This window comes from Arachis hypogaea, chromosome 1 (genome assembly GCF_003086295.3).
Source record: "Arachis hypogaea cultivar Tifrunner chromosome 1, arahy.Tifrunner.gnm2.J5K5, whole genome shotgun sequence".
Classification (NCBI taxonomy): Eukaryota; Viridiplantae; Streptophyta; class Magnoliopsida; order Fabales; family Fabaceae; genus Arachis; species Arachis hypogaea.
In genome coordinates this window covers 14,703,724-14,847,902 of record NC_092036.1, presented here as the reverse complement: position 1 = coordinate 14,847,902, position 144,179 = coordinate 14,703,724, and the positions used below count along the sequence as shown (strand labels likewise).

The 144,179-nt window shown below is 33.2% G+C and overlaps 6 protein-coding genes and 1 non-coding gene across 42 annotated transcripts; 4 read left to right on the top strand and 3 right to left on the bottom strand.

Moving 5' to 3' along the window:
• Nucleotides 1-21,239: 21,239 nt before the first annotated feature.
• On the bottom strand, nucleotides 21,240-28,346 carry LOC112798732 (UDP-D-xylose:L-fucose alpha-1,3-D-xylosyltransferase MGP4). Of its 36 annotated transcripts, none has more exons than XM_025841642.3 (10): nucleotides 27,990-28,277; nucleotides 26,640-26,696; nucleotides 26,191-26,227; nucleotides 26,032-26,084; nucleotides 25,615-25,926; nucleotides 24,588-24,707; nucleotides 23,676-24,337; nucleotides 22,649-22,810; nucleotides 22,328-22,543; nucleotides 21,240-22,033 (listed from the first exon to the last, which is right to left on the bottom strand). In XM_025841642.3, the coding sequence occupies exons 7-10, from the start codon at nucleotides 24,153-24,155 to the stop codon at nucleotides 21,824-21,826; spliced, it is 1,068 nt and encodes a 355-aa protein (XP_025697427.1). In that variant the 5' UTR covers nucleotides 24,156-24,337; nucleotides 24,588-24,707; nucleotides 25,615-25,926; nucleotides 26,032-26,084; nucleotides 26,191-26,227; nucleotides 26,640-26,696; nucleotides 27,990-28,277; the 3' UTR covers nucleotides 21,240-21,823. The 36 variants fall into 36 exon arrangements, with proteins under 36 accessions (XP_025697427.1, XP_025697429.1, XP_025697424.1 ...); XM_025841644.3 differs by having other exon boundaries at nucleotides 25,615-25,922; XM_025841639.3 differs by having other exon boundaries at nucleotides 26,032-26,227.
• An 8,070-nt stretch (nucleotides 28,347-36,416) lies between these two features.
• On the bottom strand, nucleotides 36,417-37,043 carry LOC112697013 (uncharacterized). The gene has a single exon (XM_025750024.1). It carries the CDS (start codon nucleotides 37,041-37,043, stop codon nucleotides 36,417-36,419), a length of 627 nt encoding a protein of 208 aa, XP_025605809.1.
• Nucleotides 37,044-54,385: 17,342 nt separating this feature from the next.
• Nucleotides 54,386-55,054, bottom strand: LOC112696930 (uncharacterized). Its single transcript, XM_025749922.1, has one exon. The coding sequence runs from the start codon at nucleotides 55,052-55,054 to the stop codon at nucleotides 54,386-54,388; it is 669 nt and encodes a 222-aa protein (XP_025605707.1).
• Nucleotides 55,055-71,588: 16,534 nt separating this feature from the next.
• Nucleotides 71,589-71,696, top strand: LOC112712253 (small nucleolar RNA R71). The gene has a single exon (XR_003157734.1). It is a non-coding gene; the product is annotated as a small nucleolar RNA R71 (small nucleolar RNA).
• Nucleotides 71,697-86,017: 14,321 nt separating this feature from the next.
• On the top strand, nucleotides 86,018-87,180 carry LOC112696867 (uncharacterized). Its single transcript, XM_025749815.1, has 2 exons — nucleotides 86,018-87,131; nucleotides 87,173-87,180. The coding sequence occupies exons 1-2, from the start codon at nucleotides 86,018-86,020 to the stop codon at nucleotides 87,178-87,180; spliced, it is 1,122 nt and encodes a 373-aa protein (XP_025605600.1).
• Nucleotides 87,181-87,202: 22 nt separating this feature from the next.
• LOC114927537 (uncharacterized) lies at nucleotides 87,203-87,901 on the top strand. Its single transcript, XM_029297545.1, has one exon. It carries the CDS (start codon nucleotides 87,203-87,205, stop codon nucleotides 87,899-87,901), a length of 699 nt encoding a protein of 232 aa, XP_029153378.1.
• A 54,055-nt stretch (nucleotides 87,902-141,956) lies between these two features.
• LOC112798716 (mitogen-activated protein kinase kinase kinase 20) lies at nucleotides 141,957-143,732 on the top strand. Its single transcript, XM_025841637.3, has one exon. It carries the CDS (start codon nucleotides 142,437-142,439, stop codon nucleotides 143,490-143,492), a length of 1,056 nt encoding a protein of 351 aa, XP_025697422.1. The 5' UTR covers nucleotides 141,957-142,436; the 3' UTR covers nucleotides 143,493-143,732.
• Nucleotides 143,733-144,179: the final 447 nt, after the last annotated feature.

Genomic DNA, 144,179 nt, shown 5'->3' with positions numbered 1-144,179 from the left:
AAATTATTTTAAAAAAATATAAATGGTTAAAATTAATAACATAAATTTAAAATGATAAAACTCAACTTTCTTACAAGTATTTTTTATAATATTTTTATTCTTTTAATTTTTAATTTATTAATATTTTATTATTTAGGTATTGATTAAATAAATTATTTTTATGAGAAATTATTTTTTGTATAATCTTAAAGAAGAGACCAATATAACAGTTTAAAAATTAATGTAAAAATGATATTTTAAATAAAAATAGTTAATATTAAAATTTTTTAATATAAAAGTAAATTGTATAGATATTCAGGATATAAATATGAAATACATGTTTAAAATAAATAAAGAAGACAAAAATAATTATTTATTTCTCGTGAGTACTCTTATTTTATCTGTTTTATTTATTTTATACATATATTTTATATTTATCTTTTAAATATTTATACAAATTATTTTTGTATTTAAAAATTTTAATATTAAATATTTTTTATTTAAAATTTTATTTTTATGTTATTTTTTAAACTATTATATCAATCTCTTCTCTAAGATAATACACAAAATAATTTTTTATAAAAATAATTTTTTAATCATTAATTAAATAATAAAGTATTAATAAATTATAAATTAAAAGAATAAAAATATTATAAAAAATACAGTAGAAAAGTTGGATTTTATTATTTTAAATTTATATTATTAATTTTAATAATATATTTATTTTTTAAATAATTTATGTATGATAAAAAATATATTTACTTGTTTAGAGTACAAATTTTATTATTATATTTATATGTTCATGATTTTAATTATACTTTTAAGTATTTTAAATAGATTTATTTTATTATATTATATTTTACATATGAATATATATTCCATCATGTAATTAAATAAAGATATATTTTTTTAATTAAAAAAATTTAATAACTGAACTAACCATTAATGATGTGATATTGGTAAGGAGTGATTCATGGCAAAAAAAAAAGATTGAGTGAGAGGACAAGAGATAGCAAAGATTGCGTGAGAACGTGTTTTAATTAATGGAGTAGAATTTTAATATTTTAAGAAATTATACAATTACCCATTTCAAATAATAAATTACAAAATAACCCAACTATAGTTAAGATAATAACCAATTAAAGCATGACACATCATGAAGGGTAACTTACATATTATTTTAGAGGGGGTTGGGTAGAATTCACCTATTTTTGGTATTAGTAATAAAAAATACTATTTTATTTTTTTAATTATTTAATTATATTACAAATTAAAATTTGATGTTTATTTTAAAATATTAAAATTTTAGAAAGAGTTTATTTAAAAAAAAAAATTGTAATTGTTTAATATAGTTTGACAAATATTTGTGGACAAATTTTTGTCAATATAAAAAAATTTTAATAAATTAATTAAAGTAATTATTTGTTTAGATATTTTTTGAAATATTTACATTTTTTCTTTTATTAATACACATCTTTTTAAAATTTAAAATATTTTAAGAATTATATATCAATAATTTATTTATTTATTTATTTATTTATTACAATAATTTGAATTGGAATGGATGGAAAAATAGATTTAAATTGATGTAATATAAATTTTATTATTTTAAATAAAATTAATTGGTCTAATAGAAAAGAAAGAAAAGACATAAAAAAATAAAAATACTTAATTGAATTTGGTTATAAAAATAATTTGATCATATAATATTTTTTATTTTTTTACTATTTATTTCATTAGAAATGATAATTATATCAATAAATAAATTATTTATTTAAAAAAGTCTAAAATAAAAAAAAAGCTTAGATCCAGTAAAAATAGAAAATGAAAAGAACATGTGACAAATTTATAAATATTCTATGTAAAAAAATTATATTAATATATTTATAATTTCATCTTAAATTTATTTTAAATTTTTCAAAGCATCCTAATCCTTTAAAGATCATTAAATATTTTTACCATACTAGACTCTTCCACTTAAACTGATAAATGGACAGTAAAAGTAGTAATGTTAGAGGAATCATTGTTGCATAGCATATAAATTATTTGAATAATATTCCATTCCATAAAAATAAAACACTGTCTATAGTGGGAAAAGTTAGAGTTGGAGCTTAAATTAAAGGACCATGTTTGGAGATACCAAAATAGTGAAAGAGAATGCATCCTTTTTCTAATTCAAAATATTCCCCAACTAATATGAAGAATCGCAAGTGGCCCGTGATTACCATCATTTTCTTCTCCTTCTATCTCCATAATCTTATTTCCTTATTTCATTGATATACTCAGCTGCCCTCCACTCCCACCGTATCATCTCTTCCTTGGCAACTGTCTTTCATGTTCCAACATCACTCCCTCCTTCCATTCATCCATTACTTTTTCGACCAATCTCAAAACTTTGTCCTTTTCAACTTATATCACCACGTCCACTACTTCATCACCTCACATCAAATTCTAAAGAACACAGTTCTAGGGTGATCTGTTTCATGAAGGTCAGCTTTTAAAACCACACAAGAAATACTTCCAAACAAAATAGCAACACATTAAGACAAGGCTCGAATGTAAGTATTATACCCACAATTTATTAGTTTTAAAATCATTCATTTACATAAATAATATTATTATATTTTTTATCTCTCAAATTCACTAACATTCATATGAAATAATAGAATGAAAAACACTTGTCATAATCATGCTCATGTTTATTTCATGAAACACACACAATGTTAACATATTACATGGTCTTTTATAGACAATCTATCACAATAAAATATTTAGTGTGGCGGTACAATGAGAAAAGAATCAAAACAGCTTGCACTAAAGCTTATAGACACCAATTTTCAATTTGACTTTTTAAACTTGAATTGGTATTTGACTTTTTAAACTTTTCAACTTGTCATATGATGTTTTCATGATCCTTCCTCCCACTTGTAAACTTGCATAACTCTTCTAGTACAATGGTGATGTGTTAGAAATTGATTTAATTATTGACATTGCCTCTTTTAAATTAAGTTTGTAGAATTAATTATTTTAAGTATTTTCTTTAACTTTTAAAATAATTCAATCTTTATCGGTTTTGTAAAAATATTTATAACTTGTTCTTCAGTTGGATAATACTCGATTATAATTTCTTTCTCATTCACTAACTTTCTGATTTTATGAAATCAAAAATCAATATGCTTTGATCTTCCATGAAATATTGGATTTTTGCAAAGTGCAATAGCTAATTTGTTATCACAAAATATCATTGTTAGAGTACTTTGTTTCTCGTTCAATTCCTCAAAAATTCTTTTTAGACAAACTGCTTACGTTACACAACTTGCTGTTGTTATATATTTCGCTTCTGCTGTAAAACGTGTTATTACTGGTTATTTTTTTGAAGACCATGAAATTACGTCAGAACCAAGATGAAATGTAAATTTTGAAGTATTTTTTCTTGTTTCAATATCTCCAGCCCAATCACTATCAGTGTAACCAACAAGATTTACCTCATTAGTATTTTCATAAAAAATACTGTTGAGTTAAGAAATTAACTAGATTAATTAATGATGACAAACATTAATTTATTGGGCAAATTAAATAATTAGTTTTAATTATTTTGGTTGAAGTGATGCAGGCCACAAATCAATTCAGCAGCCCAATTGGAGGAAATTAGAACAAGGCTGGTAGGCTGATAACAAAAGCAGAAGCCCAAAAGAAAACAAAGAAAGGAACCAACGGGCCAAGCAAATCAAATCCGATCCAAGCCTGTATCCATCAACCCAAGTTGATCCCACCAAGCTTCTCATACAAGATTGAAGTCTTCACTCTCTCTTATTGCTTCGGTCAGCAACAAAACACAAGAAAGAGAGCTTCATCCTTCCTACTCATTTCATCAAAGAAGAAAGAAAGAGAAAGCCTAATCTCAAAGGCCTCAAATTTGATGAAGTGAGCCCATATTCATAAGCAAGCCCATTAGGTGATCCAAGTCCATTCCTTATCTAACTTAGTCGCAAACCAAGTAACCAAAGCTCATTTGCATCTGAACTAATCCCTTCTCCACGTAACCAACTCTCTGTTCTCGTTCTTCTCTTCTCTCACCCACACATGACAAGATGGCTATGCTAGGGTTCACATCCTAGAAGGTCGCAAGCCTGGTCTTTCAGACAATACACAAAGAGAAAAAGAGAGAGAAAGCTTCCTTTGCTGCTCATTTTATCAGAGAAGAAAGAAAGAGAAAGCTTAATCATAAAGCAAAGATCTAATCACCCACATCAATCCATATTAAACTGAGTCAGAAATTAAAAGGTGATTTATTTCCATTTGCATGCAACTTACTTTTTTCACTTCATCTCAAATCTTCTGCTTTACCATTTTTGGATAAATAGAAAAAGTGTTTTCTGTTCTACACTGCTATGCATCTACGGTTACAAGTGTATCTTGGGGACCAAGTTGGTTTTCAATAGCTGAGATAGGGTTTTACCATTGGAAACATCTGTTTATGATGTCATGAGGCTTTCGGTCAAGAAAGAAGGTCAGACTCAAACTTCCAATTTGGGGATCAACTAGGAAAAAGGTGATGTGGTGTGTTGGTGAAGCTCAAGGCTCAAGGAGTGACCTAGGAAGAAGAACCCAACAACATGCAAGGAGATAAAAGAGGTTTGCTGTTCATTCAAAAGACAAGGAGAGAAAACCAGAGTTTGGTGAGTTGTGTTCTGTAAAGAAGTTCCTCTACTTGGATAATGCTTTCTTTCAGGCCAATACTGAAGAAATGAATCCGAGGTTTGCAAATCTGGTTTATCACTTAGCAAAGAGGCTGTTGATGAAGTCAATCTCCTTCATGTTTTACAAATTGTGATGTACTTTTCTATGTTTATCTTTCTGTAATTTCTTGTGAGAAAAGGCATAGTGAGAAAGCTTAAGTAAAAGCCATGAGTTGAAAAAAGCTGAGTGATACACTTGAGAGAAAAGCCTAGAGTTATTTTCTGATTTCTTTAGGTATGTCTATATCTTGTATCTTGTACTTGTGAGGTATCCCTTTCTTAGTTGCGTTAGCACTAAGAGTGAATAGTTAGGTATTAGCATAGCCAATGTCAAGTTAGGTTAGAACTTGAGTGTGAAATAATTGGGTCAATCCTGTAAAATTGGTGTATGTAATACTTTTAACTATAGTAAAAAGTCCTCCATTGTTGTGGAGGAGACTAGAGTAGGTTGCATAGCACAAGGCAACCGAACTAGGATACATGCTGGTGTTAGCTTTTCTCTTCTCTGCTCTGTTCTGTTTTCTGATATTCATGAGATAAAAATAAATTGTCTCATAAATTTCCGCTACTGAGTACAAACAGAATCAGAATTAAAAGTTTGTTTAAAAGGGTCATAACAGCAACTGAAAAGGAAGGCATAGATTCAACCCCCCTTCTCTAAGCCTACCACAATCTTCAAATACCATAATTTAAAGTACGTTGGATATTTCGAAGCATCATTTTTGTCACTTGCAAATGGTTGGTACAAGGATCTTCCATAAATCTGGTAAGCAATCTAACTCCAAACACAATATCTGGTCTAGTCGTAATCAAGTACCTCAGACTTCCAATCAAACTTTTGTAATAAATAAGATTTACTGCTCTTTCTTTATGTTTTTCTCAACAACTTGAATTTCACTTCTACGGGAGTAAGAACTGGTTTTGAATGCTCCATCTAAAATTTCTTCGTAATATCATTTGCATATATTTTTTTTTTGAGAAATGAAAACTTCATCATCTTTTTGGAATTACTTCAATGCCAAAAAAATAAGACATTAAGTCCATGTCTATCACTTCAAAGGGTTTTATCATAGCCTTCCATAATTCTGCAATTATCTTTAAATTGATGCCAGCAAAGATTAAATCGTCAGCATAAAAATACATGATCAAGATATCTTCAGATTCAATAAACTTGATGTAAAGAGTATGCTCAAACGGACATCTTCTGAAACCATTCTTAGTGAAATAAGAATCAATCTTGTTGTACTATGTTCTTGGTGCTTGTTTCAACCCGTACAAGACTTTTTCAACATGTACACTTTATTTTCTTCACCAAAAAAGTGGGTGAAAAGTGGTATGCAATTTTGTAGCCCGTGGATACTGAATATGTCCCAGATGCTTCGCTAGCCCAAGTTAGTCTATCCTCCCCTTCTTCGATTTCTGTCTGTAATATTCTAGTTGCGATATATGGATCAAAGTTTGCTGTTATTGTGTGTTCATCCCATTGTTTGTTATTGTTAATGAGTTGATTGACCCGTTCTAGTTGAGTATTAGGGATCTGATTTTGCATTGTAGCAATAGGTAATTAGTTTTTTATCCAAAGGTCTTCAAGAATTCGCACTGAGTTCTCCCGACCAATTTTCCATAGCAGACCTTTCTCCAAAACCTTCCTCCCTTCAAATAGGCTCCTCCATGCCCAAGATGGATTGTGACCTGTCTCAGCTTTCAAGAAAGTAGAATACTTGAAATATCTTCCTTTGTAAAGCTTACTAACTAGTCAATTGAATTTAGTGGCTATTCTCCATCCTTGTTTGGCTTGCATGGCCAAATTAAATACTTTTAGATCCTTGATTTCCAGGCTTCCTTGGTTCTTCTCTCTACTAATAACATCCCATTTAATCCACCATTGTTTCCTTTCCGAATCCTTTTGCCCCCACCAAAAGTTCATTACCTTTGAACTTCCTCTATTAAAGAATCATGTAATCTGAAACAAATCAGAGTATAAAGTGAAACAGCTATTGCTACTGCCTTGACAAGCACTTCTCTTCTGCATACCGAGAGCAATGATCTTTTCAAGTTTTGCAATCTTTTTTCTACTTTATCTTTGATATAGTTGAAGGTACTCTTCTTATACCGCTGTATAACCGCAGGCAATCCCAAATATTTGTCTTGAGCACCAACATGAGGAATATCCATTCTCTGCGCTAGATCGTCTCTGACGTGCGGGGGGTATTTTTGCTGAAAAAACAAGATGATTTATTAAGATTTATCTGCTGTCTACTTAGCTCATTATAACTTTGTAGCACTTGAATCAAATTTTGGCATGCATTCTCGTTTGCTTTACAAAACAGAATCGAGTCGTCCATGAATAACAGGTGGCTGATTGCCGGGCATCTATTGTTAATCCTCAATCCTAAGATTTCTAGTCTCTTTTCTCCTCTATGGAGTAGATAGGAGAGCTCTTTCTGTACAAATAAGAAAAAGGTAGGGAGAAAGAGGGTCGTCTTGTCGCAACCCCCTGCATTGTTTGAAAAAACCATGAGGTTGACCATCCACAATAACAGAGTAGGATACAGTAGTTACACGCTCCTTCATCCACCTAATCTACTGATTGCATAAACACAACTTCTTCATTACTTTCCAAACAAAGCACCACTCTACCCTATCGTACGCTTTGATCATGCCAATCTTCAAAGCTACATCATAATCACCGCCTCTCTTATTTTTTAAAAAATGCATCAGCTCATGAGCAATTAGAGTATTATCACTAATTAGTCGACCTTTAACAAATGCGCTTTGATTTTCACTAATCACCTTATTTAAAACACCCTGCAGACGGTGAACCAGTACTTTCAAAATAATTTTATAAAAAACAATGCTCAAACTGATTAGCCTAATCTGTGACATAGTGTCAGCATGTGGAACCTTAGAAATTAAACAGATATGGGTATGATTGAAACTCCTTAATATTTTACCACCAGAAAAGAAGCTTTAAACTGCATCTACCACATCTTTTTTATGACATTCTAAAAGAATTGGAAGAATTTACTTGTGAAACTATCATCACCCAGGGTTGAAAAAGGGTTGATGGAGAAGGTAGCTTTCTTGATTTCCTCTTCTATGACCCTCTTTGTAAGCCTCCTATTAGTCTCCTCATTCACTCTCCTTCCCATCTCCTCCAATTCCTCCGTAGCTCTTCTTGGATTAGAAGTGGAGAAAAGCTCACTAAAGTATACTTGAGCATTGCGTGTGATGCCTTCCGGATCAGCTTTGTAGGAACCTGAGTTGTCTCAGAGTCTATGTTTCTTATTCTTTCGGTTTCTGTTATGAAATTTTGCATGACAAAATTTTGTATTCTGGTCCCCCCATTGTAGCCATTGCACCCTAGATTTCTCCTTTCAGTATCTCTCCTTTAGTTCGTAAGCATCTGTTAATTCAGCCTCTAAAATTTGAATTCTTCTCTTCTCTGCCAACTCCCCTTTAGCCTTCTCCACTTCAATCTTTTCTCTTATCTCAGTAATTCTTTTTTGCGAATTGTGATTATTACTCTGCTGCCATTCAACAAGCAAATGTATGCATTTTTTTAATTTGCATCATAACTTATACATTTGCGAGCCATCCGTTTGCAGCTGCCATGCTTCCTTTACTATCCTTATAACCTCTTCATGCTCGGACCACCTTTCTTGAAAACGAAATCATCTTTTAGTTCTTCTCTCTTCACTGTCTGACTAAAGCAAAAGAGGGCGGTGGTCTGATCCTGTATCTTCTAGATGGATGATTTGTGCATTTGGGTATTCTAGTCTGAGCTGAGTTGAAGTTAAGCATCTATCTAATTTTTCTTGAATAAGTTCTCCATTATATTGCTTATTGCTCCAAGTAAATTTGCTCCCCACGTACCCAAAATTCACCAAATTTCCAACACTAATAAAATTGTTAAACGCCTCAATAGAAGATGCTGACTTCATTCTCCCACCCTCTTTTTCATGATGAGCTGTTATTGCATTAAAGTCACCTATGACCATGAAATAAGGGCTTCCTCTCGTGACCATCTCCATAATTATTTCATAATGAGTAGTCCTACGGTTATCATCACTGTGAAGGTGAACTGCAGCCACTTCCCATTGTTTTTGAAGTGACCGGTCGGTCCATAGAAAATGAATTAGGAATTCTTCACTGTGCTGAACCATGATATCTAGTTCATCTTTCCAAGCAATGTTAATCCCCCTGCCGTGCCTCTGGAATTCACACAAAATAACTTCTGAAAGCCCACCATCTTACACTTCTCTGCCACCGTCGAGGCAATATTTTTGTCTCACATAAGAACATTACCTCGAGGGAATGGGATTTGCAAATCCCTTGCATGATGTGAACTGTCAGGTGATTTCCTATACCCCGACAGTTCCACATCATCATCTTCATGGGTCCTCTGGCACCTTTTGCTGGGTGGCACCCTCTCCATTGGTAGCAGCTTTTGATTCCTCCTAGCACACTTTCTTCTTACTTTCACTCCCCTTATTCTCCTGATTTCTTCGCTTCTTGCCTTTGATATTTATCATCTGCTTTCTTGCTAATTGTTTCAGCTTAGTTCTTCTCCTGCTTGGCTGTTTTCTTTGATTGCTACCTTCACAAAATTCCTAGTTTTCCATCCCTTCCAAGCCTTCGACTGCTCCTCTGTCAATTATTTTTTTGGCAGTGATTCCATGCACTACTATTTTCATCCGAGATTTCTAGGACGGTTCCATTCTGGGTTTCTATTTTCTTTTTTTGGTTTGAACCATCTTTGATGTCATCCTCAGCCTTTTTACCTCTGATCTCATCCATTGATAATTCTGCCATCTCCTTAAGTAGACTCACTGGGGTGGGTAGTTTCTCCCTTCTTTGACTCCTTTCATCAGCTGAGAAGGTATTAGAATTAGCATTTTCCTTTGAACCTTGCTCTCTCTTACCAACTGTTCTAATTTTAGCCACTCCCCCAACCTTCTTCTCCCACGTCTTCCCATAAGGAATCGTCCAATTTTTTGATGCAGTTCCTTGTTTCATGTCCCAAGTATCCGCAATAATTGCAAAAAGTCCCAATACATTCGTATTTGAGTGCTACTTCAATGAGTTTTTTATTGGAGCCTACTATTTGTGTGAGACGCCGCAGTAGTTTTGTTATATCAAGATTGAATAAAAAGTACTGGATGTAGACCTTCCTTGCTTTAACAATTATGTTTTCTTTGCCTCTAACTTGAAAAAGGTCTACATCCAGTACTTTTTTCATTGCACTCCCAGTTTTTCTATCCAATTCTTTTGTTTTGTAGTATGCCGGCAACCCCCAAAATTGTATCCATATTGGCACATAAGTGAAATCAGCATCTATTATTAGATCGTTCACCTTCCACCTTTTAATATTTAGAATGAAGTTTTTGAATAACCATGGAGTCCCTCTCTCTATCCATGTTACATCCATCTCTTCATCAAAGTAAAATTAAAAGAGATTACCTCCATGATCCATCACTCTAAATTCTTTAGGATGCCTCCAGATTTCTTGTAGTGCCACCTCCATTGTGCTTCATAAAAACAGCCGGTTTGCAAGTAATCTCCCCATCAAACTCTTCTCGCACCTACTTATCCCATCTTGGATGTCTTCTCCTCCTACTGTAATGATGATCTTTTCTTACTCCAGGAACTTCCGTTGTCGTTCTTCACTTGTGGCAGCATTGGCTGCCCATGCTGCGTTAACCTTTTCTGTCACAAAGTTGTCGTGGACACGTTGACTTTGTAAAATAAGGATTGCTAGTGATAAACCCTAGCAGAGAAAATCCTGAGGCACACGAGAAAATCCTGAGGCACAGATAGAATAAAATATGATTTTCGATTTATTTGACTATATCATTAATTCAATATTAGTAGTGAAAAGAAGGGAGAAAAAATAAAGAGCAAGAGACAAAAGCTCTCCAATTTCACAGTTCTCACTACACCACTCATTTATGTTTCTTCTTTTTCATACGATTTAGTATAAAATTGTGCTCTATATTAACACTACTAATCACTCACCAGTTACTCTCTCTATCTATATAAATATACGTATTTTATTTGTAGTATAAATTACACTATAAATAAGATATGTATTTTTTTAAAATTTTCTATATTTTGTTTACAAACGAGATAGAATCAAATAAAATTGTATCTTCTTTTCGATGTAAATAAAATATTTGTATAATTATTTTGATTACATCGTAAATAAAATAAGTCAAGCAGTGCAAATTAATAAATAGATTATAAATTATCTATATCTATAAATAAAATATTTAATTTATTTATTTAAAAAAATCCAAATAAAAAAGAGTGACGAACCTGAAAAAATATGATATTGAAAACAATATATATATATATATGAATTAAGTACTATTTTAATTTTTAAAATTAAAATCGCTTTTAGTATTTTTTTTTTAAAAAAATTGTCTCCAATTTTATAATAAATTTTAAAATGGTTTTTTTGGTTAAGAAATTTTATATTTTGGACAAATTTATTCCCTTTCCACTTCTGTTTTCCTCCCCCAACTCTCATGACCAATACGTTTCATTCCTGATCCTACCACTACTATCACCTATTTTTGGTTGATCTTTGTTTCTCTTTGCCTCTTGATGATCTATATAAGAATGTGATGTGACAGTGCAAATTGAGAGAGTGAGTGGTGCGGATTTTCTAACAATAACTTACTGACAAGTACATTAGATCATACTAAATAATAAATTCAGGTGAATGAGTGTCAATTTCACGAGAATTAATGAACCAAATAAATAATAGTTAATTAATTATTCTAATCAGACAATTAAACTTCAGAATTTCAATAGTAAATAACATAAAAATAAAAAAATAAATAAAAACAAAGTAAAATTGGATAAAAAATAATATGATAAAGATAATTAAGGTGTGAGAGATATTTAAATTTCTGGATTAACAATTATTGCTATCTACTTTAATCATGCAAAGTTTGAGTTTATGATAAATCCTAGGTGATTGAATTCATATTCTTAAGCAATTCAATCACCTCTAACCCAACCAATCGTCAATTTCTTGATCAATCAATTGTATTAGAGGGTTAAGTTCAAATTCTGATTTATAAGCCACACAAACCCCAAGAACCCAAAGATGATGCAATTATATGTCATGTATCACACTAAATCCAAACAATTAAGGAGTTGTGAGAAAGGATTTTAAACTTTAATTCTAATTATGTAACTTTTTCAAGATTCAAAAGAATTCAATTTAGATTAAAGTTATTTTTCAATACATACTAATTCATAGGATGAAAAATGAAACCAATTCTTAAACATAAATTAATGCATTAATCAAGAGTAGATGAACAAATAATTATTAGTCCATCAAAGTAAATAGAGATTTAGTTGCCCATAGTGCAGAAAATTAAAATCATAATCTAATATATAAAACCTAAAACTAATGAATTAAAGACGAAAGAGGGAGAGTGTCTCACGAGAGAGAGCCCTTTTTTATTTTATATCAGTGTGATTTTTCAGCTTTAGGCCTTACTGACATTAACACCACTTTGGCACAATTCTAACGCTCCTTTCTGCAGGTGTGGCGCTTTAGCGCCAAGTCTCCCGAGAAGAATTGATGATGGAGGCAGTTTGGCGCTAAACGCCAATGTCGCGGCGTTTAGGCCCATGATGGCAGAGAGCATTGATGAGTTCATATTTGATGATATATTTTGACTTGATTTGAATGGATTTCATCATATAAACTCACACTTAATCACCAAAATAGCATATTTTTGTGTTTTCTCCCTAGATTAGACTTAAATGTAAAAACATGTGTTTTGTGCTTAAATTAGTGATTTTAATTCCACTTTTATATCATTCGATGCCATGACATGTTTGTTGAGTGATTTCAAGTCATAAAGGCAAGAATGGATATCCAAAAGTGGAAGGAAACATGTAGAAAGGGAGAACACATGAAGAAAACAAAAGAGAAGCACACTGCCATGTGTGCGTACGCACAACCCTCTGTGCATACGCACAAGAAGGAAATCAGCATGCATGCATGCACACAACACTCTGTGCGTACGCACAGATCCCTGCACGTGAATTCATTAATGAAACACGTGATCCGCGATTTTGGGGGGCCTTTGGCTCAGCTTTGAAAGGCTTGATGCTGAATGGGAAGTGCTATATCAAGGGGAATTGAAGGCATATGAAGGCATTAGATTAGGAGGCCTCATTTTTACATTTTTAGGATAATTAATTAGGAGTAGGAGTAGTGTAGAGAATTCTCTCCTAGTGTTTCATTTCCATCTCCATTGTAGCATTTTATAGCGAGCTTTGATTTTGGATTTTGCTCATCTTTTGTAAGTACTCTTAATCTTCTCTTTAATTACATGACTTTTGCTTTTATTTTTCTTGTGGTTCAAGTTACTTTGTTCATATATGTAATTTTGGTATCTTGAAGTTTTGATTGATGAATTTAGTGTTTTATACTTTCTTTATGTTTGATTGAATGTCTATTGTTGATATTGTGAATAGTTTGGTTATAGTTTTTATTTTCCTTTGCAATTTCCTATGTTTTGCTTTTGTACCCACAAGGTGTTTATGAAAATACCAATTATGAGTTTTGAGTAGATTTTCACACTTTGGCTTGGGATTTAATTTGAGTTTTTAGGATACTACAGTCATAATGTCCAACATTTAGTGGTAATTCTTGGGTAGTTAGTTGACTCTTGTTTCTATTGACGGTAGCTTTTCACCAATTAATTTGGTAAGTTAGCTAGGACTTATGGATTAAGGTCAATTATGCTTGCTAAACTTACTCCTCGATGGTAGGGGTTGATTAGGTGAGATTGACTCATCATGATTATCATAGTTGTGGTTATGACGATGATAGGATTCCTTGGATCCTCATTCCCAAGTCAAGGTTCTTTATGCATTCCTAGTATTTTCGCTAAGTTTTGACCCTATTTCCCTTTTACATGCATTACTTTCAATTTTGATCATTTCTTAGTTCTTTTATTTCTTAGTTATGTTAATCTTTCATTTTTTAATTTCAAAACCCCTTTGCCCTCACAACCAAAAGTGTAACATTTTACATCCAGAGGGAGAACGACCCGAGGTTTCATTACTCTCGGTTACTTGTTTTGATTGGAAAATATCAAACTTTGATTGATGGTCGATTGTCGGGTTGGGACTATACTTGCAACGTCAATCTTATTTTGAGATAAAATTCCTAACCCGCTTTAGGCCATTCATCAAGCATGCATGGATTATTATATATCGTAGGAAAGCTCTATAAACTAGCTTTCTAATGCCGCTAAAACTGTATTATTTGGATCTCTATATCTCAAGTTATGATTGTTAGAGTGTGAGGAGGACAGGATTGACAGCATCCACGAATTCTCTTTACAATTGTCTTCAATTTTTTGTTTCTCATTGTTCTTTTGCTTCTCTTTTTCTAATATTTTTCTACAAGAATTATTAAACTAAAAAAATCAAAGTATTAATAGAATAATCTTAAAAATTATATAATTACCAAACAAAAGTCATAACTTTTCTATAAAAAATGTCAATAAAAAGTACTTAAGATGCTCATGCATCGGTGAGTAACAGATAAAGGTTTATTTCACAAGAATATTTTAGTCCCAATGATATTTTAAAATTATTTTTAACGATATGGACAATTTAAAAAAAACATTTAAGACAATTTTTATTTTTACCAACAATCTTCAGGATCAAAATAGTATTCAACCATGTATATAACATGTTTGACCCACTCAAGAATCACACTCTAATTAGGATCAAAATCACCCATGTCTTGCTCATTGTGGGTTCTAGGGTTTTAGATCGTTTTGTAGCTTAAAATTGGAGAGGTAAAGTTGAAGCTTTTATATTTGTTGTGATCAATGTATTCTAATTGTTTGTGTATATGCTTCTGAGAAGAAAAATCCGGGGTGTCAAGTTTATGGACAAACAATGACCAGTGATTGTCACAACGACTTGATTCGAATGGCTATTAACCCCTCCCTGAATGCTGGTAATGTTAGGTGAGAAATCTAAGAGTTGATTCCATCATTTTGTTTTTGGTAATTAAAGGTCAAAGGGGTATAGCACTCGGCTATGATCAACATGAATGTTATTGGTAACTTTGTGAAAAGTGAAATTTTGGCAATAGAAAATTTTGCCCATGTAGTAGTTGTATTCTTATGCGCTCATGTAAATGATAATGAATCATGTAATGAGGTGGGTTGCAAATGCGATCTGTCATTTTTATTTTTTATCCACTTACTTATTTTAAGATACTGGTTTCTTGATCTAAGTTACTGTGAAGTAATCTTGCAAATTGTTTGAATTGCTTCATTTGTTCAATTACATTACATATATTTTTATGTTCAAATCAATTACTTTATATGGTCAGGTTTATGTGGAGCTTCAAGATTTATTGATTTATGCTAATGAGATATACTTCTTTCCTTAGACTTCTCCATTTGTGCCAATTGGGAGGGTTGATATCCTTCTAAGAGTTGAAAACATGGTACTAGAATCTACAGAGCTTTATATATCCTTTATGGGATACAAATTATCCGAATTAAAGATTTTTCTTTTAAATTTATCTAATCATTGATGACATGCTCTTATCTCAATGCAACATTGACCAATTTACACAAAGCAGATAGAGGTGCACACAACTATTATGCATTATGAGATCAGAATGCCATTATATTTTTATCCTTTTTTGTATTCGGTTTTCTAACATTTTTAGTGATTTTTTATTTTTCTATATTTTGTTGAGAGCATTCTCTCACACTGATTATACATTTGTATGCAAGAAATAATGTTGAAACTCAATTAACCCAGAATCTATGATCATTACTTTGTTGTTAGTTGAGAGTATATGCTATTAAAAGCATTAATAATACATGTTTATGTATGTGTTTGTAGGCTAGGTAAAATATTAAACAATACAAGTACTCTGCTTTGCTCATTTTCTAAAACTATCGCAAAAGTAAATTCAAATATATATAAACAATGTTTATTATTGTCTAAAGCAACAGAAAAAATTTATGAATATGTCTAGGTAATTTCTGCACTTTTGATGATATGCATAGCGTATAGGATGTTGAACAATTGTTGAATTATCTTAAGAGTTAGTTGTTTTGCCATTTTCGCATTGCAACAAGCTTGTGCTCATTTATGTCAAAGGAAAAAAAAGTTGTACTCATTTTTGGAACTATTATCTAAATAAAATTATTTGTTCTTTTTTATCAATGCAATATAGAGTAAATTAAACAGAAGGTAATTTAATAGCTAGAAGAAAAGCTGAAAAGGTATGTAGAGAATATAGACACTTGTGAAGTTACATAAGGCATGCTATCACTATAAACATAGAACCTTTAGTGTAAACAAAGGATTACTCTGCAACAATTTTAGATAAATATTACTCATCTCAGAAATTAATCTCTGCTCTCTCTTTCTTTCAATTGCTTTCAACTCTTTTACTTTTTCATAATTTTCACATGGTATCCAAAGCATTAGTTTGATCCATGCCTTTACCTGTGAATTCAGCAAATCAAAAAAATTTTCTTGCTCCTATCTTGGATAAGCTTGAAGAAACAAATTTTGTTACATGGCAGCAACAAGCACTCTTCACAATCAAAGGACAGAATCTGAAAGATCACATAATTGAAGGGAAGGTGCCTGCTAAATTTGAATATGAAGAAACAAAAACTGTTGGCAAGATTTCTTCAATATATTCAGAATAGATGCAACAAGACTATAATATGTGTTCTTGGTTCTTAGCATCTGTCGATTCTTTCTTCAAGAATCGAATTGTTTATTGTAAATCAGCATTGGAGATTTGGCAGAAACTTCAAGACTATTTTGCAAAATCAACTAAAACAAAGATCAAGCAATTAAAGAATCAATTGAAGATCACCATATCTGAGTATTTGTTAAAAATCAAGAAAATTACAAACTCGTTAATAGCAATTAGTTTTCAGCTTAGCCATGAAGATTACATTGAGACTATTTGTGAAGGCTTGCCAGAAGAGTTTTCTAGCTGCATCAGCCTCATCCAAACTAAACCTGAATTGTTTAGCTTGGGAGAGGTTGCAAATCTCCTTGTATCTCATGAAGACACCATTGAAAAATTCAAACAGAATTCTTTAACAATGGTTCAAGCAAATCTTGCTCAAACAAATTTTTCAAATCCAAGAAACTCTAATCGTCCCTATGGAGGTAGAAGGGGTGCTAGAGGTGGCAGATTCTCTCGTGGAGGCAGAAGCTCTTGGCAACTCAATAATAGGCAGATTTGTCAGGTTTGTAGTAGAATTGGACACACCGCTCTTCAATGCTTCTTTCGATTTGATCATAATTACCAGGGAGTTTCTACTACAAATTCGTCAAACTCCTCCCCATCAATCAATCAACCACCTCATCCACCAGCTTCTTTTCATCAACCACAATAATTTCTTACATCTTCTTCTCAAAATTTAGATATGTCCTGATATCCTGATTCTTGTGCCTCTCACCACCTCACTAATGACGCATCCAGTTTGATTTCACCCTCAGCTTACCCAGGACCCGATCAATTATACATAGCCAATGGTTCAGGTTTGCCTATCTCTAAATCTAGTTATTCATATATTCAGAATTCATCCAACAATCATGTTTTCATTTTAAAGAATCTTTTGCATATTCCTCAAATAGCTAAAAACTTAATTAGTGTTTCAAGATTCTGTCTGGACAATAATGTCTTCTTTGAATTTCATCCATTTCATTGTGTGGTCAAATCACAGGATACCAAGCAGGTGCTCTTTCAGGGACAACTTAAACATGGGCTATATGTGTTTGATCAATTTTGTATTCCAAAACCATGTTATGATAATTCAAACTTTCATGCCTTTTTAGCCACTTGTAGGACAAATTTGGAGTTGTGGCATAAACGCCTAAGCCATCCATCTCCAATTATTGTTGAATCTGTTCTTAAAAAGTGTAATCTTCCATTTTCTAATACAGTTGATTCAGCATCTTTTGTTTGTGAAGCATGTTGTAAAGGAAAAATGCATTCTTTACCTTTTTCCTATTCTAAAACCACTTATACTATACCATTACAATTGGTTTTCTTAGATGTTTGGGCCCTGCTCCTTCTATATTTCGTTCTGATTTTCGTTATTACTTGAGTATTGTAGATGCCTTCACTAGATATACATGTATTTACTTATTAACTACCAAGTCTCAATTGCTTATCATCTTACAATAATACAAATCTATGATGGAAATTCAGACAGGTCAAATTCTTAAATCTATTCAAACGGATAATGCTAAAGAATTCTTATCAAATGAATTCAAAACCTTTCTCAATATTAATGGCATCATTCATAGATTGTCATGCCCTCATACTCACCAGCAACAAGGTGTTGTAGAAAGAAAGCATAGACATATTTGTGAAATAGGACTTATCTTACTTGCTGCTGTACATTTGTCAATGAAATATTGGGAGGATGCCTTCTTGAATGGTACTTTTCTTATCAATCGATTGCCCACCAGGATACTTAATATGAAATCACCCTTTGAGGTGCTTCATTTCAAACCCCCTGATTATTCTATTTTGAAGGTTTTTGGGTGTGCTTGTTATCCAAACTTAAGACCCTTTAATAAACATAAATTAGACTATAGGTCTGAACAATGCATTTTTCTTGGTTATGCTCCTTTCTCAAAAGGGTTTAAATGTTTAAAACAAGATGGTACAGTTGTTATTGCACGTAATGTTATTTTTTATGAGAATATTTTTCCTTTTCCCTCATTTTTTCATAAGAATGTTGTCTCTAATTCATCACTAACCTCTTTTTATGAGCATGAGATGTTACCTCAGATTCCTGTTTCAAATTCTCCTACACCGCAGTTACCTTGTACCCAAAGTTCAACTCCACCTACCTCAACTATACTTCCTACCTCTAATACAAATTCCCCTCCTTTAACTAAAAATGCTTCATCAACTATTAATCAATCACCTTCTGAGACGATTACTACAGATTTTGCACCAGTATCAATTTCTGGTTCTGAAATTGAGCCTCCAAGGTTACCTATCATAGAATCTTCATCTTCTCACAATACTCATGCTATGGTAACTCGTTCCAAATCTGGTATCTCTAAGCCTAAAACTCTTATTGCACATTCTAATCATCTTGACTTAGTTAATAATGTTCCCAAGACAGCTTCTCAAGCTATGCACTCTTCTCATTGGCTTCAAGCCATGAAGGAGAAATATACTTCTCTCATGAAAAATAAAACTTGGCATTTAGTCCATCCACCACCCAATTCCACCATTATTGGGTCTAAATGGGTGTTTGCCATTAAGCGTGGACCTGATAACTCTATTAAAAAATATAAGGCTCGCCTTGTGGCCAAAGGATGCCATCAAATTGAGGGCATAGATTATTCTCAAATCTTTAGCCCGGTCATTAGGCCAACAACGATTAGAGTCATTTTATCTTTGGCTTTATCTAAAGGTTGGTCTCTTAGGCAATTTGATTTCAATAATGCATTTCTCAATGGAGATCTAACTGAGAATGTGTACATGGCACCACTTCTTGGCCTCTTCAATTCTAATTCTGACTTAGTATGTAAACTTGATAAGGCCATTTATGGTCTCAAGCAGGCTTCCAGGGCCTGGTTTTCTAAACTGTGCAATACTCTATCCATGTTTGGTTTTCGAAATACTTCATCTGATCCTTCCTTATTTGTTCATTTTACAACTTCTTCTACTCTTTTTCTTCTTGCTTATGTTGATGACATAGTCATCACAGGTAATGATAAATCTGAAATAAAGTCTATTATCTCTCAATTGAATCAAATATTCTCTTTAAAAGACTTAGGGACACTGCATTATTTTTTAGACATGCAATTTAATTTTTTTCCTTCAGGAGACTTACATATCTCACAAACTACCTATATTTGTGATCTTCTTAAAAAGGCATCCATGGATAAGTCACATTCAATGCCCACACCTATGCTTTCTTCTGAAAAACTAACACTGCAGTGTTCAAATTCCTTTGATAATCCTAGTCTCTATCGATCAATAGTAGGAGATCTTCAATATGCAACTCTCACTCATCCTGAAATTGCATATTCAGTCAACAAAGTTAGCCAATTCATGCATTCACCCATGATTCATCATTGGAAGACAGTCAAACACATTTTGCGTTATCTCTCAGGTAAGATTAATTATGATATTCAATTTTCTAAATCCTCTGATCTTCGTCTTCTTGCCTTTTCAGATGCCAATTGGGCCACGGACCTTGATGATCGACGTTCAACAAGTGGCTACTGTATTTATCTTGGGTGCAATCCAATCTTTTGGAGCAGCCGAAAGCAAAAAGCTGTAAGTCGTTCATCTACTGAGACAGAGTACTGTTGCCTGACAGATACAGCAGCTGAGTTAGTTTGGGTTCAAAAGCTTCTACGAGAAATTCGTGTTACTTATCCAGTTGCTCCTACTTTGTTTTGTGACAATTTAGGTGTTGTTCTTCTTGTTGCAAACCCAGTTATGCATAGCAAAAGCAAGCACTTCGAGGTTGATCTCCATTTCATTCATGATCATGTTCAAAGAGAATTGCTAAACATTGTTCACATACCTTCTCATGCTCAAGTCGCTAATATTTTGACAAAACTATTTCTAGCTCCCTCATTTACTGTGTTCATGGACAAACTAAGGATGCAACCAAATCCTACCCTTAGTTTGAGGGGGGTGTAGAGAATATAGACACTAGTGAAGTTATATGGAGCATGTTATCACTATAAATATAGAACTTTTAGTGTAAATAAAGGATCATTCTGCAACAATTTTAGATCAATATTACTCATCTCAGAAATTAATCTCTGCTCTCTCTTTCTTTCAATTGCTTTCGACTCTTTTACTTTTTCATAATTTTCACAAGGTACACCAAAAGAAAAATAGATCTGAAAATTATATTGGATTTAGCAACTGAACTCTACACTTGAGTTACAATGGCTTTATAGATTTATGATATCATTTTTATACATGTAATTAAATTTAGTAGCGAATAGGAAAACAAAATATCAATTGTCTAATAAGATGGGATTCTTAAATTTTAAGTTGTCTATTTGAGTATTTCTTACTTGAAAACTATTTTTCTTTTTCAACTAATATTTAGCCAGTGTTATTTATTTTTATGGGCTTTAAAACTAATGTTTTCATTTTTATCGACTAAAAATTTAGTTTTGTATCTTTGGAAGATGAAAATTATTGGAATAATACTGGAAAGTTTTTTTTAGTTAATATTAACCAATTTTTTTAAATTATTTTATTTATCTTAATTTTTGACTATAAATCATAAATCTTAAAACCTTAATTTTAGACTATATGGTTCTTTTTTCCACGAGTAAAATTTGAACCGGATGTAGTTGTTTGAAAAGCATATAATATGCCACTTAAACCAAACTTCCAACCAAATTCTAAATTATAAATCTTAAAACAAAATTGACTAATATTGAATAAATAAATAAAAATACACACAAAAGACTTTAAAGTAGACAAAAATACACACCAAAATTTATAAATATCAAAATACATTAAAAAGATTATTTTTAATGGACAAAAATATAAAAATATACCATAAGCCTCACAAATCTGCTGACGTCATAGACATTTTTGCCGATAAAAAAAAAACCATTTCAAGTGTAACTTGATATATATGAATCTTGTGTACTTTTTTCTATCCTAAACTCTTTCATATATACTTGTCCATTTACTTGCTAATATTGGTTAATTAAAAATTCATTTCCTATAATTTCTCTTATAAATATTATTTTAAGTAGCATTTGTAGTCCAACTACAAGAACCAAATAAATTCTATCCTTCTCTTCTATGGACTTGTAATACAATCCAGCATCTTTGAAGCACCTTTTTCCGCACAAAAATGAAACACAAACTATCTGCCAAGGAATCGTTTGGCGGCTGGTATGGGTGCAGCACATGTTGATAGCAAGAGTTCGGATGTCTTCATCAAGCCTCTACCAGATGGGCGGATGAATGAATTGGCAGAAACCATGTTCTAATTTCCGAAAATAAATGCTCTAACAAAATCCGACGATAAACTCGAGACATCCAAGGGTCATATTCTACCAAGCGGGGATTCGTCAGCATGATCATCCACCAACCAGAGGCCATAGTCGCGAAATCGCTTTATCTTCTTCTCAAAACCTACTATATAGTTATTGTGAATGATCACATGCTTTCCTTTAGTTTCCTTAACCCATGTCTTGTTCTTGAAATATAACCCACCTGTAGGAAAAGCTGCCTGCGGCAACAAGTATAAATCCACCTGTAGGTAGTCATGGAAATGAATCATGAAAAAGAACATATTCAGCCTCTTACATGTTATAAAGAATAAACTGGTTATATAACAAACTTGAGATCAAGCAATTAGTACAAATATCAGAACAATTGACATTTTCCTGTTTTCTGAATTGAAGGTCTCTCCCTTGTAACTGACCATAAATCATGTAGTACACTACCATGATGCCATAAATAAGCTTTGGTCATATATTGGTATATTTAAGGTATAGAAGTTATCCACACTGGAAGAGAATAAAAAGAGAAAAAAAAAGGGACAAACCTCTTTAGCTGTCTTCATCAAAGCCCAGTTAAAAGCAGGTTGATCATTTGATTTCTGGGTTCTAGACCATGGTTGATTCTGAAGTTCCTCAATCCACTTTCTCAAGACTAGCTTTGCTCCGTCTGTAGGGCGAAGGAAAATCATGCAACTGCATATGTAAGGGCGGCCCTTTTTTCCTGGTGGCGGTAAAGCATGAGAATGGTTTAATGGTTTGATCTGATCTCACAAGGTAACAAAAAGAAAATAAAAAAGTCTGTAATACCAAGAATGAAACAGAAAAGCACTAGACCGCAGCATATACACATATATCATCATACTTACCGGAATCATATCATCTGTAAAGTACACATCATGATTCCCTTCTAACTGAAGCAATGGATCCCCCAACCAGACCATATCAACATCATTGTACATTACACTATATCCGAGCTCCAAAATCTTCAGAAGATGGCTAGGCCTTCTGGCCGTGAAGTTGAAAAATCCCTAGACAGTGAAAATAAACAAGACAGATTCTAAAATTCAGAAACACATTCAGAAAATAAATAGATCAAGATAATTAATAACACTTCAGACATAACATAAGCATGAAGAGTAACACAAAGGACAAGATATATGTGTGATAATTTCCGAGATGCATCCAATACAATAACAAGAATTAAAGTAACCAAACGTTGAGAAACATGTTTATAAGAGAAAAGATAATATAGATAGAAGGTAAAGAATATGAAAATTTACTGGGACAAGGTAAGCAATACAATTGAGGTTCACCCCTGTATAAGGGTATGAAATATAACTAAGGGTTTGTTTGGATGAGCTTCTAAGAAAATATCTCTTTTCGAGTTATCTTTTTTAAAGAACCTTATAGAAAAGTAAGTAATTTTATATTTGGATATCTCATGCAAAAAGATCTTTTTATCTATCAATTATGTTTGGATATAACAATATAAAAGTACTTTTTTGTTTATTTATTATGTGAAAAACATCTTTTTTTTAAGGAAAAAAGATCTTTTAAGAAAAATGTAACTTGTAGCTTCTCAGAAAAGATTTTTTTTTCTAGTACTTTTACTACTAGAAATTTACCAAACACGCTAAAAAATAAAAAATAAAATATTTTTTCTATCAACTTAATGGCACCCAAACAAACACTAAGCATGTTTGAGCCATGCACATAACTAACAGAGTATACGATTAATAAGGTCAATTTCTAATAACTGGTAAAGCAAACTATAATAAATCATGATCCGTATATTACTAAAATGAAAGCCCAATTCAATTCAGGCCTAAACTCCAAAACACATTAAAACTACTAAATTTCAGTTACTAATAACGTAAGAGCATACATACAAACCTTAGATCCAAACTTATGAGCAGATTCAGCATCAAGCACAGGTGGAATAAGAACAGCATGACCAGGCCAACGCTCATTAACCTTATAGAGTGAAGCATAGTCCTCAGCAATGACAAGAACCATATCCTGGCGGTTCTGCCTTGTGATACTGATCAACCAGTTGTTGAGAAACGGCAAGTAAGGCTGACTCACAATGCAAATTATGACAGTTCCATTTTTGCCCACAAAGGAGAGAGCTTGGTCCAATGTGTATGAGTTCCACTTTGAAACAGCAGGCTTCGAAACTGAGAAGATTCCATGGGGGATATTGACCCAGGGGCTGAAGACACCCACCACCATGACGAGGCAAAGGAGGACCAAGAGTGTCGTTGGGGTGAGGATGGAGATGGGTCTCTTGGAATTGGCCGAGGAAGGTGGTGGAGCGGCAAATGGGTTCGAAAAGGCATTGTGCAAGCTTCTTTGATGCAGAAACATTGACATCGTAGCTCGTAAAGAAGAAATGGAGAAGTGTGGTTGTTGTGAAGGGAAAAGATTGAGACTTTGATGAAATTATTGGGGTTTGAGATTTGAGATTGGAAGATTTAGATTAAGCAAGAAACAGAGGTAGTGACGGTGGTGGTGGTGCTGTGGCAACACTTGAATGGATCCAATCAAATTCGACCCTTACAAAAGAAGATTAAAGTAAATATCAGTAGAATAATCAATTGAAAGTGGAAGTATATGGAATTTAAGGTTCTGAAAACCGACCGGTCATCGAACCATTTTAATTACTGGTTTACTGCTTCCACCAGTTCAACCGGAAAAACTATTTTATAATAAAATAATAAATAAATAAAAATATGCATATAAAATGAAAATATGAAACATATATTAATAAGTAACATACACAATATTATTTAATACTATTATTACCACATGTTTCTGTGTCACTTGTTTGATCACTTTCTTTCTTTCTTTCTTTCTTTTCAACACTTGATACTCTAATTAGAATAAGACTACATTATCAACCTGCTCCGACGATATACTTGTCCACTGTACAATTAGAAAATGGTTATTTATATCCTAACTAGAGCCTAGCCAAGCACCACAAAGAGCAATGCAGGAATATAAAGCAGTTCCAAATGCCAACAAAGCTGAGATTTCCAACATGCACAATGCATAGTAGCCAGCATCATTCCCATCTCCTGTCAAAATGTCAGGACCCTACAATTTCCAATTAAATCAAGCCAACAACATTGATTTAAGATACCAGTGCCCCCTCCCTAGTAAGCATACATCCCAATCATCATTTCTACAAGAGAAAAATACATTCATAGCCCTCAGATCTCATACTGTGTCACTTGTTAACTTACATATGATTATCTATGACAGTTTTTTGTGGCAATACTTTTGGTAATTTAAACATGAATGTTCTATAACTCAGATTACATCATTATATTTTGCTGTTATCATTCAAATCTCTCTCATCATATTAGATATATTTTCATGATATTATTCAGTCATTCATGGAACTAGAACTATTGGAAGATTAATTTGGCAAGATATGAAGTTACATAAAGTAGAACTAAATAGCAAACACACAAAAATTAACAAGCTTTCCATTTAACAAATTCACAATTAGCAAATGCACCCAAAATCAGCAGTCAGCAGCATAACTAAATTAGTAATTAGCAAGCTTTCCATTCAACAAATTTAAGTCTCCCGTTTAACAAAATGGCAAACTCAAGTTTCATCATAAATTCAAAACCAAGCAATTAGTTAACTACATTACGTACATAGCATCATAAGAGATCAGAGCTCACAAACACACACAAAATTAACTAATTGTTGTTAACTAAATCATGCTGAACACATTAAAAACTAAATTAACCAAATCACATTTTCTTTTTATAAACAACAGATTAAAAACAAAAAGAGAAAGCAAGAAAAATTGACCAACCTTCGGTGGTCTTCGAATGAGCAGAGTATGAAGGAGAAGGAGCAAGAATGTGACGCGCAGAAGATGGAGGCAGTTTTATGTTTACAATGCGGAGAAGTGGCAGAATATGAGGGAGAGGGATTTTGGAGCAGCGGAGGGTGGAGTGCAGCAGAATGGAGAAGAGGAGGGTGGAGCACGGTGGATCCGGAGAAGAGGAAGGGTTTAGAATAAGCTCACTTCAATAGTCCAAAACAACAACGCAGCACCTACCCTTCTTTTTCCATTATTTATTTGTTTATTGTTCAGAAACCATGAATGCAAGAAACCACCTAACTTCAAAGATTATGTCATAAACATTAACAAAGATAACTTATCAAAAATGTTATAACAATATCTAAAGGCTTAAAGCAATGCTAAGGATTAGCTTAGGGAACTAACATGTGTCTATGACAGAGAAGAGAGCTCCATATAAACCAATTATTATATTTCACCTACAGAAAATTCATTGCGCGCACACACGTTATTAGAAATTATATAATTTACCTTAGGATCTGTCCGCAAAATAAACTTTGAAAATGCATTATTATTTCATTTCACCAGTCTTTTCTCATGTAGCTATCAATCTTTATTTTTTCTGCAGAAACCAGATGTTAATTCATCAGGTTCATCAAGTATGGTCAATTAGCATTAAGTATGACGACTGCAATGCATCATTTTCCTCATAAATCTCTAAAATTCATGGATTGTATGAAATAAAATATATTTTCCTTGTGCAATGCAGTTTTAGTGTAAATACATCTAAATTTTGGAGATCAAGGCTTAATCACATTCTTTTACAAGATTTGGGAGGTACTTCGACGAGTAAGTATTTTACCATAATTTATGTGTGTCACTCACTTTCTCATAATCCAATATATTTTATACAGTTTGGAACCAAAGTGTCTTAGTTCCACAAAATAGAGTAGCTGTTCTGAACTTTATTCTTACTATATATATCTACTATATACTTCTATATGTTAATATAATTTTTTTTTTTTCCTTCATACCAGGGATATTGGACCCTCAGGCATGGAGGTAATATTCAATGAAGCATGATTTATCACCTGTAATAGTGGCAGTAGCTGGTGTTAGTCATTGCAATTTAATTTTGAACAAAGACTTTTCTTTAATATTTCTATCTAAAAGTGTTGTACAAGTCGTTTGAGAGTTTATGAATTGTACGACAGACAAGTAGTGGTAATTGAATTGTATTTCACTTTAAAATGAGTTATATTTTGATGCCTTAAAGTTGAAGAAGGTGGCCGACGATCAGAAAAGATACTGTCATGCAGCGAATATAGCGGGGCAGAAATGCCATTACGTTCATATGCAATAAAAAATTGATAATCAGCAACATGCAATCAAGTAACAATAGCAAACCCAGGATTAGTAGTATTCTATATAAAGGAAGTAAACAACTCTTCCTTCTCAATAACTTAATTATTTCAAATTCTTTCATTACATGTTCCTACTTGAAGGGAAGAAGAGTGCAAAAAAAAGGTCTAACTTTCTCAGTCACGAACATTATCAACAGAAAGGATATAACATTCTTTCAAGTATGCACATTTTTTCTATAAAAGGAGAGTCCTTCAAGGTAAAAAAAGGAGAAACTTTTTTTTTCAAAATACTGCAAATGGTGTGATCTTTGTTGGAAGAGTATGTGAGAAATCCAAAGTGTTTCCTTTGTATCATTGCTAGAAAATCAAGCCAGAAATGTGGTATTGAATCAGAGGTAACAACTGCAAATCAAGATTCACAAGCAAATCAAGGGCCAAACTGATCCATCCATATTCCTCTTATGTAGTATGTTTATGCTGATTGTATTGTCCAAACATAGAGAACAATGTGATAAGACTTGGCAATTTTCTTCAAATATTGACAATTCTAAATTCTGATTAAGGTCCAAATTTAGTGCAACAGCTGATCAAAGGAAAGCAAGAAATTTCAAGGGAATAATAACCTGTAAAAATGCAGCAAATCCTTTTACACAGCACACATGTTATAAGTTGTTAAGCATTTGAAATGTCGAATGTCCAAGATCCAAAAAGAAACAAAAGATAAATCGAGAACAGCAAACAATTACACGCAAGGCACTTATTACATAGCACTTAATGAATATGGATTAGTGAACCTAAATGGCAAACTAAGGCCTTTTCCCTTCCCATTGTGTTTAATTAAACTCAAATGACAAGCACAACAAACAAATTAAGTCTTAATTCGTTCATTCTTTCATAAGGTAACAAGGTTTAATCATACACAAGCAAATTAAGAATCTATTTGGGCTGAACACATCACAGTGATTAAAGAGCTCTTGCTGAATTTAATCAAGCTTATTCCCACACTATTAAATGGTGTACCTTAAATGGAATAAATCTACTTCAGCTCCTGGCCATCACCACGTGAAACATCTGGAAGTGCATTTTTGAAATTCTCAGCTTTGATTTGAAGTGTCAGCAAGCTCTTCTTCAAGATTCATAGTCTCTTTAGCAAGACCCAGAGCCTTGGCTCCATTGAGGATCAATCTCCCCCCTTATTTTCTTCATTTTCTTCAATTCTCCTTTTTGAGATTAGGTTTCTATTTGCTCTGCAAAGAGAATCGGGAGCTCCCTTCTCTTCTCTTCTTTTGTTTTGTCTCTCTTTACTACATTTTTATTTTATCCCTTAATAGATATATAAATAGAAGTCTCTAATTTTGAGGAAAAAATCATGAATTCAGTCGCTGAAAAACAGAAATTATTTTTAATATGGAAATGGAGATGGTGTTTTAGTTGAATATTGATATTTGAAGTGTATTACAGTATTGTGGAACTCATTCAACACGCCTCCCACGTGTTGCACCACGCCCCCCACGTGTTGCACAATACGCTGCCACGTGTCCAACACGCCCCCCACGTGTTGGCCAGGATGCTGCCACGTGTCCACCACGCCCCCCACGTGTTACACCACGCGCCCCACGTATTGCACCACGCCCCCCACGTGTTGACTTTTTACCTACAAAATCCACCCATCTGTAATTACACCAAATAATCTCATTTTCCAAAAAAACACCAATATCTCTTCCATATAAAAAAAATCAGCCGCTGAAAGATTGTATTAGCTTATACTTTTCCTTTAGAATTATATTTTTGGATAGTCAACCAAGATTTTATAATTGTTTTTATATAAAAATATATATATTTTTTTACTTTTGAACAATGGATTTTGGGTTAGATGTTAATGGTGGATGGATGAATGATGTTGATGATAGTGACAGTGATAGTGACCGTGATGGGAGATTAGATTTGAGTTGGAGGCTGAAATTAAATTAAGATTGAAATCAGAAAAAAAAAATTTAACTAATTTTTTATTATAAAAAATTTAATAATAGGAGTAAACATAAAACCATTATAAACGTTAAATATATAATATAATTAAATTAAATTAAATGTTAGGGATAATTTTAAAAATTTTTAAAAATATTAGAAACAAAAAATATATTTTATCTAATTTTTAATATATATATATATATATATATATATATATATACTCATTAAATTATATAATAATATTATATATTTTTGCTAACACGTAGATAGAGTTAAATATTTATGGATTGAGAATAAGTAAAATTAGAGTTAGGACATATTTTTAATCTTGTAGATAGGGTAAAATTAGGATTGAGTTCAAACTCTATTCTATCTATTGGCATCCCTAAATATGTTATAAAATATTATTTATATTTGAATAGATGTTTTTGACATCTTCATTTAAACAAAACATATTCTCAAATCTTTCAACATCTTCAAATATCTTTTCGGATTATCATCTTTTTCCAAAATAAAGATAGATTTCTATACCGTGAGTTGATTTTTTTTTAAATGATTTTCTTGGAGAAATGATCTACTTATTTTAGTGGCTTGCTTTTCCTGATGCGAAAAATATAATGCGAATTATTTTGAAAATTTTACAAGCGAGAGTTCCTGAAATTGTTTTAAACAAAAAAAATCGATAAGAAAAAAGCAAATTTTTGTTATAAACCTGCTCCAAGATGCTATGAGAGGTCTAGCTTAAATGCATTACAATAACATATTGTATCAAAATCTAAGACCATTTTCTATGATGCTCAAATAAACAAATAAATAATGGCAACACTTTACTATTATTCATAATTTTTATTTTGGCTCAAGAATATTGACATGGAGTAAAGGGTGGTGTTTTGGTTAGAAATGGATGTAAGAAGTATATTTACACTTTGGTGGACGTGTCAGATGAGAGGTCTAACACATAGGGGGCGTGTTACATACATCACGCAAGGGGCATGAAAGACACGTGGTGATGATTGGTTGGCTGAAGTTAGCAGCACATAGGGGGCGTGCTGAGTCAGCACACAGGGGGCGTGCTGACATGGTGAGGCCTAGTTAGTTGAACTAGGCAGCACCTGGAGGGCGTGCTGAGTCAGCACGCAAGGGCATGCTGACAAGTGGCGACGCCTAGTTGGTTGAAGCTAGCAGCACGTGGGGGCGTGTTGAATGCTCACCTCTATATAAGACAAAATTTGGTACCATTTTCATTCCGAAGAAGAGTGTGCTTTGAGTGGTCTTTGAGTGTTGGTAGTGTAATGGAGGGTACTGTAAATTTGGTAATGTATCGCAACGGTGAGATAATACGAAATACTCATGAGAGAGTAAGATCTGTGTGTAAGAATTCATTTTCGTTTGTGGTTCCATGCAGCATGACATGAATGGAGCTTCAAAATAGTCTCTTTCAAAGCACGGAGAATGAAATGTTAATGAGAGTGAGCAGAATTCTGTACCGAAATTCTGTTGTAGTTTTTGGTGGTCTAATACAGTTTGATATCATGCCGATCACTGATGAAACGAGTATGCAGAATATGTTCCAAATGCACCGGCAGGCTCAGATGCGACAGCCACAAATTGAGCTGTATGTTGAGTTTGAAAACGTAGAGACAGAATAGATTCAAAATGATTTAGATATAGAGGATGATAGAGCTACAGTGTACAAATGAATGAATAGTGACAACGAAGAGGACTTCAAAGCCACTTATAAAGCCGGCAATGACCCACCCGGAGCTGCCGACCCACCTGAGACATACGAGTGACCACGAACTGATTCATCCACACCCGGAGCTGCCGACCCACCTGCCTCTGCCGGAGCGGCCGACCCACCTGCCTCTGCCAGAGCAGATGCACCGGGATTGTACTCGTCAACAACCACGAATGCCCGCTGCGGCTGGATAATCCAAAATTTAAAAAATTTAAATACATAAAAAAACAAAATTTGAAAAATTTAAATACATAAAAAAATAAAGTTGGTCAACTTACATAAATTGGATGATCCAAATAATTGATAATATGTTCTTCGAACTTCGTATAATTACGTACCATTTTTTAATCACTACAAACGAATATTTTTTTCAAAAAAAAGTTTTCTTCTAAACCACTACTTACACTACACACTACTATCACTACTGCTACCAATACTTTCTTCACTACTGCGTCGTATAATTTTTTTTCTTCTTTCAAGCTACACGCTCCTCCTCATACACTTTTTTTCTCTCTCGGTTCCTTGCTTCAACACTTTTTTTTGTGCTTCAATGGAAGGAAAGAAGATTGAATTTATAAAGGATCGAGGGTTGCTCACTGGTTACCGGAGTGGGGGGTTGTTCTCTACATGCAGGCAGGCCTGCAACACGCCCCCTCCCGTTCTGCTGCTGCAACATTGGAACTCAGCAAAAACCTGCACCGCTTCACGGGTTCCCCATCACCACGTCCCCGGCGTGTTGGCAGTGGACTGCCATCCGTCCTTGCTCGCCACATCACTACGCCCCCTACGTGTTGACGGGGTGCTGACACACCACTGATGAGTTCAGACACCACGCCTCCGGCGTATTGAATCTGTCACCACACTTCAACAAAACACCTCCTTCACCAATATTCGGCCAATACACCAAAAAGAATTCTATAAAAAAATAATTTCTGTTTTATTTCACCATGTATTTTTTTCTTTACTCTACCTCTAATAAATTTGTAACATGGTATTTGATTCCAAGACTTTGAAATATGGCGTTTTCTGTTAATGTTATGTAAGGTAATTATTTTCTTATTCCTTTCCTTATGGATTAACATATCAATGACGCATTTATAAATTATTAATACTTCATTTACATATGCCAAACAATTATATGTATTCTTCTATTTTTTTTAATCATGATTCTGAAAATCAGATCGAATCGGTCAATTTATTGGATTAATTTTTTTATTTAAAAAAATTCAGAGATAAAAAAATCCTTACCACCCATTTTTCTCTTTAAAAATTGAAAAAACGTAACCCAACGTCCTTCGATACCCAACATCCTAGCCACCATCCCACTCCACTAACTCATGAGCTCAAACTCATTGTCGAATCATTCTCCTCAGGTGGAGGGTGCTGTCACCGCCGAATGGATGTATTTGTGATGGGTACTTTGCAGTTTCATGGATCGGGTTATGTGAATGGGGTTTTAGTTTTCAGTTTGGGTATCTTGGATAGTTTGATGCTGATATGGTGCTATAGAATTGGGTTCGGTTTGGTAGATGGTGATTGAAAAGTTTTGATAATTTGTATCTGGGGTGTGTGGATATTTTGGGTGATGGAATTCACTAACAAATAATTTGAAAAATGATTTTAATAAGTTAACTGGTGTTGTTTTTCTTCTATATATGTTGGGCACCTTCATCCATCTTTCTTCTTGAGTTTGGGTTAGTATTCTCTTTTAATTCTTCAGCTTTCCACCCTATTTGGTCAACTTTTAATTCCTTTCTCCATTTCATTTTAGGATGCTGTTGATTAGTTGAAGCCTCCAGATAATTACTGCAATTGTATTCATGGCCAATGTATCCGCAGAATGTGTAGTAAGTTCCTAGACGTTCATATCTAAGTTGAATCACAAAGGTTGGGTTGTTGGGCATGAAACTTTGATTGATTGTTTAAGGGATTTGGTTATGTAGAGTTCAATTATGGCTTCATGATTCGTCCATCTTTTCCTCTCATATTGAAAGTTGCCACCTCCAAAACTTCACCAACCTTCTTACTATCTTGGTTGTAGCCTCAGTAGTTTTGCAATTCTCAGGCATTCCCCAAAGTTGCACTCATGTAGGAATTCTTGTGAAATCATCTTCTTCTATCCTTGTTCCTTCCTTCTGTTGGAAAATAAAAGAATAAGACACACACACTCACGAAGAATATAAAATAAAGAGGAATGTATTGAATGTATTTGTGTGTTGTTATTTATGAAATAATTACATATGTATTTATACTTTTCTTTGACGTCTAAACTTAATACATCCTAATAAACAAATGGTTTAAATTAAAACTAAATATAGACAACTTATTCAAACTGTGATTTCTATTCATTCTTAAATTCTAACCATCAAGTTTATTTTTAATATTCTCCCTTAAACTTGATAATTTTTTGAGTCCAATCACAATCTTTAACTTTTGAAAAGCATCTTTTTTCAGAGGTTTTGTGAAAATGTCAGCAACTTGATCAAGTGATTTCACATACTCAACCTCCACATGCATGTTCTCAATACATTGTCTAATGAAATGATACTTTGTTTCTATGTGCTTGCTTCTATCATGAAATATTGGATTCTTTGCTAGGGCAATTGCCGACTTATTTTCCATCATAATCTTGGTGGATTCAGCTTGCTCAAAATGAAGTTTCTTTAGTAGTATTTTCAGCCAAATTGCATGACATGCATAGGCAGTGGCAGCAACATATTCAGCTTCACAAGTTGAAAGAGTGACTATAGGTTATTTTTTTGAACACCAAGAAATTGCATTATTTCCTAGAAAGAAAACAAATCCAGTAGCACTCTTCCTGTCATCAATATCCCCAGCATAATCACTATCATAATAGCCCATTAATTTGAATTCATCTGAAACTGAATAAAACATGCCATACTCAAGAGTGCCTCTAAGATAGCGAAGAATTCACTTGGCTGCCTTCATATGGGTTTCTGTTGAATTCTCCATGTAACGACTAACTAACCCAACTGAAAATAAAATGTCAGGTCTGGTATAGGTCAAATACCTTAAACTCCCCATGAGACTTCTAAATAATGTTTGATCAACTTTTCTTACACCTTTTTTCTCTTTAGAAACTTTGACTCCACACTATATAGGTGTATTGGTAGGATTAAAGTCTAGCATGTTAAGTTTCTTCAATAGCTCTCTTGCATAAGCCTCTTGTGAGATGAAAATTTCATCCTCCATTTGTTTCACTTCAATTCCCAAATAATAAGACATTAGTCCTATATCACTCATTTCAAATTCTTGAGCCATTACTTTCTTAAATTCTTCAAACATTATTTGATTATTTCCTGTGAATATAAGATCATCCACATAGACACAAACAAATAACAAATTGTCTCTTTCCTCTTTCATATAGAGTGTATATTCATGAATGCACCTTGTGAAACCATTATCTTAAAAATATGTATCAAGACGATCATTCCAAGCTCTTGGAACTTGCTTCAGTCCATATAAAGCCTTTTTAAGCCTTAACACTTTATCTTCATAACCCTCAACAACAAAACCCAAAGGTTGTTCAATATAAACTTCTTTTAGAAGATTACCATTCAGAAAAGCAGACTTCACATCCATTTGGTGGATTTTCTAGTTGTTCTGTGCTGTAAGTGACAACAATAGCCTTATCGTCTCCAAGCGAGCAACTGGAGCAAACACCTCATCATAATCTATTCCTTGCTTCTGCTTGTACCCTTTTGCAACGAGTCTTGCCTTATACCTTTCTACATCACCTTTAGAGTTCTTCTTAACTTTGTAAACCCATTTGACTCCAATAGCCTGATGACCACCTGGAAGTAATGCAAGTTCCCAAGTATTGTTCTTCTCAATTGCTTGAATTTCTTCCTCCATAGCTTGTATCCATTTCTCATCTTTGACAGCTTCTTTAAAACTTAAAGGCTCATCATTAGAGAGTAGACATAATAAATTTTCATCATCTAACTTTTCTGTTTGTTTATAGAGATCATGGAGACTTCGATATCTATGAGGGCCTTTGCTTGAACTAGAGGATGGAGATGATGATGATGATGCTAGTGGGGTTAATGCTGGTGTTGAAGGATCGATTTCGCCTTGCACTTCTTGCATCGGGGCTTCTTTTTTCTTAAAATAAGACAGAAAATCATAAGTGACTTCATTTTGTGTACTCTAGTCCCACTTTGCATTTTCTTTAAACTCAACATCTCTACTTATTATTACTTTATTATTGATGGGATTGAAGAATTTGTAGCCTTTATTATTCTCCTCATAACCAATAAATACAAGCTTTGGGCTCCTATCATCAAGTTTCGATCTTTCTTGCTCAGGAATTTGGACATATGCAATCAATCCAAATACCCTTAAATGTGATACATTAGGCTTCAAACCACTCCATGCTTTTTAAGATGTTATATCTCTCAAACTCTTGGTAGGTGAGCGGTTTGAGAGATAAACTGCACATGCAAGAGCTTCTCCCCATAACTCTTTTGGTAATAACTTACTTTTTAACATTGTTTTTGCCATATTTAGAATTGTCCTATTCTTTCTTTCAGCAACCCCATTTTGTTGAGGCAATCTAGGAACAGTTAGGGGACGTCGAATACCATGATTTTCACAAAACATCTTGAATTCATTTGAAGTGAATTCTCCACCTCTATCAGTTCTGAGAGCTTTTATCTCATAGTCACCTTCTTTTTTAACGAGGGCTTTAACTTCTTGAATGCTTCAAATGCTTCGCTCTTTTGTTTCAAGAAATAAACCCATATTTTTCTTGAATAATCATCAATGAAAAGCAAAAAATAGGCATTCTTACCAAGTGAAAAAGGCTTGATAGGTCCACAAACATCCATGTGGATAAGCTGAAGTGACTTGGTAGCTCTTGATTTAGACTGCTTTGGAAAACTCTTTCTTGTATGTTTTCCAAATAAGCAAGCTTCACATAACTGATGCGGATGATCAATTGTTGGAATTCCTTTTACCATCTTCTTTGTTCCTAATTCTTTGAGCCCACTAAAATTTAAATGTCCATATCTCATATGCCAAATTCATGGTGGATCTTCAATACATGACTTCAAACATATAGCTCCACCACTTCTCATGTTTGACAAGAACATACGATTTCTTGTCATAGAAACCTTAGCAATAAGATTTCTATTTTTATCTCTAAGCCAAAGATAGCGATCTTCCATGACTATCTTGCAACCATTCTCCATAAGTTGCCCAATACTCAAGATATTATTCTTCATCTTTGGGATGTAATAAACATTGAAAAGAATCTTATGACTTTCATTCTTTAGCTCAAATAGAATCATCCATTTGTCATTCTATTTGTCATTGATCTCTACTTTTGATTCATCACCAAAACGCACATGTCCTTTTACCTTGGTGTCGAGTGCTATAAATTTACTCCTATCACCTATCATATGGTTGCTAGCTCCATTGTCAAGATACCACGTACTATCTTCAAAATTTTGATCTTCCTTGGGAGTAAGTAATAATGTTGGTTCTTCAACATCTTCACTGTGCACAACAAATTTATTTTCTTCTTCTTTGGATGTTTGACACTCCCAAGAATAATGTCCATTCTTTCCACATGAATAGCATTCAATGTGTCTTTTGTCAACTGTTCTTCCTCTTCTACGACCTCGAGATAAATTTTGATTTTTTTTCTCTTGAGAATAATTTTTCTCATCTCTTCTTCTTCCAGAACCACGTCCTCGTCCTCGTCCACGGCCTCGACCTCATCCTTGTCTTCCACTTTCGTTGGTTTCTCCTCTAGCATTCCACGAAAGTTTTTCCTGCAAGACATGCTCCACACGTTCTTGCTTGCCTTTATCCATTCTTTCTTCATGAGCCCATAAGGAACCATTCAACTGATCAATGAACATTGTATCCAAATCTTTGGACTCCTCAATGGCTACCACCACATGATAAAATTTTGAGTTAAGAGAACGAAGGATTTTCTCAACAACACAAACATCTTCTAATTTTTCTCCAAGCCTTTTCATTTGGTGCACTACCGTCAAAACTTTGGTGAAATAATCTGAAATGGATTCAGTCTCCTTCATCATTAGAGACTCAAACTCAGGCCTTAGAGTTTGAAGACGAACCTTCTTCACCTTTTCAACTCCTATGACGAAATTTTGAAGAGTATCCCAAGCTTTCTTTACGTTGGTTATATCAGCAATCTTCTCAAACATATCATCATCCAAGCCTTGATGAATGATAGTAAGTGCACATTGATCTTTCTTTCTTTTATTTTCTAATTCTTCCTTCCGAGCTTCTGTTAGCTTATCCACATTCTCTGATTCTACATAGCATTTCTCAACCATCTCCCACACTCCTTGAGCACCGAGAATTGCTTTCATTCGGGCTACTCAATTGTCATAGTTGAGCTTAGATAATTGTGGGTACTGAAAAGATAAAGTAGTTCCTTTTGACGAAAACACTTTATAAGTGGCTCTGATACCACTTTGTTGGAAAATAAAAGAATAAGGCATACACACTCACGAAGAATATAAAATGAAGAGAAATGTATTAAATGTATTTGTGTGTTGTTATTTATGAAATAATTACATATGTATTTATACTTTTCTTTGACGTCTAAACTTAATACATCCTAATAAACAAATGGTTTAAATTAAAACTAAATATAGACAACTTATTCAAACTGTGGTTTCTATTTATAATTAACTTCTAACTATCAAATTTATTTTTAACACCTTCCACCTCCTTAGATGAATCACATATTGCTTAGAAAGTCTTGGAGATCCCCTTTCTATTCGGATCACATCAGCCTCTCGATCAAAGAAAAATTGGTATACATTATCTCCATGCATTTCGATTCACATTTTTTTTAGTTGATTCCATATCACATTGAAGGCTGCCTCCATGATTCCACTATCAAATTCTCTATCCGCTATCAATTTTTGTATCAAACTTCTATTACAATTTTCTATACCTTTTCTTATATCTTCTTCTTCTAAAAAATTTCTTTTTCGTCTTTTCTACCAGGTGAATCAGGGTTATAATTTAGTAAGATTTTTCTCATAATCATACTTGCAGTAGCTCAATAGAACAATAAAACTTTTAAATCACACACTCGTATTTAAAAACAAGATTCCATAAGATTTTGACCAAATCCTAGTAGAGCACAATTATTCTAATATGCACAAAAGATTATTATTTAGTAATATATAAATAGCATTCTAAATTTTTTTTTTATATTTTAAAATTTTAAGCATATAAATTGTTTCACACTTAGAACACGTGAGCAACCAAAGTTTGCCACACGGAATAATAAGTACATACATTTTTTATTTCCTTTTTTCATAGAAAAATTAGTAAGTATAGTGCATGCATACAAAGGTATAGGTCTCATTATTTTTGCTTATCCATAGTATATTATAATTCTTAATTACCTAACAAATCTTCCTATCCTTTTTTGCGACTATTATTTTATATGAAAAGGCCTAAAAGGTAAATAATTAATTAATGTAGAAATGGGCATACATTGTATATAGTTTTTCTTTTTAAGATAGGCCAAAAAGATTTCATGCTTTAAAGTACTAATAGAATTTATCATATAAATTACTTATAGCATACTAAATTTTTTTGTGTTTTAGCACATTATAATTTAAATAATATATATGCTCATATACATTCAGATGTTAACATTTATTTATCTTGACATTTAGTTTGTTTAAAAGAAAAATACATGCATATACAAATTGATGTTTTCTATTTCTTATAATACTATTAGTGTTAAATAAAATAGACTAAATTACTATTTAATCTTAAAAAAGTTAATTAATTAAAAAATAGTATTTTTTCACAGATTATCAGATATTGATATTTTTTATTGTTTTTTTAATTAATTATTCAAATATTTATATAAAAAAATAGATAAATTACATTAACAATTTGTCACAAAAAATAAGATGTATTTTGTCTAATTAAAATTAGTTTTAGAAGATTGAAAAACTATTATTTTTTAATCAATTTATGAAAATATAAATCTTTTATTAGAATGATCCAAAATGATAATTTACTGAATACAATACCTAAAATACCTATATCTTTTACAATAAAAAAATAATTAATGGTATCGCTCCATCTAAATTAAAAATCAACTTCACTGATATTTTTTTATATATATTTTACATGAATATACATAAAAATAATATCAAAAAGTGAGAGAGTAGGTGTGAACTGAAAGTCTCAAAAAATTATGGTATGACATGTTAATTAAAGTGTTACAGAATGTGAACTAAGAGTTCAAAAAAGTTATAGTATGACTTTTTTATTAGAGTCGGTAGTGAGAGGCTTTATTTACAAGAAATAATTTGTCGTGCTCGATCTTATTATTTGAGTATCTAAATAACCCATTTGTGTAGTAGGTTAAGTCTAACTATACTCTGTTTCATCTAATAGCCAATGATAAGGCTAGTAAAATTCATCTTTGGAGACGCAATTTATTAGTATTGTAAAGTATTTGATTGTCAAATTATTGTGTTTTCCAAATGAAAGAAAATATCAACACCAAATTGACCTTTTATAAATTAATTTTATAAATTTTATTTTGATTAAAAATGAATTAAATGTGATTTATATTTGGTAATTTTTATATTAAAATGAATTATAATAAGTTAAACATTATTTTGATTATATTATTTAAAATTATTTTTGGTAACAATTATTAAAAAATAATAATTTTAAATAATTATTTTATATTATTTTATTTTAAATATTTAAATAAATTTTAATATTTTTTAGTATTTTTTAATTATAAATTTTTATTATTTATCATTCGAATATTATTTTTATGTTAGTTTTTTATTTAGTTTGATCTTTCTAATAAGATTAATAAAATTACAAGACAAAATAAAAAAATTAAAAAAAATTATGAACAAAAAATAATAAAAATCTCATAAAAAAATAATAACATACATGAGAAAGCATTATAAAATAATATTATAAAAAATAATAAAATACATCACATGAATGATGAACTGAACGAAGGATAAAATTGATAGATAAAAAATAATATTTTTTAATTAATCGTCTAATAGATAAAAGTAAATACAAAAACTAAAACTTATAACTTTAGAATCACGTTTGTATTTAGAAAGAAAAAAAATAGCCCAATAAAAAATAAAGTTCCAAAATTAAGACTGGTAAAACTTTAAATTAAACTAAAAGAAAAAATAATCCTTTGTACCCATAAACTTTATGAACGCGGACAAAAGTACTCATTAAAGATGAAAACTAATATTGTATCCATCAAAGATGAATTTCGTACGACAAAAGTACACAAATCCTAAATTTATGTTGACTTTTTAAAAAAATTCCAAAATACTAATAACTCTAAATTAGAATTACACAAACAAACTTGTGGATGAATATGAAAAACTAAATCGTAGCATTTTGTTTTAACATCTTTTGTATATTTTCTCAAGAATTTTTTTCATGTTTTTCTCTTGTTACAATTGTTATCTTTATTATCTTTATGAGCCTAGTTATCAGAATCGAATCGATGATTGAATTAATTAAACTATTGGTCTACTTTTCTCTTGTTGTAATTGTTATCTTTATGAGCCTAGTTATCAGAATCGAATCGGTGATTGAATTAATTAAACTATTGGTTCATTGATTTATTGATTCAACCGATTCAGCCTTACGTAAATAAAAAATATAAAATAATTAAAAATCTAATTTTATTATTAAAGAAGTATATAAAATATAAAAAAATAAGTATATAAATTTTTAATATTTTTTATAATAATTTTTTAATTTTATTTTTATATTAAAATAATTATTTTTTATTTTAATAATTAACTAATTAATTTATATTTATTATATTGTTATGTTTTTTATTTTTTAAGATATTTAAAATATTTAACACGCTGACATGCTAATATTATTTTATATATATTTCACATGAAGACACATGCAAATAATATCAGAATGCACATGCAAATGATATCAGAAAGAGAGAAAGTGGGTGTGAGTTAAGAGTTTCGATAAACTATAGTATGACATGTTGATTGGAATCCATAGTGGATGTGAATTGAGAATCCCAAATAATTATGAAATGACATATTAAAGTATTCTAAAATATTAATATTAACTCTAAAATAGAATTACATAAATAAACTCGTGTAAAAACTAAAACTTAGCTTTTTGTTTTTAACATCTTTTTTATTTTTTTTCAAGAATTTTTTTATGTTTTTCTCTCATTACAATTATTATCTTTATGAGCCTAGTTATCAGAATCGAATTGGTGATCGAACCAATTAAATTATTGGTTCATTGATTTATTTGTTCAATCAATGAGTCATGGGTTGAATCGGTAAAATTAACTATATATAAATAAAAAATAAAAAATAATTAAAAATCTAATTTTATTATTAAAAATAAGTATATAAAATAGTAAAAAATATATATAAAATTTTAATATTTTTTTAATAACAATTTTTTTAATTTTATTTTAATAATTAACTAATATATTATATTTATTATATTGTTATATTTTTTATTTTTTAAGATATTTGAAATATTTAACACGCTCACACGCTTATATTCTTTTAGAGTAAAGGACAAATAGGTCCTTGACCTTTTTTTCGCAGACATTTTTGTCCTCAACGAAGGAAAAATACATTCAAGTCCCTCACTCCCGAAAAACGTGGACATTTCAATCCTTTCGTTGAGTTCAGGCGTTTGGACTGGACAGAAAAGTCTGACCTGGCAGAGGTGGCGCTGACTTGGCTGTTACGGAGGCCACGTGGCAGAGATTAATTCGAAATAGGACATATAAGTCCTTGTAACGAAAACGACGCCGTTTTTATAACCTCCCCCAATCTTTCAAATTTTTCTGCCATTTTCTTTCTCATTCGTTCTTTTTCCCTTCCATTCTTCTTCCTCGACCCCTGCCTCCATCACCGCCGCACAGCCGCGCCTCCGTCAGCCACCATCAACGCCCGCGACCTCCTCCTTCCTCTCTTTTGAGTAGTTGTTGGTCCTGTGAGCGATCCTCAGGAGTATCCATCTCATCCAACATGTCATCCCATCCTCTATCTTGGCCCTTGATGTTTTTGTAACGTTGATCCATACAACGCTCCAGCTGGTGTAGTCGGGCCATAAGCTTGAGCCCTAGCTCTTGAGTCATGAGACCCTGAAAACTGAAAGGTGGTGCAGCTGGTAGTGGGGTAGGAGGCTGTGGTGCTGTAGTGGTAGGCTGCCCCTCAGATGTCGGGAAGTTAGATGTGTCTTCTATCGGGACTCCCATGTCGGGATCAGAGAAGAGACCAGTGCTCTCTTTAGCTGGTTGTTTTCCTTTTCCAGTTGATTTCTTTTCTTTGGTAGGTCACAAACAACTCACAAGCAGGACCTCTACACAATTCACACTCATACAATGCAACCATTCAAAATTATACAGTGGTGGAATTGAATGAAGAATGAGTGATGCACATTGACAGAAAAATTGAAGTTGATAAACCTCAAGTAAAAATTTGAATATACATGTGGCCATTCATGTAATTCACATTGCAAAAAGAGGTTGAATGAAGAAGTACACATCAAACATCAAAGCATCACACAAACACTCTTCAAAGATGAGTGAAAATAAGAAATATGAAGCAGCTTAGTGAAATATAAGAATGGAAAATCTCAACTAAACAGAGAAATGACAAGCCAAGGTAGTGATTAATTGGCCTTAGCAACATTCAAAGCGAAAAGCGTGCATACCATGTCAATTAACCAAAGTGAAGATTGAGTTTTGAAAACAAAACTTTTCTAAAATTCGGCAGCATCTCAGTAGTACATAGTACATTTTCCAAAGTCAAACAAATAATGAATTCAACAGTTAATTATAGGTGGAGAGTGTAGATCAAATAATCAAGTCTCACTGAATCAAAATTAAAGTTTAATATGCATTAAGAACTCAGCATCACTAAGCAAGAACAAAAACAAGTAACATGAATCATAATCAAGCATAGTGAAAACTAAGTAGCACAATCAACATAAGTACAGCACAATGGCTTGAAATAGAACACAGAGAACAAAAGCACCAGATTCAAGCAGCAATTCTCATAGAGTTCAACAATTATATCAAAAGTAAGCTACATAAAACCTAACAAAAGTGCATCATTGAATCAAAGAATTAGCTCATTTTAAAAACAGAGATGTGGCATTAGACAGCAAAATGAGCACATAAGAGTTCATTGTTAACCAAAACAGGCAATCAGAATTTACACAACAGCAGTGTAAAATATCAGTCTCAGCAATTTTCATTAACCAACCCTAATCCTAACAACTCAAGAAAAATTCAACAAACTAAATATAATGAACTACAAATAGTGATTGCACAGACAGTAGCATTAAGCAAGCAAGACCTAATCCACTATCCACGCCAGATTCTCTAACAACATAATATAACTAACTAATCTAACCTAATTGAAATTAGCTAAACAAAACTAACCAAACAATATTAATTAACTAATTGCAATAACAGAGTGAATTAAACAGAGAGAAAGAAGACCTGAGAAGCACATGGATGGTAATGAGAGAGAGAGAGAGAGGAAATGATGGTTGGGCCATAGTAGCGATGGTGGTGTGCCAGTAGAAAGGCGGAGGCGCGGCGGCTGTGGGTCGTCGAGAAGGTTGTCGCGGACGAATGGTGGGTGGAAGGAGGGTGAGAAGAGAGAGAGACTAATGGGAGTAAGGGAGTAAGAAAGGGAAGAAGACGCAAAAAGATAGGACGGAGGAGGTTGCCGGCGTTGATGGTGGCTAACGGAAGCACGGCTGTGCGGCGGTGATGGAGGCAGGGGCCGAGGAAGAAGAATGGAAGAGAAAAAGGACGAAAGAAGAAGAAAAGGGCAGAGAAATTTGAAAGATTGGGAGAGGTTACAAAAACGGCATAGTTTTCGTTATGAGGACTTATATGTCCTGTTTCGAATTAATCCCTACAACGTGACCTCCGTAGCGGCTAGGTCAGCGCCACCTCTGCCAGGTCAGACTTCTCCGTCCAGTCCAAACGCCTGAACTCAACGGAAGGATTGAAATGTCCATGTTTTTCGGGAGTGAAGGACTTGAATGTATTTTCCACTCGTTGAGGACAAAAAAAAAGGTCAAGGACCTATTTGTCCTTTACTCTTATATATATATATATATATATATATATATATATATATATATATATATATATATATATATATATATATATATATATTTCACATGAAGGCACATGCAAATGATATCAGAAAAGAGAGGAAGTGGGTGTGAGCTGAGAGTCCCGATAAACTATGGTATGACATGTTGATTGGAATCCGTAGTGGATGTGAATTGAGAATTCCAAATAATTATGAAATGACATATTAAAATATTCTAAAATATTAATATTAACTCTAAATTAGAATTACATAAACAAACTCGTGGATGAATATGACAAACTAAAACTTAAGCTTTTTGTTTTTAACATCTTTTTTATTTTTTTCAAAAATTTTTTATATTTTTCTCTCGTTACAATTGTTATCTTTATGAGCCTAGTTGTTAGAATTAAATTGGTGATCGAACCAATTAAATTATTAGTTCATTGATTTATTTGTTCAATCATTGAATCATGAGTTGAATCGGTAAAATTAATTTTATATAAATAAAAATATAAAATAATTAAAAATATAATTTTATTATTTAAAATAAGTATATAAAATAGTAAAAAAATATAAAATTTTAATATTTTTATAATAAATTTTTTTTATTTTATTTTTATATTAAAATAACTATTTTTTATTTTAATAATTAACTAATTAATTTATATTTATTATATTATTATATTTTTGTTTTTTAAGATATTTAAGATATTTAACATACTGACAGGCCGATATTTTTTTATATACATTTCACATGAATGCACGTACAAAAGATATTAAAAAGAGAGAAAGTGGGTGTGAAATAAAGGTTCCGATAAATTATGATATAACATATTAATTAGAATCCATAATGGATGTGAAGTGAGAATCCCCAAAAATTATGGAATGACATTTAATTGAAGTCGATAGTGAGATTTTATTTGCAAAAAAAAATAATAATTTGTAGTGCTCGATCTTATTATATAAGTATTTGAACTAGTGTAATTTGTGAGTGAATAACTTTCAAATATCACCCATTTGTATATGTTGAGTCAGATTATACTCTATTTCATATGATAACTAATAATAAGAGTAGTAAAATTTATTAACCTCAATGGCACAATTTATTAGTATTGTAAAGTATCTAATACTGTGCAGTTAAATTATTGGTGCTTTTTCAATGAAATAAAATATTAATACCAAATTGATCTTTCATAAAATTAATTTTATAAATTTTATTTTGATCAAAAGTGAATGAAATGTAGTTTATGTTTAATAATTTTAATATTAAAATAAATTATAATAAGTTAAATATTATTTTGATTATATTATTTAAAATTATTTTTGATAAAAATTATTTAAAAGAATATAATTTTAAATAATTATTTTATATTATTTTATTATTTTATTTTAGGGCAATTTACGTAATTAAATAAATCTGTTGAATCCTTTATTCATATACACAAAACACAAACTTGTTACGTGCATGTGCAATTTAGATTATTAGGTAAACCATGGGAGCCAACCACAGTTTCTACTATCCACATAAACCGTGGTTGGTAGGCACAGATTACGCATGGAAAATAATGGCTGTAAACCGTGGCTGAGTCCCACGGATTAGGAAGGGAAACTGATGGGCATAAACCGTGGGTGCCTACCACGGTTTATGAAGAAGAGGCAATGAACGTAAACCCCCTTGCCTCACACGGTTTATGTTTGTAGTAGTATAATTACATAATCCGTTGATGCTAAGGACAGATCATCTGGGAAGAAACAAAAATTTTGAAGCTTGTTCGTGGTTGAGAGAGTTTGAGAGAGAGGGTTGTAAGTTTGGTGAGGTTTGGATGGTGGAGTTATGGAGGATGAAGCTCGCTTGTTCAACATCATGTGTTCTTCTTTGTTAGGATATGGTTTCAATTAAAATTGTAGGTGGGCTACATATCTATCGAGAAACGATGCAGTGGGTCAAAAAGTCGTCTCTGCACGCCTTTTGTTTGATCGATTACGTGTTCACGATGTGAGTCATTTAGTTATTGCTCTTACTTGGACTGGTTTAGATTATATTTTATGGTCTGACTTAAGCGTCATTTTTTCGATATAGTTTGTGTGGGAGCCTTATTCCTCTGCCGAGGTTGCTACTGTTATTCATCCGGAGATACTAGTTGACGAGCACCGTAGGCTATGGACGACCATCACTAGCCTGATATATTTTGCTGTGATTGAGTGGCATCAGGTGGATAGGGTGCTACCTCAGCTCGGCGGTGTTCAGCATCTTCCCCAGCTGGCTCTAAACATAGATTGGCTACATGCCAAGGTTGGCAGGGGTGGGGACCGATGGTTTCCCATATATTTTTAGGAGTGGCACACGCATTGGGAGAACTGCCTTTATTCAGTCATACCGGTCGATCGAGTCCTTGACCCCGATTCATCAGCTAAGTACTTGGACTGGTGGTGTCGTGTGGCCCACAGATTCCTATCCCCAGATGTTGCATTTCAGGATCCGAGGTCGATTATGTTGACTGTGGAGGCTCTTCACAGAGGGTCGTCCCAGGCCCCCTCTAGGGTACAGGTTTACGACAGACCTGATAACAGGCGAGTTGATCGGCGTTGCCGTATAGGCACCCGTACCACGGATCGAGATTGGCGATGGCTGGACGATCGTTTGGATGAGAACCAACCCGCTGCTGATGACGGAGATGTGATGGATTATCGTGTTTCTCGTCGTAGAGCCAGACGACAGCCTACCCGGGATGGTTGTGGACGGGCACGAGGTCGAGGACCTTCCATTGGGGATGAGGGTACTCAGCACGGTGTTCGTGATGATGTGGGTGGTTCAGCTTTAGGGATGGATCAGCCCACCTACGATGTGGGCAGTAGCTCTCAGCTGTTTGGGAGTTTCGAGCCACAGGCATTTGCTGAGTTTACAACCGCTGCTGTCGGGATAGACATCAATGATCCTGTTACTCAGTCAGAGTTCTTTAGGAATATAGCAGACATGCTCAGGGCTGATGATGCAGCCCATTATAGGCCACAGATGCCTGAGGTTCATTCCCAGTTTGCTGATCACCAGCCACTTATTCCCGATGTTCAGCCTCAGTTGGCCGTTGACCTCAACGAGCCTGCAGCATCTCCTTTTGACCCATGGTTCGCGTTAGGAGGGACACCGACTTCAGCATTCAACGCTGTTCCCTGAGAGACAGCAGCACCAGAGGCGGACCAGAGACCGAGGAGGGTGAGGTGTCCTCCTTTGTGTGGCACCGGAGGTCACCTGCTTGGTCATTTCGACGATGATGACAGTGACACCATTGAGGATTCTGATTAGTTATGTCTTATATTCAGTCCCCTCGTCCCATGTTGTTTTATGTACTTAGAATGATGTTTAGGGTTATATGTATCGGAATTATGTGAAATATTATCTGCTATTTATTTGATATTTATATACGTTTGAACTTCTATGGTTACGACCTATTTCGTCACAAATACCACGCGTGATGTAAATCATACCAAAGTGATTCAAATAAACATGTAAAAGAGACAGACTTATGATTATGAATTTAGTACACTAAACAAACATTTTGACATTCATTCACTCCTCATAAACTGTTGCAACTCACAAAGGTTTATGGCCATTCGAACTCCTACATAAACCGTGGCTGGTAGCAAGGTTTTATGTACATTTTCCGGCCTCACTAAACCGTGGTAGGCAGCTACGATTTATGATGATTCTCGTTCGCATGTAATCCGTCCTTGCCAGCCACGGTTTATGTGGATAGTAGAAACCGTGGTTGGCTCCCACGATTTACCTAATAATCTAAATTGCACATGCACCTAACAAGTTTGTGTTTTGTGTATATGGGTAAAGGATTCAACAGATTTATTTAATTACGTAAATTGCCCTTTATTTTAAATATTTAAATAAATTTTAATATTTTTTAAGTACTCTTAGTACTTTTTAATTTTTTTATTTATAAATTTTCATTATTTATGATTCTAGTATTACTTTTATGTTAGTTTTTTATTTAATTTGGTCTTTAGCAAGGTTAAAAAAACTCATTAACAAGAAATAACAAAGCCTCTATAGAAAAATAATAACATACATGAGAAAGAATTAGAAAAAAATATTATAAAAGTAAAATAAAATTCATCATATAAACAATAAGGCCAAAAATTTAATTATAAATTTATTTTTAGTATTATTCTCAAATATGAAAACATGGAGTGTTAGACTGAAAAATAATGGGATCATCCTTCTCACGTTGTTAACCAGAAGGATTTCACCATTTTTTTTTAATTTTAAAAAAAATTTGTAGAGTAAAAATGTTTATTATTTTTTTGTAAATGGATAATTAGGCATTTCTGATCCTTCGTATACTGCGAGAGTTCCCTTTATCAGATTAAATTGACTAACTCAGTTTCTCATTTTGTGTAAAAAAAATTAATAATTGAATATTATTTCAAATAAAATTTTACTGTTTTGTAAAAAAAATAATTAAAAAATTAGTTTTTATTTTAGTATAAATAAATTAACCTCATAGAAGTGAATCACACCTTCATTCACTTTTTTTTTTCTACTTTCATATTCTTACTTCTAATTTCTCTTCAAGTTTTAGAACATTCACTTTTTTTTATACCTTTATGTACTTACTTGTGATTTCTACTTGTGTTCTTATTTGTAATTTTTATTGAAGTTTTAGAATGTAAGAGTATTAGAGATATGAAATTTTTTTAGAAACAATGAAAATTAATGTGTATTTGTTACTATTTTTAATGGTAAGATTATACTATATACAAATAAAGGTGTGAAATTTATTTGTATGATTCCAACATCTTTTATTATTCCTTGTACGATGTTGTTTGTAGAATTATAAAGTATATTATGCCAACACATATATGATCATTTTTCAAAGAGAGTCAATAGTGTTTTATATAGACAGCCCATATTAGTTTTTCGTAGTGTAATACAGTTTCAAGTAATGAATGTGACTGATGAAGCCACCATGCTAGAGATGTTAATGATCTATCGATAGAATCAAGCTCATGTGTCGATGATCGAGTTGTATGTTGAATTCGAAGAGTTGGCTATTAGTCATGAAGTGAACGAATCCTTCGTAAATGAAGGGGATAACACATACTGTAAAAAAAGAAAGAAATAGTGACAGTGATGAAGAGTTCTTAACCAATAATGACATGTTGGGAGGAAATGATGAAAAAAAATGAGAGCACGAACATGGAAGTTCAGACTGTAATAAACACAGTAGCAAGCCAACATCCTTTTGGTTTGTCATGTTTTATGTGAAGTTATGAACGTACAAAAATTTTTTGAGTTGGCAAACTTAGATATGTCATTATTTTATTTTTCGTTATAATAATTTTACTTTTAATCTTTAAATTACGATTATACGTTTTAAATTTAGATATTGAATTATTTAAAATATATTGGTTGAAAGTACATATTTTATAAATTTAGTTAAAGTACCAATTAAATACAACTAAATATACTTTTATACAACTTAAAAATTGATATTCTTCATATACAAGTATTCCTTCTGTGCAAGATAGTGAGTTTGCTATTGGAATAGAATTCAATTCCAAGAAAGCTGTAGCCATGGCAATTAGGAATTACACAATTTCTAAGGGAGTCGATTATAAGGTCTTTGAGTCTGAGTCTTTGACATTTTATACAAAATGCCTGCAATATGGCAAAGTTGCGATTGGCTAATTCAGGATAGTTGATTCAGAGAAAATATTGTTGGGAAATTAGACGATACAATTGAAGTCACACATGTACTATGGGTATAATTTCTCAAGACCATTTGAAACTGGATTTTGATACAATTGCAGATGCTATAAGGCCTCTAGTTGAAGCCAACCCATCTATCAAGATCCGAATCGTGGTTGCAGATGTTCAGTCGAAATTCAACTATACAATAAGCTATCGTAAAACGTGGTTGGCAAAGCAAAAGTCGATTGCAAAAATCTTTGGAGGTTAGGAAGCCTCCTATGGTGCTTGCCAGCATAGTGTATGGCAATGTGTGCACAGAACCTAGGTTCTGTGGTTTAGGTTGATGCTATACCCACATATCGTGGATCTGAGGTAGAGGAAGGTATCAAGATAATGCACCGAGAGTTTTTGAGCTTCCATCCATGCATTAAAGCGTTCTGACATTGTAAATCACTCGTGCAAGTTGATGGCGCACATCTGTATAGATAATGCAAGAGAGCTCTTTTGGTTGTTGTGTCTCAAGATGAGAACCATCATATTATGCCACTTACTTTTGCCATTGTTGAAGGAGAGACCGATGACGCATGGCACTTTTTTTTCGATAATCTATGTAGGAATGCCGTGAGGAGAAACGGTGTGGGTATTATTTCCGATCGACACAACTCTATCAGCACAGCAATGGCTAGAAGTAATGGTGCATGGAATCCTCTTAAGGCATTTCATCTGTTTTGTGTTAGGCATATTGCGTAAAATTTTCTATGACGATTTAAGGCACCTTACTTACAGAAACTGATCATAAATATGGGTAACACATGTTCTTCATATGCAGATAAAATTTGTTGGTTATAAATTTTTTATAAAGTAATGATTGGTGTCATGTTGTAATGAATTTTTCTGTAGGATATTCTAAGATAGAGCAACAATACAATGAGAAGTACCAGCGGTTACGGGAGTAAGGAGAGGCATATACTCAATGGTGTGACAATATCGATAGTTGGCAATGGGTGATAGCTTTTGATGAAGGACATCGTTGAGGTCACATGATAACTAACCTGGTCGAGTGCATAAACTCTGTATTAAAAGGTGTGTAACCTCCCTGTCACGGTATTGGTCAAAGCAACCTTTTACCGTTTGAATGAGTTTTTTATTCGGAAGAGCGCCGAGACTCCAGAGCAAATCACTACTGCATATGCCTTCTTAGAATTTGTCACTGCAAAACTGCAGGAAAATTTACAAGCATCGGAAAACGTATAAGTATTTGAGATTCGCGAGATGCCTAGTGGTGCTAAATATACCGTTGACCTCGAGCGTAGAGTATGTGGTTGTGGTAAATTCCAGGTGACTCGACTTCTATGTCGCCATGTTTTTTCGTCTTGTGCCAACAACATCTCGATTGGCGAACTTATGTTCATAATGTCTCTATAAAATGGATAAAATTCGTAAAATTTACCAGCACGAGTTTGTACTGGTAGGACATCCAAGTACATGGTCAGTTAATACTGGACCATAGTTGATCCTTAATTCTGCACTCAGATGAGGCGGTAAAAATAGACCGAAATCAACCCGATATTTAAACGAAATGGATGTTCGTCAGATGCGTGCTCCATGACAATGCAACCTCTGTGGGGGAGAGAGCCATAGCTGCAGTCGATGCTCTCATTGTCCCGAGTCGAATTCTAGTGGTACTGTACTTGCACTAAAATCAAATTGTTGAAGTCGTGCAGATTTATATGATTAATTCATATGTTAAATTTGTCTTTGATATAATGTTGTGGGTTTTGTTAGACTATTGTTGTGAAGAGATAAAAAATATAACTAAATTTATAAAAATAAATTGAATAGTTAATTATAAAAAAATTATGAAATCGATCAATTAACTTTGAAAAATTACATCGCATAACATAGAAGATAGTTGGTAACAAAAAAGTTTAACACAAAAAATACACGTCAAACACATACACATCAGAATTCTTACGTACTTAAAATATAAACAAAATTTAATTATTTTATATTTTTACATGTATCTATGTATAAGTAATTGACTGACAGCCGATTTTTAGTATTTATGTTCATAAAAGCATTATTTATTAAGAATATGAAAAAATTATAAATAAAATAAATTTATATGTATTTATTATAATTGAAATTTCAAAATCTCATATTCAGAGTAAAACACTAGGATGAAATGCCTTGAATTTTGTATTATTATTTAACAAGCAAAATCCAATTTTCAAATCTTACGTTGTTATACCATACTCTTTAGCTACCACTAGGTTTAATTATTCTGTTAATTTTTATAATTTTATTAAATTTGTAATTAAATTTTTATATTTTATTTTTTAGTTGAATTTTATATTATTATTTTTAATTTTATAATTAATTTTTTATTAATATAAAAATATTAAAATTAATAGAATATTATTTTATAAATAAAAGATAACTAACTAGGATTTTTTATTTTATTATTGATGAAGAAAGTGAGATTTATGAAGATATTAGAAATAATGGTGATTAAGGGGGTCTGAGGGCGTGTTCTTTGGGAAGCACAATACGCAAAGTGCGTATTCCCCTGCAATATGCAAAACCCGTATTGTGTGCATGGTCGACACGCGTCAAATCCCTGCAAGCCCGTGAATAAGGTGATGGTTTTACTGTCTCTCTCTCCAATTTGCACAAACTTCTCCAATTTGCATACATTGTCATTTTCAGAGACACAACCACAGTTTCACACATTCCTTTCCTTCTATTCTTCACAGACATAACCACAGTTTTACACATTCCTTTCCTTCTACTCTTCAATGCTTCTATAGTTTCATTCTTCCATAGTTTTTCCTGCACATACTTTTGTCTTCATTTGGTAAGGTTTTCATTTCTTCAAAAATTAACAAGTAAGTGTTTTTATTATTACTCATATAATTAGTAGATTAATTGTGTATTTTTTTAATCTGAAATAGAGATAATGTGATAAAAAATATGTATAGTTGTTATTTAAATTAAATAATATTTATTTATTAGTAGTTGAAAAAAATACATAAATAAAAATTATACCTTTATTATATATTTAGATGAATGATGATGATCTTAATTAGTAATTAGTATTAAATATATTTTAAATTTAAATATAATTTTTTATTTAGACTATTTAAATCTAAAAATAAAATATAATTGTGATTTTAATTTATATTTTAAAAAGTTTAAATTTAAATAGATATTTAAATATATTTCAGTTTTAATTTATATTAATATTTGAATTTAAATATATTTCAAATTTACATATATAAGTAAATTTGACGTTACTATATTTTAGCTTTGTTTATAAAATTAAATTTAAATTTAAACATATTTAAATATATATTTATAATTTGAATTTAAATATATTTTAAATTTAAATATGTATTAAATCTGACTTTAAATTTACATTGGTTTTAATTATAAATTTAAATTTGAATTTGAATATATTTTAAATTTAAATCTATATTTAAATCTGACTTCAAATTTGACTTTAAATATATTTTGGTTCTAATTAAATATTTAAATCTAAATTTGAATAAAATTTAAATATATAAAAATACATATTTATAATTTAAAATTAAATATTTTTAAAATTAAATACAGTCCAGAAAATGTCTTTAATTACATTTTGGTTTTCAGTATTTATTTAAATATGAGTAAATATATATTTATAATTTGAATTTAGATATAAATTAAACATGTTTCGAATTTAATTATATATCTAACTTTGAATTTGAATATATTTATAGTGAAAATATATATTTAAAATTGAAAATATTTTTAATTGTTAATTTAATATATATTTAAGTTTGATTTCAAATATTTTTTAATTTAAATATATTTTAAACATATTAAACATATTTGATAATTTTTATAAATATCTAAATATAATAAATTTAAATGAGTTAATTTTTTAAATTCAAATTTAATTTAAATATGAATATTTAAATTCAGATTTAATAAAGTTTATATAATAATATTTTTTCAGAAAAAAATAAATGCAGAATATGGTTCGTGACATTACGCGTCCTGAAGATCATATTGTTGAATATCTGGATCGTCCACCATATGTAATTATTGTTTATCTTTGTTCATTTATTATTATTATTGTTATTATTATTCTTCTTATTGTTGTTGTTGTTGTTGTTTTTGATAATCATTATATCTGTTATTTTGTTTCTGAATTCAAAAGATTTGGGATCAAGATATCTCCACCAAGATGTGTATGATCTCCGAGTTGAAATCGAGTTATGGGATAGTGGATTTTATCATATATCTCAGATACTAAGAAAACTTACTTTGCACAATGCACTTATCAATGCCTTGATTGAGCGTGACGCCCGGAAACTCACACATTCCACCTTCTACACGGTGAATGCATGATTACCTTGAAAAATGTTGCAATGATTTTTGGACTCCCCACGGATGGTTTACCGGTGTCAGGATTTACAGATAGCAGTAGTAGTAGCCTCGAAAATGAATTCATGATACAATTTGCGACAGTACCTACTGTAGCTGATCACAAAGAAAGTGGTGTCAAACTTCCATAGCTCCGCACCCTAAACAGCGCATGCAGTTAGATACTACCTTGGGCAGACAAATGTATGTAAAGATTCATATATTATTGTTGTTCGGCACAAATTTATTTTGTGACAAGTCTGGAATGACAATCCACTGGAAGTTCTTGCCTCTGCTCCGTAATTTTGTTGAGATTAGAGACTTTAGTTGGGGTTCTGCTTGCCTGACACATTTGTATAGGACATTATGTCGGGCATCACGTTATAATTGTAAATATGTAGATGGTCCATTGGCACTGCTTTGTGTATGGGCCTGGGAACGGTTACCGTTCCTAGCACCTATGCGATCGCAACCAAGCTTTCTGCATGTGCCTAACACAAAACATTTGGATAGCTCTTGGAGGTTCCCATGATCCATTACTATGAGCTATTGCTGAGGTAATAGAGTCGTGACGATCAAAGATAAGCCCAACACCATCTCGAGTCACCACATGTGTGCGCAAATGAGTAAGAAAGAAGTGCCATGCATCAGAAGTCTCACCCTTAACAACGGCAAATGCAAGAGGCACAATATTGCCATTGCCATCCTGAGAAACTACAACTAATAGAGCTCCTTTATATTTCCCGTACAGATGTGTTTCATCTACCTGTACGATTGGCTTGCAGCTCCTAAATGCTCTGATGCAAGGATAAAAGCTCCAAAATACCCGCGTCAGTATCCTTACATCCTGGACTACCTCATCCCCTTGGTATGCTGGTGCAGTTTCAATCTTGACTGCTGCTGATGGATCTTTTTGTACCATTGCTTCAAACCACGATGGCAAAGCTTCATAAGAAGCTTTCCAACCACCAAAAAGGTTCACAATTGCCTTTTGCTTCGTGAGCCATACTTTGCGATAACTTGTCGTATAATTGAATTTTGATTGCACTTCAGCAATCACAGATTTCACTTTCAAAGATGGATCAGCTTCAACCAATGGCTTTATCACCTCTGCAATCATGTCTGAATTTAGCTTGGCATGATCTTGAGAAATTCTAGTTCTAGTGCATGTGTGACTACCATTGTATCGCCTTATAACCCAACAAAAAATTTCTCTTAATAAGACTAGCCCTAATAAGCTAATCGCAACTTGTTCCGTATTGTACACACTTAGCATAAAAAGTGGTTGGCTCAGATTCACACACCCGGTAATCCACTCCCCTGCGAATGGTATAATCTTTAATTGCTGCAATAACAGTCTCTCTAGAACTAAATTCCATGCCAACGACAAATTTACCGTCCGAAACAACAACAGGATCTACAACAATAACAACAAGGAATAATTCTAACTATTGCTTTATAATTCAATAATAATAATAATAACTGCTTACTTGAATTGATATATTCAGGAAATTATGGTCCATTCATAGCGTCTATATCCAAGGCGTGCATGAAAGAAGGATCTCTAGATGGATATTGGCTTGCCAGTGTATTTGCCATATCTACTACGTTAAGACTCAACTATTATATCATCTTCATCCACTTCTTCAGTTGGACCAACAATATGGTAAGTGCCCTCAAATTCCTCTTCGCTTTCACTGTTATAAACTGTCCAGTCGATGTTAGCTTCCGGTAAATCAACATCAACTAATTCTTCAAACTCAACATACAATTCGAGAATAGACACTTGTGCCGTGTTTGTTGGTAGATCGAAAATATCCCTTGCATACTTCCTTCGTCAACCACATGCATTATTTAAAACTGAACGAAACCACCGAACAATAAAACAGATTGTCTATAAAAAATATTTACGACTCTCTTTAATACTTGATTATCACCACATTGACAAAGCATACTCTTAAATTCCTCATATGTTATTGCAAAAGGAATAACAATATCACGTGAATTCTCACAAACAAAACTCACACCCTCAGATGTTTGGGAAAAGATTTAACCATTATAATACATTTTCAAACTAATACCTCTCTCCATTTTTTTACTCTTACATTCTCAAAAAAATAAAATACTCTCACACTCAATCAACCTAATACCGTTCCTCCTTTTATAGTACTTTAATTATAATTTTTTATTTACGAAAAGACAATACGCAATTTGCGGATTCACAATACCCAACTTGTGTCTTTGCAATTCGCAATCTGTGTATTGACAATACGCAATCTGTGTATTGACAATACACAGAATATTAAATAACACAATACGCTTTCTGCGTATTGTTGTATAAATATTATAAAAATACAATCCGCCCTTTGCGTATTGTCTTCATGCTGTGTCAGCCAGAATCTACTCGTGACAATTAGTCCTCTGCGAATTGTACTGCCGCCACAATTTTGCAAAACACCCTCACTTTCAATATTGAGGCATTATACCAGATCTTTTACAATAACTAAAATAATGACCCAACTAACTAACTATATTCAAGAATTTAATTAGATTTTTTATCATATATTTTTTTAAAAATATTTTATTAATTTTAATATTTTTAATATAAAAAAATCTAATTATAAAATTAAAAATAATATAAAAATTTAATTAAAAAATTAAAAACTTAATTATAAATTTAATGAAATTATAAAAACTAATTGGTTAGTCAAGTATTCTTATTCTATATACTACAATGATATGATATAGTGTACGAAACATTGACAAATATATTAATAAATAGATCAGCTAGTAGAAAATATATGCTGTAGGCCTGTAACTAGCAAATCCAAGTACCCCTAGCTTCTATGATGTCATGAAATCATTTGAATTATTCAAATTCCTGCATTACTGGAGTACCAATATCCTTCAGCAGCCACTTAATTATGTGTCTCAGTGTATGGATGCTTATAAGTAAAAGACAATTAATAAGTAGTAACCTAGATCTCAATTCTTCCAAATAATTGTGACTAGTTCACTTTTTGACGACGTTTTTATATAACCCAATTTGTGATCAATTAGGAATTTAGGATAGTTGATGATATAACTCATCGGTGCATCTAAGTTTTAGGTTTTTCCTTTTTATGTTATAGATTTATATATAGGTCTTTAAAAATAGTACAAATTAAGTTCCTTGAGAAAATTTTATGATAGACATATAAGTTTTTTAGATAAGAAATTACCCATAAGTTTTTAGAGAATTGCAATATATAAGTCATTGAAAAATCACCAGACTATTTTCACCTTTTCGTTAGTCTTCTATTCCATTATTCCATCAAGGATTTATAAGCTGCAATTTTACAAGGACGGACTTTATATTTTTCTTTTAGAAACCTATAAGTTCATTCTTTTAGAAAATAAGAATTCATATATCCAAAAACAAAATCAAAATTTAAAATAGAATTTGTGAATTTTCTCAACCTATCTCTCTTATCATTTTTAATTCGTAACTTTTTTTTTATTCTTCACATAGTTAACGTTGCAATATTTTTCATTGTAGAAAAAGATAGACATAAAAAACAAAATTACTCAAAGAAAATTACATAAAATGAGAGAATAAATATATTTTTTATACAAGCACAAAAAAAAAAAGAAAAAAACTTCTAAGAAAAAGAATAATACTTAAAAAGATACTCTCTTTCTCACCTCCAACAAAAAAGTACAAACTATATAACAAATGTCAAATTTTCAAAATTAAAATTTGCACTTCCTTCAGCATGGGCTTATTCTGATTTGCCTTGGAATTTGGGCCTGCAATAGTAAACACACATGAAACTACACTAACAATTATGACCCCAAAAAAAAAACTACACCAACAATTGGGTTATTAATTCATAATTCAATCTATGGCTACTTAACGTGTGTTGAGCTTTTGTTGATAGGATCTATTTTTAAAAAAATAATAGTGTCACTTCTATTTTAATAATGTCTTTTTTTTTTTCTACAACAATTCGTATAACTATCAATGAATAATTAATGTGTATTATAAAAAATGGGAGTGAAATTATTATATTTCCTAATTTTAATATATATATATACACACGTAAAATTTGAGTCTGTTATTAGATTAAGAATTGTGAAAACAATATAATGGAATTAGAGAATATTTGTATTGATAAATAAAAAAAGATAAAGGAAGGAAGAACGGTAAAAAAACATGCTTCTATTCGAATTGGGTACTCACTCCAATTCACAATTGAATTCACTAAATTTTCTATTGAACTCTCATCACGTTCTTTTCAATATATTCCTCTCTAACTAGCTTACCAAGGTGTCACGGTGATGCCATTTTCACGCCCTTCTCCTCTCATCAGTTGAGCACAAAATCCTTCATTCAAGTGGGCTTCTATAGTTTTTGGTCATACTTCATCCAAGTGGGCTTGTTTCTGGTCATGGGGCAATAGGTTCAGCTTCGGTTGGCCCAACCTTCAATTCCTTTACTGCTGCAGGAACATTTTCATATTTATTTGAGCTATAGCAATCAACATTCGGGTATCAGTTTCATATCAAAATTAAAGAATAGGATCTCACACAACATTTAAAGCTAGGATAGGGAGTTGTCCAATCCACTTGACAAAGAAAAAAAAGGATTTTAATTTTTTTTTTAAACAAAAGCAGTTATTTGTATGACGTTGGTGCCAGATTATTAGTCACTACCCCTTTGATCATTTCTTTAAACTGCAATAAAGTAGTGCAATTAGTGTGACACTAGCATTATCTAGTTTTTGCCTTGCAATAGTTATTGACAAGCACAGGAATGATGTATATTATAATTCAATTCAAAGATTTGAGTCCCATTTACGGTGTGATTAACATGAAACATGCCAAAAAACATCATTTGAGCGTTAGTTCAATTTATATATATGTATATATAATGTTAGTTGCAATAGTTAATTGATTAGTTAAAAAGTCTTGTTAAGTTTGTTAGGTCATACATTTTTTTAATCTTTTTTCTGAGAAAGATTATACCAGTGAATTTAATTTTAGTGGACTATTATTAATTTTCTATACATTTTATTTTATCGTATAATAATTGTAAAAATTGAAAATTTTTAAGTTATTAATTAACTAATGTGACATTATACAAAATTTGGTTTAAATGGGTTGTTGTTCTCTATACATAAATTAAAAAAATGAGCATACCCTATCAAATTGTAATTTTAATTTTTATACAATGTTAGTATAGAAGAATTTTATATATAACTAATAATGGTGTGAATCAAAACCCTTAATAATCATCGATTAAAATAGTTATCTTATATGAAAAGGCTTAAAAAACAAATAATTAATTAACATAAAAATGGGCATAAATTGTGTTACGATGAGTAACCGGGGATTAGTGGGCTGGACTCGTTGGATTGGCTCAATCGTCTGGAGGAGAGAGTCTCCGACTGGGTTTGCGTTAGTAAGTCTCCGTCCGACTTGTACGTATGAAGGAATGGGGGATGGTATCTGTAAAGACACTCCGATGCTTAAGTCAGCAAGGGCTTAAGCAGGTTTAGAGAGTATTGGAATTTAGAGATACCTGAGGGTTGTCAGTGTATTTATAGTGGTGAACCAATAACCACCGTTGGAGTAGTTCCACATTTTAAGGAGGATAACCGTCCCTTTATCTTAGGGAAGTTGAGATATGGCTATTGGAAGTGGGTTGAGAGATTTTAAGGGCAGTTACTTATTTGAATAAGTGTTATCGACCAGCTAACCTTCGATCCCGATTTCTTTGGAGTGAAGTCTGTGTTGAATCCGACCTCTTGGGAGGAGGTCGGTTGCGCGGGGAGGCCAATCTATGGATTGGGCCTTTTTATCTTATTTGGAACTAGACCTTAGTATTGGGTCAGGGTATGAACAGTGCCCCTACTCGAGTCCGATCTCTTTTGCTTAAGAGTTGGATTCGAGTATTTGAACTCGAGCTTGTAGCCGACGTGAAGTGGGAACCGATGTGATTTCTAGAACCAATGTGATTTAAAAATTTCCAACAGTCGCCTCTAATCAAACGTCGCGTCCGTTAGGGTTTTTCGCATTTACACGTGGGGTGGCAGTTACATTGGTAACGGTGCATCTTTTTAAGGATCGTGTCGATTTACCACTATGCCCCTAATGTGTTTATAAATGCTTTTCCCTTTATTTCTTTGTTTTCTTTCTGAAAAGCTTTTGGCCTATACTCTTTGTTCTGAAAGAAAACTTCTTCCTTCTTCGAGTACCTTAGTTGCTGTCGCACCTGTCCTTCTTCGCAAGCAAATGTCAGTTCTTTCTCCTCTCTTCTCTTATTAATGAATGCTTTTGTTTGCACGTTTTGTTTAGAGGAGCGTTTTATAACATGTTCGTAGTAAACCAGATTGTAGGCCTAGTGACTATGTTTTATTGAAGAACTTACTTAGGCCTTTTTAGAGACCTGTTTTTTATCCTTCCCATTTTTTCTTTGTAGGTTTTTTTGTCTTTTTACCTACTATAAAAGATGTCTTCCCTTGAGTCCCTATCGCTATAGGTGGATGTTACAGTTCTTGGGGAGGAACCCTTAGTGGACACCAACTATCTCTCCAAGCTTCGCGTTCATCATAGTATTTTCCTTTTAGAGGAGGATGAGCCTAAGTACGAATTGATTGTCCCGGGTCCTGAAGACCGGGTCTGTTTTGGGAGGGCTGCTGATGCTGACCCTCTTTTTTTTTCATGTATGAGAGTCTTTTCACCCGTCTCGGAGTGTATTTTCCTTTCTCTGACTTTGAGATAGAAGTTATGAACCATTGTCGAGTTGCCCGTACTCAACTCCACCCCAATTCTTGGGGTTTTATGATAATCTATCAACTTGTCAGCCGAGAGTTGGACTTTTCGATCTCCACCAAAATCTTTTTCTATCTTTTTCATCTGACTAAGCCCTTCAGTGAAAAAAATAATAAGCAGCAGTGGGTGTCTTTCCGAGCCATCCAAGGTCGGAAAGTTTTCAACCTTTTTGATGAATCCTTTCATGACTTCAAAAACTTTTTCTTCAAAGTTCAAGCCGTAGAGGGTCACCATCCCTTTTTTCTGGACCAGAATTCTTCTCCTTGTTTTCTCCTTTATTGGTTAGAGGCATCCCCTGTGGATAAATACGGCCTGGATGACCTGGACAAGGTCGAGGAGGCGGTTGTAGTGTTCCTCCGAGAAGTTTGGGGGGAGGGCCCTTATCTAGACACAAAGAAGTTCCTTTAAGGGTCTCCGAGTTTTGTTCGGGCCCAGATAGGTAGATTTGACTTTCAATAATTCCTGACTTGATTTTGGTTGCTTCCGACTTTAAAATCTCTTCAAATTACTATTTCTGACTTCTTCTGATTTGTGGATTTAATTATTGGTTTTTCTTCTTTTTCAGAAATGGTGAAGAAAGCTTCTAACTCCTCTTACCAAAAGGTCCAAGATGCCAAAAAGAGGTCTCGGGCCTGAGTTGATGCCGCCATGGCTGCTGGCACTCTTCCTCCTCCTCCTCATCCCCCTCCTCCTCCTCACAACTTGGGGACCTCCTCTCGTCCCATTGTAGTATCTTCTTCTTCTGCCTCTTCTCTTCCTTCTCCTCTGCCCCGATCTGCTCCTGAACCTGAGAAAAAGAAGTGTAAGACTTCAGAGTCTGGCTCTTCTTTTGCTGGGGAAGCTAATTTTGATGGCCCCAAGTTCGTTCGGAACCACATCTATCCTTATACTAGAATTAATATAGATGATGTTTTCGTTCGAAACCATCTTAATTTCTTGGTTTAGGGGAGTGTTCGGGCGACTGGAGTGTGTACGAAACTTCTTGATATTTTGTGTAAGAACCGCAATTAATCGAACCGGTTAATTAAGTGGTTATGTTGCCCAAATTTGATTTTGAAAAGCTAGAATGAGAATTTGAGGTTTTAAACATCATTTTAGAACGCAGTGGGTCTTTCTGAGTCAGAAAATGTGTTTTCTGCGAAAAATCGTAAAAAATCGCAAACCGGCAGTTGAACTGGTTGAACCGGTTCAAGTCTACCCGGTACTACGCGAGAAAAAATAGAGACAGTCAAAAACCTTAGAAAAACAGTAGAAATGGAAAATCGGGCGTTAAATTTAAAAGTTTGGCCCAAAGTTAGGACAAACGGGCTAAAAACGCTAACGGATTGAACCGGGCCCAAGTTGGGCCCAAGTCCAACATATATAAAGGTTCATTTAACGAACCCTAGCCTCATAAACACACACACTTCAGAAATTGAAAGAGGGAGAGAAGAAGAGGTTGAACCCTACTCACCTCAATCTTCTCAAGCTCATATATTGAGTTCTAGACCTCCGATTTGCATGCCGTCAGTGACTACGCGTTCCTTGTGAAGAGACAAAACCCATTCAAGAAACTTTAGAGAAAAGATCGAAATCTCTCCAGTTCTTCTCTCCAAAAATTCGGGTACCTAGGGTTTTTGAGTAAGTGAGTTTTTGTGATTCTTAATGTTTAGGTTCACTCTAATCCTTGCTTGGCTTTGGGTTTTGCCATGCAAATCTGTTGGAAAAGGCAAGAGCCTTTGATCTCTTGTGAACTTTTGATTTATGTTGAGCCCTAGGTTGATTTTGTGGTGATTTATATGTATATAGCTTGATTATTGTGAGTTTGGAGCTTGTTGGTGCTTGTTAGAGCTATATTGGTGGTTGAATTTTGGTTGAAAGCTCATTTGGTTCATATTGAGAATCGGCCAAGGTATGGTTTTAGTTTTTTCTATGTAGTATATAATATTCATGGACACTTAGGCTAGTGACCCATAGGATAGGATTGGATTTGAGTGGTTGTTGAATTGTTGGATGTGATTATATGATGACTTTTGATAAAATGATGATTAATAGTGATATGATGAGAATAAATGAATTGTGAAATTGAGAAATAAATTATGTCGATACATGTGATATTGGTGTTGAATGATTGGTAATATAGTTGGGAAAATTGTTAATGAAGTTTGATATATGAGGTATATTGATATGGATGTTGTGGATAAGGAAAAGAGAAGAAAAATGTAGTAATTTGGTGTGGTATGACATAGAGGGTTGATTTTGATGAAAGGTGGAGTTTGGGAATGGCTTGGTTTGGTTTTGGTTGTGTTTTGCAAAGAAATTGTAAAAGTTGTGATTTTTTGGGTAAAAGTGGAGTTTTGGTAAACTTTGTTTGATCATAACTTTTGTCTCAAATTTCAAAATTGGTTGAAATTTATTTAGAATTAAAGATCTTTGAAAAGACTTCAAATCGGTATAAAGATTGTGAAATTTGGAATTTTGTAGAGAAAGTTATGATCATTCAAAAATTGGTATTGAAAACTAGAAATTCTGCAAAGTTACAGAATTCTGAGCTTTCTTATATGTGCGTCTGCACACGCAGAGGTAGGCAGTTTGTGCGCACGCACACCAAAGGAAAAATTGTAACCTGTGCGTACGCACAGACCTGTGCACACACACATGATGGGGATGCCAGTCTGTTGGGGGCGCTCGACAGGTTGTGCAAGTGGACAGACCCTTTTATGTTTTGACACCTGTGCGTACAGGGCGTACGTATGCACACTTTTAAAAATTTCCTGGGCTTGCGCACGCACACCCCTGTGTGGACGCACACACTTTGTTTCTCAAATTTTGCTTTGTTTTCAATTATTTCACCTTTCCGACGAGGTTGTAACCTTCTATAACACCTTTTAAAGTCTTTTGGTCATATTTTTGGGTGTTCAAACATGGGAAATGGGTTAAGAGTTTTAGGCACTATTATTTGGAAAAAGTTAGCAAACAGAGTGCTAGATTCCTGTTGTACTGGGGAAGGTTTAATGATGTGTGATGGATGGTAGATGAGTGAGATGCGAGATCAAGGAACTGAAATGTAAAGGAATAGTGGTTGAAAAGAGTTGAGGACTCTGAATAAAGTGATGGATCCATTTTGTACTAAAAATATTTTTGAAAACCACTGTACTACTGTTTTATACTGAGGTTATGAGACGTTATGCGCCCGGCAGGGACGGTGGTTAATCCCGCCTGTCGAGGTAGCAGCGGTGGCGTAAGGATGGTGGTTAATTCCGCTTGTGCTTAGATGTGAGGACGGAGGCAAGAGATCCCACTCACATCCCTTCGGATCATCAGAGCGTACAGGCGCAAAACCCTGGATAGTGATCCGAGCACTATATCTCAGGGGTTCCCACACCATGATTTCGAAGGGCAATATCTCCATGGGGATGTATCGGGTTGGCAGTTGAACCGACAATGTGATATCACAGCCAGTAGGGCAGGCATTCATCATATGCATTTTCTACCTGCTTGTATGCTTTGCCAACTTGATATTGTTTTCCCTATCTATTAAACATGTATAATTGCTACTTGTATTAATTGTTGTATATGCATCTACTTGTGTTTTACTTGTATTGTATATACTTGTGCTTTACTGGAGTTGAGGAGGTTCGGAAGGCGGTGGTGATGGGATCGCATGGCGGATCAGTTGGTGAAGGCTGTGGGACAGCGGTATTTGATTAGAGTAGAAATTTCCTAAGATAGATTACCCTTTTATGGTACTACGACTTAAATTGTATTAAGGTATTACATATTATGCTGTTTGTTTTAGAATACCTTAAGCTTGAATCTTGTGATGGATATGGAGTCTAGGATTGGCTTTAGCGTCCCGGGGTTTTATATCCTACATTACTGGGAACTGTTACCATACTGAGAATATCCGGTTCTCATACCATATTCTGTTGTGTTTTTCATATGCAGGTCGCAACCCACCTCGGTGAGTTGTCTGATTGGTGACAGGAGCGGAAGATCTGGATTATCTTTTGGAGTCTTTTGATTTTTCATATATATATATATATATATATATATATATATATATATATATATATATATATATATATATATATATATGTCTCTCACTTTTGTATTTTACTTTGGTCTAGAGGCTTGTTTTGAGAGAACAAAACTTGTATAAGCTCTTTTACCGTCTGGTTTCATACATGGTCTGTATATGGCTAGCCGGCTTAAACTCTGCAAGTTGTGGCTATCGTCTTATGATATTATACTATTATACTATGATGTTTTGTTACTCGATACCTGTTTCTTGTGCTTTAAGCTAGAATCTTCACTAGTATGTTTTGCACTTTTCAAATCGGGTTTTTGAGCTATATTCTCCATCAGGCCTCTAGATATTATCAATTCCTTCTATATATAATATATGTATAAGTTTAGAACTGTCATAACCTTTGATTAACCTTTGCTTTATGTCGCGAGGTAAGGCTTGGGCTAATTAGGGTGTTACATTTTGGAGAAGACTCCCCTTAGCTCTTTGGGTTCTACCCAAAAGGTTGAGGAGCTAGAGGGGAGGATCTTCCTTTATCAAGAGGAGGAGAAAATACTGAAGGGAGAGGTCACTGGTAGCGCGAAATTGTGATCAATACTTTTCACAACTCAAATAATCCCCGGTGATGAAACCAAAAGCTTGGTGTTCAATACCATGGCATAAACACAACTTCGCACAACTAACCAGCAAGTGTACTGGGTCGTCCAAGTAATAAACCTTATGCGAGTAAGGGTCGATCCCACAGAGATTGTTGGTATGAAGCAAGCTATGGTCACCTTGTAAATCTCAGTCAGGCAAACTCAAATGGGTATGGTGATATGCGAATAAAACATAAAGATAAAGATAGAGATACTTATGTAATTCATTGGTAGGAACTTCAGATAAGCGTATGAAGATGCCTTCCCTTCCGTCTCTCTGCTTTCCTACTGTCTTCATCCAATCCTTCTTACTCCTTTCCATGGCAAGCTTAAGCAAGGGTTTCACCGTTGTCAGTGGCTACCTCCCATCCTCTCAGTGGAAATGTTCAACGCACCCTGTCACGGCACGGCTATCCATCTGTCGGTTCTCGATCAGGCCGGAATAGAATCCAGTGATTCTTTTGCGTCTGTCACTAACGCCCCGCCCTCAGGAGTTTGAAGCACGTCACAGTCATTCAATCATTGAATCCTACTCAGAATACCACAGACAAGGTTAGACCTTCCGGATTCTCTTGAATGCCGCCATCAGTTCTAGCCTATACCACGAAGACTCTGATCTCACGGAATGGCTGGCTCGTTTGTCAGGCGAGCACTCGGTTGTCAGGCGATCAACCATGCATCGTGTATCAGGAATCCAAGAGATATTCACCCAATCGAAGGTAGAACGGAGGTGGTTGTCAGTCACACGTTCATAGGTGAGAATGATGATGAGTGTCACGGATCATCACATTCATCAAGTTGAAGAACAAGTGATATCTTAGAACAAGAACAAGCGGGATTGAATAGAAGAACAATAGTAATTGCATTAATACTCGAGGTACAGCAGAGCTCCACACCTTAATCTATGGTGTGTAAAAACTCCACCGTTGAAAATACATAAGAACAAAAGTGATCATTGGTTTCGGCCCCAGAGAGGGAACCAGAAGAACCAAGATGATGATACAATAGTAAAAGGTCCTACTTATAGAAAACTAGTAGCCTAAGGTTTACAGAGATGAGTAAATGACATAAAAATTCACTTCCGGGCCCACTTGGTGTGTGCTTGGGCTGAGCATTGAAGCATTTTCGTGTAGAGACTCTTCTTGGAGTTAAACGCCAGCTTTGGTGCCAGTTTGGGCGTTTAACTCCCATTCTTGTGCCAGTTCCGGCGTTTAACGCTGGGAATTCTGAGGGTGACTTTGAACGCCGGTTTGGGCCATCAAATCTTGGGCAAAGTATGGACTATCATATATTTCTGGAAAGCCCAGGATGTCTACTTTCCAACTCCGTTGAGAGCGCGCCAATTGGGCTTCTGTAGCTCCAGAAAATCCACTTCGAGTGCAGGGAGGTCAGAATCTAACAGCATCTGCATTCCTTTTTGGTCTCTGAATCAGATTTTTGCTCAGGTCCCTCAATTTCAGCCAGAAAATACCTAAAATCACAGAAAAACACACAAACTCATAGTAAAGTCCAGAAAAGTGAATTTTAACTAAAAACTAATAAAAATATACTAAAAACTAACTAGATCATACCAAAAACATACTAAAAACAATGCCAAAAAGCGTACAAATTATCCGCTCATCACAACACCAAACTTAATTTGTTGCTTGTCCTCAAGCAACTGAAAATAAAATAAGATAAAAAGAAGAGAATATGCAATGAATTCCAAAAACATCTATGAAGATCAGTATTAATTAGATGAGCGGGGCTTTAGCTTTTTGCCTCTGAATAGTTTTGACATCTCACTCTATCCTTTGAAATTCAGAATGATTGGCTTCTTTAGGAACTCAGAATCTAGATAGTGTTATTGATTCTCCTAGTTAAGTATGATGATTCTTGAACATAGCTATTTATTGAGTCTTGGCCGTGGCCCAAAGCACTCTGTCTTCCAGTATTACCACCGGATACATACATGCCACAGACACATAATTGGGTGAACCTTTTCAGATTGTGACTCAGCTTTGCTAGAGTCCCCAATTAGAGGTGTCCAGGGTTCTTAAGCACACTTTTTTTTGCCTTGGATCACAACTTTATTTTTTTCTTTTCTCTCTCTTTTTTTTTAAATCACTACTTTTTCTTGCTTCAAGAATCATTTTTATGATTTTTCAGATCCTCAGTAACATGTCTCCTTTTTCATCATTCTTTCAAGAGCCAACATTCATGAACCACAAATTCAAAAGGCATATGCACTGTTCAAGCATACATTCAGAGAACAAAAATATTGCCACCACATCAAAATAATTAAACTGTTATAAAATTCAAAATTCATGCAATTCTTCTCTTTTTCAATTAAGAACATTTTTATTTAAGAGAGGTGATGGATTCATAGGACATTCATAACTTTAAGGCATGGACACTAAGACACTAATGATCACAAGACACAAACATAGATAAACATAAGCACCAAAATTCGAAAAAACAGAAAAATAAAGAACAAGGAAATTAAAGAACGGGTCCACCTTAGTGATGGCGGCTCCTTCTTCCTCTTGAAGATCCTATGGAGTGCTTGAGCTCCTCAATGTCTCTTCCTTGTCTTTGTTGCTCCTCTCTCATGATTCTTTGATCTTCTCTAATTTCATGGAGGATGATGGAGTGTTCTTGGTGCTCCACCCTTAGTTGTCCCATGTTGGAACTCAATTCTCCTAGGGAGGTGTTTAGTTGCTCCCAATAGTTTTGTGGAGGAGAGTGCATCCCTTGAGGAATCTCAGGGATCTCATGATGAGTGGGGTCTCTTGTGTGCTCCATCCTCTTCTTAGTGATGGGCTTGTCCTCATCAATAGGGATGTCTCCCTCTATGTCAACTCCAACTGAATAACAGAGGTGACAAATGAGATGAGGAAAGGCTAACCTTGCCAAGGTAGAAGACTTGTCCGCCACCTTATAAAGTTCTTGAGCTATAACCTCATGAACTTCTATTTCTTCTCCAATCATGATGCTATGAATCATGATAGCCCGGTCTATGGTAACTTCGGACCGGTTGCTAGTGGGAATGATTGAGCGTTGGATAAACTCCAACCATCCCCTAGCCACGGGTTTGAGGTCATGCCTTCTCAATTGAACCGGCTTTCCTCTTGAATCTCTCTTCCATTGGGCGCCCTCTTCACATATGACTGTGAGGACTTGGTCCAACCTTTGATCAAAGTTGACCCTTCTAGTGTAAGGATGTTCATCTCCTTGCATCATGGGCAAATTGAATGCCAACCTTACACTTTCCGGACTAAAATCCAAGTATTTCCCCCGAACCATAGTAAGATAATTCTTTGGATCCGGGTTCACACTTTGATCATGGTTCTTGGTGATCCATGCATTGGCATAGAACTCTTGAACCATTAAGATTCCGACTTGTTGAATGGGGTTGGTAAGAACTTCCCAACCTCTTCTTCGGATCTCATGTCGGATCTCCGGATATTCACCCTTTTTGAGTGAAAAAGGGACCTCGGGGATCACCTTCTTCAAGGCCACAACTTCATAGAAGTGGTCTTGATGCACCCTTGAGATGAATCTTTCCATCTCCCATGACTCGGAGGTGGAAGCTTTTGCCTTCCGTTTCCTCTTTCTAGAGGTTTCTCCGGCCTTGGATGCCATAAATGGTTATGGAAAAACAAAAAGCAATGCTTTTACCACACCAAACTTAAAATGTTTGCTCGTCCTCGAGCAAAAGAAGAAAGAAGAGAGTAGAAGAAGAAGAAATGAGGAAGAAGGGAATGGCTTTGTGTTCGGCCAAAAGGGGGAGAAGTGGTGTTTAGGTTGTGTGAAACTGAAGGAGTGAAGGAGGGTTTATATAGGAGAGGGGGAAGGGTGATGTTCGGCCAAGTGAGGGTGGGTTTGGGTGGGAAAGTGGTTTGAATTTGAATGGTGAGGTAGGTGGGGTTTTATGAAGGATGGATGTGAGTGGTGAAGAGAAAGATGGGATTTGATAGGTGAAGGGTTTTTGGGGAAGAGGTGGTGAGGTGATTGGTGAATGGGTGAAGAAGAGAGAGAGTGGTAGGGTAGGTGGGGATCCTGTGGGGTCCACAGATCCTGAGGTGTCAAGGAAAAGACATTCCTGCACCAAATGGCAAGCAAAATTGCGTTTTTAGCCAATTCTGGCGTTAAACGCCGGGCTGGTGCCCATTTCTGGCGTTTAACGCCAGCTTCTTGCCCTTTTCTGGCGTTTAACGCCAGTCTAGTGCCCCTTTCTGGCGTTAAACGCCCAGAATGGTGCCAGACGGGGCGTTAAACGCCCAACAGCTAGCCTCACTGGCGTTTAAACGCGAGCATGCTATCCTCCAGGGTGTGCTGTTTTTCTTTCTGCTTTTCATTCTGTTTTTGCTTTTTTCATTGATTTTGTGACTTCTCATGATCATCAACCTACAAAAAATATAAAATAACAAAGAAAAAAATATATAAAATATAACATTGGGTTGCCTCCCAACAAGCGCTTCTTTAATGTCAGTAGCTTGACAGAGGACTCTCATGGAGCCTCACAGATACTCAGAGCAATGTTGGAACCTCCCAACACCAAACTTAGAGTTTGAATGTGGGGGTTCAACACCAAACTTAGAATTTGGTTGTGGCCTCCCAACACCAAACTTGGAATTTGACTGTGGGGGCTCTGTTTGGCTCTGTTTTGAGAGAAGCTCTTCATGCTTCCTCTCTATGGTGACAGAGGGATATCCTTGGGCCTTAAACACCAAGGATTCTTCATTCACTTGAATGATCAACTCTCCTCTATCAACATCAATCACAGCCTTTGCTGTGGCTAGGAAGGGTCTGCCAAGGATGATGGATTCATCCATGCACTTCCCAGTCTCTAGGACTATAAAATTAGTAGGGATGTAATGGTCTTCAACTTTTACCAGAACATCCTTTACAAGTCCATAGGCTTGTTTTCTTGAGTTGTCTGCCATCTCTAGTGAGATTTTTGCAGCTTGCACCTCAAAGATCCCTAGCTTCTCCATTACAGAGAGAGGCATGAGGTTTACACTTGACCCTAAGTCACACAAGGCCTTCTTGAAGGTCATGGTGCCTATGGTACAAGGTATTGAAAACTTCCCAGGGCCCTGTCTCTTTTGAGGCAGTTTCTGCCTAGACAGGTCATCCAGTTCTTTGGTGAGCAAAAGGGTTTCATCCTCCCAAGTCTCATTTCCAAATAACTTGTCATTCAACTTCATGATTGCTCCAAGGTATTTAGCAACTTGCTCTTCAGTGACATACTCATCCTCTTCAGAGGAAGAATACTCATCAGAGCTCATGAATGGCAGAAGTAAGTCCAATGGAATCTCTATGGTCTCATTTTGAGCCTCAGATTCCCATGGTTCCTCATTGGGGAACTCATTGGAAGCCAGTGGACGTCCATTGAGGTCTTCCTCAGTGGCGTTCACTGTTTCTCCTTCCTCCCAAAATTCGGCCATGTTGATGGCCTTGCACTCTCCTTTTGGATTTTCTTCTGTATTGCTTGGGAGAGTACTAGGAGGGAGTTCAGTAATTTTCTTGCTCAGCTGACCCACTTGTGCCTCCAAGTTTCTAATGGAGGACCTTGTTTCAGTCATGAAACTTTGAGTGGTTTTGATTAGATCAGAGACCATGGTTGCTAAGTCAGAGTTATTCTGCTTAGAACTCTCTGTCTGTTGCTGAGAAGATGATGGAAAAGGCTTGCTATTGCTAAACCTGTTTCTTCCACTATTACTGTTGTTGAAACCTTGTTGAGGTCTCTGTTGATCCTTCCATGAGAAATTAGGATGATTTCTCCATGAAGGATTATAGGTGTTTCCATAGGGTTCTCCCATGTAATTCACCTCTTCCATTGAAGGGTTCTCAGGATCATAAGCTTCTTCCTCAGATGAAGCTTCCTTAGTACTGCTTGGTGCATTTTGCATTCCAGACAGACTTTGAGAAATCATATTGACTTGTTGAGTCAATATTTTGTTCTGAGCCAATATGGCATTCAGAGTGTCAATCTCAAGAACTCCTTTCTTCTGATTAGTCCCATTGTTCACAGGATTCCTTTCAGAAGTGTACATGAATTGGTTATTTGCAACCATTTCAATAAGCTCTTGAGCTTCTGTAGGCGTCTTCTTCAGATGAAGAGATCCTCCAGCAGAGCTATCCAAAGATATCTTGGACAGTTCAGACAGACCATCATAGAAAATACCTATGATGCTCCATTCAGAAAGCATATCAGAGGGACACTTTCTGATTAATTGTTTGTATCTTTCCCAAGCTTCATAGAGGGATTCTCCTTCCTTCTGTCTGAAGGTTTGGACTTCCACTCTAAGCTTACTCAATTTTTGAGGTGGAAAGAACTTTGCCAAGAAGGCATTGACTAACTTTTCCCAAGAGTCCAGGCTTTCTTTAGGTTGTGAGTCCAACCATGTCCTAGCTCTGTCTCTTACAGCAAAAGGGAATAGCATAAGTCTGTAGACCTCAGGGTCAACCCCATTAGTCTTGTCAGTGTCACAGATTTGCAAGAACTCAGCTAAAAACTGATGAGGATCTTCCAATGGAAGTCCATGGAACTTGCAATTCTGTTGCATTAGAGAAACTAATTGAGGCTTAAGCTCAAAGTTGTTTGCTCCAATGGCAGGGATAGAGATGCTTCTCCCATAGAAGTCGGGAGTAGGTGCAGTAAAGTCACCCAGCACCTTCCTTGCATTGTTGGCATTGTTGTTGTTTTCGGCTGCCATGTGTTCTTCTTCTTTGAATATTTCTGTTAGGTCCTCTACAGAGAGTCGTGCTTTGGCTTCTCTTAGCTTTCTCTTCAAGGTCCTTTCAGGTTTAGGATCAGCCTCAACAAGAATGCTTTTGTCTTTGCTCCTGCTCATATGAAAGAGAAGAGAACAAGAAAATGTGGAATCCTCTATGTCACAGTATAGAGATTCCTTGAGGAGTCAGAGGAAAAGAAAAATAGAAGGCAGAAGTAGAAAATTCGAACTTATCAAAGAAGATGGAGTTCGAATTTTGCATTAAGGAATAGTGTTAGTCCATAAATAGAAGGATGTGAGAAGAAGGGAAGTAATTTTCGAAAATTAAGTAAAAGAATTTGAAAACATTTTTGAAAAACTTTAAGAATTTTCGAAAATGAAAGTGGAAAAGAATTCAAGTGATTTTTGAAAAAGATTTTGAAATTAAAAATCAAAAAGATTTGATTGAAAGCTATTTTGAAGAAGATGTGGTTAAGAAGATATGATTAGTTTTAAAAAGGTGTGATTGAGAAGATATGATTTGAAAAACAATTTAAAAAGATTTGATTTTGAAAATTAAAAACTTGGCTAACAAGAAAAGATATGATCCAGACATTAAACCTTTCTCAACAGAAAAGGCAACATACTTGAGATGTTGAATCAAATCATTAATTGATAGCAAGTATCTTTGAAAATGGAAAGAAATTGATTTTAAAAACATATGATTGAAAAGATATGATTTGAAAAAGATTTGATTTTGAAAAAGTTTGAAAACTAAAAAAAAATCTGCATTGAAAACAAAATCTTCCCTCTTGTGCCATCCTGGCGTTAAACGCCCAGAATGGTGCACATTTTGGCGTTTAACGCCCAAAACTATACCCTTTTGGGCGTTAAACGCCCAACCAGGTACCCTGGCTGGCGTTTAAACGCCAGTCTGTCCTTCTTCACTGGGCGTTTTGAACGCCCAGCTTTTTCTGTGCAATTCCTCTGCTGAATGTTCTGAATCTTCAATTCTTTGTATTATTGACTTGAAAAGACACAAATTAAAAATATTTTTGGATTTTTAATAATGAGGAATAATCAAAATGCAACTGAAATCAAATAAACAATGCATGCAGACACCAAACTTAGCAGTTTGTATACTACTGACACTAACAGAATGAGAATGCACATGAGAAACAACAAAACACTCAAGTCAAGAGAATTCAAAGATCAGAGCAATATAACCATCAAGAACAACTTGAAGATTAATGAAGACACATGCATGAATGCAAAAAGAACAGAAACATGCAATTGACACCAAACTTAACATGAGACACTAGACTCAACAAGAAACACAAAATATTTTTGGTTTTTATGATTTTGTAATTTTTTTGGATTTTTCGAAAATTAAGGGGAAAAAGATATCAAAATTCTTAATGAGAATTCCAGGAATCAGTGCAATACTAGTCTAAGACTCCGGTCCAGGAATTAGACATGGCTTCCCAGCCAGCCAAGCTTTCAAAGAAAGCTTCGGTCCAAAACACTAGACATGGCCAATGGCCAGCCAAGCCTTAGCAGATCACTGCTCCAAAAGCAAGACTGATAGAAATCAACAAGCTCTTGTGATGATAAGTTGAAACCTCGGTCCAATGAAATTAGACATGGCTTCACAGCCAGCCAGATTTCAACAAATCATCATGAAACTCTAGAATTCATCTTCAAGAATTTCGAAAAAAAAATACCTAATCTAAGCAACAGGATGAACCGTCAGTTGTCCAAACTCAACAATCCCCGGCAACGGCGCCAAAAACTTGGTAGCGGGAAATTGTGATCAATACTTTTCACAACTCAAATAATCCCCGGTGATGAAACCAAAAGCTTGGTGTTCAATACCATGGCATAAACACAACTTCGCACAACTAACCAGCAAGTGTACTGGGTCGTCCAAGTAATAAACCTTACGCGAGTAAGGGTCGATCCCACAGAGATTGTTGGTATGAAGCAAGCTATGGTCACCTTGTAAATCTCAGTCAGGCAAACTCAAATGGTTATGGTGATATGCGAATAAAACATAAAGATAAAGATAGAGATACTTATGTAATTCATTGGTAGGAACTTCAGATAAGCGTATGAAGATGCCTTCCCTTCCGTCTCTCTGCTTTCCTACTGTCTTCATCCAATCCTTCTTACTCCTTTCCATGGCAAGCTTAAGCAAGGGTTTCACCGTTGTCAGTGGCTACCTCCCATCCTCTCAGTGGAAATGTTCAACGCACCCTGTCACGGCACGGCTATCCATCTGTCGGTTCTCGATCAGGCCGGAATAGAATCCAGTGATTCTTTTGCGTCTGTCACTAACGCCCCGCCCTCAGGAGTTTGAAGCACGTCACAGTCATTCAATCATTGAATCCTACTCAGAATACCACAGACAAGGTTAGACCTTCCGGATTCTCTTGAATGCCGCCATCAGTTCTAGCTTATACCACGAAGACTCTGATCTCACGGAATGGCTGGCTCGTCTGTCAGGCGAGCACTCGGTTGTCAGGCGATCAACCATGCATCGTGTATCAGGAATCCAAGAGATATTCACCCAATCGAAGGTAGAACGGAGGTGGTTGTCAGTCACACGTTCATAGGTGAGAATGATGATGAGTGTCACGGATCATCACATTCATCAATTTGAAGAACAAGTGATATCTTAGAACAAGAACAAGCGGGATTGAATAGAAGAACAATAGTAATTGCATTAATACTCGAGGTACAGCAGAGCTCCACACCTTAATCTATGGTGTGTAGAAACTCCACCGTTGAAAATACATAAGAACAAAAGTGATCATTGGTTTCGGCCCCAGAGAGAGAACCAGAAGAACCAAGATGATAATACAATAGTAAAAGGTCCTACTTATAGAAAAATAGTAGCCTAAGGTTTACAGAGATGAGTAAATGACATAAAAATCCACTTCTGGGCCCACTTGGTGTGTGCTTGGGCTGAGCATTGAAGCATTTTCGTGTAGAGACTCTTCTTGGAGTTAAACGCCAGCTTTGGTGCCAGTTTGGGCGTTTAACTCCCATTCTTGTGCCAGTTCCGGCGTTTAACGCTGGGAATTCTGAGGGTGACTTTGAACGCCGGTTTGGGCCATCAAATATTGGGCAAAGTATGGACTATCATATATTGTTGGAAAGCCCAGGATGTCTACTTTCCAACGCCGTTGAGAGCGTGCCAATTGGGCTTCTGTAGCTCCAGAAAATCCACGTCGAGTGCAGAGAGGTCAGAATCCAATAGCATCTGCAGTCCTTTTTGGTCTCTGAATCAGATTTTTGCTCAGGTCCCTCAATTTCAGCCAGAAAATACCTGAATTCACAGAAAAACACACAAACTCATAGTAAAGTCCAGAAAAGTGAATTTTAACTAAAAACTAATAAAAATATACTAAAAACTAACTAGATCATACCAAAAACATACTAAAAACAATGTCAAAAAGCGTACAAATTATCCGCTCATCAGTCACCAAGTTGATGGAGGAGAGGACTCGGCTTAGGGAGAGGGAGAAGAAATTGATGGGCCAGTGTGCCATGACGGAGGGTCTTAAGGAGAAGGCGAAGCAAAACTACATCAGGCTCTTTGAGCAGAACCTTGACTTAAAGATGGAGCTGTCAGGATGTCGGAAGGCTTTTCAGGACCTGGAGGATTCAGTGGCTGAGGGTGCGGAGGAGGCCTAGAGGGTTTTTAAGGAGCAAGTCGGAGTCATTGCTCCCGACTTGGACCTTTCTCCTCTTGATCCTAACAAGATTGTGGTGGATGGTGCCATTATCTCTCCTCCCCATCCTGAGACTGATTCTAACTTGAAGACTCTGAGACAAAGGATAATATAGTCTCCTCCCCGTGGGGAGCGACAAGATGGAAATCTCCCGAGTTCTTATGGGTTCCTTCTCAAGGTCAAGAACAGCCTGCTCCGTCCTCCCCTGTTGCTGCTCTGATATACCCCATTTTGAGGGTTTATCTTGTGTTGATTTCAGGGGTTTTATCAACAATTCCACACGCTTTCTATATGAAAATACAAGACTTTGTGTTCCTTTCCTAATTTTGCCTCATGGATGAAAACATGCTTATTTTGCACTAAATTAGGTACATTTCTAATCTTCTCTTGGTGCCATTCGATGCCATGACCTGTGTGTTAAGTGGTTTCAGAATATAGGGCAGGGATGGACCGGAAGAGAGAAGGAGGATAGGTGCAAAGGAAGGGAGCATGAGGATTGAACTTTGGAAATCTCAGCATGGGCGCGTGCGCGCACTTGACGCGTCCGCGTGGATCGAGCAGTTAGAAGTCGAAGCCAAGAGTCAAGCCACGAGCCGACTTGCGTAGCGGCTAGGCCATAATCTTCATGGGCGCGCACGCGTACATTACGCCTCCGCGCGCATTACAAGATGCCTCAGTGGCGCGCACGCGTACCTTGCGCATGCGCGCCGATGTTCGAATGTGATTTTTTAAGAGCCACGTGACTTGGACGTGGAGGCAGTTGAGAATCCCATTTTGGGGAAGTGCCCTGGCGGGAAGAGCTTAAGAAGACCAAGGGAACAAGGGTTAAGCACTTTTAGCTCATTTTCTAGATTCTAGATTTTTTGGAAGGTAGTTAGTTACACTTGTGGAGAAGGAGAGAGATTCCAAGCTCTCGTTAGGGGTCATCTTCATCTAATTTCTGAATTTTCATTCACTCTTTGGTGAGATCCCTTGCAATTCTCAATTCATTTTGTTCATGTCATAGATCTTCTTCTCCAATCTCCATTAGTGTTTGTAATTGCTCAATTCTCATAGATCTTAGATTCAATCTTGTAATTGTGGATTTAATCAATTTCCTTAGAATCTTGTTTCCATTGTTGCTCTTTGTTCATTGTTGTTAGTTCCTTGTGTTGAAATACTTTTAATTCTACTTTCTTCTCAATTTTACTATGACTTTCACTCTTGCTCACCAAATGTTTGATGAAATGCCAACACTAGTTATGGAGTAAAAGTTTCTTACTTGGCATAGGGTTTGGGCCATTAGAAGAAGTTGAATAGTTGTGTCAATTGTTGATTTAGAATTAGGGATTGCGAATTAACTTGGAGTACACTAAAGCTAGATTTCCATAAGGTAAAGCTAGGACTTGTGACTCAAGTTGATTACTCTCATTTGACTTTCCTCTATACCTAGGGGTTAACTAAATGAAGCAAGGCCTAATTGTTGTCATCATTGAAAGAACTATAAGGATAGAATTTCTAATGCCAATCCTAAGCCAAGTCTTCTAAGGATTGATTGTTTGTTTTCTACTTTGCTAAAACCTTCAAGGAATCATAACAAGGCTTTCTAATCAATAAGATGCACACTCTAGCAATTCCAAGGGAGGATGACTCGGGAGACTAATACTCTCGGTTATAGATTGTAGGATTGTTTGGTGCGAAGTTTAAGTGTCGAGTAGACTATACTCACGAACATATTCATCATTGAATTCTAAATCGACATGCTAAATTTCGTTTATCATGCTTCGACGTCTCTCCCTGCTGATCCTCCCTCTGGTAGTGGTGATCTTCCTTATGGTGGTGCTAATCTTCTTTCCAATTGACGTTTGGTTATTGGGGCCCGGCCTGTGGGCCCCTTGTTTTTGAAACAATTTGGTATTTTTGTTTGTTGTTGTAGTGGTTTGCTCCTAACATTTTCTGGCATTTTGTGGCCATAAATTAAATTAGAAATACCCTTTTTTGGATAAGGGTTTAGCATATCTTTGGTGTGTGCATGCTTTTGACTTTTATTCTGTTAGGTTTTTCGTAAAACCTTTTTGATCTTTTTCTTTTGGAAAAACCCCTTATCTGGACGAGTTGTGTTTTGTCTTATTTGTTTTTTTTTTGGATTTTCAAAGACTAGACACAGCTTCTGCCTTTTCTCTTTTATCTCTTTTTGACATTCCTTACTCACTCAAATTTTCTTTATTGAATTGTTTGTAACTTAGGTTATTTTCGCGATGCATTTTCATTCTTCTCGGCTTTTCCGACTTGTGAGTCGATAATTTTCCGAGTTTATCATGATCTGCTTTCATAACCTCTTTACACCAACTTGTACCTCGTCGTTTTATCCTGACGACCTGGTAGGTCAGTTCATGGGATTTTCACGTTTTGTCGAGCTTAAGTTGGCACATTTCATATAAATAATAACTTAATGGAATTTACAAAGAGATGTAAAAAAAGATCTTTATTTATTTTGCAAAGGTACTTTTTTGCTACCAAGGGTTTAGAAATTATTGCCCCTTAGCCTCCACTTTGATGCCTTGTTAAAAACCCCCCTTCAGGAAAACCCTTTCTTTGGGAAAAAACCATGAAGTCGGGAAAAGAGTACATCAGAAAATGGAGTTCGCTTTTAACTATAGTACCTTTTCATATTACAAGCATGCCACGAACTAGGTAACTCGGTGTCATTTAAGTCGGCCACCTTGTAGTAGCCTTTTCATAAGACCTCACTAATTTTGTATGGTCCTTTCCAATTAGCAGCAAGCTTTCCTTCCCCAGACTTGTTAACTCCAATGTCGTTTCTGATCAAGACCAGGTCGTCTGGAGTGAAGCTTCTTCGAATGACTTTCTTGTTATATCTATTTGTCATCCTTTGTTTTAATGCTGCTTCTCTTATCTGGGCTTGTTCTCGGACTTTAGGGAGTAGCTCGAGTTCTTCTTTGTGCCCCTGTATGTTTCCAACCTCATCGTAGAAGCTCACTCTTGGACTTTGCTCGTTGATTTCAACTGGCATCATGGCTTCTATGCCATAAGCAAGTCGGAAGGGTGTTTTCCCTGTGGCAGACTGAGGTGTGGTCTGATAAGTTCATAGTACTTGAGGAAGCTCTTTAGCCCATACTCCATTTGCATCTTGCAATCTTTTCTTCAACCCAGCCAGTATGACCTTGTTAGCCGCCTTGACTTGCCCGTTTGCTTGTGGATGCTCTACCGAGGTGAAATGATGCTTGATCTTCATGCTGGCTACCAGGTTTCTAAAGGTAGAGTCGGTGAACTGAGTGCCTTTATCAGTGGTGATAGAGTGAGGTACCTCATACCTTGTGATAATATTCTTGTAGAGGAATTTTTGACTACTCTGGGCGGTGATGGTGGCCAATGACTCTGTTTCGTGAAGTAGTCTACCCCCAATATTAGGTATTTTACTTGTCCAGGAGCTTGGGAAAAGTGTCCTAATAAGTCCAATCCCCCATTTTGCGAAGGGCCATGGAGAAGTTATACTGATGAGCTCCTCGGGGGGAGCGACATGGAAGTTCGCATGCATTTGGCATCGCTGGCACTTCTTCACGAATTCATGGCATCTTTCTGCAAGGTCGGCCAGTAGAACCCAACTCGGATGACCTTTCTAGCCAGAGACCTTGCTCTGAGATGGTTCTCGCAGATGCCATTATGGACCTCCTCTAAGACTTCTATTGTCTTTGAGGTCGGGACGCACTTTAACAATGGTGTTGATATCCCCCTTTTATAGAGGATATTTTTCACCAAAGTGTAGTTTTGTGCTTTCCTGTGGATTTTCTTAGCCTCTTTTTCCTCTCCGGGTAGGATATCAAATTTTATGTATTCAATTAATGGGTTCATCCATCCAAGGTCTAGTCCACAAACTTTAAGGACATCTTGTTGGGCCTCTGCTTTTTCCATAGAGGGTTCTTGGAGAGTTTCCTGGATCAGACTTTTATTGTTCCCCCTGGCTTAGTACTTGCTAGCTTGAAGAGGGCGTCCACCTTGCTATTGAGATCCCGAGTTATGTGTTTGACCTCGGTTTCTATAAAACACCTGAGATACTCCAAGGTTTTATCTAAGTCCCTCTTCATATTGGGGTCTTTAGCCTGATACTCTCCATTTATTTGGGAGGTCACTACCTGGGAGTCGCTGAACATAACTACTCTAGTTGCGCCGACTTCCTCTACCAATTTTAACCCTGCAATCAAGGCTTCATATTTTGCCTTATTGTTAGAAGCTAGAAATTTGAATTTGAGGGAGAATTCTATTTGTGTTCCCTCTTGGTTGACTAGTATTATGCCTGCGCTTCTTCCGATTTTGTTGGAGGATCCATCTACATATAGTTCCCATGCAGTAGATGATTCATCTACATATAGCTCTATTGTCCACTGAACCATTCTGCCCGCAATATTCGTCTTCCGGAGGATTTACTTCATGGGTTGGTTTGTTCGAACTCTTATTGTGTAAGCTTGAAAATAGGGTCGTAACATTCGAGAGGCTACAATTAAGGCGCATGCAAACTTCTCAAGTTTTGTATACCTCAATTAAGGGCCTTGTAGGACTTTGCTAGTGAAGTATACAGGATGCTGCCCAACCTCGTCTTCCCGTATTAGAGCTAATGCTACAGCTTTGTCGACTACGGACAAATACAGGACGAGTTCTTCCCCGATTGTAGGTCGGCTCAGAATGGGAGGTTGGCTTAAGAACCTTTTGAATTCCTGGAATGCTTCTTTGTACTCAAGAGTCTATTCGAACTGGCATCCTTTTCTTAGTAGGGAGAAAAGTGGTAGGGATCTTAATGCTGATCCTGTCAAGAATCTGGAGAGGGAGGCGAGTCGGCTATTCAATTTCTGGACCTCCCTTAAGCAAGTCGGGATTTTCATTTCTAGGACTGCTTTGCACTTGTCAGGGTTGGCTTCAATTCTCCTTTGTGTTAGCATGAATCCCCTTTGTGGCCCCTACATTTTTTAACCCAAAAGGCATGGCCACATAGCAATAGTTTGCTCTTGGCGTGATGAAAGATGTCTTTTCTTGATCCGGCTTATACATCGGAATTTGATTATATCCCGAGTAAGCATCCATAAACGACAAGTATTGATATCCTGAGCTGGAGTCTACTAGTGTATCAATGTTTGGTAGCGGATATGGGTCTTTGAGACACACCTTGTTCAGGTCAGTATTGTCAACGCACATCCTCCACTTGCCGTTCTGCTTCTTGACTAGCACCACATTAGCCAGCCATGCCGGGTATTTGACCTCTTTGATGAAGCCGACTTCTAGGAGGGCTTATATTTGCTCTTCCACCACTTGAACCCGTTCAGGTCCGAGCTTCCGTCTCCTTTGCTGAACAGGTCGCGATCCGGGGTATACTGAAAGCTTATGTGACATGAGTTTGGGATCTATCCCTGGCATGTCGGAGGCTTTCCAGGCGAAGAGGTCAAAATTTTCTTGTAAGAGCCTTATAAGTTCATGTTTCAAATCTTCTTTCAGGCTGGCTCCTATGTTGGTGTTTTCCTTCCTCTTTTTCGATTTGCACCTCCTCAATTTTTCCCCCGGATTGTGGTCGCAACTCTTCTTTAGCTCTGACTCCTCCGAGCTCTATGGTGTGAACCTCCTTGCCCTTTCCTCTCAGGTTTAGGCTTTCATTGTAGCATTTCCTTGCTAGTTTCTGATCTTCCCTGATGGTTGCTATTCCCTCTAACGTGGAAAACTTCATGCAAAGGTGGGGAGTAGACACCACTGCTCCAAGCCAATTTAGGATAGTTATGCCTATTAGGGCATTGTAGGCTGAACTCATATCGACGATTATAAAGTCGATGCTCAGAGTTTTGGATTTTACCTCCTTTCCAAAAGTTGTGTGTAAGGGTATAAATCCTAGTGATTTTATTGGTGTGTCCCCTAGCCCATACAGAGTATCGAGATAAGCTCTTAACTCTCTTTCATCCAGTCCCAGCTTATCAAATGCCAATTTGAATAGGATGTTGACTAAGCTTCCCTGATTCACTAAGGTTCTGTAAGATGGGCATTGGCAAGGATCATGGTTATTACAACTAGATCATCATGTCTAGGAATGATTCCTTGCCCATCTTCTTTAGTGAAAGAGATGGTAGGAAAGTCGGGAGCTTCGGCCCTGACTTAGTAGACTTCCTTCAGATGCCTCTTGCAAGATGACTTTGTGAGGCCGCCTCCACCGAATCCCCCCGAGATCATATGTATATGTCTTTCCGGGGTCTGCAGTGGTGGATCTCTTCGATCCTTGTCGTCTCGCTTTCTCTTGCCATGATGATTCGACCTTTCTACGAGATATCTATCTAGCCGACCTTCTCTGGCCAGCTTTTCTATCACGTTTTCAGGTCATAACACTCATTTGTTGAGTGACCATATATCTTATGGTACTCACAGTAGTCACCACAACTCCCCCCCTTTTATTTTGATAGGACTTGGGGGAGGCAGTCTTTCAGTATGGCAAATTTCCCTATAGATATCAACTAGGGAAACACGCAGAGGAGTATAGGAGTGATATCTCCTAGGCCTTTCTGGGCCGACTTCTTCCTTTTTCTTGGGCTCTCTCTTTTTCTCTTTTAACGAGTGTGAGAGCCTAGGTCGCCAGCTTGACTCTCAGAGCCTGGCGTTTTTCTCCATGTTGATGTACTTCTCGACTATTTCCTGTACATCGCTGAGGGAGGTCGGGTGCCTTTTCGAGATGGACTGGGAAAGGGGCCTTCTCGGAGTCTATTTACCAGGCCCATAATTACTGCCTCTATGGGCAGGTCTTGAATCTCCAAACACTCTTTGTTGAACCTTTCCATGTAATCCCTCAAAGGTTCTCCGACCTCCTGTTTTACACCCAGGAGGCTCGGTGCGTGCTTTACCTTGTCCTTCTAGATAGAGAACCGCATGAGGAACTTTCGAGACAAGTCATCGAAACTAGTGATCGACCTTAGGGGGAGGCTGTCGAACCACTTCATCGCTACTTTAGTAAGGGTTGTTCGAAAAGCCTTGCAGCGAGTAGCATCAGAAGCATCGGACAAGTACATATGACTTTTGAAATTGCTTCAGTGATGCTTTGGGTTAGTAGTCCCGTCGTATAGGTCCATATCAGGACTTTTAAAGCTCTTTGAAACTTTTGTCCTCATTATATCCTCGCTGAACGAATCAGTTCCCCAGGAGAGAATCTTCTCGGTCACTGCGAGAGCTTCGACCTTTGAGAGCAGATTCTAACTTCAGAAGCTTTTCCTCAAGCTCCTTTCATTGCTCGATCTCGTTCCTCAAGTTTCTCTCTGTCTCTCGTTGTTGTTCCAGTTCTTGTTCCAACTGCTCCATGCGCCCTTGGTGGCCGTGGAACAATCCCATGAAATCAGTTGCATGGGATTGTCCGTCCTTTCCTGATTCGCGCCCTTCAGAGGAGTTTGCCTTTGGGTATTTCAACCAAGAGGTGCCCTCTCTATGCTAATTGGTCACCTCTTGGTGGGTGACTATATCCGCGTCGTTGTTTCCAACGTCCTGATTCTCTTGCTCAGAATCAGCGCTGTGTGGCCATCTTCGTGTGAATCGTTCACCAACTGGTTGATCTCTCGAGTCCCCAGCAATGGCGCCAATATTACGATGGGTAACCGAGGATTAGTGGTATGGCCCAATCGTCTGGAAGAGAGAGTCTCCGACTAGGTTTGCGTCAGTAAGCCTCCGTCTGACTTGTATGTATGAAGGAATGGGGGTGGTACCTGCAAAGACACTCCGATGCTTAAGTCAGCAAGGGCCTAAGCAGGTTTAGAGAGTACTGGAACTTAGAGATACATGAGGGGTGTCAGTGTATTTATAGTGGTGAACCAATAACCACCGTTGGAGTAGTTTCACTTTTTAAGGAGGATAACCGTTTCTTTATCTTAGAAAAGTTGAGATATGGCTCCTAGAAGTGGGTTGAGAGATTTTAAGGACAGTTACTTATTTGAATAAGTGTTATCTGCCAGTTAACCTTCGATCCCGACTTCCTTAGAGTGAAGTCTGTGTTGAATCCAACCTCTTGAGAAGAGGTCGGTTGCGCGGGGAGGCCAATCTATGGATTGGGGCCATTTTATCTTATTTGGACTTGGGTCTTAGTATTGGGTCAGGGTATAAACAAATTGTATATAATTCTTCCTTTTAGATAGGCCAAAAAGATTTCATGCTTTAAAATATTAAATGAATTTATCATATAAATTACTTATAATATATTAATTTTTTGTGTTTTAACATATTATAATTTAAATAATATATATGCTCGAATACATCTAAATGTTAACATTTATTTATCTTGACATTTAGTTTATTTAAAAGAAAAATACATGTATATACACAAATTGATGTTTTTTATTTTTTATCATACTATTAGTGCTAAATAAACTAGACTAAGTTACTATTTAATCCTAAAAAAATTAAATTAATTAAAAAATAATATTTTTTCAAAAAATATCAAAGATTGAAAAGAGTATCAGAGATTGATATTTTTTCATTGATTTTTTAATTAATTATTCAAATATTTATATAAAAATTAGATAAATTACATTAACAGTTTGCCACAAAAAAGTAGGGTGTATTTTATCTAATTAAAATTGGTTTTAGAAGATTAAAATACTATTATTTTTTTAATATTTTATTAAAATATAAATTTTTTATTAGAACAATCTAAAACAATAATTTACTGAATACAATACCAAAAATATCTATATCTTTTACAATAAAAAATAATTAATGGAATCATTCGGCCTAAATTAAAAATTAACTTTACTGATATTTTTATATGAATGCGCATAAAAATGATATCAAAATGAGAGAATGGATATAAATTGAGAGTCCAAAAATTATAGTATAACATGTTGATTGAAGTCGATTGTAGATATGAATCAAGAATTTCAAGAAATTATGGTATGACATGTTCATTAATTTATTTGCAAGAAATAATTTGTCGTACTCGATTTTATTATTTGAATATATGAATGAGTATAATTTAAAGTACGCTTGTCACCCATTTGTATATGTTGAGTCGTATATTCTAGGGTAAAAAACTAAAATAAGCTAAGGAGCCCTCCAAATTATCCAAATCAGCCAAATTAAAAATCCACACCTGAATCCACCAGAACGAATTATTATATAATTCGAATCAATAAGATTCGAATTACACTCTCAAGTAATTCGAATTGATATAATTCGAATTATGTGCATGCATCGACTTAAAGCAATTCGAATTGACTTAATTCGAATTACTAGGAAGGAAACAAAATACAGTAATTCGAAACAACTTATTTCGAATTACACTTAACTAATTCGAATTTAGTTAATTCGAATTAGTATGTTAGCGTGTGATACATCATAATTCGAAACAAATTGTTTCGTATTATGTATATATAGTGCGAACCGGAGCTGTATATATATGCTATGAACTCATGATGCTCTCAACAAAGAGGGGAGATGGCTAGTGCGGAGAGTTTCCTAGTGCTGGTACATTACAGAGGGTCGATTAAGAGAAAAACTCGGTCCGGTGTGAAGTTCACTGATAAGGATCCCCTATGTATTATCGTGACGCTAACAACCACCTACGATGCTCTTGTTAGCTCTGTGCTGGAGAAGCTTGGTCTCGAAGGAGTTAAAAGGGTCAAGAAGTTTTTCTACCGCATTCCAACAGCGGTGCTCCATGACACCGTGAAGTTCGATTGTTCCACAATCGGTAGTGACGAGGACTTGCAGGTTATGTTTCTTTGTCGTATGCAGTTTCTCGAGGTAAGGACACCAGAGTTGTTGGCAAAGTTGGTTGATGTGGTATCCAGCTCGGGTGGTTCGAACTGGAATGCCAATACTATAGCCGCGGTTGCCGGCTCGAGCTCGAGACCTGCTGTTGCTTCATCCTCTGCTCCTGTGTATGAGCCACCAATGCAGCCTGTTGCGTCCCCTTCGTTTGCCGTTGATCTGAGCGGCAATGTTGGAGACGAGGTTCGATATGGGGAACATATTCCCACCGAGGTACATTGTCCCACACCGGCCGGCTTTGGTGATGGTTTGTTTGATGATCCAGATGACGATGACGTGGAGCCGGATATGATCGCTGATGAAAGCGGCGATGATGTTGGAACTACTGTTCCGAGAAGGGCTACAGGTGGATCTAGTTCCGGCACACAGTAGTATCCACCCCATTTTTCGTCGTTGGACCTGGATGCCATGTGGCAGGACGAAAATGCTCTGCAGCCCTCAGGATTTGGCGCTAGAGATACCGAGGGGTCTGCCGGTATGAACGAATTCCAAGTTGGCCAACAATTTCAGGATAAAGATGAGGCGCTGTTGAGTGTGAAGACGTACAGTATCCGTCGAGGGGTCCAGTACAAGGTCGTAGAGTCTGACTACCGCAGGTATGTGGGAAAGTGTTCTGAGTTTGGGAATGGGTGCACATGGCTGATTCGGTTGAGTCTCCGACAGCGGAAGGGTATCTGGGAAGTGAAGCGATACAACAGACCGCATACATGTCTCGCCAGCTCCATCTCCAGCAACCATAGGAGTCTGGACTACCATGTGATATCCACCTTCATTATGCCGATGGTTAGGGCTGATGCAGCTGTGAACATCAAGGTGCTTCAAAATGCCACGGCCGCACACTTTGGGTTCAGGCCAACGTACAGGAGGGTATGGATGGCGAAGCAGAAGGCCGTTGCCGTCATATATGGGGACTGGGACGAGTCGTACAATGAGCTCCCTAGGTGGGTTTTAGGAGTTCAGCTGACGATGCCTGGCACTGTAGCCGTCCTCAGGACTTGCCCTGTTCGAGTTGGGGGACAGGTTGACGAGTCGCAGGTTTATTTTCATAGGCTGTTCTGGACTTTCCCCCCTTGTATCCAGGCATTCCGTCATTGCAAGCCTTTGATTAGTATTGATGGCACCCATCTATATGGGAAGTATGGTGGAACATTGCTAGTCGTCATTGCACAGGACGGAAACTCGAACATCCTCCCCGTGACATTTGCATTAGTTGAGGGTGAGAATGCTGAGTCATGGTCTTTCTTTCTTTCCCACCTCCGAGAGCACGTGACACCTCAGCCGGGTCTGTTAGTTATTTCAGATAGGCATAACGGCATCAAGGCAGCCCTCGAGGCTCCGGATGGGGGATGGCTACCCCCGGCTGCGTACCGGGCGTTCTGCATTCGACACGTTGCAGTGAATTTTACCTTGACGTTCAAGGGAAAAGATGCCCGGAGGCTTCTTGTTAACGCCGCATATGCGAAGACCGAAGTGGAGTTCGACTACTGGTTTGACATTCTCCGCTCTGAGAATCCGGCAATGTGTGACTGGGCGAACCGAATCGAGTATTCGTTGTGGACACAGTACTGTGATGAGGGTCGGAGATTCGGGCACATGACGACCAATATTTCGGAATGTGTCAACTCAATCCTGAAGGGGGTAAGAAACCTCCCTGTTTGCTCGCTAGTGAAGGCCACATACGGAAGGCTAGCAGAGCTATTTGTCCGTAAGGGTAGGGAGGCAGAGGCTCAGATGGGTACTGGACAACAATTCAGTCAATACCTAGTAAAGTGTATCGAGGCCAACCTGAAGACAGCCAGGTGCTTCACGGTTACTGTTTACGACAGGGATAACTCGGAGTACACCGTTGCTGAGATGACTCCGACAGGTTCATTCTCTCTTGGTACGTACAGGGTCTCATTAGGGTCTAAGACTTGTGATTGTGGATACTTCCAAGCACTTCATTTTCCCTGTCCACACGCACTGGCATGCTGTGCTTATTCACGGCTTACATGGCAGCCTTACGTCCACGAGGTCTATCGCCTTAGTTCCGTTTTCGGTGTCTATCAGATGGGATTTACACCTCCCATTCCAGAGGGTTTTTGGCCACCTTATGCCGGGCCTACCGTTATACCGGATCCGAGTATGAGGCGTGCGAGGGAGGGTCGTCCTAGATCCACAAGAATTCGCACCAACATGGATGAAGCAGATCCGAACCGGCCAAAGAGATGTGGCCTCTGCAGGCAGCCAGGTCACACCAGGCGTAGTTGTCCACAAGCCGCAGGCCCCAGCGGGACTGCTGGAAATCAGTAGGAGATTTGCTATGTCTGTGTTTATTTGTTAATGTATTAGCACTTGTCTTCTAATTGTTTTTATTTGTTAATGTATTAGCACTTGTCTGGAACTAAGTTGTTTCCTATATGTAATGAAACTTGTTATTCGTACCAAATATTTCTGTTGAATGTCTTTTAAATGATTGAAATTTATATCTAAAACAAACAACATTATATCATGGGATGACTGATAACGAATAACATAACATCAAACTATAAATCATAACATAAAAGTAGAATACATCAAAGTAAATGACATAACAAAACATCAAAGTAAATGCCAAGCAGGTCGACCACCCTCAATGTAAAGGTGGAAGTCTGTCAGGCAACCACTAACGTAATCTCCGTCGACTGGCAACCCCAGCTGGTATGCGACGTCCTGAAGTGTGATGGTGCACTCTTCAAACGGCATGTGGAAGGTGTGCGTCTCAGGCCGCCACCTCTCGACGAATGCGCTGACTAGGGGCTCGTCTAGTCGGAACCATCTGTCATTCAGTCTCGCAAGATGGTACAATCCGGCCATCTGCAAGTACGGAACGTACCTCTCATCAAGACGCATCCCCTGCTGCCGCCTAACGCTGGATATGCAACGACGAGGCTGGCCAGTACATAACCCGCATAATTAGAACAGATGCAGAAACCACTAACATATTCAATATATTTCATATGGAACCAGAAAATAAATCGTGAAGGGTAAAAGATATATGAAACAAACGACCAACATTTTATACACAAACCGCTCACTCAAACCACGTGCAAATAACATTAACAAAAACATATGCATTTTCACATTTATCATAAACCACTACCCTTAACCGCTAACCATCAGTAAAACCACTATCCAAAACCGTTAACAAAAACCGAGTACAAAAATCACTAACAAAAACCACTGACCTAACCCGCTTGCTTAAACTGCTAACACTAAAATAAACCGCTATAAAAAACCATTAACAAAACCCACTACCATACACCACCAACTCAAACCACGCCCCTAAACCGCTAACCATCACTAAAACCACTATCCAAAACTATTAACACAAACCGCTTACAAAAAACAATTTCAAATACCACTAACAAAAACCACTGGCCTAAACCGCTTGCTTAAACCACTAACACTAAAATAAACCGCTATAAAAAACCATTAACAAAAACCACTAGCCTACACCACTATCCTAAACCGCTATCCTAAACCACTCACAGTAACATAAACCATTATCAAAAACCATTAACAAATACCGTTATCATAAACCGCTTTCATAAGCCACTAACCTCGTCGTTAATCACACCGGCGATATGAGCAACTCCATGCAAACGATAAAGCTTTCCCGGATTGTCCCCCATCGACAAAAAAAGCCACTCTCCTCTTACTCGTACCGGACGTGGGTCTTTTTCTCTAGGATTTGGTGGGGTTGGAGAATGAGAAAGTGATTCGAATGAACTTGGTTCGAACTCCTTTTATAGCCGAAACCCTTATAATTCGAATCAACTTGATTCGAATTATGCGAACCAATTTTCACCTAATTCGAATCAACTAGATTCGAACCCCTCTAAAGTGCAAACCTCCTAGTAATTCGAATTAACTAAACTCGAATTACCTAAGTACAATTCGAAACGAGTTGTTTCGAATTACTTCGTGGTCTTGCATGTGTATAATTCGAGTCATATCAATTCGAATTACATTAACTCGTTGCATGCACATAATTCGAATTATATCAATTCGAATTACTTGAGAGTATAATTCGAATCTTATTGATTCGAATTATATAATAATTCGTCCTGGTGGATTCAGGTATGGATTTTTGATTTGGCCGATTTGGGTAATTTCCAACTCTCCTAGGCTTATTTGGGTTTTTTACCCTATATTCTATTTTATACAATAACCAACAATAAAAGTACAAAATTCATCTTCCAAGATATAACTTATTAGTTTGGCAAAGTATTTAATTCTGTGCAATTAAATAATTGGTGATTCTCCAATGGAAGAAAATATCAATATCAAATTGACTCTTTATAAATTTTATTTTGATTAAAAGTAAACAAAATGTGATTTATATTTGATAATTTTTATATTAAAATAGATTATAATAAGTTAAATATTATTTTAATTATATTATTTAAAATTATTTTTGATAAAAATTATTATAAAAAAATATAATTTTAAATAATTATTTTATATTATTTTATATTATATTATTTTAAATATTTAAATAAATTATACTTTTTGTAGTACTCTCAGTACTCTTTAATATTTTTTAACTATAAATTGTATTACTTATGATTCTAATATTATTTTTATGTTAATTTTTTATTCAATTTAGTTTTTCTAATGAAATTAATAAAATTACAAGACAAAACCAAAAAACGTAAAAAAAACCCATGGACAAAAATTAATAAAAATTCTATAAAAAATAATAACATACATGAGAGAGTATGATAGAAAAGATATTATAAAAAAATAGTAAAATTTATCACATGAACAATAAAGGATAGAATTGATAGATAGAAAATAATTTTTTTTAATTAATCATCTAATAAAAAAATAAATATAAAAGTTAAAATTTATAGTTTTAGTGCCAACATGACAGAATCACATTTATATTTAGAAAGGGAAAAAACAATCCAACAAAAAATAAACAGAAAATCTCTACATCCATGTAATTTTTCCATCCAATTTATTCAAGTAACTTCAATCGGACGCGCCTTTCCAACCCCTTATACGTTTGTTATACATGCACCATAACGTAAAATTTGTTCTTTTTTCGCGTTTTCGTTCTTCTTCTTCTTCTCTATTCGCGTTCTTCTTCTTCTTTTTCTTCAACCTAATAAAATTTGTCGTTCTCTTTTGTTCACGATTTTCTTCTCTGTTCGACTTCTTCATTACTGATCTGCATTGAAATAAATGTAATAAGCTCCGTCATTCTTCTTCTTCGTTTTCTTCTTCGATCTACACTTCTGAATGGAAACAATGAATGATTCAACTTTAAATCAGTTGAATGAGGTTATTACGTTGAGACAGCTAGAAAATGATTATCACAATAATATTAAACACTGAACAAAGTAAAAGGAGGCCACCGAACCGAACAACATTCATTTGGTGAATCAAAATCACAAAGGTCACCGAACCAAACAATGTTCATGTGGTGAATAAATGGTGATCAACTTTCAATTAACAAGAATAGTATTTCTTCTTCTCCTTTTCCTTCTCCTTCTCCTTCTCCTTTCCTTCTCCTTCTTCTTCTTCTTCTTTCGTTATAATCATTAGCAACAACACCAACATTTTGCTCAGTTAAGAGGAGATGCTCATTTTGATTCACTTGATTGTATATGAATTCAGTTGAGTCTTTGTGCATGCAAAAATGTTTTTCTTACTGATTGAATGTTTATCACGTTTTATTAACCACATGATTGGTGTTCGATTTAGTGGTGTTGGTCATTTTGGTTCTCCTGATTGTTATGTGTTGAGTTGACTTCTTTTGCATAGAAAAATGCTATTCTTGATGATTGAATGTTTATGATGTTTATTCAGCACATGAATGTTGCTCAATTCAGTAGAGTTGCTCATTTTGATTTACTTGATTGTTAGTGTGTTCAATTGAGTCCATGTGTATGTTGAAATATTTTTCTTTGATGATTAAATGTTTATGATGTTTTATTCAGCACATGAATGATGTTCGTTCAGTGGAGTTGGTCATTTCGGTTTATTTATGTTCTGCATAATTTAAAACTCTTTCTCCTTACCTTCTACTACTTTTTCACCAGGGAAAGAAAGAGGAAAAGAAAAAAAATACTGCAGTAATAACAACAAAAGAATGAAGATAAGGAGAAGACACGTGAAGAAGAAGGAATGCGAAAAAGAAGGAGAATGAGGAGGAGGAGGAAGGCGAATCTCTGTTGCTGTTTTCGTTCGTTTCTGGTTGTTCCTTGCCAAATCTTCTCGCAATTCTTCTCCAGTAGTAGTTTCGCAGAGAACATGATTGAAGTTTGAGTGATTTTGAGAGAGAATCGAAGAGAAGAAGCGGTTTCGTGTTGAGAAAGAAGTGATATTTTTTATAATGACCGCGAAGTGCCGAAAGGTTTTCGAGCGCGTGTTTTCACTAGTCATTAATATGCGTGACTCTATTTAAACTTGGGACAACTTGGTTATATGGTTATATAGATGTGTAGCGCACCCAAAAAATAAAACTCCAAAATTTAAACGCTAAACCAAAGACATTCTAAAATGATTTTGAATAAGTTTTTTTTTTTAAATTTAAATAGAAAGATAAAACATAGAACCATCTAACATGTATTTTAATTTAGTTCAACCTTCTTGTTTAATAAAATGGTTAAAATTTATATCCGGTTATAACCATAATAACGGTAGAATATAATTTTAGTATAATAAAATTTTATTACATTCACGGATAGATGCCAAAAGAAAATAGAATCAAATTTTTATTCCTACATTAAGATGGGTAAAGCGTTAAATTAAACCAAATATTCTAAAATACTAATATTAACTCTAAATTAGAATTACATAAACAAACTCGAGGATGAATATGAAAAATTAAAACGTAGTTATTTGTTTTTAACATTTTTTTGTATTTTTTCTTATGAATTTTTCTTTTATATTTTTGTCTCATTACAGTTGTTAACTTTAGGAGTCTAGTTGTTAGAATAAAATTGGTGATCGAACCGATTAAACTATTAATTTATTGGTTTATTAATTCAACTGATAAGTCACTAATTAAATCGGCATAATCAATCATACGTAAATAAAAAATATAAAATAGTCAAAAATTTAATTTTATTATTAAATATGTATATAAAATTTAAGTATTTTCATAATAAAGATTTTTTAATTTTATTTTTATATTAAAGTAACTATTTTTTATTTTAATAACTAACTAATTAGTTTATGTTTATTATATTGTTATATACTATATGTATTTATTGAAAAATAATTATATTATAATTAATAAAAATATTCTATATTTTTTATTTATATATTTTTAGTAACACTTATATTAATAATTATGAATAATAAAAAATATGATTAATTTAAATATAAGTGAGTATAAAATTAAAATAATATTTAAAAATTATTATATGTTTTTACTATATAATTAATAATTAGTATATAAAATAATAATGAATAATATAGTTTAATGGCAAGTGGAGCATGTAGTAATAAAGAGAACTAAGTGCTTGTTTGGGCGCCATTATTTTGATAAAAAAAAGATTTTTTTCTATTGAAAAATATCTTTTTTATTTTTTAGTGTGTTTGACAAATTTCTAGTAGTAAAAGTAAAAGCACTAGAAAAATCAGAAAAACATCTTTTTTGAGAAGCTGTAATTTACATCTTTTTTTAAAAGATCTTTTTTCCTTAAAAAAAGATGTTTTTCATATAATAAATAAACAAAAAAGTACTTTTATATTGTTATACCCAAACATAATTGATAAATAAAAAGATCTTTTTACATGAGATACCCAAACATAAAATTACTTTTACTTTTTCATAAGATCTTTTAAAAAAAGATAACTCGAAAAAAGATCTTTTCTTAGAAGTTCACCCAAACAAGCCCTAAATACAAACTATATCTTTATTAATTTAAAAAAAAAATTAGTGGTTCGGTTGAATCGGTTTTTGTTAGTTCTTATCGGCTCTCATCTTTAAACTGTCCTAAAATTAGACCAGATCGGTTGGGAGTCCAATTTTGATCCGAATTTTACAACTGTGTGTTATGAGATTTATTAAAATCCTATTATGCACGGACACGGGCATGACCACATGGGACACGATGTACGCGGACACGCGAATTTAAAATTCTTATAAGATACGAAAACATGACATATATATAAAATTTAAAGTATTTTTTAGATAAATTATAATAATATTTTAATATTTTATTGATACTAAAATAAAAATTAATTTTTTAATTATTTTAGTGTCTTTTTCATTTATATAAAGTATTTAAAATATTTTTATTTTAATAATTAATAATATATAATATTTTTAAATTTATTTCAAAAATACATATTAAGAATAAGATTGGATACGTCGACACGTTATAATATTTAATTGAATTTACTTTTTATTAAGATATAATTGAATTTTTCTTAAGATATAATTGAATTTTTCTTCTTCGTTACATTAATATTTTCATGAATAATTGTTTTTACTATAATCTTATTTAATTTACAATACTTTTTTTTAATACGAAAGTGATTACTGAATTTCTCAAAAAAAAATAATTTTTTTATAGTTTATATTTCTTTTAAAATTTTTTCATGATACAAGTAGTTTTTCAAATAATTAAAGGGACGATAATAATATCATTCATGTGCATGTTATATTAAAAAAAATACGTTTAATTTTATATAATAATTGTTCAATAACAGACTTGTCAGTAACCATCTTATAAGTTATAACTATTAGAGTGAGTGATAAAAAATTTCTTACTTGTTGTGTCTTTCTATATATATACCTCTAATTTGTCTCATCATTCTTTTGCGTTTCCAACATTTTGGAAGATATTAAACACTGTATCAGTCATGCCAAGAAGAATGTAACTAGTGCATATATAAAAATAAATTCTCTCAATTTTTTTTTAACAATTGAGAGAGTAAAGTATAATTTTTTATTATTAATTTTATAAGTGAAACTAAAAATAAATATAAAAAAATAAAAAATTAAAAATTACAGTTTATATTTTTAATTTTTTTTTAACAATTAAGAAAATCTATTCTTGTACATATATATTTATTGTTTCACTTTTATCATAGGCCTTCTCTACAACTTCTTGAGGTTTTGATGTAGTATGAACATATACAACTATTAATATTGTGAGATGAAATTGCATTTTTTTTATTTTTTAATAAAATTATAAAAATTAATAGATTAATTAAACCTTGACTAACTAATCCAGTGGTAGCTAAAGAGTATGGTATATATAGGTTAGATACTTACGCGAACCTCTTGTGTTTAGTGGCAATTATTATTAATCAAAGAAGTCCGTCAATAAACAATGTAGGATACTACTGGGTTTTGCTTGTTAAAAATACAAAATTCAAGGCATTTCATTTTAGTATTTTACTGTGAATATGGGATTTTGAAATTTTAATTATAATAAATACATATAAATTTATTTTATTTATAATTTTTTCATATTCTTAATAAATAATGCTTTTATGAATATGAATACTAAAAATCTGCTATCAGTCAATTACTTATACATAGATATATGTCAAAATATAAAATAATCAAATTTTGTTTATATTTTAATCAAAATTTATAAATAATATAATCAAACTTATTCAGACTCATAATCAAACTTCAAAAACAATATAATTAGTTTAGCAACCCACTTCTAAATACTAATCCTACTTAGAAAATAAGAATGGTATAAATTATACCAAATTCATATATATCCAAAAATAACATTAAAATTAAAAATAGAATTTGTGAATTTTCTCAACCTATCTCTTTTTATTTTTTTTATTAGTGACTTTTTTTTATTCTTCACATATTCAACGTTGCAATATTTTTCATTGTAGAAAAAGATAAACATAAAAAACAAAATTACTCAAAGAAAATTACATAAAATGAGAGAATAAATGATATTTTTTATGCAAGCATAAAAAAAAGAAAAAAACTTCTAAGAGAAAGAATAATACTTAAAAAGATACTCTCTTTCGCACCTTCAATTCTAAAAAAGTGCAGGCTATATAATGAATGTCAAATTTTTAAAATTAAAATTTGCGGTTCCTTCAATTTTGAATTCGTTACTGCCCTTTCTCTCATGACAGTTTTTGAATTTTGCATGATTTTAAAAACCAGACCGAACTGGTCTGTCCGACCAGTTTAATCACGAACCGGTGATTTTACGGTTTGGTTCAACATCAAAAACCGCCAAAATCAAAATCGTTCTTAAACTGCTGAATCGGCCGAAAACCGATCGGTCGGATGGAACTGGGACCCGACCGATTTTAAAAAAGGGCGTCGCTTCCCATTCGGTTAGAAAATGAAATGGCCAGGTCTCTTGAGCATCAACCCCTCGAGCCATTATTCAATCTTTCTCCCTAAAACACAACCCTAGCTTACAAGTCCCCCACCGCCACAGGGCTCAGCGCCGCCGTTCGTTGCTCTCAAGCACCACCGTGTTTTCGTTCGATCGTCCGCGCTTCTCCCTCATTCAGAAATCGGTGCATCTTCCTCGAGCTCGCCGTCATTCGCTGTCTCGCTGGTCTTCGTCTGCTCAAACCCTAGCCTCCATCACTCTCCTCTTCAAGCTGTATCACCACCGCCGTTGAATCTGGTCCAACCGTCGTCCCTACTATTTCAGCGTCATCGCAGCTCGTCTCTACTGTCGCGTCGCATATGCTCTACTCTCCTCTGCCGTCGCGTCGCGCTGCGAAGGGGAAAGAAGGGGTGGAGGTCGCGGGAGGAGGCGCGCGAAGGGTGAAGCCTTTGCTGCTTCCGCCATGTTTAAGCTCGATGACGGCCGCCAGTGCTGCTACCTCTGTTGCTGCCTCTGTCGTGTCTTGCCATCATGTTACCACTGATTTCATCTGCACTCATTCTTGTTCTACTTCAAAATCATGCTAAATTTGTGAGTATCCGTCCTTTTTTAATATGTTTATGAATAATAAGATTCGACATTGATTTTTTTTTTAATTCTGATTATGGTTTTGGTCTGTATTTGATATTGTTCAAATTTCATGATTTTGTTACTGGCTCCTGAAAGTTGGGTTTCTTTTTCTAATATGCTTAACTTTAGAAAGATTTGAAAAAATTTGTTATTCTGTATTAAGAATGTGCTGAAATTTTGTGTAAAAATTAGCTGAAAATTATGTTATAAGATAGATAGATACCACACTGAAACTTGAACTGTGAAGGATACCCTATGTTCTAACTTCTAATGCTACTTTACTTCACATCAAGTTGTTAAGAGAATGTCTCTGATGTCCAGTTGTTTATAGGGAGTGGAAATGGCATGTTACCTCAAAGAAGAATGCTGGCCATAGTAGCTAGAATCTCGATTTAACTCTTAAAATCTTCCGATATTACGATTTTAAATGAGTTTATCGATTTTACGAAATTTGTACTAAGTCTGACGATTTTACGATTTAAATCTTGTTAAGATTTTACGTTTTACGTTTTTTATTTACTTTTTCGATTTCACGTAAAATCTCGATTTTCTCTACCTTGATGCTGGCAGTGCCAAGAATGACAAGCAAAGGAGCTTGATGAGGCTTGTCACTTTTTATAGGCCCTTTTCATGGATGAGATCAAGATTGGATGAAATCAATAACAACAACATCAATAACAAGAGTTCTTTGCCATTTGATTCAATGATGACTTGGTATCTTCCCATTGAGACTGGAAATTTCTGGTTACATTATTGCTTGTTGGCTTGTTGCTGATTTGTCATGCTATGATGCTGAGCTTAGTTATAAGTAGATGATCGAATATTTGTTATTAGTTAAATCATTGAATTTTTTTGTGACTATTTTAATAAGTTTAATAGTGACATATAATGACTAATGAATGATAAATTGTTAATAATTATGAAATCAAAGGTTATATTAGATTTTGGTTGATGTAATACTTTATATTTGGAAGACACTAAATTTATATTAGATTATAATTATATTTTAGGATGTTTATTTATAATTTATTTATTATTCTATTCTAAAACGGTTTTTTCAATTAAATCACTGGTTAGACCGATTAGACCAATAAACTAATAAACTAATAACTAGAACGATTTGATAATCGGTCCGATTTTCAGAAAGTTAAAATTTTGCCAAATGAACCAGTAGCCAAATCAGGTTGTCCTTACTTTCTTCTGATTTTGCCAAGTGTGCTTTCTTGATTCTCTTTTTTTTCCCTTTGGATCATTTGTACAAGGATGTATTTATTCTTCTTTTCTTAGGCTCCAAATAGCATGGGCTTATTCTGATTTGCCTTGGAATTTGGACCTACAATACTAAACACACATCAAACTACACTAACAATTATGACAAAAAAAAACTACACTAACAATTGGGTTATTAATTCATAATTCAATCCATGGCTACTTAACGTGTGTTGAGCTCAAGACCCATGACCAAAAAACGTAGCTCAAGACCAAAAAAAAAAACGTGTGTTGAGCTTTTGTTGATATGTTGTTAGGATTTATTTTTTTAAAAAAATAATAATCTCACTCCTATTTTGATAATGTCTTTTTTTTCCTACAACAATTCGTATAACTATACAATGAATAATTAATGTGTACTATAAAAAATAAAAGTGAAATTATTATTTTTCCTAATTATAATATATATATATATATATACGTAAAATTCGAGTCTGTTAGATTAAGAATGGTAAAAATAATGTAATGGAATTAGAGAAGATTTATATTGATAAATAATAAAAAATAAACAACGAAAAACCGGTAAAGAGAATATGTCCTATTCGAGTTAGGTGCTCACTCCAATTCACAACCAAATCCACTAAATTTTCTACTGAACTCTCACCACGTTCTTTCCAATATATTCCTCTCTAACTAACTTGCCAAGGTGTCACCGTGATGCCATTTTCACGCCTTTCTCCTCTCTTCAATTGAGTACAAAATCTTTCATCGAAGTGGGCTTGTTTTTGGTCATGGGAGTAATGGGTTCAGTTTCCGTTGGCCCAACCTCCAATGCCTTTACTACTGCAAGAATATTTTCATATTCATTTGGGCTAGAGCTATCAGAGTCTCATATCAAAATTAAAGAATAGGATTTCAGTTTTTTAAACAAAAGCAGTTTTTGTATGAGGTTGGTGCGAGATTATTAATCACTAAGCCTTTGATCATTTCTTTAAACTGCAATAAAGTAGTGCAATTAGTGTGACACTAGCATTATCTAGTTTTTGCCTTGCAATAGTTATGGACAAGCCCATGAATGATTTGAGTCCCATTTACGGTGTGATTTACATGAAACATGCCAATATATATAAAATGTTAGTTGCAATAGTTAATTGATCAGTTAGAAAGTCTTGTTAAGTTTGTTAGCTCATACGCTTTTTAAATCTTTTTTTCTGAGAATGATTATACCAGTGAATTTAATTTTAGTGGACTATTACTAATTTTCGATTACATTTTATTTTATCGTATAATAATTGTAAAAATTGAAAATTTTTAAGTTATTAATGAACTAATGTGACATTATACAAAATTTGGTTTAAACGGGTTTTTGTTCTCTATAAATAAATTAAAAAAATGAACATACCATATGAAATTGTAATTTTAATTTTTATGCAAAATTAGTATAAAAGAATTTTATGGATAACTAATAATTGTGTGAATCAAAACCCTTAATAGTTATCGATTAAAATAGTTTAATAATCCATTTATATTCTAAATTAATGGGACAAAAGTACAAATAGAACGAAGTTAACGGGCTCTTTTCAGATCCCCCCCCCCCTTCTTTTTCTAATTCAATATTTTCCTAATTAAACATAGGACGATAAATAAATAATGCACGTTTTCGAAATGTTATTATTATATGATCAGCATTTCCCCGCGAGATGCATTAGATGCGCGTTTCGCGAGTGTCGGCTACAAGTTCTACAAATCCAGCTTCTATTATTTTAATAATTACAAATTACAAATGCAAAACATGAAACAATCATTAATTAGTTGGAGGATCTGATCACATTGGATTCATTGTGTTTTTTAAAGGATATTACAACCGCTCAATAGTAATGTGGCCTAATTCTTATTTAGATTGATATGCCCTCAACACCAATTAATGTAGCATGCAGCTCACTGATTTCGGTACTATTAATTTAGATTAAGACATGTTTTTTTTCAAGCATAAAGTGAAAGAGAGAAAAAAAAAAGGGGGGGTTAAATTTATATTTATATTAAAATCGATTGATAAAAAATTATTAAAAAGACGTGATTTTTATAACATAAAAATATACGCAATGTAAACATCGTTATCTTTATTTATTATAAGATTTGATTCCAAGTTAACAGGGCACTGATATGATAGAAGAGGAATCCATATTTATATTTTCAATCCATGCTTTATTTGCATATGCCAATGGATTTTCAAGTAAATAGACTGAATGATTAAACATGTAAAATAATGTTTCTTGTAATGGTGTATGTCAAGCTTTTTATTTTAACTTTAATTTGGCATGAGTTTGTAATGATGCTCATGCTTTCAAATTAATAGAAAAATCTAACTTCAGCGAATGAGAAAGAGTTTAACATTAATATTAAAGCAAGATTCAAAGGGTTGAAATGAGAATCATATATGTGATGATGACACGGATACGATACGAGATACAAATTTTAAAATGAGTAATATTCTAAATAGGTCCTTAAAAAATTTACTGTCGAACAGATTTGTTCCAACAAAATTTAACTAAAATTTTGATCCTAACATTTTTAATTATACACCAAATATATTTTTATAGAAGTTTCACCTGGTCAGAATGTCCTATGTAAAAATTAATGGACTGATATATCAAATTAACTGTCATATGTCACTTTCAAAATAATTTAGTCTTCATCCAATTTAGTGATTTTTATTGAATCCGTACAACGAATTATAAATTTACAAACTTTAACTTTGAAAGTGGACTAATTACAAAGAGCTGATTTCTTTTTATTTTTATAGTTATTTTATTGTATACAAATTAAAATTTGATTTTTATTTTTAAAATCTAAAAACTCCAGAGTTATTTAAAAAATTAAAATATCTTTTTACCAATAACCTTAAAATACCAAAATATCTTTTATGTAATAATTTTAAAATTACTAAAATATCTTTATAGGAATAATTAATATTGGTTGATTTATTAGCAATTATGAATTTTAATTCAATATTAAAAGATTAAAACACCTATAGTTGATTTTTAAAATACTAAAACAAATTTTTTAGCATTAATCTTTAAAAAGACTAAAATACCTATTTAGAATAAAAGTTAGTTAATTGTATTAGAAATTAAATTACAAATTTAAAATTTCGAAACAACTAAAACATCCTAATAATTAATTTTTAAAAAACAAAACTTTTAAGTTTGATTTTTAAAAAGACTGAAATACCATTATAAAATTTTTCATATAATTTATTCATATTAGAAATGAAAAATTTGTATTTAATTTTATTAAGACTAAAATACCCTTTTAGTTTATTTTAAATGACTAAGATTTTTTCTTTAAAACTCAAACGAAAACAAACTTTTAGTATTAATTTTGAAAAAAAATATCTTAGATTAATTCATATTATTTGGGGCCCTATTATTTGACTGTGTTAAAATTAAAAATTTGAATATCATTTAAAAATAAAAATAAAAAAACTCTTGTAATTCATATTTAGAATACTAAATATTCTTTTAATCATTTTAAAAAAAAAACTATTGTTATTTTTGTAATGAAATTAAAATTTTAGGATTTTCATAATTAAATTAAAATAGACACACATAAAAAAAGACACTAAAAGATAAAAATAATCAAATTAAGATTATAATGTCTAACATAATCAAGCATCGTTAAATCTAATAAGATTTTTAGTGGTTTAAAATAAAATAAAATGATATTTTATAATTTTTAATATAAAAATTCAATAAATATACTTGGTTTGGGTCTAATTATAAGAATAAAATTAATTTTAAATATAAATAGGATAAATAAAAATAAAAACTAGTCTAATAGATTATTCAATTTATAAAATATTAATATAATTTTTTCGACAAGTGTTTAAATATAAATTATGTGTCATTATTATATGAAAGATACTATTTAAATTATAAAATTGTGTGTCACTAATACATGAGAGGGGCTATTTTAATTATAATTCACTTATGTAACGTAATTTTAATTTACAATTGGATTTTGTCAAAAAAATGAAAAAACTGGAGAATAAATTAGATATAATAGAGATTTATTTGTATGGAGGGTGGAATGATCATTTTGGCAACTAAAAGAGTAAAATGTGGTTGTGCCACATGTGCAAACGAGTAAAAAAATATACTCTAATTTTAAATTAATTTAATATCAAATAAGCACTAAAATTAAAAAAAATCACATAAACATCCTGATTTTTTAAGAACCTTGATATTCTTTCACCATCGTAAAATTTTCCTTAAAATAATAAATCTCTTTAATGCAATAAGATTCATTATTTTATTATTCTTAATTACCTAACAACTCTCCCTCTCTTCTTTTGCAACTGTCATCTTATATGAAAAGACCTAAAAAACAAATAATTAATTAACATGGAAATAGGCATATATTATATGTAGTTCTTCCTTTTATATAGACTAAAGAGATTTCATGTTTCAAAGTACCAATAAAATTTATCATATAAATTACTTATAATATTTTTTTGTATTTTAGTATATTATAATTTAAATAATATATAGTCACATGCATACAAGTGTTAATATTTATTTATAATGACATTTAATTTGTTTAAAAAAATACATGTATATATACAAATTGATGTTCTCTATTTCTTATCATACTATTGAAAGAGTCTAGCAGCAAAAATAATATAAATATCTAATACAAAAATAATATAAAAGTACTCACAATACAATTTGACAGTAATTATGAATAAGTAAATATAGTAAGTAAAGCAATACCAAAAACACACTGAGATTTTAATATAGAAAACTCCCCTCAATGTGAGAGGTAAAAATCACGGGTCATCCAAATCAATAAAATAGCTCCACTATAATCAAATGAGGTACAAGAAAGTCTCAAACAAAGTACAAAAACGTGCATATGGCCGGCCAAAACATCAAAATACCAAAACTTACAAATGAGAAACAAAAAGATGAAAAGTACCTAAAAATAGAGCTGCAGTTCGAAGCCTATTTCTCCCTCTACAAACCTCCAATCAAAATCTCCACACTTCAGAATAAAGAAAAAAAATGTGAAAAAATCTACAATCTAAATTTCATGTCGATCCAACGGTGAAAAAATGAGAAACTGCTATTCAAAGAATGTTGCTCTGTGTAAAATTGGAAAACCTATTTTCTCTCTTGCGAAGCCAATTTCTCCTACTGTAGACTTTCAATCAACATCTCCACCGTCCAAAATGAAGAACAAGATGAGAGAAACACGCAGTTCAATATTCAAGTCGATCCAACAGTGAACGAATGAGAAAATACCATTTGAAATTTACTGCTTTACATAAAAACGGAAATTCTGTTTTTTCCTCTTCTCTTGCACTTTGGTGGCTATATTCTCTACCTCTCAATGACCCCCAAAATTTGATTAGGGTTGTGACATAATAGGTGCAAAGAGATACCCCTCAAAATGTTGAGCTTGGGTCTCACAAAGGAGAGAAAAAAACCCAACAAATTTCTCCCTTCTCGACTAGGTGGAGGCCCTCGCCATTCCAGCGATCAAACAACATATTTCAAACTTATCTCTTGACAATGCTTTTGTCATTATATCAGCACTATTATCATTAGTGTGAACTTTCTCAAGTTCCAACAACTTGGAATCTAACACATTCCATATCCAGTGATACCTAACAGCAATATGTTTAGATCTTGCATGAAAAGTAAAATTCTTGGCAAGATGAATAGCACTTTGACACACAACAACACATAACGGTCTTGCTTAAAACCAAGTTCTACAAGAAACTTCTTCATCCACAACAAATCTTTACATGCTTCCGTTGATGCAATAAACTCTGCCTCTGTGGTAGAAAGTGCAACACACTTTTGTAGCCTTGACTTCCATGAAATAGCTCTCCCTACAAACTTGACCAAATAACTTGAAGTAGACTTTCGAGAATCGATATATCCTATCATATCTGCATTAGTAAAGCCAACTATTAAATGTTTCTCACCACCAAAACTCAAACTTAAGTTAGTAGTATCTTTGAGATATCTCATAATCAATTTAACAGCATTCCAATTAGGGGCGAAGCTTTGTATATTATAGGGGAGGCAGTGGCCCCTCCATAAAAAAATTCTTTACAAAAATAATAAAAATAAAAGAGTGGCCCCTTAAAAAAACATATGGCCTTCCCCTTTGAAAAATTGTTTCCCTGTCCATAATGTTCATTCAAAATATGGGTAAAACAAAAAATAATTGAAAAATAGTGTATTATTTGAATTATAAATGAGCCATATGTATGGTTAAAAAAAATGCCCTAATCCATATTAGAAGTGAAGAATTTAAAGGGCAACAACAAGAAGTTAACAAATCACTTCTTCCATTCTTCTTTCTTCTTTTAATTAGAAAATAAAACATCACTCCATATTTTCATTATCATTACAACTTAAAAGATAGGAAGAAGTCTTTGGTCTTTCATTGTCATCTCGTATTCTTCTTTCTTTTGTAAATTATTTCTTTTATTTGTTTTTTTGAATAATTTATATATTTATTTATTTATCTAGTTTATAATCTTCTAATAATAATTTAGGTTTTTGAAAAAAATTAAAGATGATAATTATGTAACTATAATGTTATCCTTGTATTGTTTTTAATTTTTTTCTCATTATTAATTATTTGTGACATTGATATTATTGATTTACAAAAAATAAATAAATTGAATTTAGTTAAGTTGCATAATGTTTATCTTATTATTTATGTAAATTCTCAATTTTAATAATTTAGTTGAATCATGAGTAAGATGAAAACAATAGACACTTGAGTGAAAATGTTTCTAATGTTGTTACATCAACACCAACCTCTTCAATACTTGAGGCATCAAACATAAGTACTTTAACTCCTCAACAAGATAGTTCAAAGTCAAAGCACCCATGACTTAATCCTGAACAAATGGAAGTATGCCATTTGGTAAGAGATCCAGAAATTCGACCAATGATTTGAAAGTTTCATTCAAATAAAAGAGATGAAATTCGTCGAGCTTATCTTAAAGTTAGACCAAATCAACCAAAACTTGATAATTATCCTTTCTCGAGCGATAATTGGCAGATGAATTTCTTGCAGATAATTTAGTCATTTACATTGAGGAAAAAATTGCAGCTACTTTCAATACAGATTCAATAATAGATGAATTTGAATCAAAGAAGAAACGTCGAGTTCAATTGTCTATGTAAGTTACAAATTTCAATTTATTTAAGCTCTAATAATATTATTATTAATTTTTTCACTGCATAAGTTATGGTTGTGATTTAAATTATTTACATGAAGCATAATATATTTTTTTTAATAATTTTGCAGGAAATATCTAAAAAGGAATTAAATAGTATTTGAAGAATCTAAAAACAAGTATGTAACAACATATATTTACAATATTTAAAATTAGTTTTGAGATATTTGCGTTTAAATTTTTTAATATACAATATATTCAGTTATCTTATAAAAAGTAAATTTTAAGTCTTAATTGTTCTTTTTAATAAAAACTATATATATAGTTATTTTTATTTTTTTTAAATAAAAAACTAAAAAAAATATTGGCCCCCCTAATCAATATTGTCTAGTTTCACCTCTGATTCCAATGTTCTTTACCTGGATTAGAGAAAAAATGACTTACAGTACTAACCATATGAGCAATGTTTGGTCTAGTACACACCATAGCATACATCAAGCTTCCAACAGTTGGGGCATAAGAAATTTCATCCATTGCTTATTTTTCCTCATCAGTGGTTGGACACTGCTTGGTACTCAACTTAAAATGAGGAGCAAAAGAACTAGTAACACATTTGGCATCATTCATGCCAAACCTTTGAAGCACTTTGTTTATGTATTTCTTCTGTGACAAATAAAGCTTTTTGGAATCTCTATAACGAGTAATAGTCATGCCCAAAATTTGTTTGGCAGGACCCAAGTCCTTCATAGCAAAGAACTTGCTCATCTGTTTTTTCAACTCATTAATCCTCAAAGCATTCTTACCTACAATCAAAATATCATCCACATAAAGGAAAAGAATGATAAAATCACCATCAGAAAATTTTTACATAAATACACAATCTGAAGTTGTCTTACGGTAACCATGCTCTCCCATAATAGATTCAAACTTCTAGTACCACTGTCTTGGAGCTTGCTTCAACCCATAAATACTCTTCTTAGGCTTGCACACAAAATCTTCCTTTGCTTTAACAACAAAGCCCTCTCCATGTAGATCTCCTTATCTAAATCACCATGAAGAAAAGCTGTCTTCACATCCATTTGCTCAATTTCCAGATTAAGAGACGCTGCTAATCCAAGCACAGCACGAATGGATGACATCCTCACAATAGGAGAAAAGATCTCCTTATAATCAACATTTTCTCTGGCTAAAGCCTCTAATAACCAATCTAGCTTTATACCGAGGTTTAGAATTGTGTTCTTCATTCTTGATTCTGAATACCCATTAGTTCTTCAAAACTCGCATACCATTTGATAGCTTCACCAACTCATAGGTATCATTCTCAAGTAAGGACTTCATTTCTTCTTGCATAGTTTCAAGCCATTGAGCTTTGCTTTCATCTTCAACAACCTCTCCAAAGCATTCAAGTTCTCTCCCATCAGTTAACAAAACAAACTCATGTGAAAAATACCTTAACAAAGGCTTCTTTTCTCTTGTGGACCTTCAGAGTGCATTTGCAGGAATTTTCAAAGCTAGTTGTTCATATGGATTATCATCACCAGCTTCATCAAGTATCGGATCAATTGTTCCATCTTCACATGCACTTGTATCATGCTTATTAATTTGAGCTTTAACTCTACCATCTTCTACCATAGGCATAGAGGGAGTAATATCCAAGTCAGAAAAATTATCACTAGGCTGAACCATTGGCTTCTCAGCATTATCAATATCGTTCAATGTTTGGTCTTCAACAAAGACAACATCTCTATTCCGAATCACCTTCTTGCTAACAGGATCATAAAACATGTAACCAAACTCATCCATGCCATATCCAATAAAAATACACTGCCTAGTCTTTACATCAAGCTTAGATCTCTCATTTTTTGGAATATGAACAAAAATTTTACATTCAAAGACTCTTAAATGATCATAAAAAATATCTTTACCTGACCATACTTTCTTTGGCATTTCAAATTGCAAGGGAACACATGGTGTCCGGTTCAAGACATGAACAACAGTGCCCAAAGCTTCACCCCAAAAGAATTTTGCCAATCCAGACTATGACAATAAGCACTTAACTCTTTCAACCAATGTTCTATTCAATCCTTTCAGCCAAGTCATTCAACCGAGGAGTCTTCAGAGGAGTCTTCTGATGTTTTATACCATGCTCTTTACAATAAGCATCAAATGGACCGGAGTACTCACCATCAATGTCAGTACGAATGTATTTCAACTTCTTCTAAATTTCTCTTTCAACAAAAGTTTGAAATTGCTTGTACACATTCAAAACTTGATCTTTGGTCTTCAAAGTGTAAACCCATAATTTCCTAGAATGATCATCAATAAATGTTACAAAATAGATAGACCATCCAAGTGTTCTTGTCTTCATTGGCCCACATACATTAGAATGTACCAAGTCAAGTATCTCCAGCTTCCTTGAAGGTGGATGACTCTTGAAAGAAATCATGTTTTGTTTTCCAGCAGCACTTTTGCTAAGTAACCTTGCAACTAGATAAAAGATTTCTCTTGGATAATATATTCATGTCTTTCTCACTCATATGACATAATCTCTTATGCCATAAATCAGTTTCATCAACAAACTCATCAGCATTAACAACATCTTTCACAATCTTTGCTTGAGTTAAATAAAGAGTAGAGTGTCATGTACCTCTAGCAACAACCATGAAATCCTTAGTGAGCTTCAAACTATCACGAGAGAATAAGCTATCCAAGTCTTCATCACATAACTTACCAATAGAAAGTAAGTTCAACCGAATATCTGGAACATGCTTCACACACTTCAAAGTCAATTTGGTACCATTGGAGGATTCTTAGCTAACTTGTCCAACACTGGCACATTTTGCAACACCTTGATGAACCATTTTCACATCACCAAAATCACCAGGAGTATAAAATGTAAATAAATCCCTCCTAGATGTAACATGAATAGAAGCACTGCTATCAATCACCTAACTAGTGCTATTATCAACAAGGTTAACAGATTCAAATTCCTCACCAAAAAGAAAATCATCATGAATTACATTGACCTTGTCTTCGTTGCTACCACCATCTTTCTTTATTTGTGCTCTTGTCTTTACTTGCCTTGGCTTTCTCCTTCTTTAGCTGCTAACAAAATTTTTTTACATGTCCCTTTTGACCACAATCATGACACTCAATATTTTTATATTTTTTTCGAGACTTGCTTCTGCTTTGATCTCTACTTTTAGGACCTCGGCTTTTGTTTCTCCATCTAGACTCAGAAACAAGAACATCTAAATGTGTAGTCGATGTACCTTGTGACTTTCTTCTCATTTCTTCATTCAAAATACTGATCTTAGCAATATCCATAGAGATTACACCATCAGGAGCAAAATTAGACAATGACATTTTGAGAATTTCCCACGAGTCTGGTAAGGAACCAAGAAGTAACAATCTTTGAACCTCTTCATCAAACTTGATACCCATGGAAGATAACTGATTCATTATTCCTTGGAAGTTATTCAAGTGATTTGTCATTGACGTCCCATCTGTATATTTCAAAGCCAACAACTGCTTGATCAAAAATATTTTGTTATTCCCAGTTTTTTGAGCATACAACTGTTCAAGCTTAATTCAAAGGGTCCGAACATGTGTCTCTCCAATAATATGGTTCAACATATTATCGTCTACCCACTGCCTAATATATCCAGAAACTTGTCAATGCAACAAAGTTCAATCATCATCAGATTTATCATTAGGCTTCTCTGTACCAAAAACTGGTTTGATGAAAATTCTTGACATAAAGTAAATCTTCCATCTTTGACTTATACAAATCATAATTAGGACTATTAAGAGTGATCATCCTACTAGTATTAGTATTAGCTTTCATTATTCACAGAATCACAAGCCCAGAAAAATATCAACAAGCTTTGATGCCAGTATGAAAGAGCCTAGTAGCGAAAACAACACAAATATCTAACACAAGAATAATATGGAAGTACTCACAATACAATATGGTAGTAACTATGAACAAGCAAGTATAACAAGTAAAGCAATAATAAGAACACACTGAGATTTTAACGTGGAAAACCCCTCAATGTGAAAGGTAAAAACCACAGATCGTCCAGACTAATGAAATAGCTTCACTATAATCAAATGAGGTACAAGAGAGTCTCAAACAAAGTACAAAAATGTGCATATAGCCAGTCAAAGCATCAAAGCACCAAAGCTTACAAATGAGAAGCAAGAAGATGAAAAGTACCAAAAAACAAAGCTGTTGTTTGAAGGCTATTTCTCCCTCTGCAAACTTTCAATCAAAATCTTCACCGTTCAGAATAAAGAACAAAATGTGAAAAATCTACAGTCTAAATTTTACGTCGATCCAATGGTGAAAGAATGAGAACTGCTGTTCAAATAATGCTGCTCTATGTAAAACCGAAAAATCTATTTTCTCTCTTGCGAAGCCAATTTCTCCCACTACAGACTTTTGATCAACATCTCCACCGTTCAAAATAAAGAACAAGATTAAAGAAACACGCGGTTTAAATTTCAAGTTGATCCAACGGTGAACAAATGAGAAATTGCTATTTGAAATTTACTACTTTGTACAAAAATGGAAATTCTGTTTTTTCCCTCTTCTCTCTCACTTTGATGGCTATATTCTCTACCTCTTAATGACCTCTCAAAATCTGATTAGGGTTATGATACAATAGATACAAAAAGACACTCTCAAAATGTTGAGTTTGGGCCTCACAAAGGAGAAAAAAAACCCAACAACTATTAGTGTTAAATAAATTAGATTAAATTATTATTTAATCCTAAAAATTTTTAATTAATTAAAAAGTAACATTTTTTAAAAAAATATCAAAAATTGAAAAGAACATCAAAGATTATTATTTTTTAATTAATTATTCAAAAATTTATATAAAAAATAGATAAAATATATTAATAGTTTGCCAAAAAAAAATAAAGTGTATTTTATCAAATTAAAATCAGTTTTAGAAGATTGAAATGCTATCTTTTTATAAATTATTTTATTAAAATGTAAATCTTTTATCAAATGTATCTAAAATGATAATTCAACGAATACAATACCTAAAATATCTATAGTATTTTATAATAGAAAAAATAATTAATAATCTAGTTCAGCCTAAATTAAAAATTAACTTCACTAATATCTTTTTATTAATATCTTTTTATATATATTTTAAATGAAGGCAAGTTTTTCGATGTAGAAGGCCTATTAAAATCTATAGATATAGATTAGTGTTGGTAGCTGCTGGTTAAGCAAGTGTCTTAGAAGAAGATATCTTTTATCTTTTTTAAAACTTTAATGCCGAAGAAATAGGTTACTTTATACTATTCATACATGTCTTGTTAGCAACTTATGCTACGGCGGAAGGATGTTAGGATTAGGAGAGGTTAGCTCAGTGATGAATGGATTTTTGACGGTTTAGAATTTCACAAATGAATTCTCGTTGAAAGTATAGTTTCTAAACCAATCACTAATCCTTTCATACAAAAGATTGTTTGTCACAAGTAACAAACCCCTAATTTTATAAACCGAAGTATTCAAACCTCGGGTCGTTCTCCCTAGGAATTACAATAAAGTGTCTTGTTATTGGTTTGAGTTGTTTTGGGGTTTTGGTAAGAGGCATGAAAGTAAATGGCAATGAAAATAAACTAACAACTATAAAAGGCTCTTGGCAAGTTATGAGAATTAGAAGTCCTATCCTAGTTATCCTCCTCAATTGTGATGAGAATTGTTCATGGCTACCACTTAGTTAACCTCTAACCATGGAGGAAAGTCAAGTGGATGAATCAATTTGATTCCTCAAGTCCTAATCAACTCCTAAAGGAAAGACTAGCTTTAGAGGCGTTCAAATCAATTAGCAACTTCTAATTATCAATCAATAAGGGAATTAGATAACTCAAGAGTCACTAATTACTCTACCTAGGTCAAGAGGAACAAAACCTACACTAAAATCCAACCAAGCATTTCATCAAACACTTGGAAGGCATAAAAGGAAAACATAGTAAATCAACAACACGAATAGAATCTAACAACAATTATTGAAAGGAATTAACAACAACAATCAAGGAAATCACAATTATCATGAATTACCTCAAATTGCATTATTGAAAGAAACAAAGGAACAACAATCTATCCAAAACAAAATGAAGGATTACAATTATTAAAGCACATAACTAGAAAGAGGAAGAGGAGAAGATTAAGAATTGATAAATGAAAAGTGAATCAAAGCATGAATTAAACCTAGATCTAAGAAGAGAGATTAACCTAAACCTAATCCTAATTCTAGAGAGAAGTGAGAGCTTCTCTCTCTAAAACTAACTCTAAACTAATCCTAATTATGCTATATGATTCCCTAGATTCAATAATTGCCTCCCCCTTCAATCCTTGATCCTTTTATTCCTTCCTATCAGCAATTGGCGCCAAAAATGGGTTCAGAAACCCTCTCAAATCGCCAGGCACGTGTTGCATTAATGAAGTCATCTGCTGTCACCGGCGCGTGCGCGCACGGTACGCGTGCACGTCCCTGGTCGATTCTGTAATGTACGCGCGAGCGCCTTGTGCGCGTGCGCGTACTTGGCCGAGATCAATTCTTTTGTCTTTTGTGCTTCCCTCCATTTGCATGCTTCCTTCCTTGCTCCTTTGATCCATGCCTAGCCTATTTCAATCCTGGAATTACTAGCAAACACGTCAAGGCATCTTATGGAATCAAGGAGAAATTAGAATTCATCAAAATAAGGCTTAAAAAGCATGTTTTTACACTTAAGCATAAATATGGGAGAGATAACAAAACCATGCTAATTCATAGGCTAAATGTGATAAAAGGTTATCAAAATACTCTAAATTCAATACAAGATAAACCCTAAAAATGGGGGGTTTATCACTCAGCTACTTCCAGAGGAGATTATTGTTATGATTTGTACTGTTAAAGCTCCCCACCACTCTCTCGAACCTGATTCCCGAGGATGGCTATCAGAATCTCAGGGCAGTTTCTCTATCAAATCAGCCTACAAAAGCTACAATTTTAAAGATAGGGATTCAGCCCAGATTTATAGAATTTGTTGGAAAATCATAATTTTTCAGAGACTGAGAACCTTTGCTTGGCTCCTAAGCTATAACGCGCTGTTAACTAATCTAAAAAAAAAGAGTTTGGGCATTTACCGATAATGATTGCTGTCTGAGATGCCTGAATCTTGAAGAGAGTCTACTCCATGCGCTGAGGAACTGCCTGTACGCCCAAGGCATTTAGATGAGCAACTCAAATAGAGACCTGCAGGACCCTTTCTTTAGCCAGAATCTCCAAAATTGGCTCTACGATAACCTGTCCAGGACCTCTCGCACTAGCTGTGGGACTTTATGGCCCACTTTCTTTTTCACTTCTTGTAATATCATCTAGCAGAAGAGAAATTTCAGAAGTTAGAGGGGTGGCCAGAAATTATGAGGAAGTTTTAGACCTTACAGAGAGAAGCATCAAAACTCTCAGAGTGACAAATTTGATCCTAATTGGTTGGAAGTCACCGGAAGCGGGCTGGAGCAAACTTAACGTTGATGGCTCGATCCTGCAAACTTCAAATTCTAGCTCGTGTGGCAGCATTCTCAGAGACTCAAACAGTCTGGTTATGGCAGGGTTCATGATGAACATTGGAAAGGTAACCATCACTAAAGCAGAACTTTGGGCAATCTATACAGGTCTTAAAATTGTATTTGATATGGGAATGGAGAAGGTACAGGTAGAGACAGATTCTACCTGTGCAGTGAATCTGTTGCAACATGCATCTACGGACCTCCATGATAGCACCTCCCTCATCCGTGCAATTAAAGAGCTCCAAGCAAATCCAGGTGACTTCCGAGTAAACCACGTCTTGAGGGAAGCCAATTTCAGTGCCGACGTCCTAGCCAAGCATGCCCATAATCTTCCGGCAGGGCTCCACCATTTTGTTTCGCCTCCCTCCTTTCTAGTGCCAACGATTGAAGTTGATAGAAGACAAATAGTATTTGCGAGAATAGTAAATGCCTAATTAATTTTTTTGTTTTGGGTTTTTGCCCCCTTCTCAATAAAAAAAATACATGTCTTATTGTTTTGGTAATTAATCTTAATACAGCAAATTAATAAATACTTAATAATAGATCCCTATTAATTAGATTATATAATTTTTGTCCCTCCAAAAAAAAATAAATAGATAGATAAAGTAACTAAAAAATTTTAATAACCAAATAGTCACAGTCATAATACAAATTTTTCTTAAATTATAAAAAACTTAAAAAAATTCTTGTTTTGCAATTCTTTTTTTAAATTACCCAATTTTTTTATATTTGTCCCAACTAAAAAAAAATTAGGAAAAAAAGTTAAAAAATATTAAAAAAAAACAAAAGATTTTACAATTTTTCTCCAATTTTACTATAAATTTTTCTTTTCAAGTTCTTATACATCTTGACATCAATTTCATATTCTTTTCGTGTTTTGTTTTTAATGAGATCCAAAAATACTAAAAAAGTGCCAAACTTCAAATTGCAAATTGTCCTTCCAGCGTCTTATTGGTGAAGTTTCCCAAACAAAACTTCGAATATCTTTTTTTTTTCTTTCATTTTAGTTTTTTTTTTTGAATTTTTTAACCTTTCTTTTCAAACTTTTTTTCCTTTTTTGTTTTAACTGGAATATATTTAAGAAAAAATGGGTCGTTTGAAAAATTTTTAAAATAAAAGTTTACTTATTTAAAAATCATAGTTGACTTATTTAGTTGTTAAAACTAAAGTTTTTAACAAAGCTTCGATTATTTTTTTCTTTTATTTTAGTTTTTTTATTTTTTTTATTTTTTTTCTTTTTGTTTAAACAGAACATATTTAAGAAAAAAAACGGGTCGTTTGAAAAATTTGCAAAATGAAACTTTATTTGTTTAAAAATCGTGATTAACTTATTTGTAAACTCTTTTGGTTTCTCTTTTAAATTTTTTAATCTTTTTTTATTTTTTTTAGTGAGACAAAATATAAAAAATTAGGTAATTTAAAAAAATTGAAATAAGATTTTTTTAAGTTTTTTATAATTTATAGAATTTTTTTATTATGATTGACTTATTTGGTTATTAAACTTAATGTAAAAGATATAATTAATGTTAATTATAATAATACAATTTAATTTCTCCAATAACTATTAAACAATAGAAGGTAACTAATCTCTTATTAAAAAAAAAAACAAATTAAAAATCGCACACACGAATAATAATAATAATAATAAGTAGGCCTCCCACTCAATTTTTTTATAAAAAGAAGAGTAAATTTTAAAAAATAAAATTATTATATATTTTGGTCTAAAAATAATATTTATTTTTAATTTATTTATAAAAAATGACTAGTGTGAGACTAAAACTCTAAGAACGTACTTCAAATAAGAGAAAAAAAGAAAACAATCCCAAAAAAATTAGTTACTTTATCTATCCATTCTTTTTTTTTTGTAAACTCAGCAACAAAAACTATATAGTCTAATTAATAGGGATTCATTATTAAATATTTAATTATTTATTAATTTGTTATATTGAAATTAATTACCAAAACAATAATCTCTTACCACATGCATGAATAGTATAAAGTAATCTGTCATTTTTACATTAAAATTTCAAAAGATGCAGAAGATATCTTTTTTAGGACACTTGTCTTAACCAGCAATTGTCAACACCAATTTATATTTATAAATTTTAATAGGCCTTCTACACCCAAAAATTTGTCTTAAATAAATGCACATAAACATAGTATCAGAAATCGAGGGAGTGGGTATAAACTGAGAGTCCCCATGAACTATGATATAACATGTAGATTGAAATATAGTGGATGTGAATTGAGAATTTCGAGAAGTTATGGTATGACATATTAATTGGAGTCGGTAGCAAAATTTTATCTACAAAAAATAATTTACAGTACTCGATCATATTACATGAGTATCTGAATTAGGGTAATTTGTAAATTAATGAAGTTATCCATTTGTATTTTACACACTAATAATAAGAGTAGCAAAATTTATCAACTTATGGGATATAATTTATTAGTATTGCAAAGTATCTGATACTGTACAATTAAATTATTGGTATTTTTTCCAATGAAAGAAAATATCAAATATCAAATTGACTTTTTATAAAATTAATTTTATAAATTTATTTGGATTAAAAATGAATTAAATATAATTTATGTTTGACCTTTTTTATATTAAAATAAATTATAATAAATTAAATATTATTTTAATTATATTATTCAAAATTATTTTTGATAAAAATTATTTAAAAGAATATAATTTTAAATAACTATTTTATATTATTTTATTATTTTATTTTAAATATTTAAATAAATTTTAATAATTTTTTTAATATTTTTAGTACTCTTTAGTATTTTTTTATTTATAAGTTTTTATTACTTATGATTCTAATATTAGTTTTATGTTAGTTTTTTATTTAATTTAATCTTTCTAATGAGATTAATAAAATTACAAGACAAAACAAAAAAATTCCATAAAAAAAGAATTAAAAAAACTTATATAACAAAAAATAATAAAATTCTCATAATAAAAATAATTACATACATGAGAGAGTATTAGATAAAAAATATTATAAAAGTATAATAAAATTCATCATATAAATAATGAGCCTAAAAAATTTGATTATAAATTTATTTTGATGATATTCTCGGAGATGGGAACATGAACGGGCCGTTTGGTTTAAGGTAAATAGGGGAGAAAGAAAATAAAGAGAAAGAAAATGAGTGAAAAATAAAATTTTCCATTGTTTGGATGATCTAAGAAAATTAAGAGGAGAAGGAAAATATAGTGTAGGGCCCATTTAAAAATTTCTCTCCAACAATGAAATGAAAATACATGAAGAAAAAGTACATAATGGTTTAATTACCAATTTGCCCTTTATTTAATATAAATTATAATTTTATATAATATAGATAAGGATATTAATGTAATTTTATTCGATATAACTTTTTCTTTTCTTATTTTTTCTTTTATCCAAATAAAAAAAAGTTTTTCTCTTATTTTCTTTCCATTCATTTTCTCTTCATCCAAATAACACACAAAAATCTACTTTTCCTCTCATTTTCTTTCCTTCTATTTTTTTTCCTTCCATTTTCTTTCCTTCCATTTTCTATTTTGCATCCAAACAATGCCGAAGTGTTGGACTAAGAGTATTGGGTTCACCCTTCTGGCGTTGTTAACGAGAAGAATTTCACAATTTTTTTATTTTAAAAACAATTTTTTGAATAGCTAAAAGATTTATTATTTTTTTAAATGGATGATTAGACATTTTTGGTTCTTTGTATACTGCCAGAAGTTTTCTTTATCAGATTAAATTGACTAACTCAGTTTCATTTCTTTTGTAAAAAATTAATAATTAAATATTATTTAAAATAAAATTTTACTATTTTGTGAAAAGATTAAAAAATTAGTTTTTTTAGTATAAATAAGTTAGGCTCGCAGAAGTGAATCATACATTCATTCACTCTTTTTTCTATTTTCATATTCTTACTTCTAATCTCTTTTCAAGTCTTATAACATTCACTTTTTTTTCTACTTCTATGTTTTTATTTGTGATTTCTACTTGTATTTTTGTTAGTGATTTTTCTTGAAACTTTAAAATGTAAGAGTATTAGAGATCTAAAATTTGTTTAAAAGCAATGGAATCTAATGTGTGTTTGTTATTCTTTTTTTATGGTAAAATTATACCATATACAAATGAAGGTGTGAAATTTATTTATACGAGTCCAACATCTTTTATTATTCCTTAGAGGATATCATTTGTAGAATTACAAAGTGTATTATGCCAACACATACATGGTAATTTTTTAAGGAGAGTCAGTATTTTTACAGATAGCCATGTTAGTTTTCGATGGTATAATACAGTTTCAAGTAATAAACGTGACCAATGAAGCCATCATGCTAGAGATCTTAATGATCTATTGACAGAATCAAGCTCATGTGTCGATGATCGAGTTGTATGTTAAATTCGAAAAGTTAGCTATTAGTCACGAAGTGGACGAATCTTTCATAAATGAAGGGGACAACACATACTGGAAAGAAGAAAACAACGGTGACAGTGATGAGGAGTTCTTAACCAATAACGAGATATTGAGAGGAAACGATGAAGAAAATGAGAGCACGAACATGAAAATTTAGACAGTAATAAACACGATAGTAAGCCAACATCCTTTTGGTTTGCCATTTTTTATGCGTGCTTTGGATCTCGAAACTATGAACGCACCGAAATTTTTTAAATTGGCAAACTCAGGTATGTCATTATTTTATTTTTCATCATAACAATTTCACTTTCAATCTTTAAATTACGATTATACGTTTTAAATTTAGATGTTGAATTATTTAAAATATATTTGTTGAAAGTATATATTTTATGAACTTAGTTAAGGTACCAGTTGAATGCAATTAAATATACTTTTATAGAACTTAAAAATTGATATTCTTTATAGGGCTTTTTACTTAAATAAATTGTTTGGGGTTCAAAATTACCTGATTCCCCTGAAACAGATTCTGCAACGTGATTACCCTTTTTGTATTATTATATAAATCGTCCTAGGGTGCAAAGGGTTATATAAAACATGAATCATCTCACCCTAGGACGATTAATGCATGAATTTGTGAGGCAAATTAAGAGTAAATCGTGGCAGGGCTTCTTGGGTTAGAAGTAGAGTATAAATCGTCCCAGGGTAGTAGGTTTTACGTGTTTATGGGCTAAACCAAACTGGGCTGCCACGATTTATGTGTTATTGGGACCCTCCTCAGCCTGGAACGATTTATGTGTTACTTTGTAAAACTCACAAGGCTGGGACGATTTATGCCCAAGTTATAACCCTAAGGAGTCAAGCACGATTTATGCAGGCAGAAACTCTATAAATAAACGAGTTTCACACAGACGAGCCACACGGGACATATGTTGAGGGTGTGAGAGATGGCGGAGAGTATTTTATTATTAGTGCATCACCGGAGAAAAATAGATGAAAACACAAGTGAGGGTGTAACTTTTTCTATCAAAAAGCAGATAGGTGTGTTTATAACTCCGTCAACGACGTTGATGGATTTGCACAGTAGTATATTAGAGAAGGCTGGAAAGTGTGGTAAAAAACGCGTGAAGCAATTATTTTTTTGTATTCCGATATCATTGAAGCCCAGTTATGTTAAGTTTGGGAAGTACGCGATGTTGGGTGATGATGACATGCGAGTTATATTTCATAGTCAAACAAGATTTTCCGACTTAGGCGCGCTGGAGTTGTTTGTCAGATTGGTTGACGTGGAGGGCAGCAGCGGGAGAACTGGTCCGAATCTGCCCACTGGCATCTTAGAAGGAACTTCCACCGCCGTTCCAATAGGGCAACCGGTGACTCCACTTGTTTTGTCCCCATCTTTTGCTGCTGATTTGCCTGTCTCGGGTGATGACTTGGGTAATGGGCGTAGCTTCGGCCAGCTTGCAGCTGCGATGGGATCTGAACCTGTAGTTGATGGTGCACCCGCATTCATGGAGGTAAGAGAGAGAGATCCGTTTTGCGGAGGCTATAGGTGATTATGGGTCAGATTCGGAGCCACCAATTATTGGTGACGAGAGCGACGGCGAAGAGGACACCGCAGTTGCCGTGGGAGCTCAAACCCATGGTATCAGTGGTACGCAGCAGTACCCTCGACACTTTACCACATTGGACCTTGAAGCAATGAACCAGGCCGCAAATGTAGATCAGCATCACCCGGTGATTCACGGAGAAAGGCCTATTGTGATTGGCACGGAAGAGTTTGAGGTCAGGCAATGGTTTGAAACAAAAGAGGAAGCTGTACTGACAATCAAGAGTTATAATATTTGGCGGGGTGTAAGTGTTTGAGTCCGACCAGTTGAAGTATCATGGGAAGTGTGTCCAGTTCGGGAATGGTTGTAATTGGCTGATCCGTGTCACTATGAGACAGAGGAAAGGCTACTGGGAAGTTAGAAAGTACAATGGACCACACACGTGTCTAGCAACGGAGATATCAATGGATCACAGGCAGCTCGATTACCATGTCATATGTGCCTCGGTTTTATCGTTGGTGATGGCTGATGCATCAGTTTCGGTTAAGGTGTTACAGAATGCGGTGTCTTCGAAGTTTGGGTTCAAGCCCAGCTACAGGAAGGTTTGGATGGGCAAGCAGAAGGCAATTGCTCAAATATATGGAGATTGGGAGGAGTCTTACAATCACATACCACGGTGGATCATCGGGGTTCAGTTGTATATGCCGGGTACTATTGCGCTTTTGCGTACTTCGCCAATGAGGATAGGTAATACCGTAGATGCATCAACTGTTTTCTTTCATCGACTATTTTGGACGTTTCCTCCATGCATTGAGGCATTTAAGTATTGCAAGCCACTTATATCCATTGATGGGACCCATTTGTATGGGAAGTATGGCGGCACTCTGCTAATGGCTATTGCCCAAGATGAAAACTCGAACATTCTCACAGTTCGGTCCGGTTCGGTCCATGCCCGGTTCGGTCCGGTCTGGTCCTGTTCTGCTATCAATAGTAACAACAGAAAATTTTTTAATGATTCTGCCATCAGAACCATTACCCAGTCATGAGCGAATTCCATAATCTATTAAGAACACTGATTTCTAACGTCTTATACTAGACCAAAAACTAACTAAATCACTAAACATGGTATCCGCCAACGTCATAATCAAAAAAAATTCTAAGATTCATATTCACCCTATACAATATCATCCAACATACTATATCATCCAACATATCAATGTACTTAACATATCCATGGCATTGACTCAACAACATTACAAAATTCAAAAACTTACCTCTTGATCTATAAATCCGGCAACATGCGCAATGCCGTTCAGGCGGTACATATCTCCTTGGTTAGCGGCCATTATCACCGCCGGACAGATTCCCAACTCCACCAGCCGGCCACCGGCGGCCCACTGCCACCACCCTCTGTGCCACTCAGACGCCTCTGCCCACCACTAGTTGCACTTCCGCCACCGGCTGGTCCCCACACCCGAAACACTTCTCCCTCCAAACTTCCTCTCCGGTGAACAATGGTGGCTCCCAAACCTCCTCTCACCCTTTCCGCCACAGCAACTGCAAATGTGACTCGTGCTTGACTCCTTAGGGTTATAACTTGGGCATAAATCGTCCCAGGCTGAGGAGGGTCCCAATAACACATAAATCGTGGCAGCCTAGTTTGGTTTAGCCCATGAACACGTAAAACCTACTACCCTGGGACGATTTACACTCTACTTCTAACCCAAGAAGCCCTGCCACGATTTACTCTTAATTTGCCTCACAAATTCATGCATTAATCGTCCTAGGGTGAGATGATTCATGTTTTATATAACCCTTTACACCCTAGGATGATTTATATAATAATACAAAAAGGGTAATCACGTTGCAGAATTTGTTTCAGGGGAATCAGGTAATTTTGAACCCCAAACAATTTATTTAAGTAAAAAATCCTTCTTTATATACATGTGTTTCTTCTGTGCAAGATAGTGAGTTTGCTATTAAAATGGAGTTCAGTTCCAGAAAAGCTCTAGTCATGGCAATTAAGAATTACTCATTTCCAAAGGGGTTGATTACAAGGTCTTTGAGTCCGAGCCTTTGACATTTTATGTAAAATGTCTACAATATGGTAGAGATTGTGATTGGCTTATTCGGGTTAGTTTAATTCAGAGAAAATGTTGTTGAAAAATTAGACTATACAATGGAAGTCATAGCTATATTATGGGTACAATTTCTCAAGATCATTTAAAACTGGATTCCGATACAATTGCAGATGCTACAAGGCCTCTAGTTGAAGCTGACCCATCTATCAAGATCTGAGTCGTGATTGCAGATGTTCAATCGAAATTCAACTATACGATAAATTATTGTAAAGCATGGTTGCCAAAACAAAAGTCGATTGCAAAAATTTTTGAAAGTTGGGAAGTCTCATATGGTGCTTTCCGACATAGTGTATGACAATGTATGTGCAGAACCCAGGTTCTGTGGTTCAGGTTGATGTTATACCCGCATATTGTGGATCTGGGGTGGAGGAAGGTATCAAGATAATGCACCCAGTGTTTTGGAGCTTCCATCTATGTATTATGGGGTTCTGACACTGTAAATCACTCGTGCAGATTGATGGCATACATCTGCATAGACGATATAAGAGAGCACTTTTGGTTGCTATGTCTCAAGATGAAAATCATAATATTGTGCCACTTGCTTTTGACATTGTTGAAGGAGAGACCACTGACGCATGACACTTTTTTCTCGATAATCTACATAGGAATGTCGTGTGGAGAAATAGTGTGGGTATTATTTTCGATCGACACGACTCTATCAGCGCAGCAATGATTAGAAGTAACGGTGCGTGGAGTCTTCCTAGGCATTTTATCTGTTATGTGTTAGGCATATTGCGTCAAACTTTCTACAACGATTCAAGGCACCTTGCTTGCAGAAACTGGTCATAAATATGGTAACACATGTTCTTCATATACAATTAAAATTTGTTGGTTATAAATTTTTTATAAGGTAATGATTGATGTTATCTTGTAACAAATTTTTCTGTAGGGTATTTTAAGACAAAGTAACAATACAGTGAGCAGCACCAGCAGTTATAGGAACGAGGAGAGGCATAAACTCAATAGTGTGACAATATCGATCATCTACAGTGGGTGATGAATTTTGTTGAAGGATATCACTGGGATCACGTGACAACCAGCCTGGTCCAGTGCATAAACTCTGTGTTGAAAGGTGCATGTAACCTCCCTGTCACGGCATTGGTCAAAGCAACCTTTTACAGTTACAGTGGATCATTGCTAGATATGCCTTCTCAGAATTTGTCACTGCAAAGTTGTAGGCAAATTTACAAGCATCGGGGAGCATACAAGTGCATCAATTTGAAAAACGAAACGAAGTGTTTGAAGTTCGTGAGATGACTAATGGTGCTGAATATACTGTCGACCTCAGGCACAGAGTATGCAGTTGTGGTAACTTCTAGATGACTCGACTTCTATATCGCCATATTTTTGCGTCTTATGCCAACCAGAATCTCGATTGGCGAACTTATGTTTATGATATCTACAAGATGAATGAAATTTGTAAAATTTACCAGCACGAATTTGTACCGATAGGAGATCCAAGCACATGGTCAGCTGATATTGAACTATAGTTGATCCCTAATTCTGCATCAGACGAGACGATAAAAGTAGACTGAAATTTACTCAATATTTAAACGAAATGAATGCTGGCCAAAATTTAAAAATAAAAAATTACATAATATATAATAAAGCATCCTTTGAATTATTGTGTTATATACACATTAGCAAATTTCTTACAAAATGTAATAAGATCATTTAGTTTGTTTTTGCATCCACACAATCAAGCCTTTTACTATTGATATTTTATAGAACGATATTTTTCTATTTTTGTATGAAAAAAGATAGGACATATAGAAATTATAAAATTTGTTTGTAGATTCATCTTTTTTGTTTTGTCAATTTGATGTCTTATTTATAAGTCTTTATTAAAGATTCATATTTACAAAGAAAAATATTTCTTTAAAAAGATACAACTTTTTAATGAGTCACAATCTTATAAATAGATATAATATTTTAAATATAATCTTTTATATATTTTAAAAGAGTAAACCACAAAAAAATATATTGGAATTAGTGTTGGTTTGGATTGAATTTTTGAAGTAAAAAAAATATTTTTTTCAAAAATAAAAAAGTAAATTATTTGCTTTTTTAAAATTCAACAATAATCAGTTTAGATTAACTTTTAAAAATATACTTATTTTTTATTTTTTTAAAAAAGATTTTTTTAATGGACATAAATTATTTCACATTTATATAGACTTTTTGAAAAGAGTTTTCAAGTATTAAAAATATCTTTTACTTTTATTTTTTTTAAAAGCAATATATTCTTAGCTTTAGAAAAAAACAAATAATTTATTTTTTTAATAAAATACTTTTCTTAAAAGATGTATTCAAATAGGTTTTAAATTGAATAAAAATACTTTATTTAAAAGAAATACTTTTTTTTCATTCAAAAAAATCAATCCAAACTAATACAATATCTTGTTTTTAAAAAAAGCAAATAAAGCAAAAGACATCTTTAATATTTGAAAATTATTTTTAAAAAATCTATCCAAATGTAAAATAATTTTTGTCTATTAAAAAAATATTTTTTTAAAAAAAGTCAAAAAAATAAATACCTTTTCAAAAGTTAATCTAAATACCTTGGAATTTGTTATTGACAAAAATACATCTGAATTTTGTTATTAACAAAAAATAATCCCATATTATTTTAAAATGTGACAAAAATGTCCAAATGTGACAAAAAAAAGCCTTTTTTTTATTACAATAAGATATTTTGGTCATGTTTTAAAATTATTTAAGAATATTTTTGTTGATAACAAAATTTAGAAGTATTTTTGTTAATAATAAAATAAATTGGATATACTTTTGTGATTTACCAATATTAAAAATATATGTTACACATATATATTATTTTATACTATGGGAGCGGATCCTCTCCGATGAAAAAAAAAACTGGATAGTTTCAATTGTTTATTCTAATCTTCTATTGTTCTCTTTTTCATATTTATTTTTTGTCTCACTTATAAAATTAATGGTAAGATATCATACATTATTCCTTCAAGTGTTCAAAAAATTGAGAGGATCTATTTCTATAAATTGTGTTTGTACAGAGTTAAAATCTCTGTGATCTATAATTTTAGTTGTGATTTATGTAAAGATAACCATGTATTATTTTTTATGTAATAGATAGATAGATAGATAGATGGAGTAATTTAAACCATATAACACAAAGTAAATTTATAAAAAATTATAATTGATTATAAGTCTTTAAAGAAAAATAATTTCAAACAAGTTTTTGAGAAAAATTTAGAATGAACTTATAGGTTTCTAAAAGAAAAATATAAAGTCCGTCCTTGTAAAATTGCAGCTTATAAATCCTTGATGGAATAATGGAATAGAAGACTAGCGAAAAGGTGAAAATAGTCTGGTGATTTTTCAAGGGCTTATATATTGCAATTCTTTAAAAACTTATGGGTAATTTCTTATCTAAAAAACTTATATGTCTATCATAAAATTTTCTCAAGGTACTTAATTTGTACTATTTTTAAAGACCAATATATAAATCTATAGCAAAAAATCTTACAAATCATAAAAATAAATACGTTCATATAAAAGGAAGAAACAAAAGCTTCGATGCACTAATGAGTTATATCGTCAACCATCCTAATTACACACAAATCTATCTATCTATACATAATAAGTAACTAGTGCTTGATCCATTATCCGACAAGTGTCAAGTTTATTTATTCGACAAATGTTCACTCTGTTTGTATAACAAGTGGCACACTAGAAAGGAAAAATAAGAGTTCAAATTTTGAAACGAAGAAAAATTGATTTTAAGGGCAATCTTTCTTTTTTTATAAAAATTTAAATGTGTATATCTGAATCATTTTGAAATTAGTGTTTGAGAAAACAGATTTAAATCCAGGATATTAAAAATCATTTCTTTCCTCAACTTTATCTATCTCTCTTTTTGTTCTTTCTTTCTCGAAAGCACTCTCTCTGTGATTGAGGCATAAATGGAGTGGCAATTCAAAATACATAGAGATATCACCGGAGTAAAAGAAGGAGTTCGCTGGTGATGGAAGCAGTAACTGGCAGAGAAGGTAGAGTGGCGGTGGTCAGTGCAGCAGATGGCGGCAGAAGTTTCGAATCGGTCTTCCTCGAGCAGCAGAGATTCCGAATAACAAGCTAGTTGTGATGGTGGCTGTTGATGCAGCAGCAAGAAGAAAGAACAGTGACAGGAGTGAGTGGTGCTGCTACCATCAATAAAAAAGGAGTAGCTGGCAGCAAGTTGACGACACTAATGGAGAGCTTTGATATCCTATCGCCAGCTGTGATTTTATAGATCTGAAAAATTATATTGCATTTAGGAAATTTATGTGATCTAATTTTTTACATTTTTTTGCAGTGGTAGCAGGTAACTAGGAGTTAAAATCATGTCTAGAAAATTCACTGAATTTCTCTGGTAATAGTGAATATAGCTCTGAATGAACTAGACACATAACAAGTTTCAGATGGTGTTCACGTTATTTTTGTCATCTCTGGATATGTATTTTTTCTAATATATAATAGGTAATCTATCTATATATAATAAGCAACTAGTGCTTGATCCATTATTCGACAAGTGTCAAGTTTATTTACTCGACAAGTGTTCACTCTGTTTGTATGATAAGTGGCACACTAGAAAGGTAAAGTAAGAGTTCAAATTTTGAAACGAAGAAGAATTGATTTTGAACGCAATCTTTCTCTTTTTGATCAAAATTTAAATGTGTATATCTGAACCATTTTGAAATTAGTGTTTGAGGAAACAGATTTAAATCCAGGATATTAAAAATCATTTCTTTCCTCAACTTTATCTATCTCTCTTTTTGTTCTTTCTTTCTCGAAAGCACTCTCACTGTGATTGAGGCACAAACGGAGTGGCTGTTCAAAATACATAGAGATATCACCAGCGAAAAAGAAGGAGCTCGCTGGTGATGGAAGCAGTAACTGGCAGAAAAGGTAGAGTGGCGGTGGTCAGTGCAGTAGATGGCGGCAGAGGTTTCAAATCGGTCTTCCTCAAGCAGCAGAGATTTCGAATAACAAGCCAGTGGTGACGGTGGCCGCTGATGCAGCAGCAAGGAGAAAGAACAGTGACAGTAGTGAGCAGTGTTGCTGCCATCAATAAAGAAGGAGTAGCTGGCAGCAAGTTGACGACACCAATGGAGAGCTTTGATATCCTATCGTCGGCTGTGTTTTTATAGATCTGAAAAATTACATTGCATTTAGGAAATTTATGTGATCTAATTTTTTACATTTTTTTGCAGTGGTAGCAGGTAACTAGGAGCTAAAATCATGTCTAGAAAATTCACTAAATTTCTCTGGTAACAGTGAATATAGCTGTGAATGAACTAGACACATAACAAGTTTCAGATGGTGATCACGTTATTTTTGTCATCTTTGGATATGCATTTTTTCTAATATATAATAGGTAATCTATCTATATATAATAAGCAACTAGTGCTTAATCCATTATTCGACAAGTGTCAAGTTTATTTACTCGACAAGTGTTCACTCTGTTTGTATGACAAGTGGCACACTAGAAAGGTAAAGTAAGAGTTCAAATTTTGAAATGAAGAAGAATTGATTTTGAGTGAAATCTTTCTTTTTTTGATCAAAATTTAAATGTGTATATCTGAATCATTTTGAAATTAGTGTTTGAGGAAACAGATTTAAATCCAGGATATTAAAAATCATTTCTTTCCTGAACTTTATCTATCTCTCTTTTTGTTCTTTCTTTCTCGAAAGCACTCTCTCTATGATTGAAGTACAAACGGAGTGGCAGTTCAAAATACATAGAGATATCACCGGCGAGAAAGAAGGAGCTCGCTGGTGATGGAAGCAGTAACTGGCAGAGAAGGTAGAGTGGTGGTGGTCAGTGCAGCAGATGGCGACAGAGGTTTTGAATCAGTCTTCCTCAAGCAGCAGAGATTCCAAATAACAAGCCAGTGGTGACGGTGGCCATTGATGCAGTAGCAAGGAGAAAGAACAGTGACAGCAGTGAGTGGTGTTGCTGCCATCAATAAAGAAGGAGTAGCTAGCAGCAAGTTGACGACACCAATGGAGAGCTTTGATATCCTATCGTCGGTTGTGTTTTTATATATCTGAAAAATTACATTGCATTTAGGAAATTTATGTGATCTAATTTTTTACATTTTTTTGCAGTAGTAGCAAGTAACTAGGAGCTAAAATCATGTCTAGAAAATTCACTGAATTTCTATGGTGATAGTGAGTATAGCTCTGAATGAACTAGACACATAACAAGTTTCAGATAGTGATCACGTTATTTTTGTCATCTCTGGATATGCATTTTTCTAATATATAATAGGTAAAAGATTAATACTTGCCTTATTAATGCCTTTGATTAAATTGGTGAGTATTAGTTATCGTGGTTGTGGTGTATTTTATTCCAAAAAATGATTACAACAATCCTGTAATACGTGTTTTGGCTTTTTTTTGTTTAATAATTGAGTTGGATGAGGTATTACTTCTTTGTATTCTCCTAGACATTTGTAAATCTAGAATTGGATTCCATTATTTGCTTAAAACTCGATATGCAAATTTCATTCTATTCTCCTCTAAATTCACCATGTTAAAGGTTGAAGTTGAAATGGTAAGATGCTAATTATTGAAAGTTGTTGTCTCTTTTATCTGTGTGATTTACTTAGAAATAATAGATTTATGTATTCTGTTTTTTTACTTTTCTGTTATTCAGATCTATTTCTTTATTTTTAAATTTTTTGCTTTTTGATTTCTTTAAATTTGTTTTCAGATTCACATTGTGCTTCTCATAAGTGTACAAGGAAAAATGAGGCTCACAAAGTGGTACTCCCTATACTCTCAAAAGTAAATATCTAAGATAAATACTTACTTTAAGCTATGATCTAATATATTTCTTTTTTTCGATTTATACATACTAGGATTGTGTGGAAACTTTATAATTATCTGTCTAAGATAATGTTTACCTGATGCAGGAAGAACAATTGGAGATAAAGCTGATAACATCACCCAATAATAGCCTAATTCCTTGCAATTCTTCACCAATAGAATGCACAACCAACACTAAAAATAAATCCCACTTAGGACTCTAATTTTTTATCATTTATACATTTTGAAAATGTACAGAAGGCACTATAGTTATTTATTCATAATGATATAATGTTATAATCTTTTCAACGCTAAATTTATTTGTGGCATGGACAATATTTTACTTTTCTATTTCAGTTTAAATATAATACTCAAGAAAACTGTATATCCATCAAAACAAAAATGTCTTCAGCAAGTTATAAGATCAGATGCATGAAAAAAACTAAATTGTGTTAGATAATAAATATTTATGTACTAAGATGAGATGCATGATAGAATTGGATGCTTTAGTCGGTTATTTAAATACAAAAAGGTGTTTATATTGGTATTTGTATTTTGATATTATCCCTTAAAGATTCATTTATTTAAGGTTGGAATATGAGGAAAGCATGGTGTCAGCCATCTTTTATTGCATTCTTTGCTCAAATTAGTCTTGACTCTCTCATACTCTTCTTTTAGGTCAAATTTTTGAATTAAAGTTTTAAATGTTCAACTTTTAAATTGAAATTTGAAGACTCTTACAAGATTTCAATTGAAAAGTTTGCAGCAGCTCAAGTTGCAGTTTAAAAAATTTGTTAATCTAGTGTAAGATAGTTTTTGTTATAAATTCATACTGAAAGCTTGCAAAAAGTTTGACCCAATTTTACTAGATTCAAGTATTGTTGGTTAAGTTGAATTAGATAATTAGTAATGTTCTTGCTTCTGTTTTCTTTTTTATAAATGACAGTTGGTTTAATAAATTATTTTTATTCTGAATTTCAATTGTGTTTTTGGAACAAAAACATTTCAGTGACTGGTGATGCAGAGGAACTATCTTCCTTAGTTACTATAGTTTTTCTGTGTTTGTGTATCTGATTTTTATTTTTTGTATTATTTTTAGATACATTATACCTACACAACTTACGATGAAGTATAGAGGGCTAAGTAAAGATGGTGAATTCAGAAATAACGAGGTTAAGACCAAGATCTAATACTGTGGAGTTTCCAATTAATGAGGTGTGTCTCATGCATTATTGTTGTTTTTTTTTTCTAGCTTTAGTTTTTTCATTCATAACATCAAAGTCTAAAGTATTGTATCATTAGAATGCGTAACATCTCTTGACCTAGATGGATCTGTTGGACCTATCAGAAAAGTAGAAGCTTGCATTCTTCTTGAATCTTGAATTTGTATAAAGCAATGGTAATCCATGCTATGATAACAGGTCCTTAGAATAGAGTATATATAGTTTCTCATCATTTATGTTTTTTATCCTCCCTGCTGCTTTCCCAAATGCATGGATCCAGAGACTAGAGGGGTAAACTAAAAGAGGGGAAGATAATTATTAGTGGGAAGATTCAGTTCTAACAGGTAACATTTAGTTTCTATTGGAGAGAATGGAGAATGGAGAATGGCGGATAGTAATGAACACTTAAAATTCTCACTATTTTAAGTAAACTTTATTTCTTTAAAGCTTCTAAAAAGCATACATTATCATTGGTCTGTTTCCTAAACTTATTAATCAATGAATCTTTTTTACATAAATTGTCTTATCAAGATTAAGATATGGTTTTTTGTTCCAATAGTCCTTAAACGGGACCAAAAAAATATCTTATCAAATGACCCTTATATTGATACATTTCTCTTGAATGGCACTAGAGAAATGCAGTTTATCTGATTCGTGCTAATTCCAAATCAATTAAGAACTGAGACTCTTCTATTATAATTTATTTACAACTTACAGCTAGGTGAATGCAGAGTTATTTTATGGGAAGCAAGTGCTTAGCACAGGATGCCCACAAGATGCAAAATTTACAACTCAATTTCCCAAGGTTAGTTCTTAATATCTATTTTGTTATGTCTAACATCTATTGTCTTTTCACTTGATTTTGTTATATGCGAAATTTCGTTATTTTCTAGCATGAAGTATGAAATTTTTTTTTTCATTGCAGTTGGGAGAGCGTCTGGCGAAAAGAAAAAGAAAAGATAGCGGTAGATGCCCCGGAGCTGTTTCTATTGAGCAACGGAGATGAAAAACATGAAGTCAGAGGTGAAGATGGTTGTTGATGTAGCAGAGACAAAGAACAGTGGCAGCGATGAGTTGAGAGTTGTGTGTTGCTCCCGTCATTGAAGAAGGAGCAGCTAGCGGCAAGTTGACCATACCAATGAAGAGAACGCAGATATCTGAGATCCTGTCATCTGCCGTGTTGCAGAGGTAATTTACTTTTTAAAAGTTAGAAAACAAATAAAACTTATGAAGTGTTTCTTTGACCATTAAACTTCATCAAAAGATTAGGTTTCATAGATTTGGAAAACAAGAACATATTTCTTAAAAGGATATCATATGTGAATGATTCTCAGAAGAAGGATTTGATCTTAAAGGATATCATGTGTGTATGATTCTATTTTTATTTTTATTTTTCTTGCTTGTTTTATTTCTTTAAATTTGTTTTCAAATTTACTTTGTTCTTCTCATAAATAGAATAGGAAAAGTGAAGTGGATGAAGTGAGGGCAGTAATTTTAGTAAAGAAAATCCTATTAGTGGAGAGGATATTGGAGAAAATACATTATTTGGCATTGAACTTTTGTTTGTTGAAGAGATTTTTTTTTGTGGTAAATTTATTACTTTTTAAGTCAATAATGCGTGAGCTTCTTTCTCAATTCTTTAAACATTGATACATTAGAAATTTCATTTTTATCATTGTATAATTTTTGTAGGTTGCAAATAGTCAGATGTTGCATATCCAATTCGTGGAAATTGTTTCTTTGAATGATCTAACATTTTCTAAGTTCCTCCATTTCTTTATCCAAAACATATTGGTGATGTATCGAAAGGAATGGCGGCAGATCGCAAGATTATTTTTAAAGATGTATTATTCAAGTTTTCTTCTGAACTATAAATGTTTAAAGGATTAGATTGATTTCATTATCATCTCTATTTAAAAGTAGATGTATCCTATAAAGATAATTATATTACAATTTACTCTTCAAAGTGAGGATCACAAAGTGGTACTTCCTGTACTCTCAAGAAAATATCTAAGAGAGACACTTACCTTAAGGTATTTTTTATTTCTTCTGCACTACACCACTTTAGTTTATAGCTGAATCTTAATTTAAAAGAATTAAAAAAATCCAATTAAGTAATTTTTTTCCTTTATACATGTATGCATATGCAATGAATTAATTACATATTGGTGTTTTCAAAGAATCAGCCATTAATAGGTTTTTGCAAAGTTATCGTAAAGCATTCCAATAAGCAATAATATTGGTGTTTCTTAAGGTCTTTTAGTGATTTGCTTTAATAAGCATTCCATGCTTTGTTCTATATGTGTATAATTCTAAAATTATTATTGAAAAGTTTGACTAAAGGAAACTCATACACGTTTTCGTTGTTCAATCTAAAATTTTGATTTTATAGCTTCTTTTGATAGATTTATACATGATAGAGTTGTGGAAAACTTCATGATGATTTGGAGAAGGCTTTTATCTTTGTTTGACCAAGTAATTTAGTGTGCTTGTTGTTGTTTACCATTTTTGTTGTTGGGTGCAGTACCATCTTTAAAGATGTATTTGACAAGTGTATAGGCTAATTGATCAATAAGTGTTCAGTTTAAATGTATGACAACTGTCCAGCTTTGATATCAAAATGTTCAGACAACATTCATTGAGCGAAAAGTTTCAACCAAAAGTTTTTTGAATTTCAAATCTATGGTTTAAATATCTCTTTTGCCCATATTTTGTTTCTTTCTTAGTTCAACTCTTAGTTCACAAAATCACAGTAGAATTGGAGAATCGGAGCATGTTCCTCAATTCTGACTCAGTAGTTGACTCCGTCCTTCTTACTCTCACTCGCTCGCGATGTCTTTGAATTCTAATTTTGGTGCGTACATTCGAGTCATGGTTTTCTAATAGTTTTAAAATATTATTAAGAATTAGAGATTCTAACTGCGTACTAAACATATAATTGCTGCAAGTTTTTGGATTAATGATTTGCCTTATATGTTGTGATTTTTACTTGAAAATCTTTATAGGATACTACTAATTTCACTTGAACTATATCTGATTCTTAGTTGTTTAACAATGTGATTGGTAAAAAAAAGTACTTTTTCTTACAAATTTTCAGAAACTAACACTGATAGTTTCCATTTCATCGAGAATAAGCTTGAAAGCATTCTTTGCGTGCATTATTCTGTGCATGCGATCAACATATAAGTATCACTTTTTCTTGGTGCTTTGCCCTTTTTGGACTATGTTTTGTTAGTAGTATTGTTGTTTGATTTGAAGCTTGATATGCTTTGTTTTATATTCTTGGTGGGTTAAGTAGGAGATTATAAAGAAGGATGGTATATTAGAGTTGAAGTAGCTAAAGATGACCCAAAATCACAGAAAATTTTTTCTATGGACCTAATAGATGACCTTCATCAGATAAAAATCAGTAGTTAAAGATGTTATTATGCTAAGAAAATAAAATCTTTTTGTAGAAAATAAGTTATAGCCCGTTTTTTGCTCTCTTTATGCATATTTAGAAAATAGGTGATCATTTTTAGTTGCATTGCTATATATTTCTTTAATCAGCGGATAATGCTTAGAGAGCTCATTGCAGTTCTGTGTTTGTTGCATTATAAAGGTTTTAAATTGTTATTATTGTCTTATACTTATGTTTTTGTTTAATTACTTATGTTGCAAATAATGCAGATTTTTCTGTGTGCTTTTACATTAAATTGTGTACTTATCCAAATTGAACATAGACACTGGGTGTATAGTTATTTATCTAACACACCAATAGTAAAAAAAAATTATAAATTATGAGTTATGACCATTCTTATTTAATTATATATGTAAAGTATGATCATTCTTGCGTATGTGAATTTGGAAGATAAATATATAGATTGTCAAATGAAATTTCATTTGGATTTAGTACATTCAAAATTTTAGATCCGGAGGTTGTTATATAAAGGAATTTTGCATCTTAACTCTTCAAAAATAAAAATTAAAAAGATCAATTTGTTTACCTGTTTTCTTTTTTTAATGAGTCATCCTTAATTTGATTTTAATTGCTCTTTTAGATGTCTCGAGTTGTAAGATTTTTTAATTATGCATTTAAATTTTCATTATCAACTATATATACTTAAACAGCGCAATTTGGGATGAATAGAAAACTATTTCTCCTAATCCTTTTACTTTTATTGCCCCCATAATAGATGGATAATGCTTGATTTTTTATCAGAGAATATATGTAGATTTTGAGTCAAAGTGTGAAAAAATTGTGGTCGCAATATATGAGAAACTAGAAGGACAAAGGTAAATGATAAACATGTCACGACATGTAAGAATATGTTTTATATAGTTTTGTTTTGTGGTAGCATTACGACAGTGTTCTGCAACTATAGCTTCTCTTTTGTAATCTCAATGCTATAATTTATGACTTCAGGTTGTGGATGCTTCAAATGTGGTTTTGCAAATCAGATTGCCAAGGAGAGTAGTAATAGATTTTTAATGAAATAACATGCAAAAATTTGTCTTGAAGGATAATAATATACAACAAAATGCAGATAACACCAAGTCTATACATATAATTGTATATTCTTATCTAATATTTTGGTTCTGTGATTATGTTTACTCAAATAAGTGACAAACTGTATGGTGTAGATGTGATGGTTTTTGATGGAGAAATAAATTTTTAATATTAAATCTTTTTAATTGTTTGTTATTATTTTTGCTCATAAATTATGCTTTATTAGAGTAGTTATTTTTATCTTTGTTAGATGTATTTTTAATTAGGGTCAATGGAAATGATTCGCAATTTTTTTTTGTTGAAAAAACACTTAAAAGATGATTGATATTAAAAAATTATTTACAGATTAAATACACAATTCAGACTTAGCCATAGACTTGGGTTAAATATACATATAATTTTGTAAACGATCTCTGATTAACTATACACTAGGGGTCTAATTATTATAACTAAATCTCACTTAATTAGTTTTCATTGTTTGTGAAACTATATTTAAACAAATAAACATAATATTTTTTACATTTAAGTGAAATATATTTATATCGGCAAAATTATTTGGCTTTTGAAAAGGAGATGATGTAATAATCTTATATATTGTACAATAAATTTTTAACAAGAGTAGTTTTTTAAATTAAAAGTATTAATTATTAGTATAAATAAACATATTTAACAAATTTTTACAATATATCAATATTTGGCCCGCGCATAGCACGGATTTTACACTAGTTGAGTTATATAAAAACATCATAAGAAAAAAATGAACTAATCAACACTTAATTAAGCAGACAAGTGAGCTCACCACTTGATTAATCCAAATTAATTAAAGAATTTGCTAGCTACAACATATATTTTCTACTAGCTAGTTGTATGAGATTCTCCATGCCTTCTTCGTTAATTAGGTAAGTCAAGTTTCCTCCTTTTGTTTTTTCCCCTTTTTCTTTAAATGTGATGTTTCATACACTATATCATTTTGACTAATCAATTAGCTTTTATAATTTTACTAAATTTATAATTAAATTTTTTATTTTTTTAGTTACGTTTTTATATTATTTTTAATTTTATAATTAGATTTTTTATATAAAAGATATTAAAATTAATAGAATATCTTTTTAAAAAAATGTGATAAAAAATTTAATTAGAATTTTAGTGTAGCTATCTTTTATTTGCAAAAAATATTTTATTAATTTTAATATTTTTTATATTAATAAAAATCTAATTATATAATTAAAAATAATAATATAAAAATTCAATTAAAAAAAATAAAATATAAAAATTTAATTACAAATTTAATAAAATTATAAAGATTAACATATTAATTAAATCTTGACTAACTAATCAAGTGATAAGCTAAAGAGTATGGTATATATAGGTTAGGTACTTAAGCGAACCTCTTCTTATGTTTAGTGGCAGTTATTATTAATCAAAGTAGCCCGTCAATAAACAATGTAGGATTTGAAAACTGGGTTTTGCTTGTTAACAATGCAAAATTCAAGGCATTTCATTTGAGTATTTTACTGTGAATATGGGATTTTGAAATTTCAATTATAATAAATACATATTAATTTATTTTATTTATAATTTTTTCATATTCTTAATAAATAATGCTTTTATGAATATAAATACTAAAAATCAGCCAACAGTCAATTAATTATACATAAATACATGTAAAAATATAAAATAATCAAATTTTGTATATATTTTAATTAAAATTTATAAATAATATAATCAAACTTATTCAGACTCATAACTTCAAAAATAATATAATTAGGTTAGCAATCCGCTTCTAAATACTAATCCTACTTAGCAAATAAGAATAGTATAAATTATACCAAATTTATATGTCCAAAAACATTATCAAAATTTAAAATAGAATTTGTGAATTTTCTCAATCTATTTCTCTTATCTTTTTTTATTTGTAATTTTTTTATTCTTCACATATTCAACGTTGTAATATTTTTTATTGTAGAAAAAAATAAACGTAAAAAACAAAATTATTCACAGAAAATTACATAAAATGAGAGAATAAATGATATTTTTTATGCATGCACAAAAAAAAAAGAAAAAAATTCTAAAAAAAAGAATAATTAAAAAAAATACTCTCTTTCTCACCTTGAATTCTAAAAAAAGAACAATGCTTTTTTTATTCTTTTTTTCTCTTTCAATCATTTGTACAAGGATGTATTATTCTTCTTCTTTTTTTATTTTTTACGGTATCTTTTAATCCGATAGATTAAGAACTAATCCATTATGAATTTAAACTTTATTTAAGAATTTATCGCTAGCCAATAAATTACTATATACACAAGACAGAATTATTCTTCTTTTCTTAGGCTCCAAATAGCATGCAACTGATGAGCTAATGAACGTTGCTCCAATTTTGCTATGCCTTCAGCATGGGCTTATTCTGATTTGCCTTGGAATTTGGGCCTGCAATATTAAACACACACCAAACTACACTAACAATTATGACCCAAAAGAAAACTACACTAACACAATTGGGTTATTAATTCATAATTCAATCTATTTCTACTTAACGTGTGTTGAGCTTTTATTGATATGTTAGGATCTATTTTTAAGAAAATAATAATGTCACTCTTATTTTGATAATATCATTTTTTTTCTACAACAATTCGTATAACTATACAATGAACAATTAATGTGTATTATAAAAAATAGAAGTGAAATTATTATTTTTCTAATTTTAATATATATACCTGAAATTTGAATCTGTTAGATTAAGAATTGTAAAAATAATGTAATGGAATTAAAGAAAATTTGTATTGACAAATGAAAAAAAATAAACAAGAAAAAAGGTAAAGAAAATATGCCCCTATTCGAAATTAGGTACTCACTTCAATTCACAACCAAATCTACTAAATTCTCTACTGAACTCTCATCATGTTTTTTCTAATATATTCCTCTCTAATTAACTTGTTAGGGTGTCACGGTGATGCCATTTTCACGCCCTTCTCCTCTCATCAGTTGAGCACAAAATCCTTCATTCAAGTGGGTTTGTTTCTGGTCCTGGGAGCACTGAGTTTAGTTTTCGATGACCCAACCTCCAATTCCTTTATTGCTGCAGGAACATTTTCATATTCATTTAGGCTAGAATTATCAGACTCTCGTATCAAAATTAAAGAATAGGATTTCAATTTATTTTAAACAAAAGCAATTTTTGTATGACGTTGGTGCGAGATTATTAATCACTACGCCTTTGATCATTTCTTTAAACGGCAATAAAGTAGTGCAATTAGCGTGACACTAGCATTATCTAGTTTTTGCCTTGCAATAGTTATGGACAAGCACAGGATGATGCATATTATAATTCAATTCAAAGACTTGAGTCCCATTTACGGTGTGATTAACATGAAACATGCCAAAAAAAATTCATTTGAGCGTTAGTTCAATTTATGTATATGTATATATAATGTTAGTTGCAATAGTTAATTGATTAGTTAGAAAGTCTTGTTAAGTTTGTTAGCTCATACATTTTTTTAATCTTTTTTTTGAGAAAGATTATACCAGTGAATTTAATTTTCTATTACATTTTATTTTATCGTATAATGATTGTAAAAATTGAAAATTTTTAAGTTATTAATGAACTAATGTGACATTATACAAAATTTGGTTTAAACGGGTTTTTGTTCTCTATAAATAAATTAAAAAAATGAACATACCATATGAAATTGTAATTTTAATTTTTATGCAAAATTAGTATAAAAGAATTTTATGGATAACTAATAATTGTGTGAATCAAAACCCTTAATAGTTATCGATTAAAATAGTTTAATAATCCATTTATATTCTAAATTAATGGGACAAAAGTACAAATAGAACGAAGTTAACGGGCTCTTTTCAGATCCCCCCCCCCCTTCTTTTTCTAATTCAATATTTTCCTAATTAAACATAGGACGATAAATAAATAATGCACGTTTTCGAAATGTTATTATTATATGATCAGCATTTCCCCGCGAGATGCATTAGATGCGCGTTTCGCGAGTGTCGGCTACAAGTTCTACAAATCCAGCTTCTATTATTTTAATAATTACAAATTACAAATGCAAAACATGAAACAATCATTAATTAGTTGGAGGATCTGATCACATTGGATTCATTGTGTTTTTTAAAGGATATTACAACCGCTCAATAGTAATGTGGCCTAATTCTTATTTAGATTGATATGCTCTCAACACCAATTAATGCAGCATGCACCTCACTGATTTCGGTACTATTAATTTAGATTAAGACATGTTTTTTTACAAGCATAAAGTGAAAGAGAAAAAAAAAGGGGGGGGGGGGGAGAGAGGGGTTATATATTATATTTTATATTAGAATTGATTGATAAAAAATTATTAAAAAGACGTATTTTTTATAACATACAAATATATGCAATGTAAACATCGTTATCTTTATTTATTATAAGATTTGATTCCAAGTTAAAAGGACACTGATATGATAGGAGAGGAATCCATATTTATATTTTCAATCCATGCTTTATTTGCATATGCCAATGGATTTTCAATTAAATAGACTAAATGATTAAACATGTAAAATAATGTTTCTTGTAATGGTGTATGTCAAGCTTTTTATTTTAACATTAATTTGGCATGAGGTTGTAATGATGCTCATGCTTTCAAATTAATAGAAAAATCCAACTTCAGCTAATGTGAAAGAGTTTAACATTAATATTGAAGCAAGATTCAAAGGGTTGAAATGAGAATCATATATGTGATGATGATACGGATATTATACGAGACACAAATTTTAAAATGAGTAATATTTTAAATAGGTCTCCAAAAAATTTACAGTCGAATAGATTTGTCCTTAATAAAATTTAACTAAAATTTTGACTCTAACATTTTTAGTTATACACCAGATACGTCTCCATGAAAGTTTCATCCGGTCAGGATGTCCTATGTGAAAGTTAACAGGCTAACGTGTCAGATTAACTGCCACGTATCACTTTCAGGACAATTTGGTCTCCATCCAAGTTGGACAAAACAATGTCGTATTGGATCATGAGGTGAACGACGTCGTTTTATGGAAGACAGAGTTGCAAAAACGGTAACATTTTAAATGTGGGACCTCTCTATCTTTTCGAAGAGACCTAGCTGTCTGATGATTATGTTTCTATAGGGACTTATTTGCTTGATAACCTAATGTTTAGCGACCTATCTAACCTACTCTCAAATATATTCATTGTCTGTTTTTGGTTTCATTGAAAATACAAGCTGATGTATTTGGACTTGGTAGCTTGCAAAATTCTAATCCGCCCTCTCATGACACTTAAAATGAATATTCTCCTTCACATGTCACAAAAAATGTCTCAAACAATTCCAAAGTATGCTAATTTTGAATGGCTTAATGCGTATGTTGAAATTTGTATGAAACATTCTCATAATAATTTTGTTAATTCTAGACTCAGCAACCTTTTAGACATCCAAAGCAAACAATAATCAGGCCCAAGGCTCAAAAGAGTATTAATGATGAGACCCTGGCAGCTGCAACCAATGGCACAACATCTAGATTGTTCAAATTTATTCCAACACCAGAATTGAAGCTGTCTACGAAGAAATGATGCTTTTAAGGATTCCAACACCATATTTTGTTATGTTGGAGGAAATAGACCTTTTGTTGTTTGAGTTGGTTTAGTTTAGTCTATATTAAAGGAAATAAATCCTTTTTTGTGAGATTTGATAATCAACAGATTAAAACTTGCCTAAACAACCACCACATATATACAAAACACAACTACAACAACCAACGCCCCCAATTATTATACCCCTAAACAAAGCAAAAATAATATGCTTCTTCACAACTTGGCTATCCTCATTCTTCTTCAACAACATATCCTCCAAGTGCTTCACTCTCTCCTCTAAGCTATCGTTCAACATACGCATTAAGTCATTCAAAATTAGTATACTTTAGGATTGTCTGAGACATTTTTTTGTGACATTTGAAGGAGAATCTTCAATTTGAGTATCATGAGAGAAAGGATTAAAATTTTGCAAGCTACCAGGTCTAGCTTGTGTTTTCAATGAAACCATAAAAGGACAATGAATATATTTGAGAGTAATGTCACTAATTATAGATCAGATAGGTCCCAAATATTAGGTTAACAGACAAATAGATCCATATAGAAGCATAATCATCAGACAGATAGGTCTCCTCGAATAGGCAGATAGGTCCCTCATTTAAAACATTGCCGTTTCGCAACTCTGCCTTTTATGGTGGGGACGAATTTGTCCTCTACAGAATGACGTCGTTTTGTCTAGCTTAGATGGGGACTAAATTGTCCTGGAGGTGACACGTGACAGTTAACCTCCACGTAGGACATCTTGATCGGGTGAAACTTCTATGGAGACGTATCTGATGTATAACTAAAAATGTTATGGTCAAAATTTTAGTTAAATTTTGTTGGGAACAAATCTGTCCGACCGTGAATTTCTTGAAGACCTATTTGGGGTATTACTCTTTTAAAATTTTATAAGAGATATATTTTAAATAAATTTTAAAAAAAATATTTTTTTTAAAAAAAACTCATTTTAGCTTTAATTTTTAAAATGCGTTTTTTTTGTTTAGGATAAGTTCTTCAGCGAATTTCGCTTTAATACTTCCATATATCCAGCTGAGAATGAAACTTAAATTTTTAAGTCATTATAATCATCTCTAAGAATACATAAAAAGTACACAGTAATATCGGCGACAATTATAACCATTATATAAGCCATATTTAACAAGGATTTTTTCTATTATAAATTAAAAAATTATTATTTTTTAAAAGATACGACTTACTCCTATATATTCTAGAGATGATGACAATAGTTGTCTTTATTCGTTATAAAGTTTAAAAATTTGAGTCAGCTAATTATTTTTTAAGAAATCGAAGTGAAGTTCGCTAGAAATACAACGAATCTCATAATTTATATGAAGTTTGTTGGAGTGAGGCAAACTCTGTTACTATATGGCGACAAACTCACCTAAAATAAAAAAAAAATGTATCTGACCAATTAAGTTCAAATAATTAATGTGTTTCTGAAAATAAATATTTTTTAATTTATTTCAAAAAAATCTATCTTATAAAATATAAAATATACATATATATAAAATATGATGTATTTTTTTAAATTAATAATAATATTTTAATATTTATTGATATTAAAATATAAATGATTTTTTAATTATTTTTAATATTTTATTTTAATTATATAAAATATTTAAAATATTTTTTATTTTAACAAATAATAATATATACTATTTTTAAATTTATTTTTAAAATATATATTAAAAATAAAATTAAATATGTTAATATATAATAATATTTAAATGTATCAAAATATATTTAAATAATTTTTTTATCAAAATATAATTAAATATAATAAAATATATATTAGACGAATATCAATAAATATAATATTTAAAATATATTTGATACACAGACATAATACCTCAATAAAATACTTGTACTCCATAAATTATCCTATGCTAAGCGATTCATGATTCAAGGAATGGAATTGCGTATTCACTGTACGAGAAGAAGCATATATATATATATATATATATATATATATATATATATATATATATATATATATATATATATATATATATATATATATAGAATTTAGTTAACCACCGCCAAAAAGCATAAATCAAAGCATATTCCAACTTGGAGAATATTCAAATAAAATAAATTGCAAGTTGCTAACAATAATAAGTCTGCGCAGCAAAGCATTCAATTTGTGAATAAAAAAAATAATAATAAAAGAAAGAAAGGATAAGACTGCGTCACCAGTTGAATCAGAGAGTCAATAAACATTAATGTTGTGATGATCATGCTCCTACGTAATTAATTATTATTCTTCACTAAAACAAAATCACCAGAAATGCTACATAACACGCGTCACTACTTAAATCATCATAGGAATAATATTAGGACCTAATTCATGTACGTGTAAAAGTTTAACTATGACCAAAAACATTGGATATACTAAGATACTCTAAATATGACTAGGGGTGATGGGTAGGAACTAGGAAGACATTAATACTCAAATCGTACATAAAAAATAAAAAGTAAATAACAATGAAAAAAATTAAAATTTATTAGTTAAATTACACTTCATATATAATTTATCCTTACAATTTAACTTTCTAAAATTATAAATAATAAAAAAACATTACTGTTATTTTTTTTAAAAAGATGAATTGAAATGACAAAGAATAATCTAATATCTAAAAATATCGTCCGAAAAAATTTTCTTACACTGTTAAATAACTTGATAAAGTTAAATTAGACATTTTAAAATATGATATATATTTAAATAAAAAATAATTAAATTAATTCTTATATATTTTAATATAAATATATATTATTAAATTTATTTTTAATACATATTTTATATTTTAACATAAATTTATATTAATAGTTAATTTAATAATTAATTTTCGATGTAAATTATGCATGAGTTAAAGACGAGAAGATAAATTACAATGTAACATTAAAAACAATGAGAAGAAGTTGTTAATAATAATGATAAAGTTTAAGAGTTAGTATTTTTATTAAAATTTAGTCAAAATTTAATTAAAAAAGTACATAATTTTATATTATTAAATATAATTTTATGTTATTAAAAATATTAATAATAATTAATTAATGATTATAAATTATAAAATGTACTAATGATAATACTGTTAAAATAATCATTTTAAAAAATTTTGATAGATGTATTTACAAGGCATAATGTCACAGTGCAGGCGTGATATCTGTAGAAAGATATTTGAAGAAACGTTCATCTTATCAACCACGTTCTAAAGTGAGGTGCGCTAGTTCGGCCAAATCAGGAAAACACTCCCTCCTCCACCAAATATCCTCACCTATCACGTGCTTCAATCATCCCAACCTTTTTTTTATTCAATTTCTTTCCACTGCTTTCTATCTTTTTACAATTTTCATTTATTTAATTTAATACCCCCTACTCAACTTGGGCTTATGGCACTAACCATCTACTAGATTTCTCGCATATATAAAATGAAGGAAAGTGGGTTCTTGAAACTTGGAGGGCACAGTTATTTATTAGTTGTTCCTGTTATCGTTCTCTACTTGCATTTCCTTTCTTTCTTTCTTCGCCGCAAAGCAAAGAAACGCTATAAAGCATTAAAACCACACAATTCCACAACACAACCACACAATACAACATCTCAAAAATTCAATTCAGTCATTTCAAACAAGTTTCATCCTTTAATTTTCATCCATGGATTGGGTAAGAGGAGACCCTGTTGGTCGAGGAAGCTTCGCCACAGTTAGTTTAGCGTTTTCAAAAAACAGTGCTGATAAATCTTTCATTTCTCCCACCGCCGTGAAGTCCTGTGAGGTTGGAGCCTCCTACTGGCTCAAGAACGAGAAACACGTGCTCGATCGTCTCGGCAACACGTGCCCACGAATCATCACGTGCTTTGGCGATGACTACACCTTGGAGAATGGCCGCCAATACTACAACCTCTTCCTAGAGTACGCCTCTCGAGGCAACCTCTCGGATGAGCTTGACCGCCGCGGAGGGTGTATCCCAGAGCTCGAAGTGCGGCACCACGTGAAGTCTATCGTAGAAGGCCTCATCCATATTCACAACACTGGATTCGCCCACTGCGACATAAAGCTTCAAAACATACTTATGTTCCAAAACGGTCAGGTTAAGATTGCGGATTTTGGTTTAGCGAAAGAAACAGGAGAGAAACAGGGGAATGAGAAGAAAAATAAGTGTTTCGAATGCAGGGGAACTCCTATGTTTATGCCGCCGGAATTGGTTAACAACGGCGAGTGCGAGTCTCCGGCGGATATTTGGGCCTTAGGGTGTACTGTAATAGAGATGGTGACTGGTAAGCCGGCATGGAACGTTGCAAAAGATTCGAATATTTGGTCTTTGATGCTTCGAATCGGAACAGGGGAAGAAGTCCCTTGTATTCCAGATAAAATTTCGAAAGAAGGAAAGGATTTCTTGGACAAGTGTTTTGTTAAAAATCCTAAAAAGAGATGGACGGCCGAAATGCTTCTAAATCATCCGTTTCTGGCTTCTCATACTGTTTCATTGAAAGCTGGCTTCATGGCTAATAATTATTCTTCGCCGCGAAGCCACTTTGATTTTCCAGACTGGGTTTGTTCTGTTCCGAGCTCTCACGAGCGCCAGTCGAATTTCAATTTTGATTCGTTTTCGGCCGTGAATCGAATTCAGAAGCTTGCGACAGAGGATCGAGTGCGGGAGAATTGGTCGGAATCTGATGGTTGGACTTGGACCAGTATCAGGGGGAATTAAATTAAACAGATGAGAAGCAGGAGGAGAATGAACTAGAAGAGCAAGTTGTAGGATTTTTGTTCTAATTTTAATTATTTATATTCGTTAATTTTAATATTTAAGTTGTAAATTAAGTAGGCATGGAAGAGTTCTAAGTTCTAACTAGGTACTAACGCCCATTTGGCCCTCTGTACAGCGGCTTCTTATATTATTATATCAAATAAATTATAAATATATGAAATTTTGCTTTTTTTTTTCTCATTTTTTTGGTTTTTAATTTTATTTCTGGGGTTGTTCTTACCGTGTTTTAACAAAAGAATTCGACATAATAAAGTAAATAAAAATACAGCAAGATAAAAAAAATTAATATAAAATAAATTTATTTTATTTTAAAAAAATATTTTATATTTAATTGTACGTACTCTTTATGTATTCTAATTTAATTAATTATTAATTTAAAATATACAAATATTAGATGTTATTTATACAATAAAAATAATTATTAAAATATATATTATTTAATTTATTTTTAATATATATTTTATAATATAATATATATTTTGTATTAATAGTTGATTTTGTTTGTTAATTTTAATATACACGTTGATACAAATAACATGTTCCTTGTTTAAATGTTAACCGGTACTTTTACAAATTCCTTAGATGCTTAAAGTTCTATAATATTCTTTTGGGTTCAATACTTATGAA

Bases quoted from the DNA above. Each gene is read 5' to 3' on its own strand.
- LOC112696867 (XM_025749815.1), top strand. From the start codon at position 86,018: ATGTGGCAGGACGAAAATGCTCTGCAGCCCTCAGGATTTGGCGCTAGA.
- LOC112798732 (XM_072195985.1), bottom strand. From the start codon at position 24,155: ATGTCAATGTTTCTGCATCAAAGAAGCTTGCACAATGCCTTTTCGAAC. The intron at 22,811-23,675 runs GTTTGTATGTAT...TTCACTGTCTAG, and splicing joins CTCATAAGTTTGGATCTAAG to GGATTTTTCAACTTCACGGC. The intron at 22,544-22,648 runs GTAAGTATGATG...TTGTGAGATCAG, and splicing joins TTACAGATGATATGATTCCG to ATCAAACCATTAAACCATTC.
- LOC112697013 (XM_025750024.1), bottom strand. From the start codon at position 37,043: ATGAAAGCAATTCTCGGTGCTCAAGGAGTGTGGGAGATGGTTGAGAAA.
- LOC112696930 (XM_025749922.1), bottom strand. From the start codon at position 55,054: ATGATTGCAGAGGTGATAAAGCCATTGGTTGAAGCTGATCCATCTTTG.
- LOC112798716 (XM_025841637.3), top strand. From the start codon at position 142,437: ATGGATTGGGTAAGAGGAGACCCTGTTGGTCGAGGAAGCTTCGCCACA.
- LOC114927537 (XM_029297545.1), top strand. From the start codon at position 87,203: ATGACGACCAATATTTCGGAATGTGTCAACTCAATCCTGAAGGGGGTA.